The sequence below is a fragment of the Bos mutus genome, chromosome 24 (genome assembly GCF_027580195.1).
Source record: "Bos mutus isolate GX-2022 chromosome 24, NWIPB_WYAK_1.1, whole genome shotgun sequence".
In the NCBI taxonomy this organism is placed as follows: Eukaryota; Metazoa; Chordata; class Mammalia; order Artiodactyla; family Bovidae; genus Bos; species Bos mutus.
Window position 1 is genome coordinate 42,719,738 of NC_091640.1, and position 143,296 is coordinate 42,863,033.

General features: G+C 48.2%; 3 protein-coding genes across 11 annotated transcripts; 2 read left to right on the top strand and 1 right to left on the bottom strand.

Moving 5' to 3' along the window:
• The first annotated feature begins 51,863 nt into the window (after positions 1-51,863).
• On the top strand, positions 51,864-120,705 carry GNAL (G protein subunit alpha L). 4 transcript variants are annotated; one of them, XM_070361974.1, is made up of 12 exons: positions 51,864-52,039; positions 71,616-71,688; positions 72,357-72,411; positions 72,690-72,809; positions 102,441-102,538; positions 116,170-116,224; positions 117,002-117,075; positions 117,492-117,550; positions 117,809-117,929; positions 118,750-118,880; positions 120,046-120,113; positions 120,557-120,705. In XM_070361974.1, exons 1-12 carry the CDS (start codon positions 51,868-51,870, stop codon positions 120,701-120,703), a joined length of 1,173 nt encoding a protein of 390 aa, XP_070218075.1. In that variant the 5' UTR covers positions 51,864-51,867; the 3' UTR covers positions 120,704-120,705. The 4 variants fall into 4 exon arrangements, with proteins under 4 accessions (XP_070218075.1, XP_070218072.1, XP_070218073.1 ...); XM_070361971.1 differs by lacking the exon at positions 51,864-52,039 and adding an exon at positions 71,219-71,399; XM_070361972.1 differs by lacking the exons at positions 51,864-52,039; positions 71,616-71,688; positions 72,357-72,411; positions 72,690-72,809; positions 102,441-102,538 and adding an exon at positions 110,373-115,619.
• CHMP1B (charged multivesicular body protein 1B) lies at positions 108,340-110,217 on the top strand. Its single transcript, XM_005901112.3, has one exon. The coding sequence runs from the start codon at positions 108,463-108,465 to the stop codon at positions 109,060-109,062; it is 600 nt and encodes a 199-aa protein (XP_005901174.1). The 5' UTR covers positions 108,340-108,462; the 3' UTR covers positions 109,063-110,217.
• A 1,959-nt stretch (positions 120,706-122,664) lies between the features above and the next one.
• MPPE1 (metallophosphoesterase 1) lies at positions 122,665-136,518 on the bottom strand. Of its 6 annotated transcripts, none has more exons than XM_070361970.1 (13): positions 136,231-136,518; positions 135,842-135,904; positions 133,594-133,710; positions 130,272-130,498; positions 129,141-129,523; positions 128,610-128,718; positions 126,542-126,645; positions 125,922-125,996; positions 125,148-125,256; positions 124,970-125,035; positions 124,757-124,879; positions 124,128-124,268; positions 122,665-123,207 (listed from the first exon to the last, which is right to left on the bottom strand). In XM_070361970.1, exons 4-13 carry the CDS (start codon positions 130,308-130,310, stop codon positions 123,160-123,162), a joined length of 1,197 nt encoding a protein of 398 aa, XP_070218071.1. In that variant the 5' UTR covers positions 130,311-130,498; positions 133,594-133,710; positions 135,842-135,904; positions 136,231-136,518; the 3' UTR covers positions 122,665-123,159. The 6 variants fall into 6 exon arrangements, with proteins under 6 accessions (XP_070218071.1, XP_070218067.1, XP_070218068.1 ...); XM_070361966.1 differs by having other exon boundaries at positions 122,665-123,212; positions 136,231-136,515; XM_070361967.1 differs by lacking the exon at positions 124,970-125,035 and having other exon boundaries at positions 122,665-123,212; positions 136,231-136,517.
• Between the last annotated feature and the right edge of the window lie 6,778 nt (positions 136,519-143,296).

Below are 143,296 nucleotides of genomic sequence, written 5' to 3' on the forward strand. Positions count from 1 at the left end.
TGCCTGGAGCCGGACGGGGCGGGTGGACTCTGCCCAGAGCCCCCAAAGAAGGCATGGCCCTGCTGGCCCCTTGAGTTCTGCCCAGGAATGTTGATTTTGGACTTCTGGCCTCCAAGACTGTTAAAGATATTTTTAAAGCCACCTCGTTTGTGGTTGTTTATGACAGCAGCCACGGGAACCTAATACAGTTTTCAACTGGACTTCCCATTGTTTCATGCTAACTTGACCTCAGACACAAACTTTGGTATTAAAACCCCCCGAGAAATCTTCTGCAGACACAACTATGCTTGCGCCAAGGACTGCTCTCAGAAAAGCCCAGCTTGGGAGAAACATCCATTTTTGTTGATGTGAAGGAGCAATTCAGCTTGTTAAATACAGGGAAATGCAATTTTCAACTCCAATTTTAGCAATTACTGTTCCTTTATATGCAAATAGGATCTGTGTTTCCATGCTAACTAGCCAAAGCTAATAAATAAATTCTGTTTCCAATCTTCCAAATGGGTATAATTAGGCTGTTTATTATTTGTCTGTTCAGACAGGATCAGGTGCATTCAGGGTGATATGGCCATTGACATCTGTTCAGACCATCTGTCTGTTCAGACCAAATCCTAATTACAAGTCTGAAAGGAGAGTTTTCAGATAAAACACGTTACCTAAAATGGAATCAATTTCACAGGATTTAGTTAAAACAAACAACTCCTTAAAAGTGGCTCTTCTCACTGGTAGCATCTTGAACCTAGACATCTTTTCAATATAATGAAATTTTCAACAAATGGAGCGTCCTGTAAACACAGGATTATAAGAACTGCTATTGTGGCTCAGATCATGAACTCCTGATTGCCAAATTCAGACTTAAACTGAAGAAAGTGGGGAAAACCACTAGATCATTCAGGTATGACCTAAATCAAATCCCTTATGATTATACAGTGGAAGGGACAAATAGATTTAAGGGACTAGATCTGATAGACAGAGTGCCTGATGAACTACAGACGGAGGTTTGTGACTTTATACAGGAGACAGGGATCAAGACCATCCCCAAGAAAAAGAAATGCAAAAAAGCAAAATCGCTGTCTGAGGAGGCCTTACAGATAGCTGTGAAAGGAAGAGAAGCAAAAAGCAAAGGAGAGAAGGAAAGATATACTCATTTGAATGCAGAGTCCCAAAGAATAACAAGGAGAGATAAAAAAGCCTTCCTCAGTGATCAGTGCAAAGAAATAGAGGAAAATAATAGAAAGGGAAAGACTAGTGATCTCTTCAAGAAAATTAGAGATACCAAGGGAACATTTCATGCAAAGATGGGCACAATAAAGGACAGAAATGGTATGGACCTAACAGAAGCAAAAGATATTAAGAAGAGGTGGCAAGAATACACAGAAGGACTGTACAAAAAAGATCTTCATGACCCAGATAATCACGACGGTGTGATCGCTCACCTACAGCCAGATATCCTGGAATGTTAAGTCAAGTGGGCCTTAGGAAGCATCACTACGAACAAAGCTAGTGGAGGTGATGGAATTCCAGCTGAGATATTTCAAATCCTAAAAGATGATGCTGTGAAAGTGCTGCACTCAATATGCCAGCTAATTTGGAAAACTCAGTAGTGGCCACAGGACTGGAAAAGGTCAGTTTTCATTCCAATCCCAAAGAAAGGCAATGCCAAAGAATGCTCAAACTACCGCACAATTGCACTCATCTCACATGCTAGTAAAGTAATGCTCAAAATTCTCCAAGCCAGGCTTCAGCAATACATGAACGGTGAACTTCCAGATGTTCATGTTGGTTATAGAAAAGGCAGAGGAACCAGAGATCAAATTGCCAACATCTGCTGGATCATCGAAAAAGCAAGAGAGTTCCAGAAAAAACATCTATTTCTGCTTTATTGACTATGCCAAAGCCTTTGACTGTGTGGATCACAATAAACTGTGGAAAATTCTGAAACAGATGGGAATATCAGACCACCTGACCTGCCTCTTGAGAAATCTGTATGCAGGTCAGGAAGCAACAGTTAGAACTGGACATGGAACAACAGAGTGGTTCCAAATAGGGAAGGGAGTATGTCAAGGCTGTATATTGTCACCCTGCTTATTTAACGTTTATGCAGAATACATCATGAGAAACGCTGGGCTGGAGGAAGCACAAGCTGGAATCAAGCTTTCTGGGAGAAATATCAATAACCTCAGATATGCAGATGGCACCACCCTTATGGCAGAAAATGAAGAAGAACTAAAGAGCCTCTTGATGAAAATGAAAGAGGAGAGTGAAAAAGTTGGCTTAAAGCTCAACATTCAGAAAACGAAGATCATGGCATCTGGTCCCATTACTTCATGGCAAATAGATGGGGAAACAGGGGAAACAGTGGCAGACTTTATTTTGGGGGGCTCCAAAATCATGGCAGATGGCGATTACAGCCATAAAATTAAAAGACACATACTCTTTGGAAGGAAAGTTATGACCAACCTAGACAGCATATTAAAAAGCAGAGACATTACTTTGCCAACAAAGGTCCATCTAGTCAAGGTTATGGTTTTTCCAATAGTCGTGTAGGGATGTGAGAGTTGGACTATAAAGAAAGCTGAGCGCTTTCAAAAGAATTGATGCTTTTGAACTATGGTGTTGGAGAAGACTCGAGAGTCCCTTGGACTGCAAGGAGATCCAACCAGGCCATCCTAAAGATCAGTCCTGGGTGTTTATTGGAAGGACTGATGCTGAAGCTGAAACTCCAATACTTTGTCCACCTGATGCAAAGAACTGACTCATTTGAAAAGACCTTGATGCTGAGAAAGATTGAGGGCAGGCAGAGAAGGCAATGAGAGAGGATGAGATGGTTGGATGGCATCACCGACTTGATGGACATGAGTTTGGGTAAACTCCAGGAGTTGGTGATGGACAGGCGTGCTGTGGTCCATGGAGTCGCAAAGAGTCAGACATGACTGAGTGACTGAACTGAGATGAACTGAACTGAACTGATCTCAGAGAGCCAGCAGAAAGCAGAGGCTTGAAGTGAGGTCTTTCAGTTCTCTGCCCAGGAACTAAGAACTGTGTGGACGGTGCTCAGTCATGGCCGACTCTTTGCGACTCTATGGATTGTAGCCCACCAGGCTCTTCTGTCCAAGGGATTTTCCAGGCAAGGATACTGAGGTGGGTTGCCATTTTATCCTCCAGGGGATCTTCCTGACCCAGGGATCAAATCTGCATCTCTTGTATCTCCTGTGTTGGCAGGTGGATTCTTTACCACTGCATCACCTGGGCTTCCTGGACCTGGGTGGCCGGATGAAAACCAGAAATCCTGGCTGATAGTCCAACAGGGGCTGGAAGCTAGAAACAAGGTTCCCCTGGCTCTTGGCACCCCCATTTGAAAGAATGCTTCAAGGAGGAAAAACTGTTTAAAAAAAAAAGGTACAAACTTTATTATTGGAGGAGACACAACATAAGTAGTAGAGTACAACAGGGAAGCAGGGCTTGAGGGAGGACAGGGAGGCTCTAGAGGGAAGGGATATATGTATAATTAGGGCTGATTTGCATTGTTGTATGGAAGAAACCAACCAACACTGTAAAAAAAATTTTTTTTAAGAGTCAAAAGAAAAGACAGAAGAAAACCAGGGATGCATACCCAGACAGAAAGGGTGCAGGTTCCCCCAGTGAGGAGGTGCCCAGTAAAGAGGTGGTTAAGTCATTTATAAAGGGCAGTTCTTCCAGGCTTTTCTCTGTGTGTGTGTGTGTGTGCATGCTCAGTCATGTCCAATCTTTGAGACCCCATGACCTGTAGCCTACCAGGCTCCTCTGTACATGGGATTCTCAGGACAAGACCACTGGAGTGCGTGGCCATGCCCTCCTCCAGGGGATCTTCCTGACCCAGGGACTGCATCCCCTGCATTGGCAGGCAGAGGCTTTACCACTGAGCCACCTGGGAAGGGTGCCCAACTTATTTCAAGATGGATTTCCACTCATAGGCCTATGGGGGGATCAGGGAACTTGGCATCACCTATTCTGGGGTGTCGCCCCCTCCTCTTTGACCCCAAGGAGCCTTTCTGCACATGTGCAGTGTTTCCCTTGCCCCAAGGATGGGAAACATGTGACCTCTTGATCTTTGACTCAGACAGGGCTTGGCTCCTCTTGTCCCTGACATAGCTGTTATCTTAAAGTGTCCTCAGGAGATAAAGTCCAGCAACGTACCCTGTTCCTGTTGTTATTTCCATCACGAAGTGTCTGTAAATCTCTAGGAGCCCATGTCCTGCCCGCCTCCCTCCTGTGCTAAACTGAGACTCCTGTGCGGTGTGTGTTACTCATGTTGGCGACTTCACCACCTCTGACAGCGCTGCTGCCTCACATCCACAGGATCCACCACCTGGCGACGCTGAGGGTCTGTGGCTGGTGGTCTCAGAGTGAGACCACCCCGAGGGCCATCTGGCATGTGATGAGAGCTCTGGGCCCACCCAGGAGTGGGCAGCTTTCAGATGCCCACACTCATGGATGACCACGGGCATGTACCGTGACTGGGACCAGCCAAATCTGCAGAGACCGTCCCGGTAATAATGCCTTCTTCCTTCACGTTGACAGATGGAACAGGAATGAGCCCATTTTGCTATGACGTGTGGAAAAAGAGTAACTGCAGGGCATCTGCAGGGAAAGCTTGGTGGGCAGGAGCAAGATGGAGTGGGGGGAGGAGGGTTGGCCCATGATGCTCACACTCCTGCAGCGCCCCCCTCAACCCATAGTCTGATGTGGGGGACAGCGGGGTGGATGGACCTCTCAGGAAGGGGTCTGAGTCCCAGACCAGGATAGGGAAGGCCATCCGCCAGCCAGAAACACAGATTTGATCTCACTCTTTCCACCTCCCGGTGATTCTCAGGGGCGCTGCTCTGGACGGAGGCCAGAGGCTCTGGGGTCCACCTGGCCCCTCGCTCACAGCCACAGAGGACAGGGCACGTGGGGAACAGGCTCCCAGGTCTGAGGATGCATTTAGGGAGCGCTGGGAAAGCTGAAAAGGTGTGGTTACAGCAAAACCTCCCTTTCTTAGCCCACAGCACCCTCTGCTGCTACTGAATGAACACGAGATTTTTGTTGTTCACATGTGTGTAAATTTAGGTTTTCCACTTTGTGTCACACTCCTGTTTTGCTTTGACCTTTAACAGACCCCCATACTTTGACCCCCATGCACAAGGCAGGATGAAGAACAGGAGAGCATAGAGGCCCCAAGAAGAGGCAGCTTAACAAAAACGGGGTCCTAACCACCTTGAGCCAGGGGTTGGGGGAGGGGTGTTGTGAGGCAGAGGCATCAGGGAGAACGTCTCAAACCGGGGACTTCACAGCTCAGCAGGTCTCTCCACCTGCCTGTCTCAGCTCCTGGGTGAATCTGGACTCAGACATGTTTCCTCATTCCAGGGCATAATGGGTGAGGACCCCATGAGGTCCATCCATCAGTATGTCCTTCCCACCCAAAGGTGGGTACCTACAGCCCAGGAGGTACACAACATTGGATGAACAGATTTTTTTTTTAAACCCACCAGTATTAAATAAATAAATTTTACTGGGATTATCATGCTTATTTGTAGTTGCCTGGTTAATCTCAGGAAAATCACTGAACAGCAAAAGCTTCCAGTGCATGAAAATGGGCCCCATTTATGCAGATGAAACAATTCTTCCAGGGCAGAGCCAGAAACTAAGTTTATGCCAGAAGTTCAATCCACTGGATGTTTCTAAATCTTCATTTCTCTCAAACTTCTCAAGTATATTCCTCAAAGATTTTTAAACAAAGGGCTGTTATTATTTCTCCAACTGAAAACTCTGCTGACCAAGGACCTCTGTAGGCAGGATGGAACAAGGCCAGACTCTAGGAGCCCCTTCTTCAGCCTCCTGAAGTTCAAGGTCCATCTCACCAGTCCTGAGGGAACCTGGCCACCCACCAGCCCCAAGGACCAGCAAAGGGATGGTGAGTGATCTGAGCCATGGGAAGGACACTAGCAGCCAGCAGTACGGGACGATCTAAATGAATAGCACAGATAGGTGCCTGGTGTGTGGACCACAAATTGCCAGGCTAACTGTCCAGCAGCAGCGGACATCCCAGCTGGGCGCCTGCCCTCCCCTGGACTGTGGCCATAAGAATTCTGTCTACCCCAGAGACATTTCTTATCTGCTGTCAGGAAGTTGAGACAGAACCAAATAACACAAAGAATGTGGGAAAGAACATTTCAGAAGGAAGAAATGGAGTCCGGGAGCTTGTGGTGGAGGGTTGAGGCTAACAGAGAAACCCGAGAGACAGTGATGCAGGAAGAAGGGGCAGCAGGGAGTTACAAGCGTGCTGCAAACACATCTCTACGTTAATCTTACGTTTTCACACCTGCTGCTGAGACTCGAGCCGAGCCAATGCCTTTTATCACTGAAGCCCTGTCTTCCTGTTCTTTTCGTCCATTCTCTCCTGCTCTCTGCTCAAGTGAATTCACATGCACTTGCTTGATGATAAAGCAAGTGGTTTGTATTTGCATTTTTCAACGTCTTTCCTGGGTGTCCCCTAACTACCCCTGGCTGTACTCTGTTTCTTCCTGGCTTCTCAGCCTTTTAACCAGAAAATCTTTACTGCATCCACGAACCACATCTTTAAGGAAGGTAGAAGGTCTCCTTTCCTTTCCCCAAACCACTGAAAAGTATAGAGTCACAGAGCAGCAGCCCAGGGAGGCTCTGGAGCCCAAATGGCCGACAGGCAGCCAGTGGGTGATGTCCAGTAGGTGACTGACAGGCGTGCTGCCTCCCGTCTGCTCTCAGGCCAACCGCCACCCAGGTTTAAGAAGGAACCTTCTTTCCCAACGAGCCTGTACTCGTGAACTTGAAGGGCCTAGTCATCCACCAGAAAAGAACTCAAGAAGTTTTGCTAAAACATGGGATGGTGGAGTCACTCAGGAAGGAAAGGCAGCACCTGAAGCAGATGGGGAGGGGTCAAGTCATAACATCTTCATATGATGACCCCAGGCTTCCCAGGTGGCTCATTCATAAAGAATCCGCCTGCAACGTAGGAGACCCAGGTTCAATCCCTAGGTCGGGAAGATCCCCTGGAGGAGGAAATGGCTACCCACTCCAGTATTCTTGCCTGGAGAATCCCATGGACAGAGGGGCCTGGTGGAGTACAGTCCATGGGGTCACAAAGAGTAGGACATGACTAAGCGAATCATCCACACAATAACATGATGACTCTGCCACATCCCTTACCCTACATGTATGTGGATTGTGTGAGCCAGATTTGTTGACAATGACATCATTGTCATGGGGAATGCTGTTCCCTCACCTGTTGCCAGGCTGAGGAACACATAGAAGGCTTCGGATCCCAGCAGAGGGATCTCATTTTCTCCATGTCGGTCACATGGTCCAACAAGGAAAACTAGACTAAAGGACCTACTGAGTTATCTTCCCAGAGGCAGGATGTTTGGGGATGACAGCCTTCTCCACGGCGGTCTGCTAGCTGCCGCATTCTCACAGATGCAGCAGAAGGTTTGAACACACTGAAGTTTAACCTTCAGGACAGAAAAGAGAAAAATCTTCATTTCTGGAAGAAAGTGTGTCTGCACAGACCAGTGCTCTGCTGGGACAGGAGCCACCATGGCCCGGGAGCCACTGAGCAGATGATGAAGGTGTCTTCATCATCACAGTCCTGGGACAGGTTCGCTTGCCGGGTGTTTTCCATGCTCTGGCAAGAGCCACAGCCCAGGCCATATTTAGAGGGAGAAGTCTTTGCAGTTCAAGCCAAAATGTTGCTTCAGCTTCTCAACATGGCTATGTACCCACCTCCACCATCAGGCAACCCCTTCACAAAAGGCTCAGGAGCAGAGGCTCCCTTTATGAGTCTGGACAGAGTCTTTTCCTCACTCTTTTATGATTCAGCTGTGACTCACCAGCTAATGTGCAGACAGAAACCCTTCAACAGCCAATGCCATGCAATGAGTTATGTTTCAGGGCTTTTGTGTGATGGGCAAGGGAGGTAAACCTTCTTATCTTTGTTCTTCACACCAGGAGGCTGACACTTTCTCAAGACCTCAATCACTGCCTGGTAAAGCAGCTGGATCATGGAAAAAGCAAGAGAGTTCCAGAAAAACATCTATTTCTGCTTTATTGACTATGCCAAAGCCTTTGACTGTGTGATCACAATAAACTGTGGAAAATTCTGAAAGAGATAGGAATACCAGACCACCTGACTTGCCTCTTGAGAAATCTGTATGCAGGTCAGGAAGCAACAGAACTGGACATGGAACAACAGACTGGTTTCAAATAGGAAAAGGAGTACGTCAAGGCTGTATATTGTCACCCTGTTTATTTAACTTATATGCAGAGTACATCATGAGAAATGCTGGACTGCAAGAAGCACAAGCTGGAATCAAGCTTTCTGGGAGAAATATCAATAACCTCAGATATGCAGATGGCACCACCCTTATGGCAGAAAGTGAAAAGGAACTCAAAAGCCTCTTGATGAAGGTGAAAGTGGAGAGTGAAAAAGTTGGCTTAAAGCTCAACATTCAGAAAACGAAGATCATGGCATCTGGTCCCATCACTTCATGGGAAATAGATGGGGAAACAGTGGAAACAGTGTCAGACTTTATTTTTTTGGGCTCCAAAATCACTGCAGATGGTGACTGCAGCCATGAAATTAAAAGACGCTTACTCCTTGGAAGAAAAGTTATGACCAACCTAGATAGCATATTAAAAAGCAGAGACATTACTTTGCCAACAAAGTTCTGTCTAGTCAAGGCTATGGTTTTTCCCATGGTCATGTATGGATGTGAGAGTTGGACTGTGAAGAAGGCTGAGCGCCAAAGAATTGATGCTTTTGAACTGTGGTGTTGGAGAAGACTCTTGAGAGTCCTTGGATTGCAAGGAGATCCAACCAGTCCATTCTGAAGGAGATCAGCCCTGGGATTTCTTTGAAAGGAATGATGCTAAAGCTTAAACTCCAGTACTTTGGCCACCTCATGCGAAGAGTTGACTCATTGGAAAAGACTGATGCTGGGAGGGATTGGGGGCAGGAGGAGAAGGGGACGACAGAGGATGAGATGGCTGGAAGGCATCACTGACTCGATGGATGTGAGTTTGAGTGAACTCCAGGAGATGGTGATGGACAGGGAGGCCTGGCGTGCTGTGATTCATGGGGTCACAAAGAGTTGGACACGACTGAGCGACTGAACTGAACTGAACTGAACTGAATATAATAACAAATATAATAACAATGATAAGGTCCAAAGTACTGTGAGAATTTCCAAAATGTGCCATAGAGACAGGAAGTGAGCAAATGCTCTTTAAGAAATGGTGCCAGTGCACTTGCTAGAGGCAAAATTACCACAAAACTTCCATTTGTGAAAAACACAAAAATACAACACAACAAGGTCTGCTGTAAAGATTTAGATGATAGGAGACTCCTTGGCAGAAACTATGTAAGCCAGAATACAGTAGAGCAACATCCTCAAAGCCCTGAAAGGACAAAAATTATCAACCTAGAACTCTACTTCAAAGAGAACCTCTTTCAAAAGCAAAGGCCAAATTAAGATCATTTTTTTTCAGACACACAAAAGCTGAAATGATTCATCATCATCAGAACAACATTATAGGAAAAAGTAAGAAAAGCCCCCCAGGCAGAAGGGAAATGATACCAGATGGAAATCCGAATTTACAGTGAGGATGCAGACCACACTAAACTGTAAACATATGGGCAAATATGACAGTGTCGCTGATGCTTCAAAATTTCTATAAGAAACAACTGAAAGCTTATAGCAAAAATTAATAATAGTGCGCTGCATAGTTTATAACCTATCTAGAAGGAAAATGTACACAACAGCACAAAGACTAGGAGAAGGAAAAACGAAGGTGTGCAATTGTAAGGTTATGTCTTAGTCGATTTCCCTGCCATAACAAAGTACTACAGGCTGGGGGCTTAAACAGCAGAAAGTCACGTGCTCACAGTTCTAGAGTCCGCAAGTCGGAGATCAGGGCCCTGGTCTTCAGGGTCAGAAGACCAGCCTTCCGGTGAGGGCTGTCTTTCCAGCGTGAAGACCGCCCTCTCACTGCATCCTGGAATGACCTTACTTGGTGTGCACAGGTGGAGAGAGAGAGCACACAGGCTCCCTGGGGTCTCTTCTTCCAAGGGTACTAACCAGGATGGACCCACTCACATAATCTCATCTGACCCTAGTCGCCTCCCATCACACTGGGTGTTACAGCTTCAATACATGACTGTGGGGAACACAAGCATTCTGTCATCCATATGAAAAACAAACTTTTTATGGTATTTAAAGGTGGACCGCTAAGGGATGTATACCGTAAACCCTAAGCAAACATTATATAGAGGATCGTTAGTAAAACTAATAAAACTGAAAAGGAGCAGACCCTGTGGTCCTTGCCCTCCCTCCACCATGTCATCTGCCTGCCTTTGGTCTACAGAAAATTTCAGCCAAAGAATAAGTTCAGTCAGAGAAGTGAGAAATGTAGAAACAAATATATAAAATTGACTTCATCAGAACTCAAATGTTTTGAGCTTCCAACTATTAAGAAAATGAAAAGACAACCCAATGACTAGGAGAAAATGTTTCCAAAACACGTGTCCCACAAAGAACTCATATCTGGAATATATGAGTTTAACAGCTCGGTGACAAGACAAACAACTTACTGTTTTTTTTAATTGACAAAATATTTTTTAATATTTACTTATTTGGCTGTGCCAGGTCTTGGTTGCATCTTCATTGCAGCATGGGAACTCTTAGCTGCAGTACATGGGATCTAGTTCCACAAGCAGGGATTAAACCCAGATCCCTTGCCCTGGGAGCATAGTGTCTTAGTCACTGGACCCTCAGGGAAGTCCCTAATCAGCAAAATATTTTAAGACATTTCCACACAGCATGGATAGCATGAACAACAAATGAAAAGACTGAACATTATCAGCGTTCGAGGAAATGTAAACTAAATAAGACATCCATACACATCAAGAAAAGACAAAACTAAAAGACTATACGTTGGCAGGAATGTGGGGGGCAGCTGGAACTTGCTTACACTGCTGGTGGAAATGTAAAAAGGTAAAAACAATCTGGAAAACAGTTTGACGGTTTCTGTAAAAGCTGAATATGCGTGTGTGTGTGTGTGTGTGTGTGTGTGTGTGTGTGTGTGTGTGTGCGCGCGCATGCGCGCACACGCGCTAAGCCGCTTCAGTCATTTCCAACTCTGTGAGACCGTATGGACTGTAGCCCACCAGGCTCCTCTGTCCACAGGACTCTCTAGGCAAAATACTACAGTGGGTTGCCATGGGAATCTCGCCAATCCAGGGGTTGAACCCAAGTCTCTTTTGTGTCCTGCATTAGCAGGCAGGTTCTTTACCACCATCGCCACCTGGGAAGCCCCAGAAGTTGAACATACAACTTCCCTATGACCCAGCTACTCTATTGCTAAGTATTTAACCAAGAAATGAAATCATATGTTCAAACAAAGACTGGGACATGATTGTTTATGGCAGCTTTGTCTTTAGTTGCCAAAATCTGGAAAATAACCAATGTCCAATACCAGGTGAATCAGTAAATTATGGTATACCCATAAGATGGAATACTACTCAGCAATAAAAAAGGAACAAACTATTGACATCCACTTATGTAAAACTGGACAATACTGAAGCTAAGGATCCAATACTTTGGCCAACTGATGAGAAGAACCAATTCACTGGAAAAGACCCCTGATGCTGGGAAAGATTGAGGTAGGAGAAGGGGGATGACAGAGGATGAGATGGTTGGATGGCATCACCAACTTAATGGACATGAGTCTGAGCAAACTCTGGGAGACAGTGAAAGACAGGGAAGCCTGGTGTGCTGTAGTCCATGGGATCTCCAAGAATCGGACACAACTTGGCGACTCAACAACAGCTATGGTGACCGAAAACAGATCAGTGACTACCTGAGAATGGATTACAAAGAGCCATCAAGAAACACTGGGTGATGAATGTGCTCATTTTTTTGACTGTGGCAATGGTGTCATGGGTAAATACATATGTTAAAATTCACCAAATTATATACTTAAAGCAGGTGCAGTTTATTTTATAAAATTACACCTCAATAAAACTGGGGTAAACGAGCAAAAGGGATTTGGACTGCTCTACTGTATAACTCATCCAGGTGGGTGGTCCCCTGTAATTTACTGATATTTCCTTCATCGCATCAGGTCACCTGGTCAAATACAGGTGTTCCCTTGGGAAGATTGCTCCTTGTTCCAATCCATCCTCTATGATTTTCAATATAATTACTATTGAGCCTCAGGGGTAACAACAAAACCCAAAAAGACAGACTCTCCCACATGCTCATGGAGGTTCTCTTCTCTGTCTGAAAGGACCCTCCTCTGTGCTGGGTTTGAGATCCCTGGCGAGTCTGGGAACTCAGGACTTGCAAGTCCTCCCTGGCCAAGGCAAGAGCCCCAAGACACTGAGGTAAGCCATGGATCTGGTGAAAAGATGTGGGACTTCTGATGCCCACAGTCAGAGAGGAAGCTGATCCTTGCAGAGAATAGAAAGCTGAAAAATGGAAGCTACCAGATAGAGCAGGAGAACATTCTGCTGAAGACACTGACCAGGGCAGAGAGCTGGGCCAGGTGCCCCACCCTGCCCCACCATCAGCCACACACAGGGTCAGCACCACCCATCAGGCTCCCAGGGGACCAGACCTGCCAATTAGCGGAGGAGACCAGAGCAGGAAGGGCTGCCTGCAGCAAGTTCTAGGCTGTTGCCTGCTATTCAGGGAGAGCAAGGTTGTCTGCCTCGGGGGCTTGGGGCTCCCTCCAGGCATGGATTCTGCGATAATCCTCTTTGGACTTTTATACAATAGGGAGGTGCAAAGTCCCAATGGCCCTGTGGAGAAGTGACATCCGCCCAGTTCACCAAGGCCGACCCCGGCCATGTCTTCAGAGGAAGCATCGCCCGAGAAAGCCATTCCCAGCCCTACAACACATGCCCCCCTCCCTGGGCGCCCACAAGGCACCAGGAGTGTCGAATTCAGGAAACACACCCTTGATCAGACAGGCCTCCAAGAGCTTGGGCTCTGACATGGCCTCGAGAACCACATTCTGCTGCTTCTGCAGGTGCGGAGCAGGCGCGTGAGAGCAGTGGCAGCCACTTGAGCACCCTGAGGAGGCCCTGTGGAGTGCGGTAGACACTGCGAAGAAGGTGGACGGGACAGACAGACCAGGCTCTAAGATCATGGGCAACATCACTGAGTCATCGAGTTTGAACGTCGGTTGTCTGAGGTAACCACCTGAGTATGGGCTGGGGGTGGGGCCAGGGAGAGAGAAGCGACGCTATGGGAAAGCAAAGCAAAGGACCAACTGACACCAAAAAAAAAGAAACAAGAACAACCAGCCCCCAAAATACAGGAAAGATGACCCGAAAACCCCCAAAATCAGAAACAAAAATTAAGACCATCTTAAGCAGTGGTGACAGTATAAATCCATGTCCACTTTGAAAAACAGCTGAGTATCACTTGCTACAGCTGAGCCCTGGGTGCCTTCTGAGATCCAGGGATTTCCCTGCAAGGCGGGGGCCAGGGTTGTCCCTGCAGAGTTACCCCAGAAGACACGCACTAGACAGAGGTCCATACCAGCATTGTTCTAACAGCAGGGGGAAAGTGAAAAGAACACAGAAGGGGAACATGCCCATAAAGTCAGGTATTGTCTCGTGACCGAGGGCTGTCCACCATGTGGTATCTGTGCAAGTGAACCACACCCCCCTGCTGATGCTGGGAGGAAGCTCAGAAATAAAACAGTAAACAGAAACAGCAAAAGAAAAACATCTAAGGCTGAAACACATCTTGTTTACAGACACGAGCGCCCCTGGTGTGACCACGGCCAGGACCTACACATCGCTGTGCTGGGTGTCCGCAGCCTCACCCCTGAGGTTGGCGCCCGCATTATACTGGTTGTTAAATATTTTGAGTATCACCCCTCAAAGAAACTATAAAGACGGCCAAAGTAACAGGACTACAAAACTCAGCGCCTCCCATTTCAGGAAAGGCAGGAGAAGGGGCACAGAGCCCCCATGGCAAAGTTACTGGTCGTGTTCTGTTTCTCGTGCTTAGCAGAGACCACTCATTTTTCATTGAATTATTCTTTTTCTCTACATGTGGTGTGCGTGCACGTGCTCTCTTCTGTTTGGTGTGGATATGCATGGATCCGTGCATGTGTGATCATGTTCTTCTGACTCCAGGTTCCCCGTGGCTGCAGCCTCCCCAGCGGCCTTGCCAGGCTTGCTTTCTGGCGCTCGTGTCGCCCATCCCACTCCACCCACAGAATGCAGGGCACTCTGGCACTGCAGACCAGTCGAGTCCAGGTCCCAGAAAGTAAGTTCTCTGTCAGCCCAAGAAGGGCCAGCTGCTGTGTTGCAGGCAGCCCCATGGAGGGTCCACGTGGCCAGGAGCCCAGACCTCCCTGCCAATAGCTGGCAGCAACTCGCCGGCCCATGAGAGTGGGGCATCTCCCCCCAGACCCACTGGACACAGGAAAGCCTCCATATGCTGCAGCGCCAGCTGACCCCAGGCAGGCCCCTCGACTCAGCCATCTCTAGCTCCTAGCCACAGAAAACGAGTGAGAGAGCAAAGGGGCGCCCCAATGGTGGGTAACCTGCCAAGCAGAGAACGAGAGCTCACCATGTGGGCACATGAAGGGGAGGTTACTACATGGAAACCCAAGATGTGGGGGGAGCTGCACGGGCTTCAGAGGGGCTCCTAAGAGCCTAGAGGGCTTTGAAGGAAATGTTGGCAAAGCCTGGTGCATCTGAGAAGGGCCGGGGGCAGGGGCCCTGGACAAAAAAGGAGAACGACGTTCCTGGAGACCAGAGGTCATCTGGTGGCAGGTGGTCTCTCAACACCACCACCCACAGGACTCACTCACAGACTGAGTCATCTAGATGAATTTTGAAGGGACGCTGTTTTATTTTTTCCTTTCTGATCACAATAAAATGCAACCATAGCCTCAACAGCTAAAGGAAGAACAGTGCAACATGGAGCCAGGAAGAGTAGGGTATGAAAATCCCACTCAGATGAAACGGAGGCTGGGACTGAGGAACCGCCTCTGTTAAAGGTCACACGAAGGGGCCTGTCTAGAAAACATGACGCTGAGAGCTCAGCTCAACATGCTATGTGCTGCCCTCACAGAACTGCTCAGCCCTGGGCTGTTGGTCCAGGGCGACTCGGGGCTTCAAGGCTCTGCCTCCCACAGTCCTGGTTGCAGCCTGGGGTGGAGCAGGCCTGTCCTGCAGAGGGTGGGGCATGGTTTGTGTCCTTAAGAATCAACCTGCTGACGGGGCTGGTGCACTGGGATGACCCAGAGGGATGGGATGGAGAGGGAGGTGGGAGGGGGGTTCAGGATGGGGAACACATGTATACCTGTGGCAGATTCATGTCAATGTGTGGCAAAACCAAAACAATAGTGTAAAGTAAAAAAATAAATAAAATTAAAAAAACCAACCCGCTGAGGTGGAGACCCACCAAGACTTGGAGAGAATTGCAAGGACTGTTCTGGTAGCTGGACGGGCACGGATAGAGGTGTGCAAACACCCAGTTGCCTTTGAACCTCAGATGCCAGCAGACAGGAGGGCTGGAAACCATTCAGCTGCAAACATGGCTGCTTTTGCAGTACTTGCCGAGGTCTTGACTGCAGGCTCAAGAACATCAGGCAGAGCCGCCCCCAGGCTCAGAGTGAGGCCCAGATGCCCACTGCTGTTTAAAGCCCCCCAGTGGCGGGGGTGGGGAGGGGGGGTGGTGGGTGGTCAGTGTGGTTTTCATGAAGTGATTCATTAGTGATTCATTAGATCACTAATATAGTTCATAATAAAAGCTTTACAGAAGCAAGTCTACTGAGACACAGGGAGGTGAAGAAGGCACAGCAGAGTTCAAGGTGCTGGGGGCTGACACCACCAGCTATTTCCATGTAAATGAGACCCACTACATGTTCTATCCTAATGTCCACTTGACATTCAAAATGCATACATCTTTTCAGAGCAAAGGGAAGTGACCTATCAGTTTTATGATTCTTAAGAAAGACATTTTTAAAACAATGGCTATGGAAAGTTATATTGTGGGTGGCTTTCAAACAGAAACACTAATTCCAGGAGAGGAAAAAAAAAGTGTAGGGCAGACTACCCAACTGGGGGAAAAAAAATGAAAATATGATTCTTATTCATTACTTATTCTAAAACATATTGTGATTATTAAAATGACTGTGTTAGTCATGTCATTTCCTTAATTCTAAACAAAGTGAAACTTTTTTTTAATCCACGCACGTGGCTGCCCCAGAAGTGCCCTCCTCCCCTCCTCCAGAATTCACTCAAGTGCCTACAGTCTCCCGTGGTCAACATCAAACACACAGGGTGTATTCTTCACTCACTTAACATTACACCTTGTGGGATTTTTTGTGCTGACCCACAGACTTTCCGCTTACCATCATTACAGATGTTTACTTTAAAGCATTTTTAAGTCCCTTCAAATTTCTTGCAAAATCTGTAAATTTCTCCCTTTATGCACAAGTGTGCAAAGAAAACACAGGTTCTTTACCTGCCAGAAACCCCTTGGATATTCTCACTTGACAATTTATGTAACCATGTCCCTGGGTAGTAAGATTCTTCATTTTCTTCCCATCCCCTACCCTACTCCAGGAGGGCCTCTGGGCTTGAAGGGGTGCTGGGGCCTCAAGGCATCGAGGCTCAGTCTCCACCCCCACCTCCTCTGCCTCTAGAGCAACTCCCCAGCGAGGCTCTCGGATTCTCTCGAAGGAGCCCTGCCACAGGAGCTGACAGTGCTGTGTCTGTGCCCTGCCCCCGCTGCACCCACCCCTTCCACGGCTCCCAAAGAGAAGCAGAGCCAAACCCCATCCAGTGTGGGCTTTTCAGATGACCCCCCCCAAGACACCTCCCCAGCTCTGCCCTTGCCTCTGCCTCTGTCCCCCAGCCCCTTCCAAGGGGAGACGGCAGGAGCAACACAGAGATGGGTGTGGGATGGACAGAGCCCAAGGACAGACAAATGGCAGGACCCAAGGTCAAGGCTGGGAGGACCAGCGCTGACTGGAGCAAGAACCCAGGAGCCTGGAGAGGAACCCAGTCAGGGAGGGCGTGAAAACTGGCCCACTGGGCCAGGAGGACTGGAACTGCCCAGTCCACTGCCCTGGGCTCCCAAGGAGGTGGGTGGGATGATCGGGGTGGACTGATGGGTGGGGTGGGGGACAGTGAATGTAGACACTACTTTCAAGAAATTTGGCTCTGAAACAAGCGAGGGAACACAGATGGTAGGGGCACCAGGGACAGGCTTCCCTGCGGACTAGACGGGGCAGCCGTGACCTGCAGGAACCAGTCATGTGCAGGAGAGGCTCCCACACCTCCTGCCCAGCTCTGGGGAGCGAGGGGCCAAGGTGTGTGTGCGTGTGTGTCTCCCAGCAGACCCACCCCCATGCCTCGCACGGGCCAGGTGAGTCACCCGCCGCCCCCACCACCCCCCTTGCCCACCGCCTGGGGCTCAGGCTACAACAAACACACAGCTGGAAGGGTCCTTAGAAATCCTCTAATCAAACTACCCTGTTTTTCACAAGAGCCCAGCTTGAGAAGGAGCCAGGAGCCAAGCAGATGTCCTGCAGGGCAGGCCCCCCACGGACAGCTGCTCCCTTCCCCCGCCCCGGCCCCAGTATGAGCCCAAGTCCCCAGAGAACAGCCTTGCCAAGCCCCCGAGCCAGATGTGGTGCTACCCTGGAGCAAGAGCCCCCAGTGACAATACTGAGCACTTACCTCCACCTGACTCCGCAGGGGAATTTCACACCTGCACCTTCCTAGGCTAAGAGGCTAAGTTCCTAGATTCACCCACTCCTTTTTCCCTGGAGGCACCACCGGGCAGAGTTGGGGGGTGGGGGCAGGTGTTGGCCAGGGGCTTCTGGACGAGGCCAACAGAGGACAGTCTATACCCTCCTAGAAGAATTCAGTGGGTCACATCATTTGTAAATATTTTCTCCTGGTCCCTAGGTCATCTTTTTGTCTTGATGGTTTCCTTTGCTGTGCAGAAGCTTTTCATTTTAAATAGGTCCCATTGGTTTATTTTTGCTTTTATTTTTTTTGGAGACAGACCCGAGAAAGTAAGCTCCCCGCACTCCCAGCCACGGGTTGAACAGGCCAACTTCCAAGTGGGAGTGGGAAGTCACCATGAATATTTGGGAGCTGGCTGGGCTCCTTGTGTGCCTCAAGATCATAGAACTTACCAGATAGCTCCAAACGCTGGCTTCCACCCCATCCAGCGGGACAGCCTCCCTGGGCAGCGGGGGACAGGGGGCTGTTCCCCGGTCTCCTCCTCTCAGCATCGCCCAGATGACCCAGGCTCATGTCTGTGTTCCCTCAGCCCCTCCTGTCCCCTGCTCCCCACTTCTCTGTCCTCCAACTCTTGCTCATGGATGCAACTGCTGCTGGCCTGTCTTGCCCCCTTTGGCGTCCCAGAAGCCTGGGCTCAGGGGACCATTTTGTTCCTTCTTGGACCTCCCCTCTCCTCCCCTGCCCTCCCCTCAGACTCCCCAGGAGATCTTCCCTTTGTTCACCTTCTGAGGCTCTGGCCTCCTGCGCTTAGTTTCCTTCGAGCCTTCCTGCAAAGTCGGAACCAAGGTTCCTTCCTGCCCCCTCTTCTCTGCGAGTCTCCAGCCAAGGTCTTGCCCTCACCCAACACCTCAAGCAGTTTCTATCTCAGGTCCAAGTCTCTGCCCTGCAAGTCACCCATCTACTGCCCATCGCGTCATCCCAGTCTCCGTGGATCCCAAGCTGACGATGTCACAGCTCCTGTGTCTTCCTGGGACACAGACAGAACCCCCCACTACAGAAGGGCCCCTCTGTGGAGAAGTCATCCATGCCCTCGGCGGGAGCTCACCCCTACCTCTGCACTGGCATCCAGGGGGCTGCTGAGCTCTGCCGTCCCACCTCCCAAGTATGTTCCCACCCTCTCACCCACTGTCTGCATCTCAACCATCCAAACCAAAGCACCTGCGACCCCACCACACGCGTTCCTCCGAGCCAGAGAACATCCTGAAGGCTCCCCTGCCAACCCACCCGCCCTGTCAGAGCTGCTACTCATGGCAGCTGGCAGCAAGGACCAGACTCCAAATGCTGGAATCACTGAACCGCGCGACCCCAACCACCTGACCCCAGCCTCCACCCCATCCCCCCCTGCCTTGGACTCCATGCCCTGGACACATGGGCTGCATTTCTTATTACCCAAGGCCTGCCTTTCCCAGGCCGCTTGCCCTCATGCCCCCTCTCCAGGCAGCACAGCCGGACCAATTCTGTCTGTATTCTAGTCTCATGTTCAGTGTAACCTCCTGGAGACATCTTCCTGGTGCCACTGTCCACCAGGCTCTCCATAGCCCTGTGGCTGGCATTGGGTCGCTCCTGAATTACCTGCTAAGTGGGAGTCTGCTCTCCTCAAGTGTGCTCCAGGAGAGCAGAGACCCAGGCTGCCCGGCCCCACGTGGCCACCCGAGGACTCGACAACTATCTTCTAGGAGAGTGGACAAACCTTCATCCCAGACCATCATGTGGGCAGAGCTGTGTCAGATTCTCTCTTGAGTTCTGAATCCTCGAGCTGGCTCTTTGCAGGTTCCAGGGAGGTAGCCACCCACCCCAGTTCTCCCCGGTTGTCTGGCATCATTATCGTGTCTACTTCCCTCTCCAAAGGATCCCGGGTGGAACCTTAAGAGACATGTGACCCAGCAAGCCTGGTGCAGACACAGCAGGACAGTGGTCCCTGGCCCTGGAGAGGTCACCACTGACCCCACCGGTGCCCACACAGCCTGGGGGTGGGGCCTGGCTGGCATGTCTCGTGGATTGGGAAATCAGCAGCTTGGAGCAGCAAGTTCCCAGACGTGGACACTCCTTATTCCTATGTATCCCACTGCCTCTTCCCTCTACCTCGGGCTTCAATTTCCAGAGAACCCCAACTAAAGCCAGGGTTACTTCCATGTGACCTTTGGGAGAGAACAAAAACAAGTGGAAGGGGGCCAGATTGGGCAGAGATCCCCATCAGGCTCAAAGACAGACCCAAGAGTCACAAAACTGGGAGTAGGCCCTGGTCAGGAGAGGACAAGCTCGGCCCCAAGGAGGGCTGGGCAACTCCTGGCCCCACCTTCCTGCCAAGGATCCCACAGTCCACATTGGGTAAACGGTTATTTCAACTGTTTGGTTAGAGAAAGCAACTGAAAGGTGGATGAACCAAACTCGCTTAGTCAGCAAATCTTATGCAAAGAGCAGTTCTCCACAAACATTCTGGCTCATCACCCGACCCACCCACGCAAACACAACCCCTCCTCTGGCCACTACGCTATCATCTCCAGATTCCACTGGCTGGTGGGCAGCAAGTTTCTCTGAAATCAGGTGATCTTCTTTCATCTCTTTTTCAATGGATCGTTTCTGAAGTCATCAGTCACTTCTTTTTCACTTAAAACAAGTTCATGCCAGCCTCCCACACCAGCGGGGCAGAGTTTGGGAGGGCTTTCCCTTGGGAGGGGCCTCCTTCCTCGGGGCAGTATCACTGTCCAGCACAGCCTGGACCCAAGATGTCACCGGAGGAGCCTCTGAGAAAGGAGAGGAAGAAGGTGACGTGCCAGCCGGGCAAGCGGATGGCTCAGCCCAGGTCCTGGTACGTCCAGCTGACTGCTGTGGTCAGGTGAGAGCAGCCCTAGTGGACTGACTGCAGCCGTGTGAGGCTGACAGAGACTGTCCCCTCGTGCCAGACACTGGAGGAGGGGCCAGCACGTTTCTGCGAAGAGGACCCAGAATTCAGGACAGGGGTCCGGGTCCTTAGCACACAAGCTGGAGATTCGGGGCCTATGAGGCCGATGGGAGCAACGCAGAGAAAGCCAGGCAGAGACAGACCCACTCAGACTGACCGCAAGGACTCAGCAGTAAAAAAGAAAACAAAGCCTGGTGCATTGGGGCCTCCGTGGGCACGGGGTACCTGTCACACCAGATAGAAGGATTAGTCGAGGAACGCAGGGAAGAGAATCAAGCAAGGAAGAACCAACGGAGAAGCCAGAGGGAGCGAGATGGGGGATGAGATGGTAGGGACAGGTCGAGGACATGGGGGGCAGCGGGGGCAGGGGGCGGTCAGGAAACCTCGTGCGCAACTGGCCTGAATCTTCCTTCTTATTTGCAAGCAGCTCGCTGTCCATCCAGAGAGCCCCACCCCAGCCCTTCTGAGGCACAGGACTTGCACTTTGGGGACCCCAGCAGGAAGTTCAGGAGGCAGCTTTTTCTCTTTCTCAGTGAAGTTTGTGTTGGACTTGTCACTGCAGAATAAAACTGTACCCGCCTATTGCCCTTCTCACCCACATCACCGTGTCTGAGGTCAGTCCTTAATCTGAACAACTAACCTGCTACGTCTGAAGTTCCCCCCGCCCCCCCCAACCACCCAACCCCCACCATCCCTCAACTCAGTCCTGGAGGAATTCTCTCCATCTCTTAGCCTTGGACCTTCTCTCCCTGATGGAAAGAATGATCCTTCTAACAGCATGAGGTTGACTTGGTGACAGCATCCATTTTACATCTACCTGGAAAGCCAATGGGGGCAGCATGGCGCTGGCCTCCAAGGACTGGGTCCCAACCCAGAGCTGAGGGGTTGAGGGGAGCTTAATGAAGCCCCTCCTCTAATTCCAGAATCAAGGGGGTGAGATCTGAGGCAGATAGAAGCAGACAGAGATTGAATCCTTAGGAGACACATGAAAACACTCCCGAGGGCGCATAGCTAGCCAGCGGCAGGAACAGAACTAAAATCCAAATCATGCTTCTGTACCACCTCCCCGCCAGTGCTCCCCGCCACCCCCTGTGCTCCCCACCCCCATCCCATGCTCCCTGCTCCACCCCCCATGCTTCCCAAGCCCTTGTGCTCCCTGCCCCCAGCAGCCGGATGCTCCTTCCTCTCCAACCAGCAAGCCATAGGCCTGGTGCTCACCAACCACACGCAACACGTGTGAACCAGCATCCAGCACTTCCTGGAGCCTGGAGTCCACATCCATGCTCAAGAGCTTACAATCTAGTCAGAGAAACAAGACGCTGGCCAGGAGGGCTGACCGAGCACCTGGGGGCCCACATGGCAGTGATGCAATTGGGGAGGGGTGTCTGGGCCACCCTTCAGGATGGAGCAGCCACACGCCACACCTTCCTGGAGTGTGATATGAGGGTGGAGGTGTGGGAGACGCAGGCTGTCCTTGAACAGACAGAGGCCAAAGAAGCAGGTGGGCCAGGAGAAGAAGAGTCTGCATTGAGCTCAGAGTCAGGACCCCTCGGAGCAGGGGAACCTGCCTTTCAGGCCAGGAGCAGGCATCCCTGAGCATGAACACAAAGCTGGCAACCCAGACACACACACGTGTGACAGAGGCATGTGCCTCTGGCTGGGAGGGGCCGTGTTCTCCTTCTGAAAGGTCCCTCACTCATCAGCTTGGGTCTGCAGGGGGAGCAGGAGGAGGCAGTAGGTTTCCAGTGAAACCCCCGTCTGGGCGTGCAGGGTTAGGGAGCATGGTCAAAGGCCACTCCCACTGCTGTCAGGGGGATAAGGTAGAACCACTGGGTCCATTGCGGGAGGGGCAGGACCCAGGTAGACCTCAGGACTGGGAGCCCCCCAAGCCGATACACAGCCCTCTGGATGTGCAGACTCATCTGCACATCCAGCTGGGCAGCTCACGCCCATTGTTCCACTCACTGTGGGGTGGACGGGCCTGGCCCTGCCCATCTGTCTGCAGACCCAGAACGCAGCCCAGGAGCCTGGGGGGTGGAGGGCAGGAGACAGGCTGGCCTTCACTGTGGACAGGGAGAGAGGGGGGAGCCTGAACTTGCTGGTGTCACCAGGACATCAGTAGTGAGGATGCTGAGACCCCCTCCCCCAAGTCCCCTCTAGTCCAGCTTCCTCAAGCCCTAAAGGTCAAGGGTGGCTGAGAGAGGCCTTAATCAAGGTGTCTTCTCAAGTCTTCAGAGCCTCCCAGGCCCCTGAAGCCCCCACCCACCCCTCTGCAGACTCCAGACACGTCCTTCTTCGTGGGGCCTCTGCCCTCTGTCCCTGCCGCCCCATCTCCAGGGTCACCCCCAGGCCCCTTGAACCCCCAACACATGGGTTATGAAATTTTACATTTCCTCCAAGTTTGCCTAGGAGAACCAACTCACACAAAAGTGTTGGTGAGCAATGCAGACTTTACAAACTGTTCCTCAGGGAACAGGATTGTGGTCCCATTTCTGTCCTTTCCTGCCCGAGGCCTGGAAGTCCACCTGGGACCTGGCCTTGGCTCCAAGTCCCCTCTCATGCCCTGGGCACTTGAGGGGCAGGGGGCAGCATCCAACCCAGTGTCCCTCCAGCCTCCCTGGCTCCTCGATTCACAGCCGGGGACCCCCAGGTCCTCACTAGAGGCTACACCAGCAAACCCCACTCAGTCCCCTGACCACAGACAGCACCTGTGCTCAGACATTACAGATAAGGCTTTGTGTTTTACACTCTATGCTTCAGTGTTTTAATTTTACTTCTGGTTCTACTAAGAAATACAGGGTTTGGCTTTTTGTTCAAAAGGCAAATCTTTCCCATGGGGTCCGTGTCTGAAGGAGGACCCTTGAGAGCCAGCAGTCAAACCATCACTCAGCAAGTGCTAGTTAACTGAGGCACTCTAACTAGCAGCAATTAACCCTTTCAGCTCCCACTCCACGGGTCTGCTGCAGAGAACACGTGGTCCACACAGTGGACATCCCAGCTGACTGGACGGGATCCAAAAGGACCATGTGTTTCCTGGGGTTTCATCGATGTTTACACACACACACATCCCACCAAGGGGCTGGCATGGTCCAGGCTTCTGGATGTGGTCCAAGGCATGGACCTCACACAGAAAGGTTCAGGCAAAACACAACAGCATCTCGTCTCTTCGGACTCTCCGCAGGAACGTTGAAGGGTTCTCCTGAAATTGGCTACTGGGCAGATTGATTGTCATTCAGGCTAATGCTTTAATGAATGCTGTCCTTAGAAAGGTAAGAATCTCCCCCTTTGTTTTCAGACAGGGCGCAAGGTGGGCCAAATCCCCAAATTATCTTTCAATCTCAGCTTCAAAACGCGGGAGCTTCACGACCACACAGTTTCTTTAAGATCATTACAACAGGGAGGGTGAAACACCCGACCTTTAACACTGGCCTTTTCAGGTCACTCCGAGGACTGACCTTCCTCCCAATGGGTGTTGGGGTCCTGGGGAGGCCCTTGGGTCACAGAGGACTCTTGAATTGCATCATCCCTGCCCCACCCCATGTCAGGCCAAGTAGAGATCCTTGTTGAGGTCAACTGTCAAACTCAGGGCTCCTTTGCTTCTAGAAAATGACTTTTTATACAGTTGTTAAAATGGAGGAATTTCCTTGGTTACCAAAATATATCTCTCCTTAGAAATGCCTCAGGGATGGTCCAGCATCCGGGTAGGAGGGCAAAGGCCAGGACAAGTGACCTTGGGGTGGGGGTTGTCACATTTCAGATCTTGCTGGGGGCCTGCAGCCAGGTGTGTCTTTACAACCCCAGATACCCTGGGAGCCCTCAAGGGCTCCCCCATTCTCACCGGGGACTCCTTTTCCCATCTGGGCCACTCTGGGCCTTGAGCAGAATGGTGATCTGATAACTTATTCTTAAAGGAAATCAACTCTGAATATTCATTGGAAGGACTGATGCTGAAGCTGAAACTCCCAATACTTTGGCTACCTGATGCAAAGAGCAGACTCATTGGAAAAGACCCTGATGCTGGGAAAGATTGAAGGCAGGAGGAGAAGGGGACCATAGAGGATGAGATGGTTGGATGGCATCACTGACTCAATGGCCATGAGCTTGCGCAAACTCTGGGAGATAGTGAAAGACAGGGAAGCCTGGCATGCTGAAGTCCATAGGGTTGCAAAGAGACACTGAGCTATGAAAAACAACAGTGAGTGAAATACTAAGCTGGGTAAAATTTAGAGAAAAAAAAAAGGTGGTGATATCTTGACTGAACATAAACATAAGCTTTATAAAGTAGACAAAGTATTTAAAATATGGTCCCTTCACTCAAGCAAATATTTGCGAGCATATCATGTATATATTGAATTACTTAACACTAGGCCTTTACTAGTGGCCTTTCCCTGATAGTTCAGTTGGTACAGAATCCACCTGCAATGTAGGAGACCCCTGTTTGATTCCTGGGTCAGGAAGATCTCCTGGAGAAGTGAAAGGCCTACCCACTCCAGTATTCTGGCTTGGAGAATTCCACGGACTGTATAGTCCAGGAGGTCGCAAAGAGTCAGACACGACTAAGCGACTCTCACTTCACTTCACTTCAGACCTTTACCGATGGGTGTCTGCATCCTATGGCCCATGTGTAACCTCATCTGATCCCCATGAAATCCTCTAAGGAGGAGGAAACTGAGTGAGTCACCCCGTTTCACCAACCGGGAAAGCGAGGTGAGATGACTGGGCCCTGGGTACCAAGGGGTGAGGACGGAGGTCTCAGGATGAGGCGGGGGCCCTGTCTAAGAACTGGGGCTTTCCCACCTCACCCCAAATCTGTTCTCAGACATTTCCAAAAAAATGCATCCACTTTAGGATCAGCAAACTCCTGGCAGCCGAGAGGACAAATTTAGGCCCTGAGAGGACCAGTCGGAAGCTACGTGATGGACCCAAGAAAAGAAACAGTTCCTTTGAGCATAGGAAACTAGCTGGAAGGAGGAGGTATCAGCTAGGGAGAACATACTTCAGTGAGGCCTAAACAGAGAGAAGGTGAGGCTGCAAGATACAATGAGTGTTTTGATGACACTGGAGCCCTTGGATATAGTCCAACTGGCCAACCATCACTCCCCAACGCTCCTGAATTATCTGGTCCAAAAAAAAAAACCTTTTTTTTTTTTTTTTTTGCTTTAACAAGTTTGACTAGGGTTTCTGTCACTTGCAACCAAGAGCCTTGACTTTTAAAGCTAGTGTTAACCACAAGTGGATACCTGTGAAGCGGTACATGATTATCCAGGGTTTTTAGTGTATGGTTAGATGTTTTGTAGAGGGAAAATGAGTAATTATGTGATCACAGCATCTTGAAAATACTTTGTGATGGTTACTACACACGGTATCAACCATTATTATTAACAGAACTGCTGCTAGACACAAGGCATTGGTAAGGTGGATGGTTAACACACTCATGCCCAGCATGGCTGTGCCAGCAAGGCAGAGAGGAACCTGAGGTGAGAATGCTTCAGGTCCGCAGAGGAGGAAGGGACTGAGCAAGACAGGGAGCCACCCACACAGTGGAAAAGACAGACATCACACAAGGGAGTCTTGGTTGGGAATCCAAGGGGGCCTCATGAGCCAAGCGGGGTGGTGGGGAGTGGTTCTTGGGCATCACACCTGCCAGTTGCCTGCAGAAGCCACCAGCAGCTTCTCCAGAGGTGCTGGTAAAGGCAGCCTGGGTGGAGGAGCCCCCTGCACAGCGGGCATCATCCAGCTGTCTGGGGCTTGCCACATCGTGGCCATCTGCACCAAGCAGAGCTACCACATCCACACCTCAGAGAGGGAAGACCAGTCCAAATGCACCTGCCGCCTGTTGTTTCAGGGACATCAGATTCCATCGCCACTCGGGAGAGCTGGGGGAAACCAGGTGGAGAAGTGCATATTCCAATCCCTTATTCTACAGAACACGTGGTCCAGAGACGCTGTGTGTGTCTGTCCCAGTGTCCTGGGCGGGCAGCGGCCACAGCACCCCCCAGGGTGTGGTGAAGGCAGGGGCAGCCTGACACAGGGTGAGGGATGGGATCCGAAATACCATCCTCCTCAGACTTCCTGCAGCCCTTCCTTTGTAGACTGTTTGTGCAATCTGCCACTCTATACGTGGGTCATATCACCCCAAAATCTTGGGACCCAGATCTTTACTTTGGTTGCACCTCAAGGTCTCAGCTCTGGGCATCTGTCTGGAAGGCTCAGAAACTCAATCTTGAGGCTAGCCCAGGCCACCCATCCCCTCTGATCTATGTACAAGGCACCTCCCAGTCCCTGAAGTTAAACTTGAGGTCCTGGTTCCTCTTCCTGTCACCCCAAGGTCTCAAGGCTCCTGGATTCCAGTCCAGCTCTTTCTCTGCTCCACCAGGGTGACCTTCAGAGGCAGCTGACGTGATCTGAAAATAACTCCCCCAGTGTTAAAACTAGAGGAACCTAGTATTTATGAGAAAAGCAAGCTCCAGACAAGTTCCTGATCCAAAGTCACGCAGCTGGTCAACCACAGAGAGCCTGGACACACCCCCAACTCTTGACCTGGTGCCTCCTCCCCGGTCCCGCTGACCCCCTGAACCCCTGCTCTCAGCCCCAGCAACCCCTCCCAGATCCCATTGCCCATACCACCCCGACTGCATTAACTACGTGCTACTCTGCCCAGAATTGTGTCCCAGAAATATCTGACTATAAACCAAATTTCCATAATCCAGATACCCCTTTTTTACTTCTTTGACGAAATGTCGAATCTACAGTTAGCAGGTGACTTGGTTGGATTTAATCTGATAGAAATCAACTGACAAATTACAGTAATGTCCAAAATCACGTAAGACTACTGATGTGGGCAGGTCAGGAGCATTAGCTCCATGTTGGTTTTTTTCTCATCAGAAAATATGAAAGTTTCATGGAATAAGGTTATTTTTCCCATAATGTTTTCAAAGAGTAATTCTTTCAACTAATATTAGCATGCCAGGCTCCAAAGGTAAAGAATAATCAAAATAGTTTAAAACATCTCTGCCCTCAATCATGTGCTCAAATATTCTAGTAGGAATCATGTATTTTCATTTTTTTCTTGTTTTTCATAAACCAATTTAAGTTAAGGTTCTGTTGAAGTGTTTTTTCATGTGCTTGCAAGGCACCATGAAAAGTACAAACTGCACAGCCTTTATCTTATTCTAACAAAGTAATTGGGGAAAAACAGGTCTGCAGAAACTCAAAAAAACAACTGCCAATGAGATGTACGATCAAGTGACAAAAGTTAACAGTCTCAAAAAGAATCCTGAGAGTAATTCAGAAGAGAAATGAGGGTGAGTTTGGAATAACTCCAGGGAAGAGAGGGGCATCCAGCAGGGGCAAGGAACCACAGGGAACATAGCCCAGACAGAGCTGGCTTATTGCGTAGGAGGGATGCCCAGCCCCAGCTCCCGGCCAGAGCATGAGAAATGCCTGGACCCTTGCAAGTCAGACTGAGACCCTGTCCATTTCGTAAATGAAGTTTCCAAAACATCCAAGCAGATGCTCAGGACAAGCGGTGCTTCCTCTGGACCCAGCACAGAGTGGATGCAGCAGAGAGACCAGAGCCCCATGCCAAATGCCCGCCAAGAAGTTCCTCCCCATGGGGGAAGCCCTGAGCAAACACATGTCACACTTGGGAACGAGAACTGCAGGTGAACTACAACACTCGGGGCACGGAGCTCCCCAGGGAGGAACCAGCGGACAGGAAAACCTTCAAGATGAAGGGTGGGGAGGCCAGGCTGGAGGATCTGTGGGGTCTGAAGCTGGGCTGGGGACCCTGCGGACGTGGGAGGAGAACAGAGGACAGGGCTGCGGAAAGGCCTCAGAGCGCCAGCGGGGACGCCAGGCTGCTCCCGTTGTCACATTCCAGCTGCTTTGTGCAGTCGGTTACAGGCAGGAGGCACAGCCCCGCTGAGAAGTGCGGGGAGCCAGGGGCCATCCGTGCCTGTGGACCCTCCCCTCCTCTGCCCTCCATCCAGCCGGGCACGGGGAGGACGGGGCGAACATCCATGTCAAGTCCATACCCTGGACAGCTGCTGCCACCAGGCCCAGCACCTCCTGACGAAGGTGCTCCCAAGAGATAGGCTCAGGGGTGCCCTCAGGGCAGGGACCCCCTCCTCCCAGGCGTTCCCCTCCCTGCCCTCTTGAGCTCCCCCTGAGAACAGACTTCCACCCATGGCTGCCCCCTCCAGCCCTCCGTGTCTCAGGACTCAGCAACACTGAACTCGGGGCTAGAAAATTTCAAAGCCCAAAGGGGGACGAGACATCGGTCACCCTTGGCCCAACGTGCCCTCTGCCCCACCCAGAGGATGCCAGCAGCACCTGCCCACTTGGGCTGCTAGAACCGGCTCCCTCCAACTGCCTGGGTTCCAACTCCCCCTCCTTACCCACCCCCCTCCCATTAACAGCTTCGCAGTAACTGCCACTGACTCAGAACTGCCTTCCCTCCCAGCCCCTCCCCATACTGGTTTTGCCTCCTGGGCTCCTCTGGGCTCCAGCCCAGAATCAGCCCTCTTTCCAGGAGTTTCTCCAGGCTGCCCAGCACTGAGCAACAGCCTCCATCAGAGACTCAGGATTTTGAAGACGCACTTAACTACTTTGCCAAAAGCTCAGGGTCACACAAAACTACTTATTCAAAAGGACAATGCTACAGAGCATTGTTCTGGCTGGGGGACCCCTGTCAAGGCTGGTCTGGGGTCTAGTCTGGGGCCTGCCAGCCCTTCTGCCTCAAACACCACCAGCTGTGACGTCCTGACTCCATGTCCAGGGACCGATCATTTCACATTCTGCACAGTCAGGATGGGAGCAATAACACAGTCAACTTCTGCCCAGGACACTCACCCTCTCCCAGCTGGGTCCACTGGGTCCAGGAGCCCTGCCTATCTCCGTGTCCTCGCCCTCCACCAGCAGGTGGACACCAGCTACACTCTCCTCCCCTCACAACCAAACTGCTAGAAAATTCTGCTCAGTTTGTTCTCTGGTTCCTCACCTCCCTGCCAACCAGTGTCTAATCCATGTGATCAGACTCCCCGCCCCCAATGTGGTCAACCCCGTCTTGTGTTCAAGACACCAGGGACGTTCTCATCCCTAGGGCCGCAAGTTCTGTCAAGTGCCCTATTTTAAAACTGTTTGAGCCCTCCTGCGCCACAAGACTGGTACAGACGTGATGACAGACATGGCCCCTCCAGGATGCCCCAGTCCTTGGGGGGACGCACACAGAGGGGAACGCCAGAAGGAAGTCCCAAAAGACAGGAAATGGGAGAAGCAAACCCGTGGCTGCGCTGCTCATGGGCCTACCTCTCATAAGACAGAGCCAGGGTCACAGCTGGCCCCAAAAGGCCCCTGGCCTCTATCATATTGTTCTCTCTCCGCAGACAGGCTTCCTATAGCCCCTGGGCCCTGGCTGCCCCTGCGTCTGAAAGCAGAGACTGGAGACTCTCTTATACCTCTTGACTCTAACACTGGTCACCCAAGGTCACCTTGGGTCACTCCTCGGACCCAGTTAGGCGTGGCAGGGGTTGTTGTGGGGGGTGGGGGAGCATGTTGGCCACACCTGGGGAAAGCCAGGGAAAGCAAGGCCTGGAGGCAGGGCCCCAAGGCCCCCGTCAGATGAGGGGGTGGGCAGGGACACCCTAGAGCAGGTGCTAAAGGGAGCTCATCGCTCACATGACCAACTCCATCTCCGAACAGACTTGACCTCCCCTCACCCCGGAGCCCCGTCTCGCTCTTGAGTCTCCTTTGTCACCAGGCACTTGTGAGCATCTCTGCTGAGAGTGAGGGGAATGTGTGTGTGGCCCAGGGACTCACTCCTCTCCCTGCCCACCTCACCCCCCGCCAACCACCCACCCTAAGCCTGAGCTGATCTGGGTGCTGTTGTGGTGCCCAGGACAGAGACACCCTTACAGCACAGGGTACAGCCACTCCGGCAGCTGATGAGCCACCCCCTGGTTTCCCTGGAGATCCCCACCCCCACAGACCCCCTCCCCATAGCCGCACTTCCCAGTGTGGCACGTGCGCTGCTTATGGGATCTGCTGGCCTGTCACCTGCCCTCAGTGCCTGCAGCCCCCACGACAATGCAAGCCCCTGCAGGGTGCAGTTGCCTCCTGAGTCCTAGGGTGGAGCCACCCTGCTCCTCCTTGCCACCCCAGCCTGGGTGGGTCCCCACAGGAAACCCAGCCTGCCTGAATCCCTGCCCCCTCCACACACACACAGGTAATACCTGTACATGTGATCTTCCAGGTGCCCTCTGCAGCATGCTGTGACGGGTGTGCACCTCCATCCGGCCCTGAGCCTGGGGGCCAGTGCCTGCTCACAGGGGGTGGGGTGAGGACAAGGTGGGGAAGGAAAGTGAAGGGAGCGGGGGGCACCTCGCACAGACCAGTGAGGACAGTGGGCCAAGGATCAAGGAATAAGGATAGAGGAGTCTCCCCTCTGAAACCACCCTGGTGCCTCTCTGCCCAGATCTTTGGGACCTAAGTCGGTCCCCAGCTTCCTCTTCTGCAACCTCCTTCAGAGATGACCTCTAGGCTGTGTGTTGGGAGCTGGAGGTCCCTGTGACCCACACCTGGGCTCCCAGGGTCAGACGAGGTGCAGACATCCCTGGAAAGCCCACCAGGCCTGGCTCCCATTTTCTTATTAGCTTCTCCTGGAAGAACTTCCTTAACAAATCCCTTGTATCCAAATCTCTTGGGGTCTGCTTCTGGGGACCCCACACAAGACGATTCCCAGCATGAAAAATAGGGATTTCCCTGGCAGTCCAGTGGTTCAATCCCTGTCAGGGAACTAAGATCCCTCCTGTCCCAACACCAAAAAAAAGAGAAAGAGGAACTGCTGGCCCAACCTCAAGCCTGCAGAGAATAGTATGCATCTTCCTATAGCCCAGCCAGCCTCCACTGAGAGACTCTGTTTCCCCCAGATTGAATGAATTCCCAGGCATGCACTGTAAGCCAGGATCTCCATGGGCATGGGGGGAAAAGTCCTGATGGTCTAGCATTTGCTAGCTTCCATGACGTAAACATTCCCACGACAACCAGTCTCAACCCCCGACCTAATGTCATTGACCAGGGGCTGGAAGGAGGTGCGGGAAGCCAGCTCCAGCCCCTTCCCTCCCAGCCTCACCCCCGGGTTTGCTATGTTACTGTGAACACCTGTGATGCAGCCACACTGCCATGGTCAGGGCCTCCTCTCACGGACGGCCATGCAGCCCCAGCTCGGAGGGGAGGTGAGGCGGTGTGGGGGCCAGGGGACCCCGCTGTCTTTCTGAACACTTCTCGGCACTGTGTGCCCTCCCTTTTGGAAGTGATGATTAAATCATTCACCCTGCTGGACACAGGGATACGGTGACCTAGAAAAACTAGCTTCCATCCGGCCCTGGAACCCAGATCCAGCTCCTGTTCCCAATCGCCAGCCACTCGGTTATGGAGCTTCTGGCCACCTGGGGAAGCTCTCCAGGCAAGAAATGGGCAGGTGCAAGGGCCCTGAGGCAGGAGTGACCTTGGTTGGCCCTTGGAGTTTAAGGCACAGAAGCACAGCCAGTGAGGGTGGCCCAGTGCCTGCTGTGGACAACGAACATCAGAGAGGGGGGCAGAGATCAGCTGAGGCAGGAGCACAGCCAGGGCAGGGGCGGGGTGACCCCAGATGCAGAGGGAACCACTGCAGGCTTGTGAGGAGCAGTGACGTCGGTGGATTTACGTCGTTAAAAGATTCCTGCAGCCCCTGGGGAAGCAGACACTCAGACCAGCCTCCTGCAAAAGGAAGAAAACACAAGTGAAAGACAGTAATGATGTGAACCAGGGTGGAGGCAGTGTACACAGAGGGACACAGGGGAGGACTCGACATGACTTGATCCCTGATGGACAGATGGACAGGAGCATGACAGGATGGGGGACAGAGGAGGCTCCACGTGTCTGTTGTGAGGGGACGAAGCCCAGTCTCCTCGCCTGAGCTGAGGAAGAAAGAACAAGGAATGAGTTTGGGGGGGAGGAGCAGGCACTCCATTTGCACAGGCTGAAATGGGATGACCGTCAGACTTCCAAGGGGAGATGCCAAGCAGCTCATGAAATACAGGCACCTGGAACTTGGGGTCATCCACATGCAGGCAGAATTTAAACCAGGGGCTGGATTTCTTAACCACTACCTGGAAAGGGCTGAGCCTGGAGACTCAGCACCACTGACAAAGGAGACAAGGCCAAAGGTGCGGGGACCCAAAGGAAGCCAAGGAGAAGCCATAAGAAAAGAAAGGAAATGGGGAAGACTGTGGTCACAAAAAGCAAGGTACATTCTCAGAACTTTGTTGAGTGTTGCTGGGTCCCATGGGGATACAGACATGCCCAGCAGGTGTGCAGCACAGAGGCCTCGCTGACCTGAACCAGGGCCAAGCTGATGGCCAGCAGGTGCAGGGGCCAGAAGGAAGGGGCTGGAAGAGGGAGGGGCTGAAGCCTGAGTTCCTGCTCAGAATGTTTCAAGAGAAAGAAAGGAGGTAACTGCAGGAAAGCAAATGCTTGAGACAGTGGGAGGGAGTGACCCTGAGCAGACGCAGGGAGCTAGCCTCTGGTGGGAACAGAGATGCCCCTGGAGAGAAAACAGGAGACACAGCGATGGGTGAACATGGGCTTGCACACATGGCTGAGAGAAGATGAGGCTTCTGTTCTCTTGACTTATGTGCAGGCCACTATACCATTTCTGGATGAACCAAACTAGCCTCCAGCCATCATCACCTGGACTGGCTTCTCCATTCGTAAACCTTGGTGACAAAGGAGCAGGCCTGGTTTGGTAGACACTGTCAGATGAAAATGTCCTTTTCTTTTTTTCAAGTGTTAATCATTCAGTCGTGTCTGACTCTTTGTGACCCCAGGGACTATAGTCCACCAGGCTCCTCTGTCCATGGAATTCTCCAGGAGAGAATACTGGAGTGGGTAGCCACTTCTCCAGGGGATCTCCCCGCCTAGGAATCAAACCCAGGTCTCCTGCACTGCAGGCAGATTCTTTACCATCTAAGCCAAAAGGGGACACAGTAGGGCCTCTTTGATATCATGTTAGCATATGCGGCTTTTGTGACCCAACAGGGACAGAGTGTGTTGCTGGTTCTTCATGTTGGTGTCTATTTCAAAACTGATCAAGAGCATTTAACAAATCCCACTAGATTGGAAGAAACCTAAAAAGTGTGTAGGAGAGGAAAACAAAATTCTGGAAGCCAGAAAGGCAGATGGAGGCCCAGGAAGGCTGGATCAGCAGAGAGCAGGGCAAGGTAGAGGGGAGGTGTCCCAGAGCACCTGACTCCCAACAGTGCAAGAATGTAACAGACACAACAGATCCAGAAATGAGGCTAATTACAGGGCCACAGAGCTTTCACGAAGCAGTGAGACCCCTCCATCCTCTTCACCACTCAACACCCCAACAACTGCCCCTCACCTGGACCAACCAGGGTCCTGAGCCTTGTTCTTCGGCAAGGTAAATCAAGATGTCTGGCCTAGGCTGGATACTGAAGGAGGGATTGCAATTCTGAAAACAGGGGAATTTGCTGAAAGTTTACGCAATGAATGATGAGCCTCCACCACTAAGCTGTTAGAATGCAAGGGCCCAAGCTCCAGCTTAGACCCTCTGGGCAGAAGCATGCAGGAAACTACAGAGAATCAGACCACAGACACTCAGCTGTTGGAATCCACTGGGCACATCACCCTGCAGGGAAGACCCTGTGGACCTGTAATGCCCACAGGCACAGGGCTTTCAACATGCTCTGAAGTTCAAAGGATGGCTGGAAAACTTGAAGGGAAAATAGACTGGAAGACACTAAAACAAACATACAAAGATTCAAGAATAAGCAAATGTCACAACATTCTCATTAATATCCTCAGAGAGGCAAGGAAAGCTAGTCCCCAATGAGCAAGGGCAGGATGATTTTGTATTTTTAGCTGGTTATAGATGCAGACATCCGAACAATAACCAAGGGGAAATAGCAACAGGAAGAGAAGAGTTTGAGAGCCGACTTCTAAAAATCAATGACTCAACATCACTAGTCACCAGAGAAATGGAAATCAAAACCACAGTGAGAGTCCACGGCACACCCACTAGGACAGCTATAATCCAAAAGGCAAACAGCAGGTACAGGTGAGGATGTGGAGAAAGGACTTTGCTACATTAGTGCTGAGAAGGCAAAAGGATGGAGTCGAGATTTCCCTGGTGGTCCAGTGGGTAAGATTGTGAGTTCCCAACGCAGGGGACCAGGGTTTGATCCCTGGCCAGGGAACTATATCCCACATAACACATGACACAGCCAAATAAATAAAAAAAAAGAAATTTTCTTAATTCTAAGAGAAAAATATTTCTCATATGGAATTCTATATCCAGCCAAGGTAGCTATTAAGCATGGTGGGGAGGCATTTTCAGATGTGCAACGTTCTCAGAAAATTCACTTCCAATGTATAAGCTTCTTTTCTACAAAATAGAGGGCATAAGTCAAGAAAGAAAAACTGGTAGCAACCAGAAAACGGAATTCCACACGTACGAAAGGTGATACCATACTATCCAGCAACCATGCTCCCTGGCATTTACCCAAAGGAGTTGAAAACTCAACGTCCACACAAAAACCTGTACATGGATGTTTACAGCTGCTTTGTTGAAAACTTGGAAGCTAAAGTGTTCTTCAGTAGGTATATGGACAGACTATGGTACATCCAGACAAGGGAATATTATTCAGAGCTAAAAAGACATGAGCTATCAAGTCATGAAAAGATATGGAGGAATCTTAAGTGCATATGACTAAGTGAAAGAAGCCAATCTGAAAAGGCTACATAATTGTGTGAGTCCAACTACATGACATTCTGGAAAAGGCCAAAAAAATGGCATCTGTAAAAACATCAGTGGTTGTCAGGGACTTGGGGGAAAGAAAGATGGACAGGACCAGGGGGTTTTTTAGGGCAATGAAACTATTATGCATAATTAATGGTGGGTACATGTCATTGTATGTCTGTCCAAACCCACAGCATGGTTTATCATGACATAAACCATGACCTTTGGTGATACGATTGGTCCATGCTCACTGGCTGTAAAACACATCACTCTGCTAGGGGTGTTGATAATACAGGAGGCCAGGCATGTGTGGGAACAGGAGTGATGGAAAATCTCCGGGCTTTCTGCTCAGTTTTGCTGTGAACCCAAAAGTGCTTTTTAAAATAGTCTTATTTGGGGGCAGTCCTAAGATGGAGGAGGAATAGGACAGGGAGACCACTTTCTCCCCCACAAATTCATCCAAAGAACATTTGAACGCTGAGTAAATTTCACAAAACAACTTCTGAATGCTGGTAGAAGACATCAGGCACCCAGAAAAGCAGCCCATTGTCTTTGAAAGGAGGTAGGAAAAAATATAAAAGATAAAAAGAGAGACAAAAGAGGTAGGGATGGAGATCCATCCCGGGAAGGGAGTCTTAAAAAAGAGAAAAGTTTCCAAACACCAAGAAACACTCTCACTGGTGAGTCTGTGGCGAGCCTTGGAACCTCAGATGGCAACACAACCGGGAGGAAAAATAAATAATTAAAACCCACAGATTACGTAGCCAATGGTAACTCCCAGCGGAGAAGCAGCACAGACACCTGCATCCGCCACTAGCAACCGGGGGCTGGGCAGGGAGGCGCAAGCTGCATTGCTTAGAGTAAGGACCAGGCCTAAATGCCCTGAGGGCAATCTGAGGGAACTAACTTGAGATAGCAAACCAGACTGTGGGATAGCTACCACTCGAAAAGCCCTAACCTAAGACACCGCCAGGCCCGCTCACAGAACAAAGGACTGGCTAGAGCTGGCCAGCTTCAGACCGGCCCATCCCCTGCCAGAGACAGGCAGGCGAGGACAGCCAGAGCCCTAAGTGGGCAATCGCAGCCCCAGAAAGGCATCCTTTACCAAACTGCAAGCAGGCTTCATTGCTAGCCAAGACTTCTTGGGATTCTGGACGGTCAACATCTGCCTGAGACTGTGTGCCAGTTGTACACCCAGAAAACTGAGCAGCCGGGATGGGGGAGGCAGTAAGTTGCAGCGACTGCGCTCACCAAACACCTGGTCACCTGAGCTTCTCAGACCCGGGAAGGGCACAAAACGCAGGCCCAACCAAGTCTGCACCTCTGAGGGCTACCCAAGTGCCTAAACCTGAGCGGCTTAGACCTGGGAGGTGCATACAACCCAGGGCCGGCCTCAGGTGGTTCCCGGCAGAGCAACCTAGAGCCTAAGCAGTGTAGACAGGGAAAGCACACACTGGGCAAACCCAGTGTGGCTGAGACACCACGAGCACACGCCAGTGATATTTGTTTGCAGCATTCCTCCCTCCCCACAGCACGACTGAACAAGTGAGCCTAAAAAAGTGACCACCACTGCCCCCGTGTGTCGGGGCAGAAATTAGACACTGAAGAGACCAGCAAACAGAAAAAGCGAAAACAGAGGGAACCACCTTGGAAGTGACAGGTGCAATAGATTAAAACCCTGTAGTTAGCAATGACTACATAGGAAGGGGCCTATAGATCTTGAGAAGTATAAGCCAGATCAAGGAACTATCTGAAAGTGAAGCATAGATGGAGAAGTCTTGAGCCTAATGTATGAAAGAATAAGACTGAAAACCAGAGGCAGTAGGCTTAAGTCCAAATCCTGAGAACACCAGAGAACTCCTGACTCCAGGGAACATTAATCGACAGGAGCTCATCAAACGCCTCCATACCTACACTGAAACCAAGCACCACCCAAGGGCCAACAAGTTCCAGAGCAAGACATACCATGCAAATTCTCCAGCAACACAGGAACATAGCCCTGAGCTTCAATATACAGGCTGCCTAAAGTCACGATGCCGGGAGCCGGCATATTGCATATTGAGTGCAGCACTTTCCACAGCATCATCTTTCAGGATCTGGAATAGCTCAACTGGAATTCTATCACTGCCGGGAGCCAGCATGAGGAACTCCGCCCATGACAAAGGTCATGAGGAAGGAGGCTCGGCATACGCAAAGGCGGGATCGAGCCTCAGGAGTCCCCCATCTACCCCCAAAACCAGAGTCTGCCTACTTTCTGCTTTGTGCTTTCACCTACACCTCTGACTTTACGGGGGGCTGTCCCCCACTACCTCTCTCTGAAAAAAGAGTTAGCTTACAGCTCCAGTTAATAATTCCTGGGTGTGACAGTGTTTAACCTACAAACTCCTTTGGAAATCCTCTAGCCTGCCTGAATAGGTTTTTTTCCGGCCACATGTGATTGTTCAGAGCCTCCCAACTGTGAGAGGCAGGATATGTTCCAAACTGTCTAAACACAGATTCCTTTGAGTAGTTAAAAGATTGATTAGAAATTGTATCGGTGAAAGGTTTTTTCACTTATTGGGCCAATGTTTGCTGCTAAGTCTCCATACTCCTTACCTACTGTGTCCTTGGCAGTGTATTGATTGATATAATGGGTGTATAGAAATGTAAGTAGTAGCCTCAATGTTTGTAACCTTGGACCCTTGAGTTAAGTCTTTTCTTGATTGAGCCCACCTCACCTTTGCCCTATAGGAATGCAGCTTTGTCCAATGCTTTTTTGGAGGCTGGTGCCTGACTTTGGAATAATCACCTTTAGAGAAAAACAAGTTTCTTAAAATGTTAACAGGCCTCCTGGCCAGAAGATGATGTAAATCACCTGAACTTTTGCATATGAAGTTTGAAAGCCTGGCTTCGATTAGGACCAGGAACTGCTGTCCTTGCATGACTCCACCCCTTCCCCCCATTATCCTCTATGCATAACTTAAGGTATAAAAACTACTTTGGAAAATAAAGTGCGGGCCTTGTTCACCGAAACTTGGTCTCCCCATGTCGCTCTCTCTCTCAAATTCTGGCTGAGTCTCCATCTGGAGCGCGGAACCCGCCATGCTTGCTAATTACGCCTGGGCTTCTAAGATCCGACCGGGGAGGCCTCAGTGTCTCCTCTCCTTCGGGAAAATGGAAGGACGCCTGTAGCCTATGTAAGTGGTGCAAACTTCTTGTCTTGAAGTTTTATTGGTCTCCCGTGTAAACCAAGCTACTCAGCCTCTTTTCTCCACTGAATTTCCTACTGAGCTATCCTCATCCTATTACTCTTTATATCTTTGATAAATATTTAAATAAATAGGTCGCCTATGCCGTCTCTCCTTCGAATACCCTGGATCAGCCGGGGCTGGACCCCGGCATCACTCCAAACCCACTGACATCTCATAACCCATTACTGGACACTTCACTGCACTCCAAAGAGAGAAATCCAGCTCCACCCACCAGAACACAGACACAAACTTCCCTAACCAGGAAACCTTGACAAGCCACCTATCCAACCCCACCCACAACGAGGAAACTCCACAATAAAGAGAACTCCACAAACTGCCAGAATGTGGAAAGGCCACCCCAAACACAGCAATATAAACAAGATGAAGAGGCAGAGAAATACCCAGCAGGTAAAGGAACAGGATAAACACCCACCAAACCAAACCAAAGAGGAAGTGATAGGGAATCTACCTGATAAAGAATTCCAAATAATGATAGTAAAAATGATCCAAAATCTTGAAAACAAAATGGGAGTTACAGATAAATAGCCTAGAGATAAGGATTGAGAAGATGCAAGAAAGGGTTAACAAGGACCTAGAAGAAATAAAAAAGAGTCAATATATAATGAATAATGCAATAATGAGATCAAAAACACTCTGGAGGGAACCAATAGTAGAATAACAGAGGCAGAATATAGGATTAGTGAGGTAGAAGATAGAATGGTAGAAATAAATGAATCAGAGAGGAAAAAAGAAAAATGAATTAAAAGAAATGAGGACAACTTCAGAGACCTCTGGGACAATGTTAAACACCCCAACATTTGAATCATAGGAGTCCCATAGGAGTCCCAGAAGAAGAAGACAAAAAGAAAGACCATGAGAAAATACTTGAGGAGATAATAGTTGAAAACTTCCCTAAAATGGGGAAGGAAATAGTCACCCAAGTCCAAGAAACCCAGAGAGTCCCAAACAGGATAAACCCAAGGCAAAACACCCCAAGACACATATTAATCAAATTAACAAAGATCAAACACAAAGAACAAATATTAAAAGCAGCAAGGGAAAAACAACGAATAACACACAAGGGGATTCCCATAAGGATAACAGCTGATCTTTCAATAGAAACTCTTCAGGCCAGGAGGGAATGGCAGGACATACTTAAAGTGATGAAAGAAAATAACCTACAGCCCAGATTACTGTATCCAGCAAGGATCTCATTCAAATATGAAGGAGAAATCAAAAGCTTTACAGACAAGCAAAAGCTGAGAGAATTCAGCACCACCAAACCAGCTCTCCAACAAATGCCAAAGGATCTTCTCTAGACAGGAAACACAGAAAGGGTATATAAACTTGAACCCAAAACAACAAAGTAAATGGCAACGGGATCATACTTATCACTAATTACCTTGAATGTAAATGGGTTGAATGCCCCAACCAAAAGACAAAGACTGGCGGAATGGATCCAAAAACAAGACCCCTACATATGTTGTCTACAAGAGACCCACCTCAAAACAGGGGACACATACAGACTGAAAGTGAAGGGCTGGAAAAAGATATTCCACGCAAATGGAGACCAAAAGAAAGCAGGAGTAGCAATATTCATATCAGATAAAATAGACTTTAAAACAAAGGCTGTGAAAAGAGACAAGGAAGGACACTACATAATGATCAAATGATCAATCCAAGAAGAAGATACAACAATTATAAATATATATGCACCCAACATAGGAGCACCACAATATGTAAGACAAATGCTAACAAGTATGAAAGGGGAAATTAACAATAACACAATAATAGTGGGAGACTTTAATACCCCACTCACACCTATGGATAGATCAACTAAACAGAAAATTAACAAGGAAACACAAACCTTAAATAATACAATAGACCAGTTAGACCTAATTGATATCTATAGGACATTTCACCCCAAAACAATGAATTTCACCTTTTTCTCAAGCGCACACGGAACCTTCTCCAGGATAGACTGCATCCTGGGCCATAAATCTAGCCTTGGTAAATTCAAAAAAACTGAAATCATTCCAAGTATCTTTTCTGACCACAATGCAGTAAGATTAGATCTCAATTACAGGAGAAAAACTATTAAAAATTACAACATATAGAGGCTGAACAAAACGCTGCTGAATAACAAATCAGAGAAGAAATCAAAAAAGAAATCAAAATATGCATAGAAATGAATGAAAATGAAAACACAACAACCCAAAACCTTTGGGACACTGTAAAAGCAGTGCTAAGGGGAAGAATCATAGCAATACAGGCATACCTCAAGAAACAAGAAAAAAGTCAAATAAATAACCTAACTCTACACCTAAAGCAACTAGAAAAGGAAGAAATGAAGAACCCCAGGGTTAGTAGAAGGAAAGAAATCTTAAAAATTAGAGCAGAAATAAATGCAAAAAAAAAAACAAGAGACCATAGTAAAATCAACAAAGCCAAAAGCTGGTTCTTTGAGAGGATAAATAAAATTGACAAACCATTAGCCAGACTCATCAAGAAACAAAGGGAGAAAAATCAAATCAACAAAATTAGAAATGAAAATGGAGAGATCACATCAGACAACAAAGAAATACAAAGAATCATAAGAGACTACTATCAGCAATTATATGCCAATAAAATGGACAACTTGGAAGAAATGGACAATTTCTTAGAAAAGTACAACTTTCCAAAACTGAACCAGGAAGAAATAGAAAATCTTAACACACCCATCACAAGCAAGGAAATTGAAACTGTAATCTGAAATCTTCGGCAAACAAAAGCCCAAGTCCAGACAGCTTCACAGCTGAATTCTACCAAAAAATTTAGAGAAGAGCTAACACCTATCCTACTCAAACTCTTCCAGAAAATTGCAGAGGAAGGTAAACTTCCAAACTCATTCTATGAGGCCACCATCACCCTAATACCAAAACCTGACAAAGATGCCACAAAAAAAGAAAACTACAGGCCAATATCACTGATGAACATAGATGCAAAAATCCTTAACAAAATTCTAGCAATCAGAATCCAACAACACATTAAAAAGATCATACATCATGACCAAGTGGGCTTTATCCCAGGGATGCAAGGATTCTTCAATATCCACAAATCAATCAATGTAATACACCACATTAACAAATTGAAAAATAAAAACCATATGATTATCTCAATAGATGCAGAGAAAGCCTTTGACAAATTCAACATGCACGTATGATAAAAACCCTCCAGAAAGCAAGAATAGAAGGAACATACCTCAATATAATAAAAGCTACATATGACAAACCCTCAGCAAACATTATCCTCAATGGTGAAAAATTGAAAACATTTCCCCTTAAGTCAGGAACAAGATAAGGGTGCCCACTTTCACCAATACTATTCAACATATTTTTGGAAGTTTTGGCCACAGCAATCAGAGCAGAAAAAGAAATAAAAGGAATCCAAATTGGAAAAGAAGAATTAAAACTCTGTTTGCAGATGACATGATCCTCTACATAGAAAACCCTAAAGATTCCACCAGAAAATTACTAGAGCTAATCAATGAATACAGTAAAGTTGCAAGATATGAAATCAACACACAGAAATCCCTTGCATTCCTATACACTAATAATGAGAAAACAGAGAAATTAAGGAAACAATTCCATTCACCATTGCAACGAAAAGAATAAAATACTTAGGAATATATATACCTAAAGAAACTAAAGACCTATATATAGAAAACTATAAAACACTGGTGAAAGAAATCAAGGAGGACACTAATAGATGGAGAAATATACCATGTTCGTGGATCGGAAGAATCAACATAGTGAAAATGAGTATACTTCCCAAAGCAATCTATAGATTCAATGCAATCCCTATCAAGCTACAGAGCTAGAACAAGTAATTTCACAATTTGTATGGAAATACAAAAAACCTCAAATAGCCAAAGCAATCTTGAGAAAGAAGAATGGAACTGGAGGAATCAACCTGGCTGACTTCAGGCTCTACTACAAAGCCACAGTCATCAAGACAGTATGGTACTGGCACAAAGACAGAAATATAGATCAATGGAACAAAATAGAAAGCCAGAGATAAATCCACGCACCTATGGACACCTTATCTTTGACAAAGGAAGCAAGAATATACAATGGAGAAAAGACAATCTCTTTAACAAGCGGTACTGGGAAAACTGGTCAACCACTTGTAAGAGAATGAAATCAGAACACTTCTAACACCATACACAAAAATAAACTCAAAACGGATTAAAGATCTAAATGTAAGACCAGAAACTATAAAACTCCTAGAGGAGAACATAGGCAAAACACTCTCCAACATAAATCACAGCAGGATCCTCTATGAACCACCTCCCAGAATATTGGAAATAAAAGAAAAAATAAACAAATGGGACCTAATTAAAATTAAAAGCTTCTGCACAACAAAGGAAACTATAAGCAAGGTGAAAAGACAGCCTTCAGAATGGAAGAAAATAATAGCAAATGAAGCAACTGACAAAGAACTAATCTCAAAAATATACAAGCAACTCCTGCAGCTCAATTCCAGAAAAATAAATGGCCCAATCAAAAAATGGGCCAAAGAACTAAACAGACATTTCTCCAAAGAAGACATACAGATGGCTAACAAACACATGAAAAGATGCTCAACATCACTCATTATCAGAGAATTGCAAATCAAACCACAATGAGGTACCATTTCACACCAGTCAGAATGGCTGCGATCCAAAAGTCTACAAGCAATAAATGCTGGAGAGGGTGTGGAGAAAAGGGAACCCTCTTACACTGTTGGTGGGAATGCAAACTAGTACAGCCACTATGGAGAACAGTGTGGAGATTCCTTAAAAAACTGGAAATAGAACTGCCATATGACCCAGCTGGGCATACATACTGAGGAAACCAGAATTGAAAGAGACACATGTACCCCAATGCTCATCGCAGCACTGTTTATAACAGCCAGGACATGGAAGCAACCTAGATGTCCATCAGCAGATGAATGGATAAGAAAGCTGTGGTACATATACACAATGGAGTATTACTCAGCCATTAAAAAAGAATACATTTGAATCAGTTCTAATGAGGTGGATGAAACTGGAGCCTATTATACAGAGTGGAGTAAGCCAGAAAGAAAAACACCAATACAGTATACTAACACATATATATGGAATTTAGAAAGATGGTAACGATAACCCTGTATGCGAGACAGCAAAACAGACACAGATGTATAGAACAGTCTTTTGGACTCTGTGGGAGAAGGCGAGGGTGGGATGATTTGGGAGAATGGCATTGAAACATGTATAATATCATAGGTGAAACAAATCGCCAGTCCAGGTTCGATGCATGATACAGGATGCTCAGGGCTGGTGCACTGGGATGACCCAGAGGGATGGTATGGGGAGGCAGGTGGGAGGAGGGTTCAGGATTGGGAACACGTGTACACCCGTGGCAGATTCATGTCAATGTATAGCAAAACCAATACAATATTTAAAGTAATTAGCCTCAAATTAAAATAAATTATATTAAAAAAATGCTAATAAAATAATCTTATTTTTTAAACTAATTCATTTCAATCTTAATACAGCTTCTTGCAATATTTCCTAAAGAAAATATGATTAAGAAAAAGCGTGTATGTCTAAATGATGAAATGTTATGTCATAATTGAATTTTGCTTTTTTTCAAGTCTTATGTAATAAAATAGGGGGGAGGACTAAAAGAGGTGAAAATAATACTGGGATGAGAAAATTTCTACCAAAAGGACAGCCGCACCCTGTAACAGGCTGAGGAAGCAGCCCATCAAAAGGGAAGCAGATGATGGGGGTAAGGATGCTAACGTGTCTGACTGTGTTCAGAGGTGATTTTTCAGATGGGGTGGGGGTACAGAACATGTTGTTGAGTTAGTGATAAGAGCACAGAAAACCAGAATGAAGAAGCTTGCTCACCCAGAGGAATGGAAAAGTGATTATAATATGGTAAGAAGCTCAATCGTAAAAAGAATTTACCTAGTCACAGTAAACATAAATACTAAATTTCAATAAAACTCTGAGGGATTTCTGAGAGAACATGAAAAATGAATGTAAAAAGATACATGCACCCCCATGCTCACTGCAGCACTATCTACAACCACCAAGGCATGGAAACAGCCTAAGTGCCCACTGATGGATGAACGGATAAAGACGATGAGATACATATATACACCACAGCCATAAAAAAGACTGTGATCTTGCCATTTGTGACAAAATGGATGGACCTTAAAGGTATTATGCCAAGTGAAATAAGTCAGAGAAAGACAAATATTGTATGTTATCACTTACATGGAGAATCTATAAAACAAACAACCCAAGTTCATAGATACAAAACAGATTGGTGGTTACCAGAGGCAGGGAGTTCAAGGGTGGAGAAAATGGGTGAAAAGAGTCACAAGGTACAAATTTCCAGTTATGAAATAAATAAGTCCTGGGGATGTAAGGTACAGCATGGTGACTCTAGTGAACAATACTGTATTTTTGAAGCTGTTGAGAGAATAGATCTTAAAAGTTCTCATTTGTATTAACTGTATGTGGTGATGGATGCTAACTGGACTTATTGTGGTGGTCATTTCACAATAAGTAAGAATTTTGAATCACTGCATTGTACAACTGAAACTAGTAAACTGTCAATTATACCTCAACTTTTAAAAATAACTGTGAGGGTGGAGGGGAGGGATAAATTAGGAGTTTGGGATTAGCAGATACACCCTACTACAGATAAAGCAGATAAATATAAATGCCAAGGACCTGCTGTATTGCATAGGGAGCTTTATTCAATATCTTATAGTAAACTGTAGGGCTGCCCAGGTGGCACTAGTGGTAAAGAACCTGCATGCCAGTGCAGGAGATGCCAGCAATGTGGGTTCAATCGCTGGGTTGGGAAGATGCCCTGGAGAAGGAAATGGCAACCCATTCCAGTATTCTTGCTTGGAGAATCGCATGGACAGAGGAACCTGGAAGGCAATGGTCCATAGGGTCGCAAAGAGTCAGACACGACTGAAGTGGCTTAGCACTAGCACAATAAACTATAATGGAAAAAAATAGGAAAATACACACGTATAACAGAGTCACTTTGCTGTACACGGCTCAGATGGTAAAGAATCCACCTGCAATGCAGGAGACCTGGGTTCAGTTCCTGGGTTGGGAAGATCCCCAGGAGAAGGGCATGGCAACCCACTCCAATACTCTTGCCTGGAGAATCCCCATGGACAGAGGAGCTGGAGGGCTACAGTTCATGGAGTCGTGAAGGGTCAGACATGACTGAGTGACTAAGCACAGAAACTAACACAACATTTTAAGTCAGTTGTACTCCAGTACAAACACATTTTAAAGAAGTGAACTTAGAGGTGAGGTTTGGGGTGCAAGGAGAAAGCAGGGGTGTTACAAAGCTGAGGTCCCATCAACTCTAATGGGGAGCTCATAGATCTGGCCTGAATTGAACGATCAAGGAGCAGGAATGGAAACATAATTATAGGAATAAGATTTTTTTTTAATTTTAATAAGAGCTAAGAAAATAGTGTTTTGGGAAACACTATTTAACCCACACATGATATCATATTGGATTCGAGTGGAACCCAAATCCATTGAGACCTTGTATACAGAGACAAAAAAGGACACACACAGACTCAGGGAACAGACTAGCGAAGCCAGAGGCAGAGACGGTAGAGATGATGAGCAAACACCAGGAGCACCCGACGCTGCAAGAGGCCAGGCAGTTTCTCCCTAGAGCTTCGGGCAGGAGCTGTGGCCCCACCAACACCTCCAGAACTGGGAGAGAATGAATATCTGCTCCTCTAAGCTTCCTGGTCGCTTGTTACTATATCTACAGGAAATTGATATGCCATCACACACATTTTTCCTTCTTTTTATTATCAACCTATTTGCATCTGTATTTAAAGTTTTCTTATAAACAGCAAAAAAGTCAGTCTTTTTTTATCCTGAAATTCTTGCCTTTTCATTGGAAAGTTTAGGCTATTTACATTTAATTATAAAACGGCTTGGATTTAAGGCAGCCGTTTTGCTATTTGTTTTCCATTTGGTTCATCGTTTGTTTCCTCTTCTTTCTTTGAGCTTACTTGAAGTTTTGGGTTTTTGTTTTGTTTTGTTTTTGTTTTGCGATTTCAGTCTTATTTCCCTACTAGCTTTTTAGGTATCCCACTGTTTATTATTTTTCAGTGGTTTCTCTAGGGCTGCATTGTACAAAATGGTAGTCACTAGCCACCTGTGGCTATTAAATTTAAATTTTAAGCTAATTAGAATTAAGTGAGATTAAACCCAGTTCTTCAGAACAATATCCACATTCCAAGCATTCACTCCACGTTTCTGTCACTGAAGAAGATGCTGTTGGTGACCTATCACATGTATATGCATCACGACTACACTGCTTTATACACTGGAACTCTGGAGGGTGGTTCCTTCACCCAACCCTATCCTTTTCAACAGCTTCACATATTTCATCTGCATATATTATAAACTCACAATACACTGCAAGGAGATCAAATCTGTCAATCCTAAAGGAAATCAACCCTGAATATTCATTGGAAGGATTGATGCTCAGGCTCCAATACTTTGGCCACCTGATGCAAAGAGCAGACTCATTGGAAAAGACCTCAATACTGGGAAAAATTGAGGGCAGGAGGAGAAGGGGGCAGCAGAGGATGAGATGGTTAGACAGCATCACCAACTCAATGGATGTGAATTTGAGCAAACTTTGGAAGACAGTGAAAGACAGAGGAGCCTGACATGCTGCAGTCCACGGGATCGCAGAGTCAAACACAATGTGACTTTTCAAGATATCAAATTATGAATTGGTGATTTTTTTCTGTATTCCAGCACTTCCACTGTGCTGTGTTGCTGCCTTTTAACCTCCATTATCTCTGATGAAAAGCCAATATTTTCTATACATGTGTTTCCATGTGTTATTTTCTATACATAAGGTCTCTTTTCTTTGGCTACTTTTATGATTCTCTCTTTATTTTGAGACTTCAGCAGTTTGATCGTATGTGCCTGTGTGCATTTTTCTGTGTCATCCTGCATGTCATTGGAGAAGGAAATGGCAACCCACTCCAATGCTCTTGCCTGGAGAACCCCAGGGATGGGGGAGCCTGGTGGGCTGCGGTCTCTGGGGTCGCACAGAGTCAGACACGACCGAAGTGACTTAGCAGCAGCATAGCAGCATCCTGCATGTGACTCACGGGGTTCCTTGGATTTATTAGTGAATATCTTTGATCAAATTTCAGAAATTTGAGGCCACTATTTCTTCAAATATTGTTTCTGCCTTGTTTTTTTCCATTTTTTTCTAGGACTCTAATTACAATTATTTTAGATGAGATAATATTCATCAACAGGCCTCTGGGAATCTGCTCATTTCACCTCAATTGCTTCCTCCCACCCCACCTTGTAGATGAAATCATTTCTATACATCTGCTTTCTAAGTCTTCAAATTGTTCTTTCATGTTCAACATGCTGTTAAGTACATCCAATGAATTTTTTATGTTATTGCACTTTTCTGTTTTAGTATTCCATTTGCTCCCCTTCAACAGTTTCAATTTCTCTGCTGAGATTCTTCATCAGTTCATTTACCATGCCTACATCTTATTTGAAATCTTTGAGCATATTTGTAACATTACACAGATGCACAGGACACGCCCGAAGACAACAAATTATCCAGCCTCGAAGGTCAATAGTGCAGAGGCTGGCAAATCCTGCATCATAGGAAGTTAGGGCTCCACTTCCGCTTTGAATGGCTATATTTTTATAAAATTTATCATTGCATTATTTAATGAATCCTCTCAGACTATATATCAGACTAATCAAACAGAGCCCCAACCTGGGGGAGAGGAAGCCAAATTGGTCCTACCTCTTCTCTACAATTTTACTAAAGTTTCCAATGGAATGGTGTTAAAATGTTTATTAAAATGTTTACTGTTTATTAAAACATTAATAAAGTGCCACATTCATCAATTAAACATATATCCATACAAAGACATTAGACACACCCTTTCACTACATCCTAACCATTTGTTCTTAGGAAGTTCACAGGAAGACAAATTAAGAATGGAAAAATCCTGTCTGCAGCAGTGAAGATTACAGAAGATTACATATTGTATCAACCTGCTGTGATGTTACATTTACTTGGACTCCCCTCATGGTTTCTATTTTCAGATTCATAATCAATCTTTGACATTAGAAATTGTTCATATATATAACCCAATGATTTTAAATCACTTTAAAAACCTTAAACTTTACTAGCAGTTATATATAAATATTAAACATTTTATTCTAATTTATTCTATGCATAGATCACATAATCAAATTTTTCTAATTGCTGTTGAAGTGTGGGTAAGAAGTCGTTGTGACTTATGCATCATTTAACATGAACTTTATACTCACTAGAACAGCCTGTCTTATGACCTGTCAAACATGCATTGTCATCTGCTTGAACCACTGAAGACAAGAAGGTATTTAAAATCAAAATGGAGTAGCTCTGGTTCAGGAAAATGGAGCTGGGTGGCCACTGTGGATGTGGTTCCAGACACGTTTTTGGATCATTGAGAAACCTGAATTTTCTGAATTGTGTCAGACTCAAGGACACCACCAGCCTTTCTCAAAACAGTAGCTGCCGGTCACTGCCAGTTTCAACCTTCTGGTCTAAAGGTCTCCCCTTATAACCACGCAACCATTTCAGACCCTGACCAATCTGGTTTAGCAAACACCTTACTTCTTACCTTGTGCCTCAGCTGGTAAAGAATCTGCCTGCAATGCGGGAGACTTGGGTTCAATCCCTGGGTTGGGAAGATCCCCTGGAGAAGGGAAAGGTTACCCACTCCAGTATTCTGGCCTGGAGAATTCCATGGACTGTATAGTCTATGGGGTCGCAAAGAGTCAGACATGACTGAGCAACTTTCACTTTGACTTTTCACTTTCACTTACTTCTTACCAAATCCAGTTATCATTCTTGACACACAACCTATGTAATTGTGCGGGTTTTGTGTATGGATGTGAGAGTTGGACTATAAAGAAAGTTGAGCACCGAAGAATTGATGCTTTTGAACTATGGTGTTGGAGAAGACTCTTGAGAGTCCCTTGGACTTCAAGGAGATCCAACCAGTCCATCCTAAAGGAGATCAGTCCTGGGTGTTCATTGGTAGGACTGATGTTGAAGCTGAAACTCCAATACTTTGGCTACCTGATGAGAAGAGCTGACTCATTTGAAAATACCCTGATGCTAGGAAAGATTGAGGGCAGGAGGAGAAGGGGACGACAGAGGATGAGATGGTTGGATGGCATCACCAACTCGATGGACATGGGTTTGGGTGAACTTCGGGAGTTGGTGATGGACAGGGAGGCCTGGCGTGCTGCGGTTCATGGGGTCACAGAGAGTCGGACACGACTGAGCGCCTGAATTGAACTGAACTGTCATTATTAGCTGCCCTCAGTTTGCAGCCCAGAGGAATACAATTCAAGTGCCCAGGCCTGTGTGGCATTAAACAGCCCAGTTTGCTCTGTTAACAGGGATTCCTATTAGATATATTTACCTATCAATTATAACATCCCATGCCACTTTGATAAAAATTAGACTGTGTGTTATAGCAGGGTTCTTAAAAGCTCTGTCAAAATTTTCACATGTTGCAGAAGTCCTATAAGATGATGGACGTTATGTGAGAAATTAGGAGAAAATGGGGATCTTTCATGGATCTGAGGCGTGGAGAGAAGGCACGGGGTCTGGAAGTGCCTGGCTCCTCTCTGCACTACTTTGCAGATTAAAAATCGGATGCAGTATGCAATTCTGTATTCTTTTAGCAAATATAAACAGTACATGACAATTGTTGTTGTTGACAATTAGGTACCTGCTTTCAGTTCTTTACTAAGTGTAGAACTTGTTGAAAATAATGTCGAGATGGAAGGTGTAATAGTTTGAGGTGGGGGTCGAGAGTGTGCGGAGGTGTGTACACTAGCGTGTATGAGCAGCAGGAAGGTGAAGGAGTGCGCAGATGTTAACACCGAGGGGTGAAGGAAAGTTACAGGGCTCAAAATAGCCTAGAGTTAAAACTCCCCTCCAGGTCCTCCCCACCATTCTATGCAAAACAAAGAACTCTCTCACTCGACGGAAAAAAAAATGGACATTAAGGTTGACTGCCCAGCTCCCAGCCGGTCCCAGCCTCTGGCCGATCTCCAGAATTCCTTGCCCCAGCTGTTTAAGAGGTAACTACTCCGAACAACCTTGGAGAACAGGCCCCCTTAAGATAGTAGATTTCTACATATAAGCCTATATATACTTACTCTTTTCTTGGGTTAGTGCAGCAGCTCACTAATCTGACTGCTGCCCCTTCTCGCCTCGTTAAGGGTGATCTGTTCTTGTAAAGTGCCTGTCTCCTATTTCCGAACCTCTCTTTCTCTAACTCCCTTACCCTACACGGGGAACTCAAGCTCTCAACGCTGGCATCCCACCCCGTTAGCCGGCTTTGCGTTCCTACTGCCTACTGCCAGAGATGAAACCCACGGAGAAGTTCTAAGGAAGGCAATGGCAGCTCTGGCCGATGGCGTCACCACCACGGCCAGGGTGGCATTGTTTGGAGCTTCGCGCCGGGCTGGGGCAGCAGTATTTACGGTAAGGAGGCCTGGCTAGGAGGCAGTACTTACGATAACGGGCGTGGTGGGGTGGGGGACTCGCCGGCGGTGGTATTTACGTTAGGAGCTCCGGGCCGGAAGCAGTAAATACGGTAACGGGGTAAGGGTAGGTGGCGGTACTTACGGTAACCGGGGCCGGGCTCGCGGCAGCCGGTCAGGCCAGAGGTCCTCTTTGTCAGGTGATCTCCGGCCAAAGAGGTAGCCAGCCCCTGAACCAGCGGCAAAGGCGGAATGGCCCTGGGGGACGGTGAGGGGCCGGGGCCCCGGCTCACCTGTGCGCCCCAGCCTGCCGGCCGCACCGCCACGCCGGGTCCGCGCGCAGTCCCCTCCCGCCCCTCGGCGGGGGCTAGGGCGTGAGCCCCGAGGCCCGCGCCCCGCGCCCAGATGGGGCTATGCCACAGCCTCCGGCCGCTGCTCTTCGGGGACCCGGAGCCGCCCGTGGAGGGCGCGCGGTCCGACCTGAACCCGATGCCGGACTTGGACCTGGCCCCTGTCCGGACTCCTGCGCAAGAGAGGCGGCGGCGCACGGACCGGCAGCGCGCGGAGGAGCGCGAGGCCAGGCGGGTCAGCAAGAGCATCGACCGCCGACTCCGCGAGCAGAGGCGCGACCTGCGGCGGACGCACCGGCTGCTGCTGCTCGGTGGGTGCGGGGCGCTGAGCTGGGGGTGCACGGGGGGCGCGGAGAACTGGGCGCGGAGAGCAGGGCGCAAGGGGCGCACGGGAGGCGCGGGAAACCGGGCGCTGGGCGGCGCACACGCGGCGAGGGGCGCGCGCAGACCTGGTGGATTCGGTCTCGGGTCCTGAGCAGCTCTGACCGGCTAGCGTCCACCTGAGTGGGCCGCGAACGAGCTGCCCGGTGACTCTGCTCTTTTCCACACCTCGTCCTCCGGCCCGTGACTCACGTGTTACGGACTGAGGGGCCGGCCCGGGGATCTCGCGCCCACTCGTTTCATTCCCACTGCGTGCCCCCGTGCGGGGCCTGGAGCATCTCACCTCCTCTGCTGCGGCAGCTGTTCCAAGCGCGCCTAGGAAAGCAGGTGCCGGAGGCCTCTACCGCGGGGTCGTCTTAGGGGGGCGGCGGGGGCGGGGGGCGGTGTGGCTTGTCCGCTTCTGAGAAATAATTTTACAGCCCGGAATACGGCCCTTCTGCCTCACTGAGTTGGCTTCAACCCTGGTGTCCTCAGAATCCCGCTCCTCCTTCAGATTCGTCCGCTGTGGCCCCTGCGCACAGGGAAGAGAACGCGACGCCGCCGGCGCAAAGGTGCAGAGCGCGGGGCCTGCGGGCGCTTGCAGCCGAAGCTGTAGCGAGCGGAACAGCCTTTACGGCGAACAACCCGGGGACGTGCGCTGTGACTCAAAGCCTGGGTCCCTGATGCTATTAATACTTGTGCCTTTTAAAGTTTAGGGAGAAAAAAAGTAAGACGTGGGCTTCTGACCCCCATTTTGTGAGCTCTAAAGAAGAATAATTGTTCTCTGCCCAGCGGCGCACGAAGAACCCAGCCTACGATGGAGGTAGATCCTGCTTACAAATGAAAGGAGACTTTTCTTTAAGGACATCTAAATCTTCGGTTTGGAACGGCTCACCATTGCAATAATGAACAAGTAAAATGGCACAAACCTAGCTACAGTCTCCAGTGAAATATCTGAATTCGAATATAAAGGGAAACGTTTTTGGAGAATCAAAGAGCAAAAAATACAGAAGGGATCAGGTTACCTGAAAAGGGAAGAGGAGGCATCAGAAGCAGAGTTCTCATGTACACTGCTGACTTCCCCACAGGAGACAGCAATGTTGCCAGAGGTCTGAAAATACTGAACGGTGATCCTAGACGCTCGCACCTCATTAAACCACTGTGGGCATATGCATATGTCTGTGTGTGTGTGTACCTGTGTCTATGTGAGGGGAAAATAGATTTTCAGATACATAATTGCTCAAAGGATATCCCCACCCACATATTTTTCCAGAAAGAAATCACTTAGAAATTACTCCAGCTAAATTTCTTTTCATGCACCAAATTAACTCAAAAAGGAGAGAATTGTGGTCTCAAGAAATAAGAGAAAACCAAATAAGGTCCAGAGTTCTGGCATCTTAATGTTTTAATGTGATTGTGCAGCCAAACAGAAACATTTAAAAGGATATGTGAAGCAAAAGATGCTCCATGTAGAGAAAAAATTTAAATGCAGGCCCAGCGTTGCCCATCTTGAATTTTCAGAATAAGAGGGAAAATGTTTGATTTTCACCTGAAAGCTCCTTATTGTTAACCATTGGCTCATATCTATAAAGGGCTTCCCAGGTGGCGCTAGTAGTAAAGAACCTGCCTGCCAATGCAGAAGTCAGAAGGGATGCAGGTTCAATCCCTGGGTCAGGAAGATCCCCTGGAGGAAGGGTATGGCAACTCACTCCAGTGTTCTAGCCTGGAGAATCCTGTGGACAGAGGAGCCTGAGAGGCTACAGTCCGTGGGGTCTCAAAGAGTCAGACATGACTGAGCAACTGAGCACACACATATTAATAAAGCACAATCTCCATGCCTGATTCGGCCCATGAGCCACTGCCAACAAAAACACAGATGACAAGACTGGGTGTGGGGTCAAAATACGTTGTCTGTCTGAACACCCAGCAATCAAAGCTGGATCCCCACCCTACAAGTGTACCTTTCAGCTGCTGAACTCATAGTCATGACATAGTTATTGTTGTTCGGTTGCTCAGTCGTGTCCAACTCTTTGCAACCACGTGGACTGTAGCACACCAGGTCTCCCTGCCTCTCACTATAATCGATGTCCCACACCATAGTAGGTGCCACTTTACATTCTGATTGGAAAAGTATTCATTTGATGTTATCCATTTTCCAGATACCATTCAAATTAAAAATGGACAACTATGAGTAGGATTCGTGTTTTCTGCCTCCTTCAATTATCTCCTGCTATTTTCCTGTGTGTATGGTCTTTCTCCACCAGCAATACATCTTTCTAGAAGGAGGCCATCTCTGTGGGACGTTTACTGTCATCGCCTTGTACTTGGCTGTTGGGATAAACCAGAACTCTGGCTTGACCCCATCCATGTCTAGTTCCTCTAAAAGGGAGTACTTGGTGAAATCACAGAAAAACAATGTTCTCCAGTGGGGGTGGTGGGTGGGGGTGGATCACTTTTTTTTTTTATAAATACCTTAATTGTAACGATACAGTGACCCTGCTTCCCAGGTGGCATTAGTGGTAAAGAACCCACCTGCCAGTGCAGGAGACATAAGAGCACAGGTTCCACCCTTGGGTCAGGAAGATCCCCTGGAGGAGGGCAGGCAACCCACTCCAGTATTCTTGCCTGAAGAATCCCATGGACAGAGGAGTCTGGTGGGCTACAGTCCATGGGGTCACAAAGAGTCAGACAGGACTGAAGCGGCTTAGCACACACACACACACACACACACAGTGACCAAGATGGCGATTGGTTCTTGAGTCGTGCAGTGGACGTGAGCTGGGTGGATGCTCAGGGCACCTCCTTTTCAGTGTGCTGCCTTGTCCCGCCCCGGCCCACTGGAGCCCCGTGGGCTTTGTCATCAGGAGAAATTCCAGATGCTCTGGCTGTGCCTCACTTTTCCAGACCCACACGCTCACAGCATGTCCTTACAGCCTGGAGGGGCTGCACTGACAGCCCTGTCTCAGTCTCTTGTATAAACCATCATCCATAACCTCAGACACAGAGCTCCACATTTCCATAGGTGAAGCAAGACTCAGGCAGCAGGTGTGGCTGAGGGACGGTGCAGAAAGAACAAGCAGGGGGACTGTGGGCCTCCGGGGCAAGGGTGGATGGACCCTGAACCCACACCCGCAGTCAGAATGAAGCACAGCCCTGGAGGGCATGAGTTGGAATTAATCCACCATTTGATGTGGGGTCGCCTGTGTTCAGAAGGATGTCGGGCTGTGTTTTGGGACACTCACCTGCCCAGAGGTCAGCAGAGAGGTGTCCCCATGGTGTTGTGCGGAGACAAGAACACCAGCACCATCACCCTAGTCCGTGGGCACTGCATGTGCAGGACGGAGTGGGGCCTGGGAGAGGGAGACAGTGTGGAGGTCACCGAAACATCAAAGTACACTCGTTGAATAGATTTGTTTTAAAAGTGGATCAGGGGTTCTGGTTTTTTTTCCATTTTGAGGGGCTTGTCAGAGAATGGTGTATTAACGTTGCACTTGGGGCAGATGCAGAGCAAAATGCCAGCACGTTTTCCACCATCAGAACTCACCTCTGCCCCCATGGTCCAGTCCCAAAGCCCCAGCAACCTCTGTGGTGTCCCCCCAGGGGATGAGAGCAGTCTCTCTCATTTGGTTGTTAGAGATTTTCACATACGAGAACATTCTGTGTGCTGGGAAAAATCAGCAAAGCCCCGAGGCGGGGAGGTGGCTATTTTCTGTCTGTCCTTCCCTCCCAGGCCAGGAAGGATGGTGATGTAATCCGCTGTCTCGGAAGCTCTGAAGTAACTGGTACTTTGGAGTCATTTCTTAATGTAAGCGCATCCTGCACTCCAGCCAGCCATTGATGGGTGCCACCTGGCCTGAGAGGCAACGGAGACGCAGCTGTTCTGATGCACTAATGGAGGATGTGTGTTCAATACTCAGACCCACTTCCCCTCTGGCAAGTGGTGTTTTCTCAGAAGAAACAGCTCCCCTTTGGGCTTAGGCACAATAATGAGCTTGGACGGGCTCATTATTGAAGGCCAGGGTCACTGGTCCCACTCAGCCGTGGCCTCGGTGTAGCATGATCTGGTAAGTGTGGAGCTGAAAGCATCCAGGGAGGCGGGCTTCAGCGATGCCACTGCGCCCCGGGGCGGGCCCCCTGCCCATTTATCTGTGACCTGAATTTCTGTGTGTCAGCCTGTGAGCAAACAGTACCCAATTCCATCAAGTGCAGCTGAGTGTTCACTTAGGAAAACAGAGGACAGGTTTCTATGGTGACCTCCATATCCTGCAAGTCAACCCACCACCCAAAGACTGTGGTCACAGCCTGAGTCACACCATGGTCACTGCCATCAGGAATCCACAGGGAACTGGTTCCAGGGCCCTTCCAGACACCAAAACCTGAGGATGCCCAAGTCCCTTGTATAAAATGGCCTTTCAGTCTGCCCCCAACATCTGTACTCAAAGACAGAGCCTTGAAAAGGCTAATTAAAATAAGGTCTTCCCTGGTGGTGCAGTTGATGAGAATCCACCTGCCAGTGCAGGGGACATGGGTTCCATCCCTGGTCTGGGAAGATTCCCCAAGCCTTGGGGCCACTAGGCCCATGTGCCACAACAACTGAGCCCAAGGGATGCAGCTACGAAGCCGATGCAGCTAGAGCCTGCTCTCCGCTACAAAAGAAGCCACCACAATGCAAAGCCCACGCACCACAACAAAGAGCAGCCCTTGCTACTCTAGTAGCAACTAGAGAAAACCCCCATAAATCAAAGAAGACCCAGCACAGCCAAAAATAATAAATAAAATGAGGTCGTTAGGGTGGACTCTGATCCAGCCTGATGGGTATCCTTATATATCCTACTATAAAGAAGAAATTTGGACACAGACATGACACAGGGATGACCATGTGAAGACACAGGGAGAAGCCGGTGGGTGTCTGCAAGCTAAGGAGAGAGGCCTCTAGAGGAACCAGCCCTGCCAGCACCTCCCTCTTGGACCTTCCAGCCTCTCGAACTTTGAGAAAATTCATTCCTGTTTTCTTTGATAAAAGACACTGACTTCCTTGTATTTCCTTCTGTTTCTGCTGTGAGGCTAAAGAGGACAGGGTCAAGTAGCAAACTTTTCTTTTTTCTTAGGAGGTTACTTTGTTTTAGTATTTTTTTTAATTGAGATACAGTTGACAGAAAACTTAGTTGTAGATGTACAACAAAATGATTTGATATTTGTCTATATTGTGAAGTGATCACAATAAGTCTAGTTAACACCCATCACCACACATAGCTACCTAAAAAGTTGTGTGCAAAGAGGACTTTTAAGATCTTTCTTAGAGGCTTTCAAGTACACAGCACAGTGTTACTAACTGTAGTCACGTGCTGTGCACTGCATCCTGGGACTTTGTTTCATAACTCAGGGTTTATACCCTTCATCTCCCCCTGATTTCTCAAGGCCCACTCCCCCCTGCTGTGGGTGGACCTGCCACACCACACAGTCTGTGCCACCTGCTCGCAGGCCCCTTGGCTTCCCCTGCCCTCTACCCTGGAATCCTCTCCCCGACACCGAGTGTCCTGTTCACCCTCAGTTTCAAAGGTCGTCTCCAGTGTCACCTCTTCCAAGACTTTCCTGATCCCCTCTATCAGCAGAGTCCCCTCATTTTATATATAATTCCCTTAGAATACTTTTTTACCTTCTATTTAGACATAAGTTTAGCTGAAATCCACCATCAGATTACATCCTACGAGAGTCACCAACGTTGCACATCTTTTCACCTGTGGAACTGGCCATTTATAAGTCTTCCTTAGAGATATGTCTGTTCAAATACTTTGTTCCTTTTTTAACTGGGTTGTCTTTTGTTGTGTTGTAGTAGTAGCAACACAACAATTTAAGTAATAGCCTCTTCAATATTCCAGCTTCTGGAGCCTATTGTTCTTAACCGCAGATAACTGCGCCTGCGGTCCTAACCTGCGGGGCTCTCTGTTCAGTAGAGAATGCCAAGTTTTGCCTCAGGTCGTTCCTGAGGCGGCCGCCAGGTGGCGCTGCGGCGCGGGAAACCTGATGAATGCGGGGCGGCCGCTCCCAAACCGTGGTCCTCACTGCCTGCCCTCCAGTAACAGGGAAACTGGCTGGATCTGAGCTCCCAGGTGTGAACGGTGATGCTGGGAGAGAGATGAAGGCGATGGATGGCCGACCAGTGGCAGAGCTGGGCCCGGAGGCGGGAAACCCATTGACCGGGCTCTTACCTGCACACACCCGCGCACACCTCCACACAGCAGCATCCATCCTCCAGTGTTGGTGGATCCTCCAGCAGCCCCTCCTTGGTGCGGTCCCTTTTCTCTCTAATGGGAATAACTGCTCTGTGTGCCCGTGCGAGACTGTACATCCCCAGACAGGTCATGCACCTGTCCTTTCTGCACGACTGCTCCTGTCCTCTCTGTCCCAGGCAGGGCATCTCACCTCCAGGTTGGTCTGTCATCAGTTCTCCACATAAAACTGGCCTGGTCTCTGCCATGCTTCTAACAAGTATGACCTCTGGCTGGCCTGTGGATAAATAATCACCCCTAAGGGCAAAGAGTTGGACACGACTGAGCAACTGAACTGAACTGAAGAGAACCCACAACCCAACAGTGTGAGTCCTGTCTCCTTAGGCAGCACCCAGCATGGGGTCAGCACTGCATAAGCACCTGGGAAGACAGATGATAAATTGCACACAAATGAAACCCAACAGGGAGGAAGAAAAGGAACCAAGAACTGAGAGGGTTCTCACTTCTCAATGACTGATAATGTTTCCCTTCTCCCCGCTTTATCTCTTTCTTATTGGCATCAGTTCAGTTCAGTCACTCAGTCAGGTCCGACTCTTTGCAACCCCATGGAATGCAGCATGCCAGTCTTCCCTGTCCATCACCATCTCCTGGAGTTTACTGAAACTCATGTCCATCAAGTTGGTGATGCCATCCATCTTATCCTCTGTGGTCCCCTTCTCCTCCTGCCTTCAATCTTTCCCAGCATCAGGGCCTTTTCAAATGAGTCAGTTCTTCACATCAGGTGGACAAAATATGGGAGTTTCAGCTTCAACATCAGTCCTTCCAATGAATATTCAGGACTGATTTCCTTTAGGATGGAATGGTTGGATCTCCTTGCACTCTAAGGGGCTCTCAAAAGTCTTCTCCAACACCACAGTTCAAAAGCATCAGTTCTTCGGCACTCAGCTTTCTTTATAGTCCAACTCTCACATCCATACATGACTACTGGAAAAACCATAGCCTTGGCTAGACGGATCTTTGTTGGCAAAGTAATGTCTCTGCTTTTTAATATGCTGCCTAGGTTTGGCATAACTTTCCTTCCAAGGAGTATGCGTCTTTTAATTTCATGGCTCCGGTCACCATCTGCAGTGATTTTGGATCCCAAAAAAAGAAAGTCTTGCACTGTTTCCACTGTTTTCCCATCTATTAGCCATGAAGTGATGGAACCAGATGCCATGATCTTAGTTTTCTGAATGTTGAGCTTTAAGCCAACTTTTTCACTCTCCTCTTTCACTTTCATCAAGAGGCTCTTTAGTTCTTTATTGCTTTCTGCTGTGAGGGTGGTGTCACCTGCATATCTGAGGTTACTGATATTTCTCCCAGCAATCTTGATTCCAGCTTGGGCTTCATCCAGTCCAGCATTTCTTATGATGTATTCTGCATATAAGTTAAATAAGCAGGGTAACAATATACAGCCTTGACGTACTCCTTTCCCTATTTGGAACCAGCCTGTTTTTCCATGCCCAGTTCTAACTGTTGCTTCCTGACCTGCATACAGATTTCTCAAGGGGCAGGTCAGGTGGTCTGGTATTCCCAACTCTTGAAGAATTTTCCACAGTTTGTTGTGATCCACACAGTCAAAGGCTTTGACATAGTCAATAAAGCAGAAATAGATGTTTTTCTGAAACTCTCTTGCTTTTTCAGTGATCCAACAGATGTTAACAATTTGATCTCTGGTTCCTCTGCCTTTTCTAAATCCAGCTTGAACATCAGGAATTTCATGGTTCACGTACTGTTGAAGCCTGGCTTGGAGAATTTTGAGCATTACTTTGCTAGTGTGTGAGATGAGTGCAATTGTGCAGTAGTTTGAGCATTCTTTGGCATTGCCTTTCTTTAGGATTGGAATGAAAACTGATCTTTTCCAGTCCTGTGGCCAATGCTGAGTTTTCCAAATTTGCTGGCATATTGAGTGCAGTACTTTCACAGCATTATCTTTCAGGATTTGAAATAGCTCAACAGGAATTCCATCACCTCCACTAGCTTTGTTCATAGTGATGCTTCCCAAGGTCCAGTTGACTTCTCATTCCAGGATGTTTGGCTCCAGGTACATGATCATATCATTGTGATTATCTGGGTCATGAAGATCTTTTTTGTATAGTTCTTCTATGTAATCTTGCCACCTCTTCTTAATATCTTCTGCTTCTGTTAGGTCCCTTCCATTTCTGTCCCTCATTGTGCCCATCTTTGCATGAAATGTTCCCTTGGTATCTCTAATTTTCTTGAAGAGATCTCTAGTCTTTCCCATTCTGTTGTTTTCCTCTATTTCCTTGCACTGATCACTGAGGAAGGCTTTCTTCTCCCTCCTTGCTATTCTTTGTAACTCTGCATTCAAATGGGTGTATCTTTCCTTTTCTCCTTTGCCTTTCGCTTCTCTTCTTTTCACAGCTATTGTAAGGCCTCCTCAGACAACCATTTTGCATTTTTGCATTTCTTTTTCTTGGGAATCGTCTTGATCCCTGCCTCCTGTTCAGTTCAGTTCAGTTCAGTCGCTCAGTCGGGTCCGACTCTTTGTGACCCCATGAATTGCAGCACCCCAGGCCTCCCTGTCCATCACCAACTCCTGGAGTTCACTTAAACTCACATCCATCGAGTCGGTGATGCCGTCCAGCCGTCTCATCCTCTGTCGTTCCCTTCTCCTCCTGCCCCCAACCCCTCCCAACATCAGAGTCTTTTCCAATGAGTCAACTCTTCGCATGATGTGGCCAAAGTACTGGAGTTTCAGCTTTAGCATCATTCCTTCCAAAGAAATCCCAGGACTGATCTCCTTTAGAATGGACTCGTTGTATCTCCTTGCACTCCAAGGGACTCTCAAGATTCTTCTCCAACACCACAGTTCAAAAGCATCAGTTCTTCGGCACTCAGCTTTCTTCACAGTCCAACTCTCACATCCATACATGACCACTGGAAAAACCATAGCGTTGACTAGATGGACCTTTGTTGGCAAAGTAATGTCTCTGCTTTTCAATATGCTATCTAGGTTGGTCATAACTTTCCTTCCAAGGAGTAGGCGTCTTTTAATTTCATGGCTGCAGTCACCATCTGCAGTGATTTTGGAGCTCAACCTCTGTCCATAGTTCTTCAGGCACTCTTTCTATCAGATCTAATGCCTTGAATCTATTTCTCACCTCCACTGTATAATCATAAGGGATTTGATTTAGGTCATACCTGAATGGTCTAGTGGTTTTCCCTACTTTCTTCAGCTTAAGTCTGAATTTGAAAATAAGGATTTCATGATCTGAGCCACAGCTCCTGGTCTTGTTTTTGCTGACTGTATAGAGTTTCTCCATCTTTGGCTACAAAGAATATAATCAATCTGATTTAAGTATCTGGTGATGTCCATGTGTACAGTCTTCTCTTGTGTTGTTGGAAGAGGGTGTTTGCTATGACCCGTGTGTTCCTTTGGCAAAACTCTATTAGCCTTTGTCCTGCTTCATTCTGTACTCCAATGCCAAATTTGCCTGTTACTCTATGTGTTTCTTGACTTCCTACTTTTGCATTCCAGTCCCCTATAATGAAAAGGACATCTTTGGGGGGGATGTTAGTTCTAGAAGGTCTTGTAGGTCTTCACAGAACTGTTCAACTTCAGCTTCTTCAGCATTACTGGTCAGGGCATAGACTTAGATTACTGTGATATTGAATGGTTTGCCTTGGAAACGAAGAGAGACCATTTCATCGTTTTTGAGATTGCATCCAAGTATGGCATTTCAGACTCTTTTGTTGACTATGATGGCTACTCCATTTCTTCTAAGGGATTCTTGCCCACAGCAGTAGATATGATGGTCATCTGAGTTAAATTAACCCATTCCAGTCCATTTTAGTTTGCTGATTCCTAAAATGTTGATGTTCACTGTTGCCATCTCCTGTTTGACCACTTCCAATTTGCCTTGATTCATGAACCTAACATTCCAGGTTCCTATGCAATATTGCTCTTTACAGCATTGGACTTTACTTCTATCACTAGTCACACCCACAACTGGGTGTTGTTTTTGCTTTGGCTCTGCCTCTTATTGGCATGGACATGTGGTGTTCCTATATTTATCAATGGCTTAGAATTCATGACTGACCTTAACTCTTTTGGTGCTGAAATCATCCCAGATTTGGTCAAATAGGAGTGCCTTTGGTCTGGCTCTGTGTTCTCAGGGACCTTCCCCATCATTTGAAAGCATATTCCTATTTTCTGGGCTTCTCTAGTGGCTCAGTTGGTAAAGAATCCACCTGCAATGCCGGAGTTCTGGGTTCAGTCCCTGGATTGGGAAGATCCCCTGGGGAAGGGAAAAGCTACCCACTCCAGTATTCTGGACTGGAGAATTCCATAAGCTGTATAGTCCTTGGGGACCCAAAGAGTTGGACACAACTGAGGGACTTTCTTTTTTCATTTTCTGTGTAACCATATTCCAGGTTCATCTTGTGACTCCACTGCCGCCACCTCAGAATCTGCCATTTCTCTGAGGAGTTCTGGCTCCTCTGGGTGGTGGGTGATGCTGAAGGCCAAGACTGGGCACTAGGTACACTCACAGCTACTAGTGTGTCTAACACCTGGGTGTTTTCAGCAGACAGAACAAGAGAATAAATGCATGTGTGTGCTATACATGTACACAGTCATACAACAGACACACATGTACATGCAGATAGTCACGGACAAACATATCTGACACTGTGAGCTCATTCCGATTGCTACAATTGCAGTCCATCCCACAGGTTTGCCTTGCCTTTCCCCACTCCATATTTGTGCTTTCTCTGTCTCTCTGAAAGTCCTGTTTCTCAGTAACCACCTCCACGCATGCCTCTGTCCTGTCAATCACGTATCTATGGGCTTGGGATCTGTCCGCACTCAGAGTCTACCTCTTGAACATTGGTCTTGAATTGACCTGTTGTTTAAATTCATCAAACAGTTCCTACCTAATGAAAAAATAAATAACAAATGACAACTACACACACTAGGCTCTTTCTCCCTGGTTCACAGTCTGCAAGCTTCAGGAAGAGCCCGTCCAACTTTCCTGGGAAAGGTCCATAGTTCCCACCTGTCACGGAGCAGGTTCAAGTTCTGTTGAACTTCATACACAAGTTGACATTCTATTACAAGAAAAACTGTTGCTTTAGACTCTGTAACTAAGCCAAATTCTAAAAGAAACCAGTTGCTAAGGCAACTGAGTGAAGAGTTAATGAATTCATCAGTCATTATATGCAGATTAACCTGCCCGCCTTCACAGGGAGATGGGCTTGTTTGATTTTTCCTTCCGGAAGAGAGAACGATGCAGATTTTTTCCCCACTTGTCAGAGTTCCTTCTGAAAAGGGCTCAGGCTTTGGGATCAGACAGGGCTCCACCCCGGTCAGGCCCCTTGGGACCTTCAGACCACAGCCTTCTCTGCAAAGTGTGGATAATCTCAAAGCTGTTGAGATGATCTTATCAGATGAGCTACTGGAAACAGAGCACCTTTCAGTGTCTTTTCTAAGAAAACGGAGGGTGACTTAGCACACATCCTCTAGGGGATCAAGTGACGTTTTCCTTCACATTCATAACTGACCACACACATCCCTCAGTATCCCACTGTGATCTCCACAGAACCCTGAGGACTTGAATGCAAGTCTGCTCCTCTCTACTGGCCCACTAAACTGCTTGAGATCAGCGACAAGGAATTCATCCTGGTAACCTCAAGGTCGCCTGAGTGTAGGGTTGGAAACCCGCTTTATGGTGAATGAGTGGTGTGCCTGGAGCCTCCTTCTGACTCTGGGCTCTGCGCCGCCACCTGCTGGTCAGAAACTATAACTGCAGGAGATGTTTGTAAGCAAGAACTGGCCCCCGTGTTAATTACAACATTCAGTTCAGTTCAGTTCAGTCGCTCAGTGGTGTCTGACTCTTTGCAACCCTATGAACCGCAGCACGCCAGGCCTCCCTGTCCATCACCAACTCCTGGAGTCCACCCAAACCCATGTCCATTGAGTTGGTGATGCCATCCAACCATCTCATCCTCTGTCGTCCCCTTCTCCTCCTGCCCTCAATCTTTCCCAGCATCAGAGTCTTTTCAAATGAGTCAGCTCTTCGCATCAGGTGGCCAAATACTGGAGTTTCAACTTCAACATGAGTCCTTCCAATGAACACCCAGGACTGATCTCCTTTAGGATAGACTGGTTGGATCACCTTGCAGTCCAAGGGACTCTCAAGAGTCTTCTCTAACACCACAGTTCAAAAGCATCAGTTCTTCAATGCTCAGCTTTCTTTATAGTCCAACTCTCACATCCATACATGACTACTGGAAAAACCATAGCCTTGACTAGATGGACCTTTGTTGACAAAGTAATGTCTCTGCTTTTTAATATGCTATCTAGGTTGGTCAAAACTATTACAACATTAACTGCCTCAAAACAAACAGTGGAAACCACTGTCATGATGAAGATCCTGAGTGTGAATTTTTTTTCTTGTTTTTGTAGTTAAACATATAATTTACCATCTTAACATTTTTCAGTATACAATTCAGTGGTCTTATGTACATTCATGGGGTATCCCTGATGGCTCAGCAGTGTGCTTTGCTGTGGAAGAGAAATTATTTCCATAAATGCTACAATATTTGATTGCAGAGTGCTGTGTACAGAAAGGGAAAGGTGAAAATATTTCCCTACTTTTCTATTTAACAATGTTAAAAAAAAAAAAAAGATGTTTAAAGTGTGTTGTGATTAGGTCATGGAGCAAGCTTTGCTGCTGAGAATGAAGATAATCCACATGGACCATTTCCACCGAGACCCTAAGAAAAGAAAGAGAGAAAACAGCTGCAAAGTGCTAAAAGGCACGAGGCAGCACAAGAGCCATGTCTGCCCCGGCCATGCAGCCGCCCCCACGCTGACCCCACTGAGTCTGTTTGCAAAACAGGCACAGCTTTTAGTTTCCTGGGTCCATATCACTGCATCGAGTCAGGACTGCTGGCCTTTCTCACTCTGCTTTGTTCCTCCTCTTTTAAATCTTTCAATATTCCTGCTCCTAATGTCTTAGAATGCAGTTTTAACCTTTAGTAACCTCTACAGTATAAAATGCTAGAAAGAAAGAAAGTGAAGTCACTCAGTCGTGTTTGACTCTTTGCAACCCCATGGACTGTAGCCCGCCAGGCTCCTCCATCCATGGGATTTTCCAGGCAAGAATACTGGAGTGAGTTGCCACTTCCTTCTCCAGGGGATCTTCCCAACCCAGGGATCGAACCCAGGTCTCCCACATTGCAGACAGACTGTCTACCATCTGAGCCACATCTGTAGTTAGTACATAAAAGAGGAGACTGCACCAGTTAACAGACATCACCATGTGTTTTCTCCAAAGATGGTAGTTCTAACATTTTATTCTGAGAAATCCTTTAAAACATCTGTATGGTACCACAGTCTTTCATCTACAGGGGTGTATGGTCAGGCCACTCAAGATAGATGTTCTCTTGCTCTCTGTACATCCCCTGCCCAACCAGGGTCTGCTTTTGCTGCTGCTTAGTCACTCCAGCCATGTCCAACTCTGTTCAACCCTAAGGACTGCAGCCTGCCAGGCTCCTCTGCCCATGGGATTCTCCAGGCAAGAAGACTGGAGTGAGTCGCCACGACCTCCTCCAGGGCATCTTGCCAACCCAGGGATTGAACCCTGGTCTCCCACATTGCAGGCAGATTCTTTACCACTGAGTGAGCAGGGAAGTCCCATAAAATGCTAGACCAGTTATTAAAAAAAAACATTGATTTTTTAAATTTAATTCAATATATCCGCTATTTTGTGCTCCACAGCATTCTGGTCACTTTTCAAATGAGCTCAGCGTCTCCTGAATCCAGGCCTGAGGTGATGTGAGACAGTTCCTTTGAATTTTTTTCATCTTGTTGTTAATTAAATTTCTGTGGAGGGCCTCCTTATATAACGGAAAACGAATTTTGTTCCCATTGCTATCAGAGATTTAGGCCCAGCTAACCAGAGAAGGCAATGGCACCCCACTCCAGTACTCTTGCCTGGAAAATCCCATGGACAGAGGAACCTGGAAGGCTGCAGTCCATGGGGTTGCTGAGGGTCGGACATGACTGAGCGACTTGCCTTTCACTTTTCACTTTCATGCACTGGAGAAGGAAATGGCAACCCACTCCAGTGTTCTTGCCTGGAGAATCCCAGGGACGGGGGAGCCTGGTGGGCTGCTGTCTATGGGGTTGCACAGAGTCGGACACGACTGAAGTGACTTAGCAGCAGCAGCAGCAACCAGAGAATAGTTGTCAACTTTTGGACATCTGCCAGCTTCAATGGCAGGGGGAGGGGCTGAAACAAAAAACAAATTTCAAAATCGTTATTCAAAATTCACAAATTAAGTACAAAAGAAATTCAAATAATTCAACTTTCAAATGCACTCGGGGGCTTCTCTGGTAGCTCAGCTGGTAAAGAACCTTCCTGCAATGCAGGAGGCTTGGGTTTGATCCCTGGGTTGGGAAGATCCCCTGCAGAAGGGAACAGCTACCCACTCCAGTATTCTTGCCTGGGGAATTCCATGAACAGAGGAGCCTGGCAGGCTACAGTCCATGGGGTCACAAAGAGTCTGATATGACTGAGCCACTTTCACTTTCACAAGACTCCTTGTCTCTTCACATCAACAAGAGCAGGAAAAACCACTTTGTTTCACATTTGCCCTTTCACCCTAAACTCCATGTCTTCTCAACCCTCCTCCTTGCCTGGGGCCTCCCCTCACCCCAGCATCCCCCCACCTGGCTGCCCCCTCAGCAGCCCTTCACATCCGCAGGTGGGCGTGCGCTGCAAGGAGGAGGGTGGTGATGCTGCTGCGATGCCGTTGCTTGGCAACAGATGCCGGCATCACCCGCTCCCAGCTGCTCCCCAACAGCCGCTGCTGTGTTCCAGGTGAGCCAGCTGGGATCCGGATTCTGAGCCCAGGGTTCAAAGCTCAAAGGAGGACTGGTCGCCTAGACCAGACTAGGAAAAGGCCACATGACTGGTTTTTAAGTGTCTTCACCTCCTACCTGATAATTGACTGTGCAAAGATCACCTTGGTATTTCTCATCAGAAATGTTGCATTGCTGTGTAAACAAGTTGCTTTTATGTTTTGGACTGGTTCCCAGGTGGCTAGGTGGTAAAGAACATGCCTGCCAATGCAGGAGGTGCGGGTTCCATCCCTGGGTTGGGAAGATGCCCTGGAGAAGGAAATGGCAACCCACTCCAGTGTCCTTGCCTGGAGAATTCCATGGACAGAGGAGGCTGGCGAGCTACAATCCATGGGATAGCAAAAGAGTCGGGAGACGACTAAGTGACTACACAACAACAACAACAGTGTTCTGTGGATGGACAGTGCAGATGCTGCAGCCAGGCTGCAAAGGTTTAGATCCCATACACACCTCTTATTCACCCTCTAGCATTCTATGAAACAACAGTCACAATAGTTCCTTTTAGGGTTATTGCAAATACTAAATAAACCACTCCATGGAAAGGATTTAGCTCAGTGCCAGCAATCACTGGGTAAGTCATAGAAATGAGTTATTTTAATTCTAATTCCTAAATTTGACCAAGTGAAAACTTTTGCTATATTTTTTAGGGTTACAGGTTCTTATTTCTCCCCTTTATCAGTTTCCCTGATGGCTCAGATGGAAAGAATTCGCCTGCAAAGCAGGAGACCTGGGTTCGATCCCGGGTTAGGAAGATCCCCTGGAGGAGGTCATGGCAACCCACTCCAGTATTCTTGCCTGAGAAGCCTGGCGGGTTGCAGTCCATGGGGTCACAGAGTTGAACACGATTGAGTGACTAAGCACAGCAAGTTTCCAGGGGATATGTTTTGTCCCCTTCTCTTCCAGCTAACAATTTTATAGACACCTTGAAAAAATAGACATATCTTGAAAACACATCCACCTTGAAAAAATATAAGAAAAAATAGACATATCCCTTAAAACATCCCACCACACTCTGCTGTTTGTGCACCTGTTCTCACCTCTCACTGCCCCGCCCACCACCTTCCATGATATGTTGTGTATATTTACCAAAATAAGGTAAATATTTGTGTTAACACAAAGAGGGAGGCCTCAGAACACTGCTGAATAGTGTCCTTTCACAAGCTGAAAAGTCCTTTAACAGCTCATCCTGTGTCTTTGCTTCTGCCCTGACAGAAAGAAAGCTTCGCTGCTTTTGTTTTTGAAAGAGTATTCCTATATGGATACGGTGCTAAACTGGACAGGTATCTTATGAATTTAAAATCTGATGGTGAAATTCCTTTCATAAGAACCTACACTTGGAGTTATCTTTGGCTTTCGGGAATTCATTCATACATCCATCCAATGAAGACTCGTGGGGCCTCTCCTTCCTTGGCCAGGCACTGAACCGGGCACAGCAAAGCAGGTGCTGAGGGCAGGCTCCGCCCTGGCCCTCACTGAGCCCAAGTCCAGTGGACTTTTGAAAGAGCAGTAAACAAACCATTACAGCAAGTCTCCCAGACAGAGAAGCACACAAGTGCCCACATTATGTCCTGGGGTGTTCACGCACAGGGGCCGAAGGGGGACTGGAGCAGCTCCAGGAAGCATGGACGTGAGTGCTCAAGCTGCACTGCTGCTGCTGCTGCTAAGTCGCTTCAGTCGTGTCCGACTCTGTGTGACCCCATAGACAGCAGCCCACCAGGCTCCCCCGTCCCTGGGATTCTCCAGGCAAGAACACTGGAGTGGGTTGCCATTTCCTTTTCTAATGCATGAAAGTGAAAAGTGAAAGTGAAGTCACGCAGTTGTGTACGACTCTTTGCGACCCCATGGACTGCAGCCTACCAGGCTCCTCCGTCCATGGGATTTTCCAAGCAAGAGTACTGGAGTGGGGTGCCATTGCCTTCTCCATCAAGGTGCACAGTTTACCCGAAAACGGTCTTGATGGACCATGGCTGGGGACTTGGGGGTGGTGGGGACAGTGATGTGGTCAGATCTGCATTGTCACTGTGGCAACTGTGCAGAGAGGCAGGAGTAAGTGAGCAGAAGGCCACTGCTGACATCCAGGCTGGACAGTGACCATGGCAATGGCAGATGGGGTGGAAAGAACAGGAGCGATGTTTAGGAAAGGCACCCAAAGGAACACAGTGACTGGGTTTGCAAGAAGGAAAAGGAGGGGATCAAACCATGTCCTGGTTCGGGAAATCAGGGACCTTATTCACAGAGACAGAGAGAGGAGCGGCTGGAGGTGTGGGTGGGCAAGGGAATGAGCTCAGATCTCGGTCTGGTCCGGTCCGTAGGTCCGTAGAACCGAAGATCCTGGGAGGCCCCGATGTGGAGGTGTGCTTGGGGCGCTGCGGACAGGAGGGGGCTGGGCTGGGGCTGAGGCGCCTGCTCCCGGTGGAGGGGGAGGGAAATTCAAGGACATGGTCGGGGGGAGGAGGAAGGAGTCTCCAGGAGAGTTAGAGAAGGTCAAGACCACAGTTCCTGGGGGAAGGCTGACCCCGGGGTCCACTGATGGCTCCGAGAGAGAGTATTTCAGTGAAGAGTGGGTCGAAGCCCGACCGCAGGAGCTGAAGTGTGAACCGAGGTAGGGTGAACCGCCCGGGGCGGGGGGAGTCAGTCCTAGGTTTTAACTCGGAGCCCGTGGGCAGCAAGACACGGTGGGGTGCAAGTATGGCCTAGAGGGCCGTCGGTGTCAAAACGTCAGACTGGACGGAGTTGACGGTGTTTGTCCGCTGGAGAAGAAAGAGCGGGAAGCCGGGTGAGGCCCGCGGAGCGCTGGGCCCAGGAGGCCAGGCGTGGGGACCGCGAGGGAACGTCAGGGCTGGAGGGGGACTGGACAGCAGAGCCAAGAGGAGCCCTGAGAGGAACTGGCGCGCGCTGCCAGGGTCCCGAGCCTGGAGACTCACAGCGGGGTGATCCCCCGCGTCCAGCAGCGAGGATGCCGAGCACGTCCAGTAGCGGGACGTCCAGCAGCGGGAGAGTGACTGGCTGGCACCCGCGCAACAGGTGGGAACGAGCAGCCGCCCTCACTGGTTCTGGCGGCGGAGCCAGGCTCGGGGCCACGGCGTCTTGCAGAAAAGTAGCCAAGCTGCTCAGAGCGCGCGGAGGAGAGCCGGGGGCGAGAGGCGGCGTGGGAGCGCTGGAACCGTCTAGAACGGGAACGAGGGGAGGCGGGGTGCCTGAGCCCGCCACGGACCCTCCCCCTGATAGAATATGTATGATCCAGCACGAGGCCTCGCCCGCCGCGAGCCGGAGGCGGTGCGGGATCGCGGGAGCGCACGCCCAGACCCAGAGCCGCTCGGGCTGCGAAGGAGCCGCGCGCGCCGCGTCCGGACCGCACGCGGGTGAGCCTCCGCGGTTCCCTTTGAGGGCGGCCGCCACCCTTCCAGATCCCAGGACCCCCTGCCCCGCCGCCCTGAGTCGGCTCCTTTTCCCCGCCGCGAGGAGGCCTCAGGGGCTCGGAGCTGGGATGGGGCGCGGATGGCCGACAGGTGCCCACAATCACTGGCGGGGACCCGGCGCGCACCGTCCCACCGCGCCTTGCTCGGCCGCCACCGGCGGGGCCCAGGCACCCGGCAGAGCGTCCATGCTCCGGTCCCCCTAGGCGCTCCCCAGCAGCTCATCGGGCGCGCGGAGAGGGGCGCGCGGGGCGCGGGGAGGGCCAGCGCCACCCGGCCGGCTCCGGAGGACCGGCGCTCTCCGCCTTGTCTCCGCTTACTGCTGTTTATCCAGCAGATCATTCTAAACAATTGTCTTTAAAAAGCAGTTGGCTCCGCGCGTCTTCTTTGTGTTCTCTGAGTTGGGAGCTCGCGGTGGGCACGGGGAGGGAGAAGAAACGCCTACTCTGGTCGGAAAACACCGAGAGACCGGAACGTCTCTTTCAACAGCGAGGAAGAGAGGCCGCCGCAGGGTCTACACACACCTACAGCTGTCTGCCGCCTTTTGTGCAAATTCCTAACCGTGCCTGAGGTCCACGCGAGCGGGCAGGCATGGGGTGTTTGGGCAACAGCAAGACGTCAGAAGACCAGGGCGTCGATGAAAAGGAGCGGCGCGAGGCCAACAAGAAGATCGAGAAGCAGTTGCAAAAGGAGCGGCTGGCTTACAAAGCGACTCACCGCCTACTGCTGCTGGGTAAGGCCCGGGGGTGCGCGGCGGCGCCTGGCCAGAGCGGAGCGCACGGCCTGCGGCTCATAGAGGGCCGGGCTGCGAGGCCAGCGCCCCCGCCGACAGCGAGCGCGCGCCTGAAGACGCCCGCGCGCGGGCAGGACGCTTGTGCGTCTCTGGTGGCGGGAGAGATGGGCACGGTCTCCAGCCCCTGGTCACAGCGTTCTCTCTGTGTATTTTCAGGAGCTGGTGAGTCTGGGAAAAGCACTATCGTCAAGCAAATGAGGATCCTGCACGTCAACGGATTTAATCCAGAGTAAGGAATGACCCATTCCGGGTTTGTTTCCCAACCACATGCAAACTTTGTCCCTTCTCTCCCGGCCTCCCCAAAAATGTTCTCTCTAAACAGTTAATTTGATCTTTGAGTCAGCCTTTAAGGACAGAAAATATAGACGCGAGTTGTTGAATTTGGCATATTTAAGCAAATCCTTCCTCTGGTGGTGCCTACATCAAAATATTTACTTAACAAAGTATGATTTATTAGATACTCGAGGTATTGATCTGTGTTATTACTATTGCTATGATCTCACTTAATGTGTCAATATATACTTCTCCCTGTGTCTGCATCTATTTCAATTCAACATATGGATAGATTCAAATAAGATATGTTTGCAAGTGTAGCCCTGTATTTTTGGTAACAGTAGCCATGACCATTTTACCTTGTTATGTTTAACCTGTGTGGTTGTCTAGAGCTAGAGTCTGTGGTGCGTCCCTTCAAATTTATTTAGAGTCCAAACCTGTAAAGGTAGGTATTTTTCTTGCCCAGATTGAAAAAAAGAAACAACTTTTCACTGTTGTCCTGGGGCTAATGTTGAAGTCTAGTGGTACTATGTTAGCCCCACTGCATCTGGGAATCTAAAGCTTCATTCAGCATTCAACCAGCTGTGCAGAAAGTTAATTAATAGCCATTCTCTTTTCACACAGAGAGAAGAAACAGAAAATTCTGGACATCCGGAAAAACGTTAAGGATGCTATTGTGGTAAGGATTTTGTTTTGTTTTTGGCCAAGCTGTGCAGCATGAGGGATCTTACTTCCCCTACCAGAGATTGAACCCATGCCTCCTGATTTGGGAGCATTGGCGCCTCAAATACTGGACCATCAGGGAAGTCCCAGGAATTTCCTAAATATTTGTTCAGTGAAAAGATTGTGTCCTCTGCTCCCTCAAACGGTATACACAGAAATCACAGACTAGATTATCACACATGGAGCCTAAATGGTGTATTTATCCATACATTCTTTTCCTTCATTCCACTGTAGACAATTGTGTCGGCAATGAGTACCATAATTCCCCCCGTTCCACTGGCCAACCCAGAAAACCAGTTTCGATCAGACTATATCAAGAGCATTGCCCCCATCACTGACTTTGAATATTCCCAGGTAAGTAATCCTTACTGAAGTATTTTAAACGGTGCAAGATGGAACAGTTGTTAACCAGGTGGCTTACTGAGAACCAGTGTAAATGCTATTTCATTATTGACTTTCTTCAAAATTCTAGTTCTCTGCCTGGAAGAAATGCTTCCTTGTAGACCAAAATATTAACACGTGTTAAAAGTAGTAATAAAGATAATAAGATTGTAAGAAATGTTTTAATGAGCATGTTGGTGCGGGTGATGATCAGGAAGACAGCATACCTCTAAGAAATACTGGTGGTGCTTTTACCCCTGCGTATTTCTAAATCAACAATTATGCCGTTTCCCATATAACAGAAGAGTAAAAATTGTATGAGCAGAAGTGCTTTATGGTATGTGATCATACCCTTGGGAGTAAGAGAACAGAACCCAGTTTACTCTTAAGATGGGGGTTCTTCAGCTCACATGAGGGGCGCAGACCAGATGTAGGTCACACCTGGATCACTTCTGAATGTCGACTGTCTCCTGGGAAAATGTAATTCCTTTCATGTCCGCAGAATTTTGGGCTGCTTTTTTGATCACTTGGATAGCACTGTTGCTTATGTGAGAGGGTGATGTGAATATGAGTTTTCTCTTGTTTGGTGGACATATGTTTCTTTAAAATACTGTTGTTTGGTCATTTGATGTAGCATGTTTCAAAGAAGAAAATATTTCTTCAGTTTGTCAGAAAATCAATTTTTTTAGTTGTGCCAGAAGAGTGTGTGTGGGTGTACCCCCCCCCAAAAAAAAACCAGTATTTCAAAGTTTCCTCTGCCTGGCATAGTGGCCTTGAGACGTTTTTCATTCTCAGCACTCTCTTTTCCAAAGAAAGCTGACATGGGAGGCTCTGTGTAAGACAGATGGGCCCATGTACATCCCCCTCCCCGGCCCCTTCAGTAGAACACAATTGCCCCATAGGCTCTGTGTCCAGATGGCGGATAAGAATTACTTTTTAAAGCTTTTTACTGCATCCTCTCACGTGACGTTTGTTACTGATAAGCATTCCAACATAGCCAATGAAACCCTTAGAATTTCTAAGAAGACAAAGGTAGCGATGGCAAACCACCTAGAAAAAGTGACTGCGGTATCTGGCATGGCAGGCACGCTGTTGTTTACTTAACTGTGTCTTTAACTGGATGTCGTGGAGGGGAGGTGTCAAGGAAACGATGGGGGACAAAGCTGGGCTTCAGCCTACTGGAGCCTGGGTCCTCCTAGCGCGCTACGATGGCTTACATACTAGAAAAATCTCCCAGAACTGCAGGCTCCTAACTGAAATCAGGTGTTCTCAATCCCCTTCAGATTTACTTATTTATAGATATGCATTTGAGTTCTAAATTTTGTCCTGCATGCTCATCTAAAAGTAATCATGAAACACCTTCTGTGTGGTTCTGATGAAAGGAGACGTTATTCTCAGCATATAATGAGAAATTAACATCAAGATGGATTGATCTGTCATATTTTCTTCTGCTCATGACGAACACACACGTGACAAGGCCGCCCAGATTCCATCTGAAATCCAAAAACAGTAACACCCGTGTGGGTTACTAAGGAACCCAAAGCACCTAATTTGCAAATGTGTTTTTGAGCTATAGAACAATTTTTAATAATAAAAAAATAAAACTCGAGAAACCATTTGCACTGAAGACATATATTTTCATATAGGTATGTTGAAGCCATTGTGAAATGATGGTCATAATTAACTGTCATTAAAAGAACATTGGGAACCAGCTAATGCAGATGGAATTGTAATGCTTTTTCAGAAGCAAAACTTTTTTTTTTTTGGTAGTTTTTAAGCCTACATTCTGTTGTCATACTGGGTCTCTGTGTCAAATAAGATTATATTTACAATTGAGCCAGCACTTACATAAAAAAGGAAATCAGTGTCTAATATTAACTTTTTTCCTGAAAATTCTGTTTTATTTTAATGTGCATACAGGTTTCAGTAATGTTTATTCTGTAGTGCTCTGAAATATTCATCATTTGTACTATTAGATATAATAGTTCTTGAATTTATGTTCTGATGAGCCTCATAAGGGTGATGTTAAGGCAAATGTCTGACATATTCTAATAACACTTGGTTCATTTGAAGACAATTAACTTTTGTTTAAAGAACATATCCATTTTAAAAACCATAACAGTAGCGCTAAATCAAATATTTTAATAGTAAACATAACACGAATTTACTAAATTTCAGATTAAATCCTTGAGAAAATCTTTCTGTGTCACAGTCCAATTCCTTGAGGGTCTTAAGTTTGTTTCTCTATAGATCTAGAATAATTTCTGAACCAAATATTTCCTATCATTAAAAATTAATTTCAGAGTTATTTAAGAAGGAAAAATTAGAAGAAAGTTGGAGTTTCTTGTTCATTATTAAGAATTTGAGATTCTGCATAAGGTTACTGTTTATAATGAAAAGTCTAGAGTATCTCAGAGGGTTCTGAGAATTTCCTCTAAGAATGTCATGCCTGGGTTTACTCTTCACCTTAGACTCCTGAGTGAATCTCGGTTGAACCCTTGTTGTTCAGTCGTGGCCAACTCTTTGGGACTCCATGAACAGCCCTAATGTTGTAACAGGAAGAGGAGTGAGGCTGGCTAGTGGCCTGCCCAGCAGAGGGTGCCTGGGGAGGTCAGGGCGAGCGCTGGAGGTTCTCAGGCCTGGTCTGTCCCCACCTGGGAGAGATTGGAATCTCTGAGAGGGGATACCTGAGTGTTGCATCACTGTCGCTCTGGCTGTGGGTGGAACAGGTTCTGGGGAGGGAGAAGTGAAGTGGGGGGACCATCTCAGAGGCACCTGGAACAGTCCAGACGGAGACACCGGGAAGTCTGGAATGGACAGCTCACTGGCCACTGCCTGTTCACAGTGCTTTGCTCATGAGCACCCGTCCACATGGCCTCGACCCCTTCACTGGCCGACGCCCTGTCTGTGCACCTAGCCAGTCTGCACAGGAAGTGGTAGGAGACACACAGGCCAGGTGGTGGGCATGACAGAACGTGCACTATTTGATCACTTACAAAGTGGAACAATACTGCAATTGCTCCACCAAAACTCTTAGCGCAATACCAGACAATTAGTGTGCCAAGTTGCTCAGTTGTGTCTGACTCTTTGCAACCCCATAGACTGTAGTCCGCCAGGCTCCTCTGTCCATGGGATTCTCCAGGCAAGAATACTGGAGTGGGTTGCCATGCCCTTCTTTAGAGGATATCTTCCTGACCCAGGGATCAAACCTGCGTCTCTTCTGACTCCTGCATTGGCAGACAGGTTCCTTACCACTAGTGCCACCTGGGAAGCCCATAGAGAATCAGTGATGAATTAAACTGGAGTATTAATTGGTTTGTTTGGTGTTTTATTCCCAAAATGTGGGTATTATATTAGCTCCCTTAAAGGTGTGTTTTGCTAGCATTTCTAAGGGCCGGTGGATAAGTGAGACTTAGTGAGCAATCAGAGAGCAGTCAGGTAAGTCAGGGCTCTGTTGTCATCACCCGTCTCCTAAATGGATGTTTATCACAAGTCCTCCTCCAGAGGATCTTCCCAACCCAGGGATCAAACCTGAGTCTCCTGCATTGCAGGCAGATGCTTTAACATCTGAGCCACCAGGGAAGCCCTGCTGCTGCTAAGTCACTTCAGTCGTGTCCGACTCTGTGCGACCCCATAGACGGCAGCCCACCAGGCTCCCCAGTCCCTGGGATTCTCCAGGCAAGAACACTGGAGTGGGTTGCCATTTCCTTCTCCAATGCATGAAAGTGAAAAGTGAAAGTGAAGTCGCTCAGTCATGTCCGACTCCTAGCGACCCTATGGACTGCAGCCCACTAGGCCCCTCAGTCCATGGGATTTTCCAGGCAAGAGTACTGGAATGGGTTGCCATTGCCTTCTCCGGGGAAGCCCTGGGCAGAGTCAAAAATATTATATTCTGCAGAAAATATTTTGATCTGGGATAAATTTATAGTTTATAGTAAAAATGTAAAGAAAAACAAAAGTGGGATATTAAAATACATAAGAGTCTATCAGAAACAATTTTCTCTTCCTTGTTTTTCATCTTGTTTTGGCGGTGTCGGTCTGCTGGTTTGATATCAGTGAAAACAAGGCCTCAGCTCCCGAAGCCTTCAGGCCATGTCCTGAATCCAGTGATCACAATGTCTCTGTTATCCTCCCAGCCCTCGTCGGGGATAGGAGCTCAGAGGAGGCGGTTGACTGCTCCAGAGTCAGAGTTCAGGACTGGAGCCCAGTGGCCTGACTCCAAAGCCTGCCATGTGGCCTTCCTGGGCTCCAGAATCGGCAGTCCACCCCCATCGCCGGGTCAGCCTGGTTCCAGCTGCGGGCGGAGAGGCATAGTCAGGCCGGGTGCAGCCCCTTGAAACAGCCTGGCAAGAGGAAGTTTCCCAGAAGAGCAGGGTGGTCTCTGGAGTCACTGTGGTCAACCTCCAGCATGCCGGAGACAGTCAGCTCTGGCGGCCACTGCTTTCTCTTAGGAGCAAAAATGCAAGTGATTGAAAATGAAACTTCGGGAATTACTGGGTCATTCACCCATTCGAGTAGAATTTCCCAGAGGCCTCTTAGGTGAAGAGTAGGGTGACCTGGAAACAGGAACATCCTAGTGACCAGGATGCAGATCTGCCCCAGAGAACAGTTTATCCATCAAACTCTTGCTGCAAGTTGGCCACTTTCATGGGACATTCTTGCAGCTTTATTCGTCCCATTGCATCATATTTGCAGACATTTACCTGTGCAGTCAATTAATTAATCAAGATGAAAAATATCAACGAGGGATTATTTTTCCACTCCCTTGAAGAAGTGTTGTGCAGCTTCCTGAGCTGGTCAAAGACACCTCTAATAGCCTGTTGTTGAACTAAATAGGCCATTAGAACGTGGACATCACCCCATTAGGGCCTCTTCCCAGCTTTTGGTTTACACTCTTCCCCAGGGTCCCAGATAGCCTGTGTTACATTACTTGGATGTAGTATAAGAATATCTCTGTGGTAAGTTTCTATTTTAAATTTTTGTAGCTTCTTATACTGTAATATCTGGCATTGCTCTGTCAGGTCTTGAATCCAGTCCCTTAAGTAGAGGCATTCTTGTGTTGTCACATCTGTGCGCTTCTTTCCAGGTGTTTATCCTTATAGGCTATTAGGATATGTTTGAATCCTATTACACAAGGCCATCTTTCAGAGAAAATGTATAAAAAGTTTTTATTATGTCCCTGATAGTTTAGAAAGGATACTTTTTTTTGTCAAATTTAAGATGTGCTAACTCTGGGACTTTAAATATTTTAAGGTCTTCAAAAAAAATTCAATGCCAGTGGGAACCTCTTTGGCCCTTGAAAATAATATAGTGCAGCCATAAAGAGATATAAACTGTTTGGCCTCTCTCCAAACAGTTTTTAGGATTATTCCAGCCAGCCCCAGTGAATTGGGGTGCAGCAGGATGAACCCAGATCTGATGGACTCAAGCCAGTTCTTGGCAGGACACAGCCTGTTAGCCGACTTGCCTTTGAATTTTCCCGTCTGTAAAATGGGGACAGTAGTATCAGCCTCGTGGCATTACTTGAGAATGAGTCGTATCTGGGGAGAAAGCTTGGGAATTTAAAGACCAGAACAGCCATGAATCATTATGGTTATTACCATTGACCAAGTACAAAAGCGAGAACCAGAAAGGAACTTTAGTTACAATAAAAGTGTGCTGAAAATCCAATTTGACTTATATATTTTTGCCAACCCTCCCTCCTGGCCCAGAAGACAGGGGTCACCCCCAGGCCTAAGCAACCGATGACAGGTGTTACTCCCAAGTGTCTTTCCTTTTAATCAACTCAGAGCCCAGGACCACAGGATTAATATTCTACAAGTTCCATTTTATTTTTTTATACTTTTATTTATTTATTTATTTGGCTGCTCCTGGTCTTGGTCGTGGCATGTGGGATCTAGTTCCCAGACCAGGGATTGAACCCGGGTCCTCTGCATTTAGAGCTCAGAGTCCCAGATACGTCTGGACCACCAGGAAAGTCCCCTACAAGTTCCATTTTAAATATCAACCAGTGAATGACTAAAGCTTTTCAGGGCTTTTTATGGTTGCTTCAAATTAAGATTTACGTGTAGGGAAAATATGTTTTCTTTCTCATTATCAACATTTCCTCTTATAGGCATCTTTTCAACATCACATCCATGTCCACTGCAGATAAAGCGTCTCTTGACCTGTGCATAAGAAACTGGACTCAGAAATGCCTAACCGTTGAGTGAAGCTCTGATTAGCTCTGAAGGGTCCTTTGTGTCACCCAAGCCAGGGAAACCAACCCAGGGCTGAGGGAACCTTATCACTCTGCACCTTTAAAGTGTGGAATTTCTGAAACTGCCATGTGTCTTATAATAGATACGCACATTTAATGTGACAGCATTCTCCTCCCATACACCCCCTCACCCCCCAGAATCTATTATTAAAACTGTAGTACATCCAGAGTGGAAGAAATACAGCATTTTGTAGGAAATTAAACATCATATTGCTTCAAAAAAAAAAGAAAAGAGCAGTTGTAGACATGTTCTTGGCTAATTGTATAATTCTTTAAAAAAAACATCATTTTACATAATGAACAAATTACTGAGTTCTTTGAAGATAAACCTTGTCCTTGTATACCACCAAGGACTGAAAAGATGTATTTGATCATAACGGAAAGGAGATTCTGAGCTGCACACAGTAGACTCATCCAAGTACCAGATCTTTTTTTCTTCATGCTGCCATTTTTGAGGAACACCTATGAGATTTATGGCTACTGCCAGAGGGGCAGAGATTACAATGGATTTCAAGATTATTTGTTTTAATTAATAAAATTAGTGTTGTCGTTAGGAACGTGTAACAGGAAACATAGTGGCCCAGTTGTTGGAACCGAAGGCTGACACAGCCCAAATGCCCATCCGTAGGACATGGACTGAGACCCTGCGGGGACCCGTGAGAGACGGGTGCGGCATCAGTGGACTCCACGCGCACCTCGACATGGGTGGGTTTCCGTGTGTTGATGTTGAACCAACTGAAATGATGGAAGTTTATGTGAAGAACAACACCATTCTATGACTTTCAGAAATAAGCAGAAGTAAGGACTGTGCTGTTTCAGCACACATACTGGGTTGGCCAAAAAGTTCATTTGGGCTTTTCATAAGATGTTATGCAAAAACCCAAACAAACTTTTTGAGCAACCCAATATATTTGTGATAATTTCTGTAAAAGAGAAAAGAATGAGCATCGCAGTGTTCGGGGCAACAGAGAGGACGCGGGAGAGACATGTGGAATGTTCTGGTATGGGGGACAGAAGGGGTGCAATGTTTTCACTGTGTTATAGACAAACACAAAGCAAAGCAAAAGAGGACTCTGTGAGGACCAGTGATGACCTGCGTCACCCCCCCAGTTCTGGCCACCTGCGGTCCACAGTAAAGATAAATTGGAGTTTTCTAATTTCAGTTCAGTTCAGTCGCTCAGTCATGTCCTACTCTTTGCGACCCCATGGACTGCAGCACACCAGGCTTCCCTGTCCATCACCAACTCCCAGAGCTTACTCAAACTCATGTCCATCGAGTTGGTGATGCCATCCAACCATCTCATCCTCTCTTGTCCCCTTCTCCTCCTGCATTCAGTCTTTCCCAGCATCGGGTTCTTTCCAGTGAGTCAGTTCTTGGAATCAGGTGGCCAAAGTATTGGAGTTTCTGCTTCAGCATCAGTCCTTCCAATGAATATTCAGGACTTATTTCCTTTAGGATTGACTGGTTTGATCTTGCAGCCCAAGGGACTCTCAGAGTCTTCTCCAACACCACAGTTCAAAAGCATCAATTCTTTGGCGCTCAGCTTTCTTTATAGTCCAACTCTCACATCCATACATAACTATTGGAAAAACCACAGCTTTGGCTGGATGGACCTTTGTTGGCAAAGTAATGTCTCTGCTTTTTAATATGCTATCTAGGTTGGTCATAGCTTTTCTTCCAAGGAGCAAGCATATTTATAATTAGAAGATAATAAATTTTCTAATTTATTAGCCTGTATTCTTTGTGCCCTGCTCCCTCTCAGAGGGAAATTTATGAGATGATCTCAAAGGGGTCATGTGAGCAAAATGCCTGATAAAGAAAATCCTGAGCCTTGAGGATTTTGCTGGGACTTGCATTTCTTGTGATAGAGGATGATGCTGTGAGATTCGCTGGCACAACATGGTCAAGGTGCTTCCTCATGAAGACAGGCTCCGAGTGTGCAGGAGACACGGTGGGAAATAAATCCCTGCATGCTGGAGTAACTGTCCTTCCAGGAGCTCCGTGTCACATCCTGGCAGTCACTCTTGTGGTTAATGGGACACTAATTCCAGAGGCTGATGCTGTCCCCTTCCTTTTTTATTATGAATATTATAAGCCAGGTGATTTTGAAAGTATTTTAAACTTTCAACATTCCTGAGCCGGAGGCTGCCCACCCCTTCCCAGCAGCCACACTCCCTGTGCCTCAGTGTGTCCGTCTCTACAATGAGCATAACAGCGCTCCCTCCTCCCCGAACTCTGTGCAGATTGAGTTGAGTCAGTATATGCAGAAAGCTGGGCTCCACATTTGCTGTACTCTGTACTCCCGATTAGCTGTGCAGAAGAGAAGCGTTTTTTAATCAAATGTTTGTTATGTGTCTGCAAAGCCAAAACACTGCTGATTTCAGAGTGGCTGCGTCACCATATGAGACCACAGCCAGCCCTATCTCAGTTAGCACGTCCTCCACGCCACACTGACCACACACAGGAAGTAAAGGTGTAATGAGAGCCACAGATGTAAACCACATGTGTAATTTTACCCCCAAGTAGCCACAGTTTTACAAAATGAAAAGAAACAAGTGAAGTTTAACAATATGTTTTACTTAACATGATTTACCCCATGTATTCCTGTAACATACGATCTCCAGAAGCTATTTATGAGATATTTTAATCATCTTTTTTCTTAGTCTTTAAACTCTGTTGTGCACTGCACATGTCCAGACATCTCACGCTGAGGAAGCCACATGCCAGGTGCCCAAGGACCCCATCACCGTGGCTGCCGCTGCAGACAGTTGGGGCTGGACCAGAGGCTGGGGCAGAGGAAACAGAGGTTTCTTCTCCGCCAGCCTGCATGGTGGTGCTGTGGCAGGTGCGGGCCACTGGCTGTTCACTGGGCCTCCCTGAGCCCACGCTGCAACCCTGATGTCCACGTGGCTGTCAGAGACCAGGCTGGTGGGGAGGGGGCCTGGCCTGGCCCTGGCAGTGTGTGTCCTCCTTGACGAGTAGGCACCACCCCGTTCACCCTCCCAGTGCTGACCAGAGCTGCTTCTCTTATAGAGCCTCCTCGGCCGCACTTCTGTGTCTGCAAGTTGGGCAGTGGGTGACATGTCCACCACTTGGCATGGCTCTGACCATCTCCCAGCCTCTCTGTCTCCCGTGTTGTCCGCCGTCGCCTGTCTCAGGGACAGTTAGCCACGTGGCCCTTGTCCATGCTTGTAGGTGGATTGCCAGCGGCCAGGCCTGGTTTACCTGTGAGACCTGCCTTTCCACCACCTGTTGTGATGGAAAGCGCTGCACGCCCCGCACTGTTGTGTGTACGCGTGTCCTTCTGGACACCACTGCCAAGGAAGAGCCACGCCGTCTGGATCGCTCAAGCAGAGGCAGATTGTGCGACTTTGTTCTTTTCATTGTCACTTATGCATGCACTTTTTTAGGGCATTGAGTAATTCACTGAAAACATACAAATTAGCATTGTACTTGTGAGCCACAAAATTGGCTCTGGTCTGTGTGTGTTTAGAAAAGGCTGTGTTATGAATCTGAATAGGATACATGGTTGGGGGGGATTCCTTTTCAGCTCAGTGGGGAGAAAAGCCAGTTCCCAGTTCCTGAGCCTTAAAGGAACTCACTGTGCTGTTCAGTTGGATTGTGAGAGTGAGCTGGGCTGGGTGTCTGTCCAGGAGGGAGTCAGAGACGTGGGAGAAAGTGAGTGACTCACAGTGTGCAGAGAATTCGAGTGTGGAAACAGGGGATGAGCAAGATGCATTACTCAGTCGCTACTATTTAAAACTGGGGCCCAGAAGACAGTGAGCACATGGTGTTTGCAGAGAGAAAGTTCCAGATATTGTAGCATCGTTAGTCTCTCCAGAGTCTAAAATTGCTGTGATTCATACTTTCTGTCTGTCCCGTGCTTAGTTATTGTCCCTTATCAGCCATTTGAAAGGAGATCTTTCTTTCCCAGCTTTAGTTCACCAAAGGCTTCCAGATCATTCTTTTTGCCCCAGTGGGATTTGGAGATCAAGTCTAGAAGGAAAGTGTGTGCTCAGTCGCTCAGTCGTGTCTGACTCTTTGTGATTCCATCAACTGTAGCCACCAGGCTCCTCTGTCCATGGGATTCTCCAGGCAAGACTACTGGAGTGGGCTGCCCTTCTCTTCTCCAGGGCATCTTCCCAACCCAGGGATTGAATCCGGGTCTCCTGCATTGCAGGCAGATTCTTTACCATCTGAGAGGAGAGCTTGGGTAGGTTGACCTGGCTTCTGCGGGCTCCCCTGGCTTCATCCCTGGGAAGCTCCTCCTAGATGCTAAAAGTGGAGGGAGCGGGGAGGAGGCATCCTGGGGCAGGTAGGGGGCTGGGCTGCTCCAGGGCAAATCTGTGTGCCTGGAGCCACCCAACGGGTAGAACACGTGGCAGCGGTACATGTTAGCATTCTGACGATCCGAGGAAACAGGGTGCTGGGCTGTGCTTAGAGGTGCCAGCTTGGGTGCCCAGGTGCTTCCACCCCAGCCCAGCACCAGCCAGCGAGGACCCATGGAGCACCTTGGTCCCAAGGAGTTCCTCACCCAGACTTTGCAAGGGTTTTCTTTTTCTCTCTCAAGCATACAATTCATCATCTTAGGTAAAAGGAGTCAATTGCATTGTTCCTGTTTTGTCTTGGTTTTCTTGCCACATGTCTTTCTTGAATTGGATCCACGTCATCATATGTAAGGCCATAAGGGGTGATTCTGACCAGAGACCCGGACTGAGTCCCCCTCTAGCAAAATATCAGGCGGTGTCGGCCCTGAAGGGGTTACAGTGCCTGCTCCTCCGGCTGAGCCCCGTGTTGAGCTGTTATTGAATCTTGAAAGATTTCCACCCACCTCCCGCCCACTCTGCTGGCAAGTGAAAGACGTTTGAATTCGTTTCTCAAGGGAGAAAATGATTAAAGTGAAAGAAAATGACTGTTCCCTGTTCTGAAAAGGAGAGGGGAGAGGGGGCTGTGACCCTCCCATGCTGCTCTGTACCTAGGGAGAGCGGGATGGGGTGTCAGGAGCATCCGCCCCGGAAACCAGGCAGAGGAAGCCAGTCCCAGCTGCCTTGCGTGCCTGGTCAGCTCAGAATCCAAGGTCCTGAAACAGAGCAGGGGCTGCACGACTCAGAGACCCCAAATAACTGAAATGCAGGAGGGAGAGTGTAGGGGAAGGAAGGGAAACTCAGTTGATGTCTCCGCCCCTTGAGCCCTAGAACTGCCAATGGAAATGAATCTGATTTGGGGTTCCATCTGAATGAGAAGTAATGGTACTTTCACACATGACTCAGGATTGTGTGGTCCTGATGGTCCTCACACATCTCCATTTAAATCTTTTGTATTTAATGAGCATCATTTTATAATTTGTTAGTTCAGCTCACCTTTTTGCATCCCTTGCACCTTTTTGCAAGCTAATGAAACTATTCAGGCTGTGTTCGTGGAGCCCCAGCTGTGCTTGGAGCATCCGATTAAGGGCTCAGGAAGTGGAGTTGAGATTTCTAAAATAATCCCTGTTCTCAAGCTCATGGTCTAAAAAGTAGAAAGATGAGACCAGCACGCATGAAAAGCTGCAGATCAAGAGATCCTAGGATTTCACCAAATCCTAGACTAAAATTGTTTCTGTGTGCATGCTAAGCCGCTTCAAGTCATGTCCAACTCTTTGCAGCCCCATAGACTGTAGCCCGCCAGGCTCCTCTGTCCATGGAATTCTCCAGGCAAGAATACTGAAGCGGGTAGCTATTCTCTTCTCCAGGGGATCCTCCCGACCCAGGGATTGAAGTTGGGCCTCCTGCATTGCAGGCAGATCCTTTACCATCGTCTGAACCACCAGGGAAGCCCAAGTATGAATGTGCTTATATGTATAGAAGACTTTGGCATCATTGGGCAGCCTCATTAACTAACAAACGCTCAACCTGAATGGGTGGTTTCCTGTGTTGGTGATCACGTGCCTCAGTCAGTTTTTATGTGGTGACTTTCTTGTGTGTACTTGGCAAGCTCAGTGGGCTCGTGGGCCCATGCGCAGGGCCAGCTCTTCAACAGGAAAGGCAGAGAGGGTGGATAGGGCCCCTAGTCCCACTGTCTTCCACAGACTTCCCTGTTTATCTCCTACTGCCCCAGTAAATAACTCTTATTAAACCCTGAGCCAACCCCATAATCAAGCCTTCGAGCTCTGAAGCAGCCTGAGAACTTGGCGGCCCTGAGGCATTATTCCCAGATCAGCATCTCAGGATCATCTAGGGAGCTTTTAAAGCAAGATCCCTCTGCCTGCCCTCAGAGACTTTGAGTAGGAACTCTCCGGGGAAGGTCCTAGGAATCTGTGTGTTTGAAAAGCTCCTTGAGGTTTCCCCTGCGCCCTCAGGTAGAGATGGGCTCCTGTGTGGTTCTCAGCCCTGGGTGGGCCCAGCTGCAGCAGTGGACTTGCAGTGCCTCCTAATCTCAGGGTATGGGGGCTGCTGGGCATAAATGTAGCTATACTTCACCATCACAGTGATAACTGCACTTTCCTGTAGGTATTTTTACATTTACAATTCAAGATAGGTCTTGATTCATTCAAAGTCAGCAACAGCATTTTTGCTTGAAGACAGAATGTGTGATAAATATGAAGGATTGGTCATAATGAGGGCTTGACGCCTCTTCCATTAGGACACCTGTGCCCCCTTGAGTGGGTGGTCCAGCCCTGGGCAGGGTGGCCTGAGCCTCCTCGGCCTGTCCCTCTGCTCCCACCCCTGCCAGACCTATGGGGACACAAGTGGATTGCACATCAGGGCTTCCCTGGTGGCTCAGTGGTAAAGAACCTGCCTGCAGTGCGGGAGACCCAGGTTTGATTCCTGAGTCAGGAAGATCCCCTGATGCAGGAATGGCTACCCATTCCAGTATTCTTTCTTGGGAAATCCCATGGACACAGGAGCCTGGCGGGCTATAGTCTATAGGGTTGCAAAGAGTCAAGACACAACTGAGTGACTAACACTTTTATTTTTCACTTTCAACTTGAATAGAAAATAAGGAAGAAAGATAGAAGGACTCAGGTCACTGATGAGAACATGAGAAGAAAATTCTAGGAAAACAAGTTCAAGGTTTCAGTTTACTAGAAATGGAAAAGGGCCCAGGAAAGGTGTTCTTTTCTAAAATATAGTGAGATGCCACATGTATTCAAGGTCAAAAAATTAAAGTGGGGAATGGTTTCTAATGGTGTGACTAGAATCACTGAGTGGAGTGTGGGGGCAGGGGGCTCACCCTGGGCCCTCACCCCTGTGCCTGGGACAGGAGAGGCCTCCAGGACAGTTGTCATGGCTCTGATTCCCGCTGTGACATCACTGAGTCCCTGGAGGGGGATGTTTACCAGCTGGTTTCTCTGCATCCTGGTGCAGATGCTTCAGGATTCCTGACTCTGAGTGAATCTTCACTCTACGCAGGCCGGGGGGCGGGGCCTGTGGGGGTGAATCCTCAACTCCATGTGGTGCGGGGGGCATGTGAGGGTGGGTGAGCCTGTTTGGCCTTGATCTATGAGACCCTTGGGCATTTATTATCATGTCCAACTCTGTGGTTTGCAGCCTGTTGGTTTTTCTATCAAAACTGTTTCAGTGCTTCGTCAAAGGAAGGGAAGGACCACTCAGGATGCACAGAGCAAGGTGCCCTGAGGGAAAGGGTGCTGTGTCCCTTTAGTCCTGGAAAGGGCAGCTCAGGGTCAGAGGCTGGCTGGACCCAGTAGCCATGCCTGGGACCCTAACAAGGGTTTCCAGGAGAGCAAACAGGGCCGGCAAGGTGTTTTTCTGTAGCCATAGCAGAGCCGTAGACACCCAGGCGGGAGGGGGTCCCAGAGGAGCCATGAGGGACCCGAAGTGCCTTCCCAGCAGAAGGCTGATTATCAAGAGATCACGCTTGTTTGTTTGAAACAAATGAGCTGATTTCTCTCCTGGGTGTTTTTCTTGGTAAAACATTTTAACGGCTTTCAGAAAAAAAGAAATCAGAAGCCTATAACCAACACCACACAATCTAAATAAGATGCTACCCCTGTATTGTATCCCCTCCCTCAATTAGTATTCCCTCCCCCATGTAATACCCATCCTCCGGATAATATCCCCTCCCTCATGTAGTATCCCCCTCCCCCATGCAAGGAAATCAGAGACTAGATTTTCTTGTTGGGGGGTGATGGCAATACACGGACGCATGTATAGAGCACATGACCCACTTGGATAAGACGTCATCGTTAGAGAGCACCCAGGTTAGCTTGCAGGTGTCATCAAGACTTGGTGGCTCCCTGGTTTTGCGTCTCCCACCCAGTCAGTGAAGCCACCCTCTTCTAGGCTCCTGACTGTTACCACCTTCATCGCTCAGGTCCTACAAGTTCTTTGAGTTTAATTCCACCTCCTTTGGAGACCTCTCCAATCTGCTCTGAAATGGATCATCTCTCCCTTTCCTGAACTCCTGCAGCTTTCACTTCCCTGTGGCTCTGGCTCCGGTCACTGTATTATACCCAGTACTTACTGCCCTTCATTGTTACCTAGTTATTCGGTGTCTCAGTCATTTTGTGTTAATTTCTTGGGACCAGGAGTCGTGGCTCATTCTGCTGGTCCCTGTCCTCAGCTCCTCACTGGGTCCTGGGGATATAATCCACATAGTTTCAAGCTCCTTGAGGACAGGGCCACCTCCACACTCACCATGGTCTCCCAGCCCCCAACACAGAACCTGGCACAGAAAAGGAACTCAGTAAATATTTGGTGAATGCTTGGTTGATTGTTGGCCCTCAGGAAATACTTTGGCTATGATGACAAATTTTGAGGGAGAAGGTTATCCTTGTTTTACAATATCTTTGACAGACCATTATCACAGTGAACATTCCATGCAAGATTGTTGAGAGTTCACTTGTGGGAGAATGAATGTGAAAGTTGCTCAGTCGTGTTCACCTCTTTGCTATCCCATGGACTGTAGCCTGCCAAGCTCCTCCATCCATGGGATTTTCCACACAAGAATACTGGAGTGGGTTGCCATTTCCTTCTCCATGGGAGAGAGAACAGGACAAAAAATTTTAATATAACTTAGTAAGGACTTGTTACAGTATTGAAATATATCATTTTCCAACAAAAATTCATGTGAATTTGAGAAATAACCTAGGTTGAACTAACCCTACAATATGCATAACCTCACACCACACACAGAAGTTAACGCAAAATGGACCAATGGCCTAAATCTAAGAGTTAAAACCATCAAATGCTTAGAAGAAAATATAGGCATACGTCTTCATGACTTTGGATTTGATAGTGATTTCTTAGATGTGACACCAGAAACTCAATCAACAAAAGAAAAAATAAACACGTTGGACTTGATCAAAATTTAAAATGTTTATGGGACTCCCCTGGTGGTCCAGTGGTTAAGACTCCATGCTTCCACTGCAGGGCATGCAGGTACAATCCCTGGTGGGGGAACTAAAATCCCATGTGCTACAAGGTGTGGCCAATAAAAGAAGAAAAAACGGGGAAACAATGGAAACAGTGACAGGTTTTATTTTCTTGGGCCCCAAATCACTGCGGACAGTGACTGCAGCCACAAAATTAAAAGATGGTTGCTCTTTGGAAGAAAAGCTATGACAGACCTGCTGCTTCTAAGTCGCTTCAGTCATGTCCGACTCTGTGCAACCCCAGAGACGGCAGCCCACCAGGCTCCCCCGTCCCTGGGATTCTCCAGGCAAGAACACTGGAGTGGGTTGCCATTTCCTTCTCTGCATATTCAAAAGCAGAGACATCACTTTACCAACAAAGGTCCATGGAGTCAAAGCTATGGTTTTTCCAGTAGTCGTGTACGGATGTGAGAGTTGGACCATAAAGAAGGCTGAGTGCTGAAGAATTGATGCTTTCGAACTGTAGTATTGGAGAAGACTCTTGAGAACCCCTTGGACTGCAAGGAGATCAAATCAGTCAATCCTAAAGGAAATCAGTCCTGAATATTTATTGGAAGGACTGATGCTGAAGCTGAAGCTCCCATACTTTGTCCACCTGATGCAAAGAGCCAGCTCATTGGAAAAGACCCTGATGCTGAAAAAGATTGAGGGCAGGAGGAGAAGGGGACAACAGAGGACAACATGTTTGGATACTATCACTGACTCAATGGACATGAGTTTGAACAAACTCCAGGAGATGGTGAAGGACAGGGAAGCTGAAGTCTATGGGGTCGCAAGGAGTCAAGCATGACTAAGCGACTGAACAACAACCATCTGTGTTCAAGTTTAAATCAGAATCACATTCAAGAGCTGGATGAGAGTGAAAACTTTGTCACACAGGCCTCACTGCTCAACTCCGTTAAGGTTGTTGTTGTCTTTCAGTTGCTAAGGTATGTCCGACTCTCTGTGACCCTGTGGATTGCAGCACATCAGGCTTCCTTGTCCTTCACTATCTCCTGGAGTTTGCTCACATTCATGTTCTTTGAGTTAGGATGCCATCCAACCATCTTATCCTCTGCCACCCCCTTTTCCTCCTGCCTTCAGTCTTCCCCAGCATCAGGGTCTTCTCCAGCGAGTCAGCTCTTCACATCAGGTGGCCAAAGTATTGGAGCTTCAGCATCAATGCTTCCAATGAATAAATGTTTAATATAGCTACTAAGTACTGAGATTAATTAAGCACGATAAATCAAAAGTTCCAACTAAATAACTCTTGTAAAATGGTTCTACACGTTTCTCTTGCGAAAGGAGGCCTTCTCCTAGGTATACACCCAAGAGAGTTAAAAACACACATTTCCACAAATATTTGTACAGGAACGTTCATAGCAGCGCTGTTCACAACAGCAGAACAGTGCAGCAACTGAATGTCCATCAAAGGATGAGTGGATGAACACATGTGGTCTGTCCACACGGTGGGATCTTATTTGGTCAAAAGAAGAATGAAGCACTGACCCATGTTACAGACTTGAAAACTTGTTAAATGAAACAAGCCTAACAAAAAGCCACATAGCGTATGAAGTCCATTTGTGTGAAATGTCCAGAACAGGCAGGTCGGTGGAGACAGGAGGTGGACTCATGGTTCAGGGGCAGAGGGAGGTTAGAATGAGGAGTGAGTGACTGCTCCTGGGTACAGGGTTTCTTTGAGGTGATGTGTGTGTGTGCTCAGTTGTGTTCCAACTCTTTGCAATCCCATGGACTTTAGCCTGCTAGGCTCTTCTTTCCATGGAATTCTCCAGGCAAGAATACTGGAGTGGGTTGCCATTTATTTATCCAGGGGATCTTCCCAACCCGGGGTTCAAACCTGCATCTCTTAAGTCTTCTGCATTGGCAGACGGATTCTTTACCAGTGATGGACATCTTCTAAAGGTGATCATGGTGATGGGTGCACAACTCCACAAATAAACTAAAAACCAGATTTGTACACTGTAAATGGGTCAACTGTATGGTATGCGCATTAAAGGTCAATAAAATGGCTCCATTAAAAATAGAAAGAGGGAAAATACAAAACTCAGAATCAGAGAGTCCCAGAACTGGAAGAAATCTTAAAGATAATCTCTCGCAAATTCACGAGTGCAGAATGTCAAGGTCTCTGGTTCTCTGGACAGTTTTCTTTCCCATTTGTGTCAGATGCCAGATTCTCAGCTGGTGCAGAATTGCAGAGATCAGCAGTGCCTTTGAGATCTGTTATTTTGTGGAAACATGAGTCCCCTAATCCCTCCAGAAATGCACCAAGGGTGTCGTGTTTCCTCATAGCTATTGTTTCCTCTCGCAGAGGCTGCATGGTCCTTCTGAGGACACCCTCAGCCTGTTGTGGGTGCCTGGTACATGTGTCACTTAGTTAATTACAAACAGCCCACTTAGTACCTGGGGATCCTGGGCCCCGCCCCCAGCCTGCTCCCCTCCTCCCCACCCCCTGGCAGTCTTCAGGACAGAAGAGCCTGGCGGGCTACAGTCCATGGCGGCGTGAAGAGCTGGACACAGAGTGACTGAGCGTGCACTCACTGTTCATCTTTATCTGCTATGGTCCTTTGTATACATGCATTATAAATTATATTGATATCCACGACCCTCGGGACCCTCGCCAGTGTGGAGACTTGGGGGCTTGGCTCCCAGGTGCCTTTTCATGGGCCTGCACATGTTCTCCTAAGAAGGCTCAGCCCTTGTTTCTAGAAAGTGGCTGCAGTTCTGTTCAGCCAGCCCCACCCCTCCCCTGCTGTAAGTCAGGAGTCTGGGGCCTTGCAGGGTCTGGGAGCTGGGGTGCAGCTCAGCCCAATAGCACTGTCCTCGGGGCTCCTGTCCCGAGGGCCCATTCTTGCCACCATAGCCAGCCTCATGCCGGTGACCCGGACACCCCCCGCCCCATGTTCAGAACCCATGCCCCCTCCCCAGCAGCTGGTGATGCCTTGTACCAGTGGGTGTCCTCAAGCCTGCACGGCCTCCTGTTCCCTGCCATGTTCTCCTGTCGGGGCCTTTTGGCACCTGGCAGTCTAGTCACAATGCTGCTGGATCTGCACTCTTGAGTTCAGGTCCTGTCCTGGTGCCCGGAGCCAAGGATTCCCAAGCCTTCCCCCGGCAGCACTTCACAGGCCAGTCCTCAACCTCTCGCCAAGTCTGTTCTCCCTGTGCCACCCCCACCTTCTGGTTTTATCTTCCCACCACTCTCTCACCACCCCCTCCTGCCCCACCCCTCACAGGCATATCCTCACCCACTTCCTCCACCTGTTGGCCACGTGTTCCAGCAGCTGCCCAGAAAGACTGCCCTGTCCCCAGGGAACAGGGTACAGTGGCCAGAGCAAAGGAGCCGTCCCACCCCACCAGGCCGGAACCCAGGCCCTCCGATACTAGAATCCACTATCAAATGTTGTCTTAGGATTCCTTGTTAGGCTCCTCTATTATATCCTACACTAAAGTTTCCCCAGATACATATGTATCTAATTCTGTGGGAATGCAGCAAACACCCTTTTACAGACGTTTGCTTTAATCTCTTCCCAAAAGTGGGCCTTCTTCTTCCTCTTTGCCTCTCAGCACGTAAAGCAGACAGGACTCAGAGTGACTAAGAGACCAAGAATAATACCTCCAGGTGTTGCATAAGCAAGTTGACACCACGGAGAACTCTGGGGAGACAACTTGACAGAGCCTGTCTGGAAGTAAAGACCAAAGTCGTGATTCTTTAGTGTCTTACCCCTAATGAAAATACATAATTATTTTATCTCTGTTCCCACACAAATAAGTTTCTCCCATGAGTCTCCTTGGCATGCTTCAAGTGCACGAGAATTAGGATTTTAGAGAGAGAATCTCAAATATAAGAGTGGGAGTATTGTGAACGAGAAAAATCAAAAGCTAAGAAATTAATTTTATGGGAAAGAATACTTTAAGGAAAATTATATGTTCCCATCACAATGAGGTAGATTTATTTAACTGTACTGTGGGTCATGGATCTTATTGCTAAAACTTTATGCTTATCAGTTTTGTGAGACTATAATTTTGAAACAAAAGGTAGAGGGTCCTTAGGCAAATCTTACTGGACATTTTTTTTGTTTGGCTGCATCAGGTCTTAGTTGTGGTTTGCAGGCTTAGTTGCTCTGCAGTATGTGAGATCTGAGTTCCCGAACCAGGGGTTGAACCTATGTCCCCTGCTTTGGAAGGAGGATTCTTAACCACTGGACCACCAGGGAAGTCCCTTACTATATCTTTAAAAAAAAAAAAAAACCTTTATGTGAGACAGCAAAAAAGACACAGATGTATAGAACAATCTTTTGGACTCTGTGGGAGAGGGAGAGGGTGGGATGATTTGGTAGAATGGCATTGAAACGTGTATAATATCATATAAGAAACAAATCACCAGTCCAGGTTCGATGCAGGATACAGGATGCTTGGGGCTGGTGCACTGGGATGACCCAGAGGGATGGTGTGGGGAGGGAGGTGGGAGGGGGGTTCAGGATTGGGAACACGTGTATACCCGTGGCAGATTCATGTTGATGTATGGCAAAACCAATACAATATTGTAAAGTAATTAGCCTCCAATTAAAATAAATAAATTTTAAAAATTAAGAATAGAAAAAAAAAAAATAAATAAATAAACCTTTAAACCAAGTGCAGCCTGGCCACTGTGGTTAGCAAAGCCCCCTTTGGCTCAGTCACTCTGCACTTTGGAACCACAGGGAGTTCTGATTCTGCCCCAGACCTTGTGAGTCATGCTTCAGGGAAAAAGAGGCTAAAACTACATGGGTAATTCTGTGCTCAGCTACATAGGAAGGAAGTGAAAGCCTCTGGAAGTCATATATGAAATTAACAAGGTTGTAGGATACAGGATCAAATATAGAAATTAACTGTATTTCTTTCTGTATTTCTTTGTACTAACCATGAATAATTCCAAAAATGATTTTTTAAAAAGAATACACCTTTGAAATAACACCAAAAATCTACTTAGGCAAAAAATCTAACAAACGATGTGGAAAATGTGGTACACTGAAAACTAGGAAACATTACTGAGAGAAAATAAGACATAAATAAACAGATATAGCATGTTCATGGATAGAAAGTTCATTACTATTAAGATAGCATTCTCCCCAAAGTAGCCTAGAAACACAGTGCAACTCCACCCAGGGTACCAGCAGCTTTTCTCTAGAAACTGACAGGCCCATTCTCAGATGTATTTGGAAACTCAGAAGACCAAGAATATTTTACTCTTATAAAGAAAATAAAACAGTAATAAGACATACAACTCAATTTTTAATGGGAAAAATATTTGAACAAATACTTCAAAAATAAGACATGCAAGTGGGCAGCCATCACGTGAAAAGATGTCCACCATCACTGGTCATTGGGGAGATGCAAACTAAAGCCACAGCCAGATGCCAGCATGCACCCATTCAGTTCAGTTCAGTTCAGTCGCTCAGTCGTGTCCGACTCTTTGCGACCCCATAAATCGCAGCACGCCAGGCCTCCCTGTCCATCACCAACTCCCGGACTTCACTCAGACTCACATCCATCAAGTCAGTGATGCCATCCAGCCATCTCATCCTCTGTCGTCCCCTTCTCCTTCTGCCCCCAATCCCTCCCAGCATCAGAGTCTTTTCCAGTGAGTCAACTCTTCGCATGAGGTGGCCAAAGTACTGGAGTTTCAGCTTTAGCATCATTCCTTCCAAAGAAATCCCAGGGCTGATCTCCTTCAGAATGGACTGGTTGGATCTCCTTGCAGTCCAAGGGACTCTCAAGAGTCTTCTCCAAGGGAAAGGGTGGGAAGATTTGGGAGAATGGCATTGAAACATGTATAATATCATGTATGAAACGAGTTGCCAGTCCAGATTCCATGCACGGTACTGGATGCTTGGGGCTGGTGCACTGGGACGACCCAGAGGGAGGGGAGGGGAGGGAGGAGGGAGGAGGGTTCAGGATGGGGAACACGGGTATACCTGTGGCGGATTCATTTCGATATTTGGCAAAACTAATACAATATTGTAAAGTTTAAAAATAAAATCAAATTAAAAAGAAAACAAGAGTCTTCTCCAACACCACAGTTCAAAAGCATCAATTCTTTGGCGCTCAGCTTTCTTCACAGTCCAACTCTCACATCCATACATGACCACTGGAAAAACCATAGCCTTGACTAGACGGACCTTTGTTGGCAAAGTAATCTCTCTGCCTTTCAATATGCTATCTAGGTTGGTCATAACTTTTCTTCCAAGGAGCAAGCGCCTTTTAATTTCATGGCTGCAGTCACCATCTGCAGTGATTTTGGAGCCCAAAAAAATAAAGTCTGACACTGTTTCCACTGTTTCCCCATCTATTTCCCATAAAGTGATGGGACCAGATGCCATGATCTTCGTTTTCTGAATGTTGAGTTTTAAGCCAACTTTTTCACTATCCTCTTTCACCTTCATCAAGAGGCTTTTTAGTTCCTCTTCACTTTCTGCCATAAGGGTGGTGTCATCTGCATATCTGAGGTTATTGATATTTCTCCTGGCAATCTTGATTCCAGCTTGTGCTTCTTCCAGCCCAGCATTTCTCATGATGTACTGTGCATATAAGTTAAATAAGCAGGGTGACAGTATACAGCCTTGATGTACTCCTTTTCTTATTTGGAACCAGTCTGTTGTTCCATGTCCAGTTCTAACTGTTGCTTCCTGACTTGCATACAGATTTCTCAAGAGGCAGGTCAGGTGCTCTGGTATTCCCATCTCTTGAAGAATTTTCCACAGTTTATTGTGATTACACAGTCAAAGGCTTTGGCATAGTCAATAAAGCAGAAATAGATGTTTTTTCTGGAACTCTCTTGCTTTTTCGATGATCCAGCAGATGTTGGCAATTTGATCTCTGGTTCCTCTGCCTTTTCTAAAACCTTCTTGAACATCTGGAAGTTCACAGTTCACATATTGCTGAAACCTGGCTTGGAGAATTTTGAGCATTACTTTGCTAGTGTGTGAGAAGAGTGCAATTGTGCGGTAGTTTGAGCATTCTTTGGCATTGCCTTTCTTCGGGATTGGAATGAAAACTGACCTTTTCCAGTCCTGTGGCCACTGCTGAGTTTTCCAAATTTTCTGGCATATTGAGTGCAACACTTTCACAGCATCATCTTTCAGGATTTGAAATAGCTCAACTGGAATTCCATCACCTCCACTAGCTTTGTTCGTAGTGATGCTTCCTAAGGCCCACTTGACTTCACATTCCAGGGTGTCTGGCTCTAGGTGAGTGATCACACCATCGTGATTATCTGGGTCATGAAAATCTTTTTTGTACAGTTCTCTTGTGTATTCTTGCCACCTCTTCTTAATATCTTCAGCTTCTGTTAGGTCCATACCATTTATCAAGCCCATCTTTGCATGAAATGTTCCCTTGTTATCTCTAATTTTCTTGAAGAGATCTCTAGTCTTTCCCATTCTGTTGTTTTCCTCTATTTCTTTGCATTGATCGCTGAGGAAGGCTTTCTTATCTCTTCTTGCTATTCTTTGGAACTCTGCATTGAGATGCTTGTATCTTTCCTTTTCTCCTTTGCTTTTTGCTTCTCTTCTTTTCACAGCTATTTGTAAGGCCTCCCCAGACAGCCATTTTGCTTTTTTACATTTCCTGTACAATGTCACGAACTTCATTCCATAGTTCATCAGGCACTCTATCTATCAGATCTAGTCCCTTAAATCTATTTCTCACTTCTGCTGTGTAATCATAAGGGATTTGATTTAGGTCATACCTGAATGATCTAGTGGTTTTCCCTACTTTCTTCAATTTAAGTCTGAATTTGGCAATAAGGAGTTCATGATCTGAGCCACAGTCAGCTCCTGGTCTTGTTTTTGTTGACTGTATAGAGCTTCTCCATCTTTGACTGCAAAGAATATAATCAATCTGATTTCGGTGTTGACCATCTGGTGATGTCCAAGTGTAGAGTCTTCTCTTGTGTTGTTGGAAGAGGGTCTTTGCTATGACCAGTGCATTTTCTTGGCTGCTGCTGCTGCTGCTAAGTCGCTGCAGTCGTGTCCGATTCTGTGCGACCACATAGACGGCAGCCCACCAGGCTGTCCCGTCCCTGGGATTCTCCAGGCAAGAACACTGGAGTGGGTTGCCATTTCCTTCTCCAGTGCATGAAAGTGAAAAGTGAAAGTGAAGTCGGTCAGTCATGTCTGACTCTTAGCGACCCCATGGACCGCAGCCCACCAGGCTCTTCCGTCCCAGGGATTCTCCAGGCAAGAGTACTTGGAGTGGGGTGCCATTGCCTTCTCTGATTTTCTTGGCAAAACTCTATTAATTTTTGCCCTGCTTCATTCTGTATTCCAAGGCCAAATTTGCCTGTTACTCCAGGTGTTTCTTGACTTCCTACTTTTGCATTCCAGTCCCCTATAATGAAAAGGACATCTTTTTTGGGTGTTAGTTCTAAAAGGTCTTGTAGGTCTTCATAGAACCGTTCAACTTCAGCTTCTTCAGCATTATTGGTTGGGGCATAGACTTGGATTACTGTGATATTGAATGGTTTGCCTTGGAAACGAAGAGAAATCATTCTGTCATTTTTGAGATTGCATCCAAGTACTGCATTTCGAACTCTTTTGTTGACCATGATGGCTTCATGACTTCACTTATATTAAGTTTCTAGAAAAGGCAAAACTATATAGAGACTGAAGTAGATTGTCAGTTGTCTGAGACTGGGGTGGGGATGGGGGAGGTGGCATGGAGGTGGTAGAGAGGCTCTGAGACCTGGCTGCGTTGGTGGGTGTGTGACTGGATAACTACATGGGTGAATTTTAGGGCATATAAAGTAAACCTCCAAAGGCTGCTAGAAATGATTCTAAGAATAAAGCAGGCTGTCCAAGGTAGGGGGTCAGGGGAAGGCAAGTGTGGTATTTATTGTAAACGTGGGTTTGCTGTCAGTGGTCTCCAGCCATGAGGAGCTGCTATAGGCGGGGAAACAGGAAGCTGGCCCAGCCCACTGAGCTGCTTCTAGATGCAGGCAGACACCTCCTCATCACGGGGCTCAGACAAGTGTGAAGGATCCATGATCCTTCCCATTTTGTCATCTGTAGAACGGGAGCTGCATCACCTGCAAGGCAGGACATTTGAGACTCAAAATGAGCCCTCGGCCAGGAGCCCCTGAGTACCTTGCCTGAGACACATGAGGCCCCAGGAGGGGCCAGGTGACCCCACCTTACGTTTTGTTTCTTCCTGTGGTTTTTTTGCCCACAGAGGCTGTGTTTCATGCTGGGAAACACACAAGCTTGGGGATCCCTGATTATTGTTAATACTTTGGTTTTTTCTGGGTTTTCATTGCAACGTGTGGGCTTTCTCTAGTTGTGGAGCATGGGCTTAGTTGCCCCACAGCATGTGAGATCTTAACTCCCCAACAAGGGCTTGAACCTGCATCTCCTGCATTGGAAGGCAGATTCTTAACCACTGAACCATCAGGGAAGTCCCCTTTAGCATGGTTTCTGAATGCTGTTTCTAAATAGAATTTGAGGTATCCTGTATTCACTTAGACCTGAGGATGGACAGAGATTATAAATAACCAGCCCTGACAGATCCCACACACACTTTCAACTTGACATCCACCAGATATCTGAAAAGAGAAATGACAGAAGCCTATTAGATCACCCTGCTTTCTGAGGGGTAAAACTGAGTAGGTGCATTTTAGATGAATCAGACTCAAACCTGAGCTTCAGAAAATTCCATTTAAACGGCTACTCACCTGAAACAAACTGCCTGTTTCTAAGGCCCACTTGATGGTGTGATGATCACTGTCCACTCCGTTACCATGGACGGTTCCGTTAATCATTTATTTTGCTTCAATGTGGGCTTCCCTTGTGGCTCAGCTGTTGAAGAATCTGCCTATAATGCAGGAGACCTGGGTTTGACCCCTGGGTTGGGAAGAATCCCCAAAGTCCAGGAGAATTCCATGGACTGTATAGTCCACGGGGTCACAAAGAGTCGGACACAACTGAGCAACTTTCACTTTCACTTTTGCTTCAACGAGTTCCATAAAAGATTTGGTGCCACTCACAAGGTTATAACACAAATTAATTTAAAAAATGAAGTATGGCAGAAGGGAACTAGGAGCAGGAAAGCAAATAATGTGAAGCAGACTGAAGTAGGTGCCCAGAGCATAAGGCAAGGTCTACATACAAGCTCGGACCCATGCCCAGACAGGGTTTCTGAGCTTCTGTGCCATCAACTCAGTGATATAAGTGAAGAAGAGTCACAGGATCCCAGAGGATTAAAAATTAATAATAATATTGAAACAGCAATTGCCCGAGAGATGCAAAAAACTATTCCTGACACTAAAATTAAAGAGGGATCTTTTCCATAAGTCATCCTAGGAATAACATTTTTCACTCCACCCATCGAAGGTTTCCACCAGCCTCAGGACAGGGCACGGAATGTGGGAGCAGCCCCACTTGAGATCCGGGTGCCCTCCAGACCCCTGGACCACATTCAGCTCACCAGACAAGAAGTATTTTTGACTTGATTTTTATTTCCAAAATGAAAAATGTATTTTAAGAGTTAGTGTAACCAGAAAGTTGTTTTATTGTATTAGAAAAGTCATGCAAGGATTTTTTTTTACATTTCTTGTTGGCATACATCTATTTCTATTTTAAAGCAATAATGAAGAATTTAAAAAAAAAAAAAAAAAAAAGTTACTCACCTGAGAATTCCAAGCTAGCTTTGAGTATATACTTTATATCTACAGAGAAGTGTAAGCAGCAGAACCAGAAGGCAGGTGCTGTGCTAGGAAATGGAGAAGTTGGGTATTTAATATTTTCAGTTTAAATTTTGATTTCAACATCAAGATTATGCTGTAACAATTTAAAGCCTTACTTTAGGTTTAATTTGGTATCATTATCATTTTTATTTTCTATAACACAACTAAAACTTCTTTGAATAAGAGTACCATAAATCTCCATGTATTTCAGTTGCTAAATATGTGAAGATCACAAGGTGATTCTCATATTTTGTAATACAGAAAAAATAGGAAGTATGACTTAGTAATGTTCTCTTTATGCTCTCAGTTTCTCTCAACTCCCAGATGTCAAAAACAAGGACACTTCACTGTGAATCACCCTTTCTTTTTAGACACACACACACACACTGAAATTATTTTTATTTAGTATTGTTCATTTTAGTTGCTAAGGGAGGCATACTAAAGTTACTCCTCATATTTACTTCCCAGTTGTCTTAGCAAATGTAGGAGGATTCTAGCCAGGCTCTGGACAAATGTTTGCTTGCAGCTCAAGAAGCTGCAGTGGTTCATGATGTCACAGAATCATTTCTTTACTGGTTTGTATATTTTTATTTGAGGTTGTGGTATTGTGGCTATATCCCTGAAGGAGGGCATGGCAACCCACTCCAGTATTCTTGCCTGGAAAATCCCATGGACAGAGGAGCCTGGTGGGCTATGGTCCTAGGGTCGCAAAGAGTCGGACACAACTGAATCAACTTAGCACGCACGCACATTATGGCTATGATTTCTAAACCTTTATCTTTTAGAAATAACGTTGAAATAAAACAATGGTGTAAGAGAGTGGCTATAAAATAATCAAGGTGAGAGAGAAGGCCTGAGATACAGATAAAGAGACCGGCCACACGATGAGTGTGGAATCTGCCTGTGGGTAGTGAGTGCTCTGCGGCAGTCTCTCTGCTTCTGTGTGACAATTTCCCTGATGGAAAGGTAAATAAGTCACAGCCACAGCCACCCTGGAATTTTCCACAAAGGTCTGTGAACTCCTTAAAGAGTAAATGTGGAGATTCCTGGGCACCTGGCCTTGGTCTTGCCTAAGGTCTTGTTCCCCAAGGAGGAAGATGAAACAGATAGAAGTTGCCCCTGTCTTCTTGGTGTCGGCCACAGTGTCTGCTGTAAGGTCACAGCATCTGCTATAAGGTCACAGCGTCTGCTGTAAGGTCACGGCAACCAGGTTCCTACCTCTCTGCTGTCGTCAGCATCACCCCAAGAACCGTGCATTTTGTTCCTTGGACCGAGCACCCCTCTGTGACTCTGCCTCCAAGGCTTCTGCTCAGACTATTAAAGAAAAACTTCACTTACATCACTAAGTTGATGGCACAGAAGCTCAGAAACCCTGTCTGGGCACAGGTCCGAGCTTGTGTGTAGACCTTGCCTTATGCTCTGGGCACCTACTTCAGTCTGCTTCACATCACTCGCTTTCCTGCTCCTAGTTCCCTTCTGCCATACTTTGTTTTTTTAATTAATCCTGTTTTTAATCCTGACCCTTGTTAAAGACAGGAAGGAACTTTGTTCCAGGACCACTGCACGAGAGGTTGCAGTGGGGGAAAGGGGGCACTCAAATTCCAGCATCACTGAGACAGTGGCATCACTGCCTGCCAGGACTGGCAGATGATAACACAAGAGAGCGTTTCTCTTTAAACGTGTGTATGTGTGTGTGTGTGTGTGTGTGTGTCCTTGTTTGGCTCTTAGAAAGAAGTTTTTAAGGAAACCCACAGACAGACCCCTTTTCTGGAGAGATGGGAGCAGCCCTGGAGGGTTCCAGAAGGAAGCGTCAGTTCAAGGGGCAGGATAAAAGCTGAGGGTCCAGCTCCTTTCCTTCACATGGATGCTGTCCACTCCTGTCCCCCATGGACAGTATGGATTTGTTGTTGATGCCAACAGGCAGGCAGACACGATAGACACAAAGACTCATGGCGTAAGCTTAAACATTGTTCCTTACATTAGGAGTCAGGATAAGACATACTAGAATCTGGTGATGCTCGCACTTAGGGCCCCCACTTCCCTTCCCTGGTTCTGGACCTAATTTGTACCTGTAATTCTATGTTTCCTTTTTCCTAGAGGGCCTAAAACTTCTAGAAGTGTTAGGCCCCTCAGAACTGGGATCCACCCTTGTATGGAACTGTGAATCTCTAAAAAATGTGCCAACTCAGTTTTTTTGTTTTTTTTTTCCCCCTGCAAAGAACCTGTGCTGTTTCTTAGGAAGCATGGCCTCAGCTGCTTCCTGGAGGGTTTGCCCCAGACCCTCCCCTGCAGATCGAAGGTGGAAGTCAGTGCTTCCTGGTGTGGGAAGGGATATAAATATTCTAACAAAGAGTTTCTTGAAAATTTACATAACTTCTTTTATATTTAGCTGCTAATGTATAGTCATTTGCTGCCATAGCGCTGCTCATTTAAAATGGGTAATTTTGGAAATACAGGTTCACAGAGTCATCTTTACCCAGGCGGCCAGCTTTCCGCTTCAGAGGCTGCTGGTGCCATAATGGATGGGCTTGAATGAAAATTCCCGGTTCATGCTTACCTCAGAGTTTCTTAAAAGACCAGAAGACAATAAATCACTATCCCCAAAGATTATAATTTTAAAAGTTTCTTTCTCATGTACCTAATGCTTCTGGGCAGAACATAACTCACCTGGTCAATCATGTCTGTTCATGATCGTGGCTTCATTCTCACCTAGAAAATTAAAAATGAAAGTGTTGGTCACTCAGTCGTGTCCAACCCTTTGCAACCCCATGGACTGTAGCTCACCAGGCTACTCTGTCCATGGAATTCTCCAGGCAAGAATACTGGAGTGGGTTGCCATTTCCTTCTCTAGGGGAACCTCCCAACCCAGGGATTGAATCCAGATCTCCTGCATTACAGGCAGATTCTTTACCATTTGAGCCACGAGGGAAGCAGCTAAAACAGACCTTGCCATTATAACAAGTGTGTTTTTTCATGGCTGAAGTGGCCATTCTGCTAGTCAAGTCGCTGAGTCTTAAGAACGGTAAACTCTTAGTGGAATGGATAGTTGATGAATGTCATTAATTTTGGACTTATCACTTCCGCTTTGGGAACTCTCTGGGACTATGAGAGTGTTTGACGTAGATTGAGGAATAAGGCCTTCCACCCTGTGTGGAGCCGACCTACCCTGCAGATGGTTTTGGCATTTTCTTTTTCCTTTTAACTTTTAGAAGGTGGGTGGCACATGTTTTCTTACTCATAACTTTTTCAAATTTCAGGAATTCTTCGATCATGTGAAGAAGCTCTGGGATGATGAAGGTGTGAAGGCCTGCTTCGAGCGGTCCAACGAGTACCAGCTCATCGACTGCGCCCAATAGTGAGTCTGCCCACGAGGCCCAGCCCAGGGTGGGCACCCCCACCGCACTGCCCCTCGGAGTCCAGCTCTCCCACCCCGTGCAGCAAGTGGCATCACCTGGATATGTGATGACCCAGACTTGTCAGGTCATTCTGGCTGCTGCTTAGAGGGTAGAACGGAGGCAATAGAGATCCATGGGTGCTTCAGGGCAGATGGTGGGCTTAGAGGTGAGCCTTGGTCCATGGGGACAGAGCCATGCAGCAGATCGGATGAGAGAGGTGGAGAAAAGAGGGGGTCAGGGTGACCACAGGTGCGTCATGATGCTATTATTCAGACGGAGACCAGGGAGATGTCGTTAGTGGAGGACAGGACACCATCTGGCTCCAGTTTGGAGAAGCCAAACTGAGATACCAGAGCAGAGACAGAGATGGAGCAAGTGGCTGGATGTAGGAGCTGGTGTTAGATGAGAGGAAGCGACCCAGGTGTGGACGGTGCCTGTCCACTGATGACTGTAGAGCCTGGACAAGATGAGCGAGTATAGACAGAGGAGAAGTACTAAGCAATGATGTTCAGTCTTCAGAGGATGGAGGAGTGGGAAGAGAGGGGATCCTCCCAGGAGGAAGGCAGTCCTCAAGGCCAAGACAGAGAGACAGATGGTGCTGGTGGAACCTTACTTCACCTCATCCCCCTTGTGCCGGGGAGACGGCCACACCCGCTCAGCCGCTGGCAGGTGGCGAGCTGCCCCAATTCAGGGAGCCTCTGGAGCTGTCCAGGAGGGCCAGGTTAACCAGAGGTGCCCACAGACCTGCCCCAGGGGCCCTGAATGACCACCAACAGCATTAATGATCCTCCCTTATGTACTCGAAAGTCTATTTACTGATAAGGATCTGTAGTTAATTAGTTGTGCATGCTCAGTTGCCTCTGACTCTTCGCTAATTAAGTAGAGCAGTACTTAAAACTTCTCTTTTCCTGCCATGCTTAACAGTTCCTTCAAGACTTGCGTTGAATCCACATCACCTTGTAAACAGACCACAGGCTCTGGTTCACATTTGTGACTGCTTTCCTGTGATCACTTATTCCACAGCCATATTGCGAAGTCCAGAGAGCTGGGGTGTTTAGATGTGGGTGTGGGTGTGGTGTGGGGTACAGATCTGGTGGAGCTAAACGCAACCTCAGAGGGTCCTGGGGGCCACCCCTCCCAGAGGGGCCCTCATCTCCCTTCTGAGGCCCCCTCATGCTCTTTTCTAAGGCCATGTCACCACCGCTTAAAAACCACAGGAATTATATGTTAAATCACAATGTTGTAGAGATGGGAATGTCATACTAAGAAACTATCAGCAGCTGGAATTCCCAGCACAGCTCAAGATAACATTAAAACCTATATAAGTTTGCATCTGAGGTTCATGGGGGTATGTCTGATCGCCATTTCCAGCATTTCTTGAGTGAAGTCTCCTGGGCCTTCAGCGCCCTTCAGTGTCCCATTAGGAATTTCTCTTTCTTATGAAAAGAGCCCATCACCATAGTGTTAGAATTAATGATTTACTTTAAAATAGAATATGCAAGGCACATATGACAAACAGAAGCAGCCTGAGCTTTGCTGGCAGGCAGTCAGGATCCAGATGTTCGCTTGGGCAGGGTGCTTCATGGGAATAAAGTCACGGACTGTGTTCTTGTGCAGTTGTTGTAGGATTGACTAAGCAGAGACCCAAACACCCCAGAGTGTGCCTGGCACCTGGGGGCCCTTGCTGAGCTCCTGCTACCATGTCTCCATGTGGGAGCGGAGGTTTAGGGGGTCCCCTGAGGGGCCTGAGATCAGCACTCCCACCCGGGAGGACCCCAGCCACCATCTGCTATTTCCTTCAGTTCTGTCCTTTCAAATTAGGGAGAGCGAGACTGAGACTCAAGGTGAAGACTACAGGCTTGTCAGACATCAATACCGTGACTCCTGCTCTGGATTCTGCCCCCCACCACCCGCCCTGCCCTGAACATCACTATCTGGGTTAATCCTAACATCCCCAGCTTGGCTTCTTTAATCCATTTTAATATGCATGGGACTCAAGTGGGATCAGCAACCATTGTCTCTTAATCATGGTCTTGTTTTTCCTCTGCAGTCGGATTTTGCAGCTGGGGCCAAGGGGTTTCAAGAACAAGTAACATTTCATAACACTTGTTAGATGCATGCGTGGTGCCCAATGTGTTTATGTTGCCAAATGAGATGTTGAAGGAAAGTAGCTGCTTCTGCTTCCTGTCACCATAGTTTATGGAAGAAAGGACATTCCAGCATCCAGCTGGGAATGCCCTGGGACCGGGACACTCAAGCCCGCCTGCCCAGCCCCCAGGTTTCCAGCTGCTTGAAAAATGTGTCTTATTCCTCCTTGGAGGCTCAATTACTGGGAGGGTGTCTTTGCATGAAGTCAGGGCTGTTTGAAATCAGGAGCCCAGCGCTCAGCGTGGGGTTGGTGGGGAGCTGAGCTTCGCGTTGGCAGAGTCCAGGGTTCTGACATGTCTTGTTTTCCCTTCTATTCTGAATTCTCAAAAAAAGATCTGCTGACATCTTGGCGTGACTCCAAGTCACTATGTTATCTGCTCAGCAGTCTTATATTTTGAACCCAGATGCTAACTAAGACGGGATTCATTCTAAGTCATTTCTTCCATGGCAGAAACCATGGGAATATTTGAAGGGAGGAGATGCTTTCCAGGGGGCTGAACTTCCAGTGAAGAATCCAAGAATGGTCTCACCACAGTTCCTCAGAAACTTAAAACACGGAGGAACCCAGCAGTTTCTCTCCCGGGTACACCTAAGAGATTTAAAAACATACGTCCACACAAAAACTGCGCACAAATGTTCACAGCAGCAGCATCCACAGTATCCAAAAGCACAAACAACCCACATGTGCATGAAAGGATGAAGGGATAAACGGACTTGGTCCAGCCACACACAGGGATCTTATTTAGCCATAAAATCGAATGAAGTTCTGATGCATGTTATAGCATGAGTGAACTTGGAAGACATGCTGCTGCTGCTGCTGCTAAGTCGCTTCAGTCATGTCCGACTCTGTGCGACCCCACAGACGGCAGCCCACCAGGCTGCCCCATCCCTGGGATTCTCCAGGCAAGAACACCGGAGTGGGTTGCCATTTCCTTCTCCAATGCATGAAAGTGAAAAGTGAAAGTGAAGTCGCTCAGTCCAGTCTGACTCTTAGCGGCCCCATGGACTGCAGCCTACCAGGCTCCTCCGTCCATGGGATTTTCCAGGCAAGAGTACTGGAGTGGGGTGCCATTGCCTTCTCCATGGAAGACATGAGGCTCAGTGAAAGAACCCTGGCACGAGGGCTACATGCCCTATGACTCCATTTGTATGAAATGTCCAAAACAGGCAAACCCATAGACACAGAAAGTAGATTCGTGGTTGCTGGAAGCTGGGGAGGGGAAATTGAGAGTGATTCAAAATGGGTGGGCACTGCACCATCTGACAGAGGACCTGGCTGGAGCAGCCTGGGAATAAGCATATTATGAGCTTTAAGGGTTGGCCTCTCGGTAAAAATGAGTGTCTTTGGAGTATCAAGCAAGCTGAGCAAATTAGCAGAGATTCTGTTTCATAAGAGGTCCCCGGTGCCCACTGTGAAAATTAAAAACAATCTCTACTGCATTATCCCCAAAAACGCACTTCCTCTAAGCGCTAATAATAAGTGATTAGGTAGCCATGGAAACAGCTATTTTGGGAGAAAGGAAATCAAAGAAAATTGGATTTCAGAACAGGTTTATAAAGTCAGACTTTGCTTAATCTAACTTGAAACTCTGCAGTGTACGTAGGGTCTCATGCTTTGCACTCTTGTGTTTACGTGGTACCTTCCAGACACGTCCATGTACATAATTGGTTTTAGAATACTCTGGAAGAAAGATGCCCCCCAAAGAAAAGTATAGTGGGAAAGGTGAAGTGATTCACAGCTGTGTTAACATTAGTTGCTCAGTCATGTCTGACTCTCTGCAACCCCGTGGACTGTACTGTCAAGCTCCTCTGTCCATGGGATTCTCCAGGCAAGAATACTGGAGTGGGTTGCCATTTCCATCTCCAGGGGATCTTCCCCACCCAGGAATCAAACCCTGGTCTCCCATATTACCGGGAGATTCCTTAGCATCTGAGCCACCTTCTAGAAACGTCTCACGTAAAGAAAGAGTTCTACTTTAGGAAAACAAAATCTAAGCTAAGCTGTTGATGAGGGTAACATCCTAGCCCCTCTCAGTCAAATTCAACTAAGCAAAGCGTCACTTGGGTTCAGTGTCTCCTGTGTGCAGAGCATGTTCTAGGTTCCATAGTGGGGAAAGGAACAAGGCTGTTCTCTGCCTCCACGTGGCTCGTAATATTATAGGTCCCCATAATATTATAGGTCCTCCCGTGCCAGGAGGTCTGCTGTGTATGCTGTGTGGAGTGGAGAGTGCAGCTCAGAAGGGCTTCTGGAGAAGGTTCTGGAGGAGCAGTGTGAGGCGGGGGTAGGATCTCAGCAGGAGGAGAGGTATGGGGTGGAAGCCCACACAGCAGGGACAGTGTCCACAGAGAGGACTCATCCAAACTGAGAAGTGACCACCCGTCCTCATCCACACTGACAGGTGACACAGTGGTGTTCAGCCTTCAAGCTCAGTCTGACTTGCCTGTGTGTGGAGAGAAAGAAGAGGGTGGGGACCGTGTCCACATGCCTTTCTGCCCAGGTGTTGGAGCAAGAGTGATATAACCAGAGCTGTGTTTTAGGAAAATGTATGCGCCAACACCACCATGGCCAACTATCACAGGAGGCCCAAAGGGGTGGTGAGCCTCTGGATTAAAACGTATGTGCCAACACCACCATGGCCAACTATCACAGGAGGCCCAAAGGGGTGGTGAGCCTCTGGATTAAAACTATCTCAAACAGTCAGCTGAGCTCCTTAGGGCAGGTTGGGCCTTTTTATGTTGTCGTTGCTGTACCAAAGGACTCTTCCTAAAAGAAAAAAGCCGCAGCACCGGCTGCAGCCACCTCCAAGCCTGCACTTCTGAAGGGTGACAGTTTTGATATATGCCAATGGGTGTGGGTCCCAGCACTTCACCGTCATTTGCCTGCATCATGTAAAATGACAGTTTTGCCTGTTAAAGTTAAATGTGAGTGAAGTTCCTTGGATATTTATAAAATATCAAATAGAATCATGTCGGCAAAAATGGGTCTTTTATTACTAAACTTCAGAAAGATTTCTGGATGGTCGTTATTAGCAGTTCACCTACTAGCTGACCTTCAGCGATGGCATAGATGAGGTGGTCCATGGACTGGAAGGTATTTTCATCCACTGCAGTAAAAGGATGTCTCAGGCTGCAGCCAGATTGTCCCTAAAGAATGAGGTGCAGGTCAGTGACACAACTTTGTGTGTTTTGTACTTTTAATTATTAACGGTCCACTTTCCCCTGAGAAGGTGGAAGTTGCAGGAGCAGGTGGAGAAAGTCTGCTGACCTCGGGAAAGCTTCCTGGTTTTCAGTCTTTAATTGGACACCTCCGGCCCCCAGCCTGTCCGTGCATAAGAAAGTGTGCATACACGCACTTCTGTTGATTTACTAATGCTTCAGTGCTTTAACAACTGGCGAAAACTAGGTACAGACGGCGAGTGCCCTAGTCGGCGAGGCCCCAGTCCTCCGACTGGAGGATCCTGCCCGAAAGTATCCTGGTCTCAGCGGGCCATGTCCGGAAACCCCGCCCCTGGCGCCGTGCGTCCCTTGAGCCGTGTCGTGCGTCTCCTGGCCCCACCCGCTACGCCGCGGGCCCCGCCCTGGCGCCGAGGGATGACGTCACCGCCTGCGCCCAGGACGGCAGAAACAGGAAGTGAGACCAAAACAAAGGAGCGGCGGCGGGGAACGGTCTCTGTTTTTCTACTTCCTCCGGCCTCCTCCTTGACCGTGGCCGCCGACCCTCGGAAGCAGTCCGAACATGTCCAACATGGAGAAACACCTGTTCAACTTAAAGTTCGCGGCCAAAGAACTGGGGAGGAGTGCCAAAAAATGCGACAAGGAGGAAAAGGCCGAAAAGGCCAAGATTAAAAAGGCCATTCAGAAGGGCAATATGGAAGTTGCGAGGATTCACGCCGAGAACGCGATTCGCCAGAAGAACCAGGCAGTGAATTTCTTGAGGATGAGCGCGCGGGTGGACGCGGTGGCCGCCAGGGTCCAGACGGCTGTGACGATGGGCAAGGTGACCAAGTCGATGGCCGGAGTGGTTAAGTCGATGGACGCGACGTTGAAGACCATGAACCTCGAGAAGATCTCCGCCCTGATGGACAAGTTCGAGCACCAGTTCGAGACGCTGGACGTTCAGACGCAGCAGATGGAGGACACGATGAGCAGCACGACGACGCTGACCACTCCCCAGGGCCAGGTGGACATGCTGCTGCAGGAAATGGCAGACGAGGCCGGCCTCGACCTCAACATGGAGCTGCCGCAGGGCCAGACCGGCTCCGTGGGGACGAGCGTAGCCTCGGCCGAGCAGGACGAGCTGTCCCAGAGGTTGGCCCGCCTGCGGGACCAGGTGTGACCGCTGGACCGCTCAGAGGCGAGCCAGCCGCAAGCGACCTTCCGAAGACGGATACTCTACACTAGAACCTCGGAATCGGCCAGAATGCTGAACTGCTCTTACTCAAGATGCTTCTCCCTTCGGGTTTACAGTGCTCTCCAGACACACGAAGAATTCCCAGGCCTTCTCTTAACTCTTAACTGGATTTGAAAGTTCTGTATGGCTTGTGATTAAGTGTATCAAGTTAATTTGACTTATATGAATCTTTCTCAAAAATTTAGTCAAAACTCTGCAAAGTCGCTTCAGTCGTGACCGACTCTGTGCAACCCCATAGACGGCAGCCCACCAGGCTCCCCTGTCCCTGGGATTCTCCAGGCAAGAACACTGGAGTGGGTTGCCATTTCCTTCTCCAATGCCTGAAAGTAAAAAGTGAAAGTGAAGTCGCTCAGTCATGTCTGACTGACTCTTCGCGACCCCATGGACTGCAGCCTACCAGGCTCCTCCATCCATGGGATTTTCCAGGCAAGAGTACTGGAGTGGGTTGCTATGTAACTCTAGTTCCCGTGTATTCAGTTTTCTGCCCGAATTATCAAAATTGACAGTTTTCTTTTTACTTTTGTGTAGTATCTGGAGTTGAGGGGTGGTGATTACGTAGGTCTATTGCTGGGCTTTCTACTGTTCATTCAGCAACTTATTTCATGGGCAGCGCCATTCTGTGTATCCTTAGTTTGTTGCTGTCAAATGCAGTCTACATCTGACTATTAATCTGTTCTCATAGCTTACACTGAAATTACTTTAGTACCTTCTTGTGTAATACTCTTTTACTTTTTATGGCCTATAAATTTCTTGTGGTAGTTGCCTTTCTGTAACTGGAAGAAAATGCTACGTAACCTCCACATATCATAAGAGAAAATCATTTGTTTATGGTTTTAAGATTTACAAGGCTTAATGTGTGACGGTTATTTCCAAGTGAATTTCTCTCACACATTTCTGGTTATTTTCCTATTCGTTAGACTTTGATTAGATTTGTTTTAAAGTATACCAATTAGCATGACAGTCACATTTCTCTAATGTTGCCAAAGAACTGTTGATGGGTTTGAGAAGCCCTGGGACTGTGTGTGGGAGTGAGTTTTGTTTAGATTTTAATCAAAACTAGAAATAAAATTTTAGGTTCTAGTTATTCGCATTTATTATCTTGTCTTAAAGCGACAACTCTTTAAAACCTTGGAAATACTGATACAAGCTGGGATATTTGGTTTAGCCTTTCAAATCCCTGACATTCTCGTGCAGCGTCTGGAAGTGTGGGAAGGACAAGTGCAGACTCGACCCTCTCAGTCCAGAGCCCAGCTGTGCTGCCTTCTGTCTTTCTGGAACGGTGGTGTGCAAAGTAAAAGTGAAAACGTAGAGCCTATAGCCACCACTTTCTCTGATCCTTGAACAAAGAGAGCAGTGACTTGCTTTTGCCTCAGCAGGCATATTAATCTAAGTTAAATAGTTAAGGATATTTTTAATTCCCCCTTCCCTTCACTGGAAGATTTCTCCATGAGACAATTCCAGTATTTCAGGAAATAATTCAGAGGACTCTTCCAAGCTCTTCGGAAGGTTGAGAACCAAATGTTCACCACTATAACATGTCCTCCTGTATGAATGTGTGTGTTTAAGCAGGGGAAAAAATGCAGAGGTGTGTGCAGATGAGAACTGACCCTCGTATTTAAGTGTCACTACGTCTGACTGGCTGTTGTTCCAGAGTCTTCTATGAGCAACACCTGCCAGTCGTCTCCCCACATCCTCTCTCTAGAACCTGTACCTTTAGGTGTCTCCTCCCATCTGCATGTTGCACAGAAGCAGCTGTATGTGAGCACATCCTAACCCTCCTCAGACTGCAAAAATTATTACAGCTCAAAAAATAGCTTGGTGTTGATCCTTTGGTACATTTAGGACCCTTTTATAGTGCAGATATTCCCAACAAAATTAATATATTTTGTGAGATTAAATAGTGCTTATATATGCTTGGCCTTTCTTAAAATATGCTCATTTCAAACTACATGAATGTACATTTTTATAAAACATACATATTTTCAAAAGCATATCAGGCCCACGAATTATTTCCTCACTTTTGCAGTTGATGAAATGCTGGAATATGAACCACAGAAGTTTGTCAAATAAATCATTTTAAACTGCATGTTATTGCACATGAGTGTACATGCTGTTTACGAAGCTATTTAAGGAAAAATAATTTGGAGGTTGATTTGGTTCAGAAAGCATAGAATTTTTCTGGACTCGGTTTTAGCACCTGAATTTCTATTTGCATGCCCATTTCTAGAAGCCCAGGTCGTTAACTTCTTTACTGTAATAGTTTCTTCAAGGCAACCAGATTCCTCCTTATTGAAACTGCCCTAGGCTGAGCCCAGCTCAAACATAGCCAAGGAAATAGTTCCTCTTCTGTGCAACCACTAGTACAATTTCTCCTCTTATTTCTCCTTTGTATTTTTCTGCCTTCAAATGCAGTTTCCAAATGGATTTAGAATAAACTTTTAAGTTCACTCTATGAGCTGTTGAGTTTATTTCAGTTCAGATGAGAAGTGTGCTGTTGGAGACGCTTCTTACTAAAGCTGCTTCTCCCTAAAAGAGTCTTAGTGTGGGTGTGCCCTTCAGGTGGGGGTGTCGAATGCCCACCCTGCCGTGTTTGATTTGGAAAAGCACCCCCTAAAGTAAGCGCCAGTCCGACCATCCCACTCACTGAACATAGTCTAGGGGTCAGCCAGACCCCCCTCAACCTGTTGACCATGAGCAAGATACCTGCAACAGCTACAACACCCTCTTGGAGGTGTTTCCACAGCCAGAATCCAGAGCTCAGGACTTCAGGTGCTGCTGGCAACAAGCTTCAAGCCCGTGGACATAACACACTGATGAGCAGGCCTCTTGTCTTGTCTTCTTTTAATCAACTGGTTGGAATGAGACCAGCCTGCCTGGTTTACCAGGTTTGTTTTCCTACAGCCAGATGCTTAGCAAGGGTCACTAGTTTTCCTACAGCCAGATGGACTAGCAAGGGTCACTAGTCCACCCCAACTGCTCCATCTGGAGCAGGACGGGTATGTCTGGGTTACCATCCCTGGGTGTTGGATTGGTGCCCAGCTCGGTGGGCTCCTGGCTGAGGGTCCATTTGAACTCAGACCTCCCCTGGGTTCTCTTGCTCCCGACCCCGCCCAGAGCTCCCCAGTGACAGCGTCATTTTCTAATTGGATTGTTTTTAGCTACTGAGTTTTATGACTTCTTTATATATTGTGATTATTAACCCCTTATCAGACACCTCCTCCCATCTGGTAGGCCGTCTTTTTGTTTTGCTGGTAGTTTCCTTCGTTGTGCAAAATCTTTTTAGGTTGATGTAATCCCTTTTGTTTATTTTTGCTTTGCTTCCCCTTGCCTGAGGAGACATCCAGAAAGATAAATTACTGAGACCAGTGTTGGAGAACATGGCCTATGCTTTCTTCTGGGAATTCTGTGGTTTCAGGTCTTACATTCAAGTCTTTAATCTGTTTTGAGTTTGATTTCTACGTAGAGTGTGAGGTAGCAGTCTGATTTGATTATTTTCCGTGGAGCCATCCAGTTTCCCCAACACCAGTTCTTAAAAGAGACCATCCTTTCTCCAGTGTACGTTCTTTGCTCCCTTGTCATAAATTAGTTGTCTGTATGTTGTGGGTTTGTTTCTGGGCTGTCGATTCTGTTCTCTAGAGTTGGCTTCTTAGAAGAGATTGGGTTCAATCTGAGGCTGCCAAGGGGAAAAAAAAAAAAGTGGGGATTACATAAAGGTCTGAAAAGCCGAAAATCCCCGTGTGGCTTTGACTGGGGTGGAAGGTTTGACACCACTGGGAACAGGGAAGAACTGGGGCGGATCACAGAGGGCGTGGAGGCAGGTTCAATGTGAACTTCACTCCCTGAAGAGGAGCAGGACGTGAGTCAGCAGGTGTGCCCTGCAGGTGAGGGGCAGGGACAACCTGGGTGGGGGCACAAGGGTCACTCGTCCACCCCAACTGTGACTTGGCTGCAACTCCTAAGCCCCAGCTCTGGTCAAGGACCACTTTATGTGGCCTGGGTCTCAGCCCTGCCGCAGGCTGCTGTCATTTCTGGTAACACTTTCCTCCAGTGTTTTTCCATCAAGTAAATAAGCATCTTGAAGTGAATTTTGATAACACACCGAGAAAAGGCTTCACTCCGTTTGTCCGAGCTCTGACCTGCCACATTCTTCACAAAACAAATCATTTTAAATACATTTTATTTAAATATATTTGGTACTTTTCCTTGGATCCAGTTGTTCAGACATTTAACAGAATAGTTTCATGTTTTTACAATCCACCCCCCACCCCCCAGCCAGAAGAACTCGGCGATTATGAGGTACTGGGGTGGGGCGGCCAACAGAGGAGAAAAGAGCAGTGAATGGCTGTCTCGTGCCAGGATCCAGCAGAAGGTGATCCCAGTGGCCAGAGTAAAAACACTCTGCAAACGCAACTATCCTCAGCTGTAGTAGGAAGCAGTTAAAGCACAGTAAATTGCTCTTTAACGGCTTTTCTTAAAGTGACTGTGATGGGAGTGACTGTACAATGGTAACTTGTTATTGTCTTGCAGCTCTGTGTCTAGTGGGAGTGAAGCATCTACAAGTGGGACCCTTAGATCTTGTGAATTTTTCCGCATCACAGGCAGTGGTGTGTTTAGGGAGTCAACCCTTTAGAATTTAGTCATGGGCTTCCCTGGTGGTCCAATGGTTAAAAATCCACCTGCCAATGCAGGGGAAATAGGTTCATTTCCTGGTGCAGGAATATCCCACATACTAAGGAGCAACTAAGTGCTGCAACTACTGAGCCCATGAGCCAAAACTACCAATGCCGTGTACCTAGAGCCTGTGTGCCACAACCGGAGCCCCTGCTCTCCCCAGCTAGAGAATGCCAGCACGCAACAATGAAGACCCAGTGCAGCCAGAAATAAATAAATCTTTTTTAAAAACCATAAAAAAATTTAGTCACACAAAACTGCATAATTTGGAAAGTTCCTTTAAAATTCCTGTCCTATATATTATTTTAGGAGTCCCAATTTTAAGAAGTCCTTCTATACCATGTGGGTAATACACCAGTTGAACCAAAGATTAAGGCGAAAAGCCTGCAGAAACTGACTGCTGTAGTTTTTACTCCTTAGGCTCTCAGCCATCTGGGGGGATTTGCAGCTTTGGTGGCACAAATGTGAACTCAGAGGCCTATCCTGCATCAGTGACAGTTCAGAAGATGCCTGGGAAATGTTCACTGATGCCTGTCAGATCCTTGGTGGTTAAGTACCAAGTGGAAATGGTAAAGAGCCCACCAGCCGATGCAGGAGACATGAGTTGCAGGTTCAATCCCTGGGTTCGCAAGATCTTCCGGAGAAGGACACGGCAACCCACTCCAGTATTCTTGCCTGAAGAATCCCACGGACAGAGGGGCTTGGCGGGCTACAGTCCATGGGGTTGCAGAGAGTCAGACACGACTGAAGCGTCTTAGCCCGAATGCATGGAAGAACCCTAACACCCCTCCGGGGCTCAGAGGTGGGGACACGAGGGACAGCTTTCCTTTGTCTGGGTGAGGAGGGTACTCCTACAGCGTCCTCCTTGGGATGGTGGTCTCTGATCTTTCAGGAATGCTTGATGTCTTTTTTGTTGACCACATTTCATTGTTTCTACTTGTACCAGTCACGGCCATCTAATAGACTCACTCATCCCCTCCTCTCTGTCTGCATCCAGTGTGAAAGCGGTGCCCCCTAAACTCTGAGCTGAAGGACTTCCTGCCTGGTCTGATTTTCAGTTCCTTCCAGCCCTTTCAGAGAGGATCAGCATCTGTCACATGTTCATGTTAGATTTCCCTGCTAAGAGGAGGACCGCCTCAAGTTATCACAGCCCTGCAGTGGGAAGGGAGGCAGCTCATCCTCCACCCCTGCCAGAGCCCCCAGGGTCCGGAGCCCCACCACCATTGTGCAGATACCTCTCCCCCTCCATCACAGACGCGAGGCTCTTGCCCTGTTCCTTCCCCATGAGGTGTTCGGGGTGGACCTTGAGGGCCTTCTGATGTACCAGACACAAAGCCAGCGAGGACTGGGCCAAACCCCACTGTGGTTTTCACACCAGGCTGAGCTATCAGGCGTCCCCTTCTAGACCCTCCTCCAGAAAGCAGCTCCAGGGCCTGCAGTGCTGGCCAGGGAGGCTGCTGTGACCATGGGGAGGCGCCCACCCATCGCTGTGCAGAAGCTCCTGAGCACACAGGCTGAGGGGAAGCCTCCACGGCTTTACTCGAGATCAGAGCAGTGGACTTGAGCCGTCCAGGAGAAATGTCGGGCAAGTCCCCTCCTGGTCCTGACACACTCTGCTCCTCCCACCTGGAACGTGGTCCCGTGCTCACTGGTTACCAGCTCTGTGTCCTCCGGGGTCCCCCTGTATCCCCTAGGTTCCCCGGTGTCCTCCCAGGTCCAGGTTGGGCCTTGCAGCACCTGCTCGCCTCATCCCACAGACACGCAGGGTGCCAAGCCAGGTGCTGGGGAAACCCATCCAACGGGACAGAATGGTGGGTCCTGAATTCAGAGGGAGAGACAGATAATAGACAAATATGTATAGAATTTGTCAGGTGGTAGTAAGTGCTATGTAGGAAGAGAAGGCTGGGTGGGCGTGAAGGTGGACGTGAACGGGGGTGGGAGGTGGGAGGACCCACACATGCCGTGTCCTGCCCTCTCTCCACCCCTCCACCAGTGAAGCATCGGACCTTGGGGACCAGACTGACCCCCCACGCAGGCTCAGCCTGTGCACACACGACTCCCTCTGAACCCCGGTCTTACTGGGACGGTCTGGCCTGCTGTGTGCCTACACAGCAGCCATCCACCAGCTCAACCTTGCAAGGACCCCAGCCTTGCACAAGGGAAGAGGGGAGGGAGGGACGGGTCTGGCACCCCATCAGCACCGTGAGGACACTGACCTGCTGGGGAGACATGTGGTGAATAAAGCATGAACCTGCTGGTCCATGGCTGCCTGGTCCCCCTGGGGTCGAGGGGGCCCCCCCAAACATGGGCACCTACCTCCCAGCCTGGAGGTGTTCCCAGCATGTCTTGCTTTTTTTCTAGCTTCCTGGAGAGAATCGACAGCGTCAGCCTGGTGGACTACACGCCCACCGACCAGGTAGGTGGGGTCGGGCCATGACCACAGCCCGAACCTGGGGATACTGGAGGGTTTCTGCTCCCTGCCTCCCACCTCCCAGAGGTCTGGGCTCCTCACCCACCCCAGCATCCATCCGTCTGTGAGGCTGACTCAGGAGCTATAACCTGGGCCTTGAGCCCGCTCCTGGATTCTGTCTTCAGACTCCTCATCAGTTCGGAGGAGCCACTGTCCCCCCAATTCTGGAATCTGCAGTGGCTGATTGACATCCTAATGGATTTAGTCACCAGCAAAGAAACACTGAAACCTGACTGGCCTGCAGAGGTGTCAGATTGTGAAACTGTAAGGCTTTCTCATCCCCTTGGGAATACACCGTCTTTTATGTTAGCAACTAGAAATACAGGAGAAGACAGTCTGAAACCAGCCAGCACCCACGGGAATCTGACCCAGAGCAAGAGCCGGCAGGACGGGCTCAGCTTCCCAGACCCCAGGCGGCTGTCAGGGACCCGTGTCAGTAGAGGACGCTCAGGAGAGATTAGAAGAAATTCCTAAGAGAAAGCTGAGCCATCAAGACTGTAAACCAGACCAACACACAACTGTGATTTTCTCTGGGGAGTGAGACCGAGAATGTTTGTCAAGTGTTTAATTTCCTTTTCTTTTCTGATGGAGAGAACCTCACGGCTTGTGGCTGCCCTGGGGCCACCTCCTAAGGACGGGGTCTCTGGGTCTGCTTCCCTCTCTGCCCCAGGATGACCCCTAAGGACAGGGTCACTGGGTCTGCTCCCCTCTCTCTGCCCCCAGGACCTCCTCAGATGCAGAGTTCTGACCTCAGGGATTTTCGAGACCAGATTCCAAGTGGACAAAGTCAACTTCCAGTAAGTGTGTGGGCAGGACCCCTGGGCATGGGCGGTGGGTGATCGTGGGTGGGCAGGCACTGCCACACCCCCGTGCACACCCTGGAGTGCAGGTGGTCAGTGCAGGGAGGAAGGTACCTGAGCTCCACATGGCTGAGAGGGTGAGCCAGCCTGGCAGCCTGGGCAGGTGCAGAGGAGGAGGACACAGGCAGGGGGCTGCCCTGGGGGGACAAGAGCCGAGAGCCACTGACCGACCACAGGGCAAGGGCCCAGAGGAGAGAAACATTGGGTGTGGACACCCAGCTGGGCCAGACCAGGGAGGCCCCATGGGTCCAGTCCACAACGTCACCATGCAAGGAGAGTCTTCGGCTGAGGGAGCAGCAAAGGAGGAGCATCCACTATCCCTGGTTAACCCCCCCCACCCCATTCTACCCCAGCATGTTTGATGTCGGCGGCCAGAGGGATGAGAGAAGAAAATGGATCCAGTGCTTCAATGGTGAGTTCTCCGCTGTCTCAAGAAAATAGGAATGAACCCACCTCCACTCCTACTGCTGTGTCTTAGCTGCTTCCCACTAGTTCATCATCAAGCGCCTTGACTAAGCGTCCCCTGGACATGGGAGTCCGGCATCCTGGGTCACACTGTCTCTGCTGCTTTGGGGGTCGGGGTCACCAGTGCTGTCACCGAGGGAGCTCTCCCTGGAGACACGGAGCATCACTGCTGTGAGTCACCCAGGTGCCCCTCTTCCCCACCCAGACGTCACTGCTATCATCTATGTGGCTGCTTGCAGCAGCTACAACATGGTCATCCGGGAAGACAACAACACCAACCGCCTGCGGGAGTCACTGGACCTTTTCGAGAGCATCTGGAACAACAGGTGAGAGGTGGTGAACACGACCTCACCCTGGGTTTAGAGCTAATACCGCTCAGCACGGCCATCTTTGTTTTCCAAGGGAATCTTTCCTCGTGATAAATCTTCTCAAACCATAAGCAGCGTCCCTTCCAGCCCGTCTAATGTAGAGACTTTCAATGGGGCTGGAACTGATAGGACTTGGTCAGGAAAATCCATATCTCTACGTTGCTGCTGCTACTGCTAAGTCGCTTTAGTCATGTCTGACTCTTAGCGGCCCCATGGACTGCAGCCCACCAGGCTCCTCCGTCCATGGGATTTTCCAGGCAAGAGTCCTGGAGTGGGGTGCCATCGCCTTCTGGTTCAAAATTGGCTTTGTTTGGGTTTTAACATTCAGAAAGCAACCATTCGAAGCATCCACTGATGACCAGATGACCCCTGAGCCCCTCCCTCAGCTTGTCAGCCAAGTGGTGGGTCCCCACTCAGACCCCCCACATGCCAGCTCCTCGACCGATAGCTCCAGATGCCCACTTCTCTGTTCTGTTGTTGAAGCTTTAACTTCTCTTGCTTTTCTAACCCTTTACTAGTAAATTACACCACAAATCCAAGTACGCTTATTCCCTACATGAAGTTTAGTTTTGGTGCCAGTAAACGTACAGCCTGGTGGAGCAGAGTTATCCTGGTGGATAGTTTATCCTCATGCGAGTGTCAAGCGTCCAGATGGAGTGGGGGCCGAGGTGCCAGGCTGTCAAGAAATCCAAGCCCCTCACAGCATCCAGAGGGCAGCAGGTTGCCTCACCCTGCTCCTGCCGAGGACCCGCATCTGTGTGCTTGCTTCTCCTTCCAGGTGGTTGCGCACCATTTCCATCATCTTGTTCCTGAACAAACAGGATATGCTGGCAGAAAAAGTGCTAGCGGGGAAATCAAAAATTGAAGACTATTTCCCAGAGTACGCAAATTATACTGTTCCTGAAGACGGTAAGATTATGAAACAAGTTATCTCGGAATTATGGGAAAGAATTGCTCTTTCAATAGCACTGTGACTATAATTCCCAATTCTGATGAATCTAGGAAATTCAGTTAATTTAATCAGTCTTCTTGACCCCTGCCCCCTCTAAGCTACTAGAGCATTCAAGTGTCCGTAGGGTCCCATGTGTGAAAATTTCAGTCTGACTTGGTCCACACTGGGCAGGCGGAGGGAAGGCAGCTTGTTATGGGTGAGGGTTGACGGAGACTCTCTGCCTTCCGGGCTTGTGTGGGTCGGTCCGCGTGGACCTGCCCACTGACCTGCACAGACTGAGAGGGAGCCACTGTCTGAGCGGCCCTAGCCAGGCCTCTGTCCTGAGCCACCCGCTGCCGGCACCATGTTGAGGCCTCTGTCCCCAGCGATGACTCCGGCCACAGCATGGTGACTTCATCAGGCAACCAACCGTCCCAGGAGGCCGTCAGTGCTGCAGCCTAGAAGGTCCCACCCGGCAAACCTTGGAGGATTCGCGCTCCCTTTCAGGGGCTGCTTCTGGGTTTTGAGTTTCCTAGGCCACCCCCCATCCCGACCCCAGAGTCTGCAAGGAGGGGTTTGCTTAGAGCACAATAACCCCACTCCTCATGGTTTAGTCCCAAACGGGATGAAGCAGAATGAAGGGGGCTTTCCCAGAGACTTCAGTTAGAAGGGAAGAAACCTGTCTAGGTCTCTGCACCAACTTCAGCCAGCCTGGCAGGGGCTCCCTAGGCCGGGGAGCAGCTGCCCACAGGCAGCACCAAGGCCCCACGCTGCCTGCCGTGTGGTGGCGTCGCCGTCCACCTCACAGGCGGGGCCTGCTCTGACCTCTCCGGGGAACCAGCCTCCTGCTCCCCTCACCCTGTCTGGTCAGCATGTTTCATGGGAAGGTCTCAGCATGAGGCCTAAGGATGACCCTGGGGTGCAGGCGGTCGGGGGGCGGGGCTCCCCGTCAGTGAGACATTTCATCTGATGTGAGTGGACGTCGTCTTCCAGCAGCAGACGCCAACCACTGCTAAAATCAAAATGACCTGGGAGGAGGAAGGAAGATTTCGGCTGCATGGCCGAAGGCCCTCCGCCTCTTACGCCCTCCGTCGAGCTGTATTCGTTTCACGGCTCTTAAATAAAAACTTTCATCTCCTACAGCGACGCCGGATGCAGGAGAAGACCCCAAAGTCACGAGGGCGAAATTCTTCATCCGGGACCTGTTCCTGGTGAGCACTTCCCCGCCCTCTGCCTTCCCACTACCTCAGCCCGCGCGGCTCTGCGCTCATCCTCCCACGGCTCCTTTCCTCTCCCCGGAGTGAGGAGTGATGAGCGCCCCGAGCCTCCGAGAGGTGGACTTACGACCTGGGGTCACACAGCTTGTCAGCAGCGCCGGTCAGGGCGCAGATCCCGGGGCGACCCCGAGACAGCTACCCATCCGCGTGTCGCCTTTTCCCAAAGGGACGGGGCAGGGGGGCGTTTACTCCCTCTCGGCTCAGGGGTCACAGAGAAACAGACCCACTCAGGTTTAAATGTCCTCATTTTGAAAAGAAACTTTGTATTCTGAGCTGATTTCAAATTTGCATAGAAAGTGGGTTCTGGGGGGCTCAACCCTGGCAGACAACCCCTATCCCCGCCCCCCACCCCGGAGCTGACGGCCGTGTCCCCACAGCGCATCAGCACGGCCACCGGCGACGGCAAGCACTACTGCTACCCTCACTTCACGTGCGCTGTGGACACGGAGAACATCCGCCGCGTCTTCAACGACTGCAGGGACATCATCCAGCGGATGCACCTCAAGCAGTACGAGCTCCTGTGAGCCCCCCGCCCCCCGCTGCCCCGCCCCCGCCCCGCCCAGCCCATCCCAGGCTCGCCAGGCACAACTCAAGGAGTCCTGTTCATCCACCCTGGAGCTGTCTGCGGGGCTCTCATTACCACCAGGTCCCCAGCCACCTCTGTCCCCTCACTCCTCCCCAAACCCTGGTCTGTGTAGGGGTAGGGGCCCCTGAGTCGTGGAGAAGTTGGAAGATGGGGAGACACACTAGCTCAGGCCTCACTGGGGATTGCCTTTCTGACCGGATGGGCCCCCGACTCAGGGGAGACCCTGAGCCGCAGTGGGGTTCAGTTCCGTCTCCAGGGGAGGCCAACTTCAGCATTGTTGCTGGAGCCCCTTGACCTTCCACGTGTCAGCAGAAAGCCCCCACTCACTGGGGCCACGTTCCTCCAGTTCACATGAGTCCCATCCACTGTGGTCCCCCAGACTCCACTGCTGTGGCAGCGCCTCCTTTAATAGGTTCTTCCTGTTGCTGTTTTATTGCTGGTTTATTACACTGTACAGACCACAAGATGTAATATTATTTTGATAACTAACTACTCAAGGAAAATCCCTATAGATCTTTGTGCCTTGACTGTGGCTGTCCCTGTAAAGAAACGCGTTTCTGTTGTGCTGAACAGTCATCCTCATCACTGCACTTGCTTTGAGGAAGAGAACAAATGGTGTATGTAGAGTTTAGGGGTTTATTAGGCTGGTACTCTTTATAATACTCATTGATCAATAGATATGTGTATATACATTTATATAAATATTTGTAAGTGACACACAGTAATCCTCCACCTCTCACAGAATGCCATGCCCACAAGCCTCTTTCAGGGAACCAGGGACATGTTTCTATCCAAAAAACATGTTTCTCCATTATCTGGCTATTTAAAGACTTTTTCAAGGCCACCTGTTCCCTTAGTCAAAGTTTCTGAACTACTTCCTTGAGCACAGGTCCCATCATAAATAGCAAGGAAAATACAAGGGTTTCAGGCTGTGTCTGGCCTAGGGGGAGTCAAAGGACAGACTTTGATTTGCCTTTTGAAGAAGAAACACAACAAAACCTTTATTTGAAACACGAATACAGCTGTTCCTCAACCCTGAAAGATCTGCAAATGCAGCCTTGTGAGCGCCATCGAGCACAAGACCTCAAAAGCCAGCCTCATCTGTCCACCACCCTGAGGCTGGTGCTCTCAGGTCAAGGATAACCTGTTAAACTGTCTGAGGTCATATCCTAACAATATGGATGCCGACATTAACTTCCATTTCGTCTTTATGGTCTTTAATGTTTTAAAGTTTACTCTCTAAAGCAGCATCTTACTATCTTTTGTAAACTCATCCACATTTACACGCTAGTGTTCCATGAAATAAAGGATGACAGCTTTACATACAGTGCACCATCACATATTTTGAATCATTATCACTGAATTTGGGCTCCTGCCATCCTTGATCGTTCCATTAAACTCAGATGAACAGAGACTTACAAAGGGGAAACAATCTTCAGTTTCCATTGCATTTTCACAGTACAACATGAAGAGAATCTTAAGAGCTACAGCCCCAATATATACCCAAAAGAATAAAACTGTATTTTTATATGAATTATAATTCAACAATTCCCCTGTAACTAAACTTCCTATTTAGATAAGTCTGATTGAAGAGCTAGATTCTCTAAAACACACACACACACACACAGATTTTATGAGGCTTAAAATTACCACAGCATATTTATTTTAAATACCAAAAGCCTCTTCCTGGTCCATTTTTTCGACTTTCTACTGACAGGCATTCAATTCAGATTTAGCAACTTGGAGAGGAAATTACACTCATCTAAAAATCTGATTCCATTAATTTAGCACAGAAATAAAGAAGTCTGCGAGAACAATATATTCTTGCTTGTACCATCTGTATTTTATACCATCTGTATTTTATTTTAAGCACACGACTTTATAAAACAGAAACTTGAGAACATTCATAGGAGGACAGACGCAGACCCCACATATGTGTGCAGCTGGCCCTCTGTCCTGGGGAAGAGTCCTGGGGAAGGGAGGCTGTCCAGTGCATGCCAGTGATCACACGCAGCTTCTGCACACTGTACAGAGTCTCTGATAACACACACACTTGATAAACAAGCAGACAGACCCGATATAGAGACAGGTCCCATTTTTGCAGCTTGGGAACAGCACTGATCCTGCAGGGCCTGACGCAAGTGATCCGGAACCCAGGAGCGGTGCTCATGGCCCACTGTAGTCTCAATGTCCATGAGCACCCCCCGAAGTTTATTTTCTTCGGCTTTGGGACACTACTGCTAAGAGCAAAAGTCTGCTGCTACTCACATGGTCTTAAATTTTCTGAGCACCCTCTGACCAAAATGAAAAGGTGCAGACACAAGCCCAGTGGGGATTAACGTGATGAGCATGAGGCACCCAGCTGCCACACAGTACGTGGTCAGAACCATGTCCTCACGCGGCAGGTAGCACTTGGCAAGGGCGTAGTCCATGGGCGTGATGCTGCCCTGGGGAGAAAGCAAGACCATCACTGCATGGATGGCACCAACCCGCAGACAAGACCAAGGGAGTGAGCCGCTGGGCCCGATGAAACTGAGACCAAGGACACTGCAGGCCACACTGCCCCCATCCCACATGCTGGGTCTCGGGGGCTGAGTGCACATGGCCCGGGAGCTGATCCCGCACTGAATCTAGCACCTAATACAGGGTGGGGAGGTCCTCTAAACCCAGAGGCCATGCAGGAGAGGATTCAGAAAGGCCTGGAGACTTAGATCAGTGGTCATCCAGGAAAAAACAGGACACGGCTGTTTTTCATGCCACTTGATGCTGAAGTAAGCAACCTATCACCTAGAAATGCATGTGTGGGGGGCATTTCAATGGCCTTTTTTTTTTTTTTTGGTAGACATTTTTGCTGTGTGGAATGACAGTGGGGAACGTTCATTTACTGTGAATTTGAAAGCAGAAGGTTTTCCCCATCCTGTTATTAAGTAAAAACTCCTGATATGAAAGCACTATAACCTGGACATGGACTCAGGGCTCAAAGAAGGGAGCTGAAGCTTTAGGTTGTCACTAACGTCCCTGACAAACGTGCAAGACCTGCGGCATCTGTCTGTCAGCACAAATAGGCGTGTGTGGAAAATAAGACAGGATGACCCTGTCTCCTTAGAAAATAGAAGGCAGAGCTCCTGGGGCACTGCTGTCCTTGCCGGACGAGACACTGTGAGATGGTCCCCTCACCACCCCACCAGAAACAACTGTCCCCAAGAGAGGGGTTCACACTGCTGGGTGTGCTGGGAGGGGTGTGGTTACAGCTTCTGTATGTTTTCACAGATTGCGGCAATTCATGCTGCAATTCAGTAGGTGATCACTGTGCTGATTTAAATACTGTGGAAGCTTTGAGACGAAAATAAACATTCACATACCATGATGAAACTGGGGTTGTTTCTGTTCCTCCAACTGAAAGATGGCACACTGACCTCCAGGACGCCTGCCCTGTGCTGGACCTCGCAGGCGCTGTGTGTGTGGCCACTGAGGATCAGGCGCGGCCGCAGCCACCACAGCAGCTGTGGTGGGAGTGGAGGCAGTGAGAGGTCGCCGGGGCCTGGGGACACACACACCCCCAGCAGCTCCCTCCGCCCTCAAGTCATTCAGTCTTTTCAGACTCCGTCAAAAGTAAGCCCAGGCTCTCAGGGAGAATCTATTTTTCCATCCCAGATTGTATGGTTTTAATTATTATATTTTCTTTTTTATAAATATTTTAATAAATCCATTTCACAAATGTATATTTTGTTTTATATATTATATACACCATACAGTATATAAATATTGGTGTGTATATATTTAGGAAGGACATTCTAATTAAGTTTTAAGACTCTACTCTTTAGTTTCATTCACTGTCCTGGATACATGTTGGTGGGAAACAGAATAAACAAGAGCTGAGACTATCATCACTCAGATCTTAGGAGTGAGTTTCCTAGGGCGGAAGATGAAACGCCTGTGTAAGCGCCACCTGCCCCACCCTGCATCCCTGCATCCCCACATCCCCGCACACCTTCCGCGAGACCTCCCAGGACAGCACGTCATAGCGCTCCTTGAAGGGGGTGTACTTCTCATCAGGGGGTGCTGCGTCCTCCCCGGAGCAGTTGGCATCATTTCTCCGGTAAAGCGGGAAGTGCTGTCGAGACCAGAGAGGGGTCAGGGGACCGTGAGACCCAGCGCTTCCCCCACACACTCGCAGGCCACCGGGTGGGGTCCCTCCCCTCACCTGTAGCAGGATGGGGGCCGAGGCCGGCAGCCGCTGCCTGTCTCCACACCCACGGGGGCTATGCTCCTACAGGTCAGAGGCCAGGCTCTTCACTCACTGGACACTGGATGGTGGGAGGGAGGGGGAAGCGGGGATGGCCGTGCCCCTAGAGTGGGGCAGGGGTTGAGGGGTGTCCTACCTCCCGAGAGCAGTTCAGCCAGTGAGAGATTTCCAGGAGCTCAGCCTCTGCCCTGGAGCAGATGTCACAGCCGTCGCCTTCCAGTGCAACACTGTTGACCATCACGAAACTGCGGAGAGACAGGAGGTCAAGCCATGGGCACTGGTGCTGTCTGTGGGCCCCTGTGCTCTGGGACCCGGAAGCTGCACCCCACAGAGAAGAGATTCCAGTCCTGTTGCACTGTGCATGCAGGTGCAGATGATGCTAAGAGGACAAGAGAGCATCTCTGGGAGTCGAATCCAAGACAGGAAAGGCTTTTCCACCCTGAACTAGTAAGAGGCCCCAGGTGACCACTACACTCAGCACCTGACCTTGTGTCCCTGGGCCTGGGATGTAAAGTGGGGAGATGACAGCCACCCACAGCCCTGGCTTCCTGTGGGGGTGACGTGGAATAAGACATCAGAGCAGAGCCTAAGCAGACCGGGTGGGGTGGGGGTGGGGGGTAGGCGGGGAGAGGGGCCTGCAAAGCTAACTGGGCCAAGGAGCCCAAACCCAGATGACAGCAGGCCAGCTGAGGTGCCCTGGCACCTCCTCCCTCAGGGACATCGTCACAGACCCGTTAAATGTGCCATCGTGTCCTGCACACATGTCCACTGGCCACAAAGAGGTGCCTGGCGTCTAAAGAATTCAGAAGCCAGGAGTCGATTAACCCCATGATCTGGAAGACAATCATCGTGTTTACACTTTAAGTCACATTCTAGGGGTCTTCGTTAAGAATTCACAGATAATACTCACTTAATTCCTTTCCAAGAAAACAGCCTTTCAGGGTTGAAAACTTTCTCAAATCGTTTTATTCTGTATGTGTCCATCCTACATTCAATTGTGAAAAGAAATGTTTTTCAGAACAAGTCATTCTTAAAACATCCTAAGAATTATCAAGAACACAGGAAAAATAACATCCAGGACCTGAAGGCCCAACCAGCATGTTGGTTCTGAGCTCCCACTTGCCCTGGGTAAGCAGGGTGCTGCCACCACTGTCCAACCTGGGGCCTAGAGTCCGAAGTCTGGGGCCCAGGGTGATCAACTTCATCCCCAGAGCTCTAGCTCCCTCACTGGTAGAGTGGGTAAAGCAATAAAAATAACAGGTAAAGAAAGAGATTGAATGTATGGAAGCGCTGTGCTCACAACAGGCTGGCGCTATGTAAACATCAGCTATTAAAGCCCAAACCGTCTTGTTTTCTGATTCCCAAAGAAAACTGGTCACAAAACATTAAGTTCAAGTGAGAACCACTCTGAGGCACATTCAGCTAGGTGGTAGGGCTGGTGAGTGATGTGCAGGAGCCCCCAGAACCTGACCCCACAGGCAAGGCCCCCCTGGGCTGGGCAGGGGGAAGGCGCCTCCGCTGACCACTCACTGGTAGTGGAAGCCGATGTCGTGGTTGCCAGCCACGGCCCGCAGCTGCACGTGGGGCGGGTGTCGGAACACCTTCCAGAAGCGCCCCACATCGTCCGCCCAGGCCTGCAGAGAGAAGCACACAGTTCAGCCCAGGGAACCGCCCTGTCAGGTTGTAGGGTGGGAAGGTCACTCCTTGCCGGGATGAGACGTCCATAAAGCCCATGTGCAGTATTTCTACCATTCTTTTCCCAAGGCTAACCTAAGTATTTAACCTGGTGCCAAGTTTGATGAAACAGTTTATCTCCCCAAACCATCCTCTTCACACACCCGCTACTTCAATGTCGCCTGACAGCCACGCACGGACCCCAGGCTGAGGATCCCCTCAGATCAGGACATGTCCTAAAAATGGCTGCAGAAACATCCAGCTCAGGGTGGGCCCCCCTGGAATGAGGACCAGTGCCTCCCTCAGGGTTATGCTCCCTGGGGCTGGGTAGGGGGGTGGGGACCGACAAGATGTGTGGGAAAGAGAGAAACCAAAAGGTCTTTCCAGGCTTTTCTGACTTTACTATTTAAGCCTGAGATGATGTTTCAGTCCTTATTTTTATTAAGCCTAAAAAACTGGACAAACACGCTAGGCTGGATGATACCTAGCTGAACAGTAGTCAAATTTGTCTTAAAGTCTTAAATTTGGCCCAACCTATGGAAATAAACTGGACAGATTCCTTCAGTACTTTACAAAGACTTTAACAAATAATACTTAGAGTTAGAATAACATAAAATTAGAAAAATATAACATGTTCCCCTTAATTTTCTAAAGCAGCATTTATATCCAAGCTCACTCTACAACCAGTTGCTTTTTACACACAGCGTTTCCATGGTTTCACAATTAGTTCTGGACTAGATGAAACCAATGACTCGGGGCAGAAGGAGAAGGGGGCAACAGAGGATGAGATGGTTGGATGGCATCACCGACTCAATGGACATGAGTTTGATCAAACTGTGGGAGATGGTGAAGGACAGGGGAACAATGTGCTGCAGTCCATGGGTCGCAGAGAGTCAGGCAAAACTTAGTGATGGAAGAACAACAATCAACACTGCAACCCCACAAACGGGTTCCCATCAGATCTGGACTTTCTTTGTACACCATTTGAAGTGTCCCAGTAAATTTCAATTAATTTTTAAAAAATATCTTCCAAAACCATCTGGAAGATATTTTTTAAAATTAATTGAAATTTTTTTTCAAGTATCTTCCAAAACTATCAGGCTTCCCTGATAGCTCAGCTGGTAAAGAATCCACCTGCAATGAAGGAGACCGTGTTCAATTCCTGGGTTGGGAAGATCCACTGGAGAAGGGATAGGCTACCCACTCCAGTGTTCTTGGGCTTCCTTTGTGGCTCAGCTGGTAAAGAATCTACCTGCAATGTGGGAGACCTGGGTTCAATCCCTGGGTTGAGAAGATCCCCTGGAGAAGGGAAAGGCAACCCACTCCAGTATTGTGGCCTGGAGAATTTCATGACTGTATAGTCCATGGGGTTGCAAAGAGTCAGACATGACTGAGCAACTTTCACTTTCACTTTTCAAACCATCAGTGACTGAACATTTTTAACTAAGCAGCAAGAATGGTGCTTTTCTTTCCCCCATTAATCCCAAGAATGCAGTAAGCCAAGCGTTCTGCCAGCCAAGGTGAGAAGAGCCTTGCCCTCTGGTTCCTGGAAAGCTCACAGCACCTGGTCTCACCCCTGAGGGCAGAGAGACCTCCCACCAGCAACCCCCCACCTCCCTTAGAAGAAGACCATGACCTCATAGGCAGCCCAGCCTCATAAGTGTTAAACCACACTTCAGCATGCATCCTGAACTCTGGGGACGACCCAGACGCTTCCCTCCTGCGGACCTTCCCTTCCGAGAGGGTCGTGGGAAGCATCTGCCAACCTTCACAGACTTCTCTTACATAAACAGGACCCAGAACTGGCGGGGACATGGAGCCTACGACTGTGGACACTGGAGCCCCAGCGCCCAGCGCCAGGACTCCGCACGCCCTGGGCTCCCTGAACCTCAGTGCAGCCCCAGGCATTGGGGCGCATGCCCACCTCGGGGGAGCTCCACTTCCCCTCATCAAAGATGTCCCCCAGGATGAAGACAACTTCCGGCTGCAGCAGCCATACCGCTGTCTGGAAGGCTCGCTCCATCTGCCACTCCCTGGAGGCCAAGAGGAAAGGAGGGGTGGTGTGTTCCGGTTCTTGTCTATCTCACACCTCCAGGGGTTTAAAGCTCTGAGAGGAAATACAGTAGCCCTGCCTTCATCTGTCTGGCCTCCCCAACCCCCGCCCTGGGATGTCCCGATGCCCTAGGACGCTCCACCCACCCCAGGAGTGAAGGCTTATTCAGGGAGGCACAAGTGCAGCCAGGGTGACAAAAGGGGTCAGAGACAGGGCCACCGGGGCAAGAGGTGCCCCCATCAACCCTCTGGTGGCGTCACCCACAAAGGTCAAAGGGTGGAAGCGACCCAGTGCCCACGAGCCCTTGAGGTGGTGGAGACAGAAATACATGGGGGACCGTGAGACCCCACCTGTGGGAAGAGGCCTACAGACCTGCAGAAAACTGAATTTGGCCCAAGTTACCTCCGTAATTTGTCCAGCCAGTGGCCTCTTACGGCCCCAAGCAGGTGGGTGTCAGCCAAGAACATGGCCCTGAGCACGGGCTCAGGGGCCTTGGGGGCCCCAAGGGTGCCGGCACCTTCAGGGGTTTTCAGCTCGGGCCAGCTGCACCGGAAGATAACGAGGTAGTAGATCAGAAATTCACAGAAGAGAAGCACGGCCAAGATGGCAGCCGAGAGCTTCAGCAGCAAGAAGCCCCTTGTCTTCAGCAAACGGAGGCACTGCCCCCTGGCCCCTAGCTGGCTTGAGGCCATATCCCTGCCCAGGGGTGCTGGCAGCCAGAGACTTTCCACGAGGAAGCCAGGCTTCTGGCCGGGTGTGGTGGTGTCCGCGTCTCCGCTGTGTACCTGCAGGGAAGAGAAGGACCAGGTTATGTGTCTCCCTTGAGGAGCCACCGTCAGGCACCACCACTAAGAACCAATGACTTCCAGAGCCTGTAACCTTCCCAGACCCACTGCCCTGTACTTTCACAAGGACAACCTGTCATGGCTCCATACGAGGTCTCTACATCTGCAAGGGCCAGAGGAGCTATTAGAATGGTTCTCCCAACAAGATGACAGTTTCATCACTATTTTAATGACATTTGGTTTCCCTGGTGGCTCAGACGGTAAAGACTCCACCTGCAATGCAAGAGACCTGGGTTCCATCCCTGGATTGGGAAGATCCCCTGGAGAAGGGAATCACAACCCACTCTAGTATTCTTGCCTAGAGAATTCCATGGACAGAGGAGCCTTGCAGGCTACAGTCCACAAGGTCGCAGAGTCAGACAGGACTGCAGGACAAAACTCATTTGATGAAAAGGTGTTTGTTAAGGTCAGAGAAAAAAAACAGGAAAAGTCAACAATTAACAAGTAAGTGCCAATTCCAGGATTCCCCACCACCCACCTCCACAAAAATCAACAGGCTATATGTAGCCCCCTCTAGGGTGCTGCCTTTGGTGTGAATTCACCACTTCTCTACACAGGTTTTCCACAAAAGAAGTGGATGTTCACAGGCGAGGTGCCCCCTCGCTGGCTCAGAGTCGGGGTTGGACAGAGCCACAGCCATGAATTCTGTGTTAGGATTACACACATGTCCACAAACATGATTTTTCACCTGCACATCAGCCTTACACTCTGGGTGACCCTCCTTCATGAAACATTCATGTGCAGTGGTTTCTCTTCAGGAGCCTTTCAAACATTAAGATTCGCCTTCATTGTAGATGAGCTTTGTATCCACTTTTGACACGAAGTGAAGGCCAACACAAGGGGGCCTCCGAGAGCCAGTCCTCCACGGAAGGGTCCTACACTGATGGTCAAGACAAGGATCCTGCACGTGGTGACCTGGGGGCCACAGAGAGCTCAGACACGGGAGACGCCCCAGAAGCCTGGGGGGTGGGGGAGGGGTGGGCTGTGGAGACACTGACCATGGGTCCTAACTGAGCCAATAAGTGCAGAAAACCCTTTCTGGAGGAGGCGATTTTCCAGGATGATCTAGGAACCTGCATCTGGTTGACACCAAAGGGACCAGGACACATTGTTTTAGGGCCTAAAACAATCTCCGCTAAGTCCAGCTTGCAGAACAGTCCCCCTGCACCAGTAAAAGCCCAGATTGCTCCACAGCAGTGCTCATAACACACAACCACCAAGACACAGAAAACTGTACAACTTCACCTAAAAACAAACAGGGCAGCCAACAGGAATTTGCTGTACGTCTCAGGAAACTCAAACAGAGGCTCTGTATCAACCTAGAGGGGTGGGATGGGGAGAGAGATGGAAGGAAGGTTCAAAAGGGAGGGGATATATGTACATCTATGGCTGATTCATGCTGAGGTTTGACAGAAAACAACAAAATTCTGTAAAGCAATTATCCCTCAATTAAAAAATAAATAAATTAAAAAAAAAACAGGGCAAAGAAAAAATAAATGAAAGGCATCTGCTCTCACTGCCCATCTTCTCTCAAAAGGCCTAGAATATCCTACAATCCTGAAAGCTAAGGCCCAGCAGCAGCTGAAACTTGCGACGACCTGATGTCCCGCAAGAACTAGGAGGGAGGGAGCCTATCCCTGTGGCCTCTGCTCTGGTGCTTCCTAGCTTCCCAGTGAGGAAGCCTGAAAGACAAGTCGAGTGGCTCCTCCACGCCCACTGCTCTGTCATGGAATCCTGCTCCCGGCAGGCGTGGTGGGGACAGAGACCTTGGAGTACAGAGAGGCGACACCCCAGCTGCTCAGCTGGGCAGTGGACACAAGAGCGGGGTGGGACACAGAAGTAGGGGGGACAGGAGTGGGGGGACACAGGAGTGGGGGGACAGGAGCAGGAGGACACAGGGTTTACCACTGGGCACCACCCACCACTGTCAGCTTAGATAAGGGCCCAGGGCCCTGCCCTTCCCCAGGCTCCCTGTTCTCTCCTCCATAAAGAGCCCTTTAGCCAGAGGACCTAGAGGAAAGGAGGGAGAAAAGGCGGAAGGAGGGGCAGTAGGCCAGCCTGCTGGTACTGAGACATGTCTTCTCAAGAACACCCTAAGGCCACGTGACCCTGCTACAGTGTGATCACTGAAAAATACACAGAACTCCCCATAAGAGTGAAACCATATTTGACAACTTCTGACACAGAATCCTTCCAACAGAATTCCTTTTCCTCAAATCCTGGAAACGGCTCTTCCTCCTTCCAAAACTCACTGTATTTTCCATCAAAGTCGAGTTCCCCTCACCGTCTTCAACATCGGCCACAGCTCACCCTCTTCACCTTCTGAAGTGAAGGCAGTGTTTCCAGGGCTGATGGGGTAGTAGAACGGGGCTGGGCTCAACTCCAAACCCCACACTAGGGGCCCGGACGTCACTCCCACCACAGCTGCTTCTGACAGCTCCCTGCTCTCACGGAGCTTACAGTCAGCCTCACCACCTCCTGGCCCAGCTGGAAGGAACCTGTGGCCATGGATGCCCAGTCACTGCCCTGCGGCCAGCAGTGCTGGAAAGAGCAAGACCGAGCGGTCTTCAAGTCCTCTTCGTGCTTCACCCTCCACCACACAGAGAGAGCTGCACTGACCTGTGAGAACTGACTGCAGCTCCGCTTGGGGTCCTCAGTGAGTCTCTGACCCCCTGGGCCTCACAGGGTCACAGCACCCACCCCCCACTGCTGCTTCGGACACTGACGGAATGTTCACAAAAGTGTGTTTTTTGTTTTTTTTTTTTAAAGTCTTTCTATTGTTGATGGGAAAATTAACCAACAGTTCGTCCAAGAAAGAAATGGAGAATTTTATTGGAGCCAGCCTGGGAGTCAGTCTTTTGCTTCTGAGCAAGGGGTCATGCATCCAATGTCTCATTGACAGTTTGAACAATGCAGACCTGCACGTACAACTGGTGGGTGGTGGGTCACCAGGCCCCCTAAAGGAGGTGAAGGAAGCCCCCTCTCTCAGGAGGGCTGGTCAGTGCAGGTGCAGAGTGTGCACTAAAGCGGGGAGGAGGCCCAAATGGGCAGAGAAAATTTTTATTTTGAGGTTTTCCTCATCTTGCCATCAAATATGAATTTTATTTCATTCCCATGAGGCAGGCTTATCAGAATGAGATAAGAGTCAGGCTCACACCCTAAGGGAGTCCCTCCAGCTTGGTAAGAGGAACCAGCGGGTCCAGGGAAAGGCCAGTGACCGGAGGGCCTAGGAGCTGTGGCCGCAGGGCTGACCCCACTTTTCCACCATTCACTGCATAGCGCTTCTCACGTTTCACACCTGAAGCCCCAGATCCTTGACTCACTGAAAGTAAACCTCGTATATAACAAAACCAATGACGTAAGATCCTCACAGAGGTTCAGGAACCAATAACTGAAGCTGCCCACCTGGCCAGGCAGAACAGTGACCAACTGTATGAATTATCTCAAAACAGAAGGTACCGATAAGGATAAGGAAGAATTTGGGAGGGGCCAAAAGGAGGGAGGAGATGCCAGCCCATAATACATTCCAACCTCCCAGAAGCCCTTGAGCTGAGATGAGCCTTGTGTGAGATGCCCTCAACGTCGGGAATTGGACTTAACATGGGCCAAACAAGATGACTGTCCACTGACGACCCAGAAAACCAACCCATCGCCATAAACCCTGAGACTGGGAGCACACGGCGGAGCAGGTCTCCTGGGTTCCCTGACTCCACTGTCCTCCCGCCAGGTGACCCTTCCCAGTAAAGCCTTCTGCTTCATCAGTATCTGCTTCATCAGTATCTGCTTCATCAGCCTTCATCACAGCCTCAGGGCATAAGCCTGACTCTTACTGTCTCCTCAGACAATTCACTTCTGAGTGTTAGATAAGAGCCCATCCTCAGGCCTGTGAAGGGTCCCCCTTCTGTAACACAGCCACTACTGTGTTACTTAACCACGAAGTACTACCATCCCCTTCACGTCCAGGCGCTCAGAGACGAATGCAGAGAAAATATGTCCTTTTCTAGACTAACCTGGGTGGTGGGGATGTCTGGTCCCTCCTCAGAGCTGCCTGGGCCCAGATGCCACTGACCCCTCCTGTCTACTTGACAAACATGTGGAAAAGACGTGCTTATCCATCTGTATCACGTCTGTAAAAGGAGGAAGAGGGAGGTTAGGATAAAGGCTATATTCTGTGTGTTGCCTTCTCGTGATAAATGATAAATCATTCTGTCAATATTAGGTTTCCTTTGAGTTAGCAGGTTTGGGCTCAAAAGGCAAAATTAATAAAATGTTATTCTTTTCTGTCTCCATGTTCAATTTGTCAGTTTTACTAAGCTCATCAAATTTAACCCAGCAGGAGAGCCATACAGGCTGCCATACAGGCTCCCACTACTGGGAAAACAGTATGGTGGCTCCCCAAAAAAATTACAAGTAGAACTACCATATGATTCAGCGAACACACTTCTGGGTACACAGTGGCTTTCAGTATATTCACATCGTTCTGCAAACATCACCTCCATCCATTTCCAGATGGAAACTCCACATCCATTAAGTAATAATTCTTAAGACACGCAAATGTCCTGAAAGCAGAGACTCAGATATGTTTACCCCATGTTCACAGTAGCACAGTTCACAAGAGCCAAAATGTGGAAGCTACCCAAGGGTCCAGTGACAGATGAATCATGGATAAACAAAATGTTGCATAAACTTGTAATTATTAATGGAGTATCATTCAGCCCTTAAAAAAGGAAAGAAATTCTGACCCAGACCATAACGTGGATGAGCCCTGAGGATAGTACGCTGAGAGAAATAAGCCAGTCACAAACAACAAACGCTTCATGAGGGCCAGGTACATGAGGGCCCTACAGCAGTCAGTCCCATAGATACAGAAGTGGGACAGTGGATGCCAGGGCACGGGATGGGGAGGATGCAGAGTTATTACTTAATGGATGTGGAGTTTCTATCTGGGAAGAGGAAAAAGCTCTGGAAATGGATGGAGTAATGGTTGCAGAACAATATGAATGTACTAAAAGCCACTGAACTGTACACTTAAAAATGGTAAAACTTAGGAGATACCAGACCACCTGATCTGCCTCTTGAGAAATCTGTATGCAGGCCAAGAAGCAACAGTTAGAACTGGACATGGAACAATGGACTGGTTCCAAATCTAGAAGTGAGTATTTCAAAGCTGTATATTGTCACCCTTATTTATATGCAGAGTACATCATGAAAAATGCTGGACTAAACGAAGTACAAGCTGGAATCAAGATTGCAAGGAGAAATATCAATAACCTCAGATATGCAGATGACACCACCCTTATGGCAGAAAGCGAAGAGCTACAGAGCCTCTTGATGAAAGTGAAAGAGGAGAGTGAAAAAGTTGGCTTAAAACATTCAGAAAACTAAGATCATGGCATCTGGTCCTATCATTTCATGGCAAATAGATGGGCAAATGGTGGAAACAGTAAGACACTTTATTTTGGGGGCTCCAAATCACTACAGATGGTGACTCCAGCCATGAAATTAAAAGACGCTTGCTCCTTAGAAGAAAAGTTATGACCAACCTAGACAGTATATTAAAAAGCAGAGACATTACTTTGCCAACAAAGGTCCATCTAGTCAAAGCTATGGTTTTTCCAGTAGTCATGTATGGATGTAAGAGTTGGACTATAAAGAAAGCTGAGCACCAAAGAATTGATGCCTTTGAACTGTGGTGTTGGGGAAGACTCTTGAGAGTCCCCTGGACTGCAAGGAGATCCAACCAGTCCATCCTAAAGGAAATCAGTCCTGAATATTCACTGGAAGGACTGACGTTGAAGCTGAAACTCCAATACTCTGGCTACCTGATGCGAAGAACCGACTCCTTTGAAAAGACCCTGATGCTGGGAAAAATTGAAGGTGGGAGGAGAAGGGGAGCATAGAGGATGAGATGGCAGGTTAGATGGCATCATTGACTCAATGGACATGAGTTTGAGTAAGCTCCGGGAGTTGGTGATGGACAGAGAGACCTGGCACGCTGCAGTCCATGGGGCCGCAAAGAGTCAGACACCACTGAGCAACTGAACTGAACTGATGGAGGTGTTGCACAATTTTTTTTAAAAGAAGACAAACACATGCACACAGAGGAGCCTATAAGTTAACAATATCCTATAACAAAGGCTTTCTTTCTGATTTAAATTCACTACTTTTATATTTAAAAAAAGGAAAAGTCTCCAGAAGTTGGATTTAGGGAATATCACTGAGTCATTTTTCTCATTTTTTTCTTTTTCATTTTCTCACCTTTTAAAGAATGAAACTCGTTTAAAGATCGACTTGTGCTTCCCCAAATCAGAGCGCCTTTACCTGAAATAAAATACAAACGTGTGTTTTATGGCTGAATAATCTTTCGTCAAGTATTACTAAAGCGGAAAATGCATCACTTTCTGGAGGGCACAGCGGCTGCCACCCGCCTCCCCCGGACACCGAGGAGCCTGAGCCAGGAGGGAAGTAAAATGCGCTGATAATCTAACAGCTGATGACCCACATTACGTGATTGGTCAAGAACAGTTACTTAAGTTAAATATTTGCATAAAAAGCGCATATACAACACCGTTCTGTGTGGCCCAACACTCAAGGAGTAGTAGCTGCCGTCCATCACCGGGAGCAGAATATTTCATGCACTGACTAACCTGCGTGGGGGCCGCAGCTCGCAGAGCCGGAACAGCAACAAACGGAAGCACAAAAGCGCGGCGCGCAACCTGCTCCCCGGGCCGATGGGCAGACCCGGGGTCCCGGAGGCCCAGCCCCGCGCCGACCTCGGATCGCGGGCTCCACCGCGCGCTCGGTGCGCCTCCTTCACTCGGCCTCCAAGTACCGAGACCTGCCCACGGCGACACTCTCGCTCGGATCCGGACCCGCAAGCTGCAGGCGTCTGGCTGCTGGCGCGCGGGGCGGGGCCCGAGCGCCGCTGGGGAGCGGGAAGGCGGGGCGCAGGGGCGGGGCGTAGGGGCGGGGAGCTCAGAGACAGGGAGTATGGGACATGGGGCGGGGTGTAGAGGCACGGGGGCGGGGCGCGCGGGAGGACCTGGGCTTCCGGCGCACGAGGCTGCACCCGGCGCAGGACTGGCTGCGAAACCTCCGCAGCTCCCAGGCTTCCTCTCGACTCTGGCACTCGGCAGCTTTCTGCGTGGTCTGTGTGGCTCAGCGCTTTCAAGAAACAGATGCGAGACAAGTGAAACGACATCACAGTCGCTGTTTATCTGGGGTTTTCCTTCTTAAATTTTTTATAACAGTAAAGCTGGCCATGTTCTCCTTTGTCAAAATGCTCACACATCATGACTTCAAATAATCCGCAAAATGACCCTGTAAATCAAGAGCAAGCATCACTATGTCAAGCAAACAGAAGCTCAGAGCAGTGATTCAGAGTCTTCCAAACAACCAAGTCTGGGCCGATTTTCAAATGTGAACTCAATGAATGTACTGAGATGTAATATGAGAAATCACAGAGAAAGCAGTTAGCAAGATGCCTGGTATATGTAAGCAGTAAGTGGTATTATTAATTAAAATTTTGTAGTATTTCCAGATATGCCCAGATGAACAATTTTAACATCTCCAGAACACCAACACAACCGGACTCTTCATGATGCAATTAGGAGGTAGACATCAGTCACCCCAAAGTATTCTCACTGAGAAAGAAAAGGAAAAATATGAAATCTGGCCAAGCCTAGAACTACAAGCCTAAGGAAATACAGGGACCAAACGAAACTGTTATGTGACACAGCAGAAAGTGAGCAGTGAACCCAGGGTGTGGTAAGTGTACAGAGCAGATGGCCCACTGTCTTTATTCCACGAACAAGTAGCATCACAGCAGAAGGGAGGAGGATCTGTCTTTGCAAATCAGACAGGAAACAAGGCAGCCAAAGCAGATCATGGCCTGGGTTGGGTCATGAGTGGGACAAACTAGCTTAAAAAAATTTTTTTTTTTTTGAGATTTGGGGACTTCCCTGGAGGCCCAGTAGTTAGGACTCCACGCTTCTACTTCAGGAGGCAAAGATTTGATCCCTCATCAGGGAATTAAGATCCCACATTCCACCCGCACTGAATAGCAAAAAAAAAAGTAATAAAAGATTGGGAAATTTGGATTTGGAATGGATGTCAGGTGATTGTTACTGTTCAGTAGCTAAGTTGTATCCAACTCTTTGCAACCCCATGAACTACAGCACACCAGGCTCCTCTTTCCTTCACTATCTCCCAGTGTTTGCTCAAATTCATGTCCGTTGAGTCAGTGATGCTATCTCACCATCTCATCTCATTTATCCATTAGGCTCTATGAACTAAATGAGTAGGTAGCAGATTCAAAACCCACAGACAGAGCTCATGGGAAAACAGTCTGACAAGCTGTCCCCATCGACCCCTAGATGTAAGGGGAGTGAGGATGAACCACAGAGCGCTGCAGCCTAGGTGACATCAGTGTGTGTGCAGGTAGAAACAGGAGCACTGAGGAACCTGACGGTCCTGAAGACAGGGAACCAGCATCAGTTTCCCCAGGAAGTGCAGAGAGAACAGCAGCTGAACACAGGAAGGGTTTTTCCTCCTCTAGGCCTGAGGGGCTGGAGCAATGCTTCTTCCAGGACAAGACCCCACATGGAGGGGGACCCCCTCGGGGAATGAGCACTTGCAGGACTTGAAGAAGAGACAGACAGGAAGGAAGACATGCCGATAACACTGGGCACAAGGGACTTGCAGAAGGCAAGCCCTCACACGTTAGCCCGCGGTTGACAGCGACAGAAGGCATTGCAACAGCTGACGTCAGTTCAGGAATGAGCATCAGGAAAGAAGTGAGGTCAAAAGTCAGCAAAGTTATCAGACAAAAAAAGAACAAGAAGTAGAATAACATTCTTGCAGACAATGAAAGCATACCACAGGGGTATGCCCACAAAACAGACCAAAGCTGTCACCTACTATTTCAGAACAAACTAAAGACATTTAGAGAGTGAGAGACAATGTGAACCAAAATTAGGAAGAAATAGAAATAAAAGAAAAAATAAAGTCTAAAGGAATGAGAGGAACTAAACATAACCAACAACACCTTAGAAGAAATGGAAACTGAAAAGAAGAAAATCATTAAAAAAAAATTTTTTTAATGAAGAAAGGCAAATAAGTTTGAGAGAGAACAAATACTGGGGACAGCCAAAAGCATCCAGCAGATAACAGGAGTCCCAGAAGATAAAAGTGACATGAGATAACAGTTCTAAAACCTGCAATTCAAGGAAACAAATGTTCCTGAAATATGAACTCTACATACTTGAAATATAAGGAAGGGAAACACTGCATACCAGAGAATATCAGTTCAGAGTGCACACCACCAAGACATATTCTAGTAAAACTGCTGAGTTTTAAATAAAAATGAAAAGGAAGTATCTTTGGGCATCCAGGCAAAAACAGCAAGTGACTTATGAAGGAATAGGATTTAGTTTATCGGGCTTCCCTGGTGGCTCAGATGGTTAAAGAATCTGCCTGCAATGCAGGAGAGCCAGGTTCAATCCCTAGGTGGGAAAGACACAACTGAGGGACTAACACTTTCACTTTGAGACTCTAAGCTTTATGCCAGCAGAGAATACGTACATGTACTTAAGATTTTGTGAGGAAAGAAAATATGAGCCTAGGACTCATGCAGCAAAAGTGAATTTCAAATATAAAGATCATAGACAACAGTTATCAACATACAGGAATTCAGAGAATTTAGTTTCCGTGATTTCTTCCAAAAAACAAGCTTCAGACCATCAGAATGACAAGGGAGAGATATTGCTATAAAAATAGGAGGTGAACATCAAAGTCACAGTGTCATTTGAATTAAGACCATTTTCAGGTTAAAAGAGAGAGAGAGTGGTATGTAATGGTATATGCTCTGACAAAATAGATGTATACAGCTCTTTATTCATAGAGGAAGAATGGAGAGCAAAAACGCAGAAACAAATTCCTGCTTTCAATAGCATATTGGTAGCAGTGTTATTGGGAGAAGGCAATGGCACCCCACTCCAGTACTCTTGCCTGGAAAATCCCATGGGCGGAGGAGCCTGGTAGGCTGCAGTCCATGAGGTCACTAAGAGTCGGACACGACTGAAGTGACTTAGCAGCAGCAATGTTATTGATAGTGTTACTCTAACACTGTTGCTTGTATAAGAGGGGATGAAACAGATTATAACTATAGGATATTGAGGGTTTCCCTGGTGGCTCTGTTGATAAAGAATCTGCCTGCAATTCAGGAGACCCGGGTTCCATCCCTGGGTTGGGAAGATACCCTGGAGAAGGGAATAGCAACCCACTCCATTATTCTTGCCTGGAGAATTCCGTGGACAGAGGAGCCTCGTGGGCTACAGTCCATGGGGTGTCAAAGAGTCCGACTCGACTGAGCAACTCCCACTTTCACTTTCATTGTAATTCTATTAGGCCCTGATGAAAAATGAGTGTGATTGGTTCTTTAATGTTTTCTTTAGAGATCCAGGGAAACTTTTTCTCTTCTCTCTTAACCTTTCTATAATTTATAGCAATTTGGTAGATTATACTTTTATAAACAGACACAAACAATCCAGAAGCAGACCCAGAGCTTCTAGGCTTGGTTCACTGCATTTCCAGGTCATATTAGACAATTTTCTGAAATCTCTGTAGGTAGAAATTGCCGGTGTCATCATTGTGGAAACACTGCCATGACAGCTGGAGAAGAGCAAGTTTTCAAATTCTCTCAGCCAGAGCAGCTGGATGGGCTGAGAAGGGCAACCACTTGGGAACAAGCAGAAACAGCAGTGGACCCAGCATCCACAGGGGGTCATGCCCTGGCCGAATCCCTCTGTGAGGAACAGGGAGCTAACTGGTCCATGGCGCAGGGGCTGGCCAAGGCCTGGGATGGGGAGCAGGGAAGGCCGAGCAGTGAAGGCAGTGTCCACACCGCCACTAGGGGTGCTCCCAGGGCAGGGTGGGGGCAGGGATCTAGGTGCCAGCAGGCAGGTCAGGAGCTCAGCATTTCTGCAGACTGGACAGTGATCAGGGAACAGTTGATAAATACAGGTCCCAGCCCGCACTTGTGCTGTCTCTCTAGGGAGCAGAGGCCCCACCAGACTGGGCAGTGACAGGTGTTCCCAGCCCAGCACTGGAACCACAAGAGGCCTGAGTCCCTTGGCAGGTGTCCTTCTTCAGAGTACATCACCACCCTCTGCCACCTGTGAAGGTGGGATGTTTGTCAACAGAAGGACACTCACATAGCTCTCTCACTCACGCCTTTGTTCTGGGTGCACAGCAGATTCTCCAGAAATGTTTTTGTTAATTAGAAAGGAGAGGGAAAGACTGACAGACAGACAGGGAGGAGGAGGGGTGGGAGGAGGGGGATGGGGAGAGAAAACAGTAGACCAATTAAAGCAAGGAAGAATGGAAAGAAATGAAAGAGAGACAGCTGAAAAAAAGAGAGGGAGGGAGGAACATCATTCTGATGGGAACACACACACACACCATACACAAACCACATACACCACGCATACACAATGCACACACCATACACACCACACACACCACACACCACACACACACATCTCACACACCACACACACTACACACACCTCACACACCACATTACGATCACCCTAAATAAATCAGCTATTTTCCAGCTACACTTACTATCTTAGCCCTTCCTGAAACATCCTTTAGGGTAACCAAAGATAATGGTTGGGATAACTCTGCATATTTGGAGTTAGAATTATTTGTATCTCTAGGCTCAACTCGGAGAAGGCAATGGCACCCCACTCCAGTACTCTTGCCTGGAGAATCCCAGGGACAGGGTAGCCTGGTGGGCTGCCGTCTATGGGGTTGCACAGAGTCGGACACGACTGAAGCGACTTAGCAGCAGCAACTTAGCAGTAGCAGGCTCAACTAGAGATTGCCACTAGTGCACAGTTGGTAAAGAATCTGCCTGCAGTGCAGGAGACCTGGGTTTGATCCCCAAGTTGGAAAGACCCCCTAGAGAAGGAAATGGCAACCCACTCCATTACTCTTACCTGGGGAATTCCATGGACAGAGGAGTAGGGTAGGCTGCAGTCCATGGAATTGCAAAGAGTCGGACATGACTGTGCTACTAAATTTCACTTTCACTAGGCTCAACTATTCTTTGCTTTTCTCTGAAACATATTCTAAAAGACAGTGGGGTTCAAGACCAGTAATAGTCCGTTAGAAGCAGTAAGGCGATCAGGTCATAAACTTACTAGTTGGGAGCCCATTACTTCACGACCGAAAGGAAAGATTCAGCGTCTCCAGCAGATGGCGCACTCTGCCCTCTGCCAAGATGGGACAAAACATGTTCTCTCTTCTTGGGATGGTGGAGACAATGGACCCTAACCAGGTAAGAGGTTGGGTTAGGAAAGAAATTGGTCAGCAGGACCCCAGGGGACACCAAGTAGAGAAGACAAAACCTGGAGGCTTTTACACTTATTTCTCATGTTAAACTGTTAAAAACATGTACTGACCGCACCAATAATCTGTTCCATTCACATCATTTGGGGGTCTGAAAAAGTTAAGAATTCTTCCAGAATAGAGCTTTAAATTAAGCCCCAAAGAAGAACAAAGTACTAGGAGTTAGGACATCTGAAAATATTTTTTTCTGGCAGGATAATTGGTGCAGGGCTCATAGTGAAGAGAGGTTTCCCGTAACAGATAAACCAGTTCTGAAGGAAACCTCAGGGCAGGTGACACTAACTGGAGGTTACTTGGACCACTCAGTGTTCCTGCTGCTTCACTGCCTATTGCATCCTGAGCTCTGGGCTGTGCATTGTCTACGAGCAAGCAGACAGCAAAATGGAAAGATTGACATCTCCACACAAGAGGCAGGGAACATGACATGTATTCTTTGGAATCATCCTCAAATTTGAGCTAGAAAGTAGAGCTTTGTTAATCCACTTCTTAAACATCTGTCCTCACAAGTTTCCAGAGACAGTTTGGAAGTTCATGACTGTGACTAATTTCCAGTGAACCGCTAAGCTGATGGCACCTGCAGCCTCTGTCCCCTCCCATCCACTGATGTGGCTAACTCTCTGCAGCTGCTTTTACTGTCAGCTCGCCCCTAAAACTTCACTTTCTAAAGATATTTTAAAATGTAAAAGTAATACGTTAACCACAAGACGTTTGAAAATACTGAAAAGTTGTAGAGAAGAATTACCCAAGATTGAGTAGATACTGGCTCAAGTCCAGGACACCTGGGGTCTAGGACCCCCCCATCCCTGGGCTGGGGGCTTAACTCTGGGATTAACTTGGGACTTAACTCTGGGATGAAGAAAGGAGTCCAGCCCATATCATATGGGACTAGTTTCAGTTATGTTTGTACAGTTGTGGTAGCCAGTTGTCAAGTCACATGCTGTTTTATGCTGTTTCAACTGCTGTTAGCTTGTTTGATGGCATCAGGGCACCTGACTTGCTGGGTTTTGAAGTCTGATTCATTAGGTGGAAAAGAACAGGGACGTGTGCAGGGGTTTTCCACCCTGACTTTTATAAACATGCCCCGTGGAAGTGTTTGAAAGAATCAGGTGCTACATTCATCATTACAGCCTGAACTATCTACAGTAACTTAGTCAAGTTTAGAAATGCTGTTGTTTGGGAGAACTTCCTCTGTCTAATTTATGCACAAGTTGAGGGTTGATTACAGAACAGTCATTGGACTTGCTGACATTATCAGGCCATTGGATAGATTAACAAGACTCACAAAGTGAACATAACACT

What these genes read in the sequence shown, in the direction of transcription:
- MPPE1 (XM_070361966.1), bottom strand. Translation starts at nt 130,310, where the DNA reads ATGAAGGAGGGTCACCCAGAGTGTAAGGCTGATGTGCAG. An exon ending in GACATCGGCTTCCACTACCA is followed by an intron (nt 125,997 to 126,541) that starts GTGAGTGGTCAG and finishes AATTGAATGTAG; the next exon opens with GATGGACACATACAGAATAA. An exon ending in CCTGGGAGGTCTCGCGGAAG is followed by an intron (nt 124,269 to 124,756) that starts GTGTGCGGGGAT and finishes CTCCCACCACAG; the next exon opens with CTGCTGTGGTGGCTGCGGCC.
- CHMP1B (XM_005901112.3), top strand. Translation starts at nt 108,463, where the DNA reads ATGTCCAACATGGAGAAACACCTGTTCAACTTAAAGTTCGCGGCCAAA.
- GNAL (XM_070361974.1), top strand. Translation starts at nt 51,868, where the DNA reads ATGCCGGACTTGGACCTGGCCCCTGTCCGGACTCCTGCGCAAGAGAGG. An exon ending in GCACCGGCTGCTGCTGCTCG is followed by an intron (nt 52,040 to 71,615) that starts GTGGGTGCGGGG and finishes GTGTATTTTCAG; the next exon opens with GAGCTGGTGAGTCTGGGAAA. An exon ending in TTATACTGTTCCTGAAGACG is followed by an intron (nt 118,881 to 120,045) that starts GTAAGATTATGA and finishes CATCTCCTACAG; the next exon opens with CGACGCCGGATGCAGGAGAA.